Source organism: Cynocephalus volans, chromosome 10 (genome assembly GCF_027409185.1).
Source record: "Cynocephalus volans isolate mCynVol1 chromosome 10, mCynVol1.pri, whole genome shotgun sequence".
Lineage (NCBI taxonomy): Eukaryota > Metazoa > Chordata > Mammalia > Dermoptera > Cynocephalidae > Cynocephalus > Cynocephalus volans.
In genome coordinates this window covers 88,992,756-89,135,843 of record NC_084469.1, presented here as the reverse complement: position 1 = coordinate 89,135,843, position 143,088 = coordinate 88,992,756, and the positions used below count along the sequence as shown (strand labels likewise).

The 143,088-nt window shown below is 49.9% G+C and overlaps 2 protein-coding genes across 3 annotated transcripts; both read right to left on the bottom strand.

Annotated features, from left to right (window-relative positions):
- Positions 1–32,815: 32,815 nt before the first annotated feature.
- Positions 32,816–47,516, bottom strand: KCTD15 (potassium channel tetramerization domain containing 15). 2 transcript variants are annotated; one of them, XM_063112711.1, is made up of 7 exons: positions 47,464–47,516; positions 44,793–44,887; positions 42,976–43,068; positions 42,171–42,346; positions 37,095–37,239; positions 34,300–34,605; positions 32,816–33,113 (listed from the first exon to the last, which is right to left on the bottom strand). In XM_063112711.1, the coding sequence occupies exons 3-7, from the start codon at positions 43,039–43,041 to the stop codon at positions 32,955–32,957; spliced, it is 852 nt and encodes a 283-aa protein (XP_062968781.1). In that variant the 5' UTR covers positions 43,042–43,068; positions 44,793–44,887; positions 47,464–47,516; the 3' UTR covers positions 32,816–32,954. The 2 variants fall into 2 exon arrangements, with proteins under 2 accessions (XP_062968781.1, XP_062968780.1); XM_063112710.1 differs by lacking the exon at positions 47,464–47,516 and adding an exon at positions 46,568–46,631.
- A 29,885-nt stretch (positions 47,517–77,401) lies between these two features.
- On the bottom strand, positions 77,402–142,596 carry CHST8 (carbohydrate sulfotransferase 8). The gene is made up of 3 exons (XM_063113202.1): positions 142,467–142,596; positions 79,068–79,105; positions 77,402–78,508 (listed from the first exon to the last, which is right to left on the bottom strand). Exons 1-3 carry the CDS (start codon positions 142,594–142,596, stop codon positions 77,402–77,404), a joined length of 1,275 nt encoding a protein of 424 aa, XP_062969272.1.
- Between the last annotated feature and the right edge of the window lie 492 nt (positions 142,597–143,088).

Here is a 143,088-nt window from a genome sequence, read left to right as displayed (position 1 = left end):
GCCTTCATCTGAGGTCAGTGCTCAGTGAATCTTGATACTATTTGTGAACACCAAATAATTATCAACCACTTTTGTCATTTAATCTTTACCTTGTGGAAAAAGTCCAAGAGGCCTCCTTTCACGTGGTCAGAAACCCTCCTCCTCTCCCAGTGGTCCTCACAGCTGTATTGGCACCTCTTTGCCGGACACACTTCCTTCTCCTCAAAGGCAGAGACCGAATCCAGCTCCTCTTCGTCTTCTTCCCAGTGCCTGGAACATAGTAGGTGCTGAGTAAATAGATGCTGCAAATGAATGAGTAGAAGGAGAGAGAGAGAGAGAGATTGCCACAAAAAAAAAAGGCAATGAAGGTTTAATTCATTCTTAGGATACTGTCACAAGAATCTGGTTGTGAGTGCGAAAGAAAACAAAGGCCATGTGACAGCCCCTCTAGGCAGTGACCTTTGATGAGGGTGGGCCCTTAGGCAACACATGCCTCTCTCAGTCTCTTTTATCATTCCGATCTTAGGTTGGAGAATCCTGGGGGCCAGAATCAACTAAAAGCCGTAGGCGAAGGGGCCCATTAACCGGTCCATGCGGGTCAGCCTTGCAGGCAGAGCCAGGGGAAAGAGAGCAGAAGGAGCACGCTGGGCTCTCGTGGGAGGGAGGGAAGTGCTTCCCATTTCCCACCAGTTTTCTCTGATCTGCACAAAAGGGCCGTCCATGCAGTTTTGTTGGTTCTTTCCAGCTCAGACACCGATGCTTTTTAACAAACAAACAAAAAACAGGTAAGGGGATCTTAACCCTTGACTTGGTGTTGTCAGCACCACGCTCTCCCACGTGAGCCACGGGCCGGCCCACGGATGCTTTTTAAGTTCTCTGCAGAAGACAGGCAAAGGCAGACTTGGGTCGGGACTGACTAGAGACAAACCTCAGTCACGACCTCAGTCACATCCATCTCTCATCTTCCTACAACCGACTCTCAGAAGGGAGATCAGAAGTCATGAGTTGGAAATCACAGCAGGCTCCATCCCTAAACTGGTTTGGGATTATCGAGGCTACAGAGCATGGGCAGCAGAAAGTAGGTTTCTCTTCTCCCTTTTGGGAAAAAGGTCAAGAGCTACAAGCTACTCATGCACCTGTCCGTTTTGGAGACAAAGGGCAGGTGGAAAATTAGAGGTCAGGTTTGCTTTGTTTGTTTGTTTTTAAATTAGGATTCGATGCTGGTGTCTTACAAATCTGAGTTTCTCTTAAAAATGTGAAAGTGCCAAACCTCAAAGCAAGTTCGTGGAGCCAAAGTAAGTGGGATAGCAGCAGAGCAAGAAAAAAGCGCAGGCGAGGCTGCGGCGCGGCGCTGGAGGCGCGGTGGGGGGCTCACCTCGCAATCCAAGGCGCGCGGCCGCTGTGGGACCGCCACGCGCGGGAGCGCGCCGGGGCACAGCCCAGCGCCGCCGGGGAGGCGTTGCTCGGAGAGACAGAGCTGGGATCCGGCCCCTGTTGAGACGGCCCAGAGTCTGGGAAACCCGTTATCCACAGGCTGTTTTCGGCTGTCCCCGGGGCTATGGTGGGAAGCCCTTCCTAGGGTCCTGCTGGGCACCTCCCTTTCTGAGTAGGATATATCCTTTTTTTAGCGCGCGCGCTCTCTCGGTTCAGACCTTGCCATAGGGATACACACACGAGTAGATCTAGTTTACTCATTTTAGTTACTGAATAGTATTCCTTTGTATGACTCTACTACACGTTATTTATCCACTGCTCAGGTCATAGAAACTTAGCATATTCCCACTTTGGGGCTAATGCAATGCTCAATACAATTTAATGATTTCTGGTGCACCTGACCTTGAGGACTCTCTTGAGCATAGATAAATGAGCAACTGCCAGGTGATGGGGGTGTGCATCTTCGGCTCTCCTAGCTCTTGCCGAATTCCTCTTCAAACTGTTCTATGAAGACACACCCCCGTTAGGAACACAAAGCTGTTCCCAGTTCCCTACATTCTTGCCAGCAGTCTGTGTTATCAGATGATCAAATTCATCATTCTTATTTATATTTCCCTGTTTGATGGTGAGCTTGAACATCTTTTCACATATTTGTGGACTATTTAGTTTTTTTCTCCTATGATTTGCCTGATGATATTCTGGCCATTTTTCCATTCGATTGTTTGAATTTTTCTTATTGATTTATAATAGTTTGGAAATATTCTAGATAATAATCTTGTTTTTGGTTAGATGGATTGTAAATATCTTCTTCTAGTCTGTGGGTTGTTTCTTAACACTGATCTTGATATGCAGAAGTTTTGAATTTTAATGTAGTAAGAATTCTTTTCCTTTGTGGTTTATAGTTTTTATATCTTATTTTTTTAAAAAAAAAACCTTCTCTATCTCCAATGGCATAAAAAGATTTTCCTACTTTTTTTTCCTTTTTAATTCAAATTTATTGAGACATAATTTGTACACAATAAGATGCACCCATTTTAAGTGTAGACTCTGATGCATTTTGACAAATGTATGCAACCACGTAACCAACTCCCCCACCCGCTGCCAAAAGAGATATAGAACATTTCCACCCCCAGCCCTCACCCCTCAAGAATGTTTCCTCATGCCCTTGCCCAATCTGCCTTCTACCCTCAGCCTCAAGCAATAACCGATCTGTTTTTCGTCACTATTTATATTTCATATGAATGGAATAGTACAGCATGTACTCTTTTGTGTCTGGCTTCTTTCGCCCAGCATAATGCTTTTGAGATTCAACTATCCTATCGCATGTACCAATAGTTCATCCTTTTTATTGCTGAATTCCATAGAATGGATATACCATAATTTGTTTTTTCATCTATCTGTTGTTAGGGTTGTTTCCAGTTTTCAGCAATTATGAATAAAACCTCTATAAACATTTGTGTGCAAGTTTTGGTAGGGATATATGTTTTCCTTTCCCTTGGGTAAATATCAAGGTATGGAACCTCTGGATCACATGGTGAGTGTATGTTTAACGTTATAAGAACTGCTAAACTGTGTGCAAAGTAGTTGAACCATTTTACACTTCCATCAGCAATGTGTAAAAGTTTTAGTTACTCCACCAAAACAGTACTGTCAGTCTTTTTGATTTTAACCCATTTTAGCGAGTTTAGTGGTATCTTATTGTGGTTTTAATTTTTATTTCCCTAACAACTAATAACGTTAAGCACTTTTTCATGTGCTTCTTAGCCTGTGAAATGTCTGTTCAAACCTTTTGCCCATTTTAAAATTGGGGTGTTTTCTTATTACAGAGTTGTTTGTAAGATATTATACAAGTCTTTTATAAGATATGTGTATTGAAAGTATTTTCTCCCATTTTGTCTTCACTTCTTACATTTTCCTAACAGTGTCTTTCAGAAAACAGAAGTTTTTTCATTTTGATAAAGAAAAGAAAATTTATCAAATTTTTCTTTTATGATTAGTGCTTTTATGTTTTGTCTCAGACATCTTTGCCTACCCCAAGTTCATGAAGATTTCCTCCTATATTTACATCTAGAAGTTTTATCATTTTGTATTTTACATTCAGGTCTATTGATCCATTTCAAGTTAATTTTTGTGCAAGGCGAGACATAATGGTTTAAGTTTGTTTTTTCCTTATGGATGTCCAATTGTTCTAGTACCATTTGCTGTAAAGACTGTCATTTTCCTGATCGAATAACCTTAGCACCTGTGTCAAAAATCAAGCAGCAATGTAAGCTTCTGGACCTCTATTCTGATCTGTATTTCAGAGTCTGCGTCTATTGATGTATATGTCTATATGGACACCAATACCACACTGTCTTATTAACTATTTACTTTTGGTTTAAGTCTTAAAATTAGTTACTTGTAAGTTCTCCAACTTTACTCTTCTTTTTTCAAAATTTTTTTGGATAATCTACGGCTTTATATTGCCATATAAACTTTACAATTGGCTTGTCAATTCTTACCCAAGCAAATAAGCCTGCTGACATTTTGATTGGGATTGTTCTGAATCTGTAAAGCCACTTGGAAAACATAGACATATCAGCAATATTGAGTCTTCAGTCCATGAACATCAAATATGTCTCACTTATTTAGGTCTTCTCTAACTTATCTAAGCAATGTTTTGTAGTTTTAAGTGTAAAGGTGTTGTATATTTTTTGATGAGTTTATTCCTTTATAATTTCATAACTATAGATACTATTGCAGATTTTTTAAAATTTATTTTTCAATTGTTCATTGCTAATGTGCAGCGAAAAGCTGTGTTTTTTTGGGGGGGTTAGTTTTTTACAAAATTTGTATTGAATCATAATTGATTATACATATTTTGGGGGTTCAACATTGAGATGTGTTGATCACATCAGTATTACTAGCATATAAATTGTTACAAATCATTCTTACTCTTTATGCCCCTTGTCCAATCTCTCCCCATCCCCTTCTCCCTCCCTCCTTCCCCCTCTAATTACCCTAGATTTCTTCTCTCCTTCTGAAAGAGTAATGGTTACCCTGTTGATTTGTTGCCTAGATGATCTGTCCAATGCTGAGAGGTGTGTTCAGGTCCCCCAATATTATCACAGGACAGATGTTTCTTCTGTCACTCTGGAATGAGCTTTGTGGAGAGAGACATCCTCTTCTTTTCTTTGGTCTCTGCTGGTGACTCCTTGTGTCAATGCACCCCAGTGGCTGGCAGACCATCTGCATGGTGGTTGTGGCATCTAGCCACTTTCATGGTAGCTGTGGTTATTGTGGTGGCTTTGGTGGGCCACCCACATGGTGGTGATGTTTTTGGCACGCTCTTTGGTGCTGGTGGTGTGCCTGGTTGTGGGAGGGGGATCCAGTCGCAGCTCTGAGCCTCAGGACCATGGGTGGCCTTGAGGAGCTGGCCATGTGCCTGGGCCGGAACTAATTTTTTGTCTTTTGCTTACTTCCAAAATGGGGGAACTTCCTTTGAGGACCAGTATGTGAGCTATGTGGTTTAGCTAAATTGATTCTTTGCTGCTGCTTCCCTAGGGAAGGCTTTTTGTGCAGCTTAGGTTTTTTTTTTTTTTTTTTTTTTTAAAAGATGACCAGTAAGGGGATCTTAACCCTTGACTTGGTGTTGTCAGCACCATGCTCACCCAGTGAGCAATCCGGCCATCCCTATATGGGATCCGAACCCGTGGCCTTGGTGTTATCAGCACTACACTCTCCCGAGTGAGCCACAGGCTGGCCCTGCAGCTTAGGTTTTAATCGTTGACTTTATAGGTACTTCCAGCTCTCCAGAGACCCAGTGCGCCTGAGATGTGTAGAAACTCTGATCTGGGCCTGAGTCTTTTCATCAAACTGCACCCCATGCAATTCTATATTCTTGACCAGTCTCCTCTGAGTGGTCCTACACTGACTGGGGGGCAGATCAGCTGTCCTTGCTGTGCCCCAGTGTTCCCCCAGTGGGCCTGTCTCCCCCACCGCCTGTGCTGCAAGCACTTCCCATGGGACGGGCCAGGTGTGGTCTCTTGCGTTGACTCATTGGCCTCTGAGTGGCTCCTTTCTTTCAGCTGTGGCTCCTTGCTCCTATGTGGGTCCTCGGGAACCCAACTAGTGGTCTTGCTGGCCTGGGTGCCACCAAGGCCCTCTTCTTCCCTGCTGCCTCCAAGCAACTCCATCGGAAGGGTACAGCTGAGGCTTCTGCTGGCTCTTGCTCCATGCACTCAGCAACTTCAGCCTTAAAGCAGCCACGACATGAAATGGCTGTAGTGGTTTTTTTTTGTTTCTCTCATTGTGGCTTCTCCTGCCTTTATGCACTCTGTAGGTCTCTCCTCCTCTTCCCCTGAGCTCTTGGGGCCACAGCTTGGCTGTTGCCTTTTTATAGTTGTAAATTGGTTGATTTGTGGGAGAGAATGACGCTGGGGACTGTCTATTCCACCATCTTGACCGGAAGCCCCAGCTGTGTTTTTTTTATATTGAGCTTGTATTCTGAGACTTTATTAAATTCACTGATTATTTTTAATGGGCTTTTATTTATTTTTTGCCTTTTGATTTTTTTATTGCTCAAAAAATCTTAATTTTTTAATTTAGCTTTCTGAGTATGTGCCTTCAACACTTTCACAATGATTTTCTATTCCTCACTAAGGAAAGCATGCTTGATCCTGTCATGGACACATTTAGCACACATAGAGCTACCATAGTCCCTGATGACATGATTTTTCATTTTAGACAACCTCATAAGCACTTCAGGCCTCACAGCATGAACCCCTTGAAGTCTGCCTAAACACTCGTCACATGCAGATTTTGGTGTTTCCCAACCTTCTTGGTATAAAGGTAAATGATTCTATTACCATGGATTCAGGATAGTCTAGTTTTCTGAGAGGCTTATTGTAGCATAGACTATGATGGTATGTCAGATGCTAGGCCATTCTGAGTTCTTCTAGATGCTGTCCCCAGAAAAGCTTTAGTAGGCTTTCAAAATTCTTTAGGATTTTCTACGTACAATATCATGTCATTTATGAAGAAAGAAAATTTTACTTCTTCCTATACAATCTGTATTTTTTTTGTTTGTTTCATTTTCTTACCTTATTGCATTGGCTAGGATACTCAGTATAATGTTGAATAAAAGTGGTGAGATTGGACATCTTGTTCCTGATGTTAGGATGAAAGCATGCAATCTTTCATGATTAAGTGTGATGTTAGCTGTAGATTTTTCACAGATGCCTTTTATTAGATTAAAGAAGTTTCTTTCTAATCCTAGCTTGTGAGCATTTTTTTCATGAGTGAATAATGAATTTTGTCAAATGCTTCTCTTTGCATCTATTGAGATAATCTATTAATATAGTGAATTACACTGATTTTGAAATATTGAGCCAAATTTGCATTCCTGAGATTAACATCTTTTCATCATATATTGTTGAATTTAATTTGCTAATATTTTGTGGAAGACTTATACACCTAAGTTAATGAGGTATTTCAGTCTGGAGTTTTCTTTTCTTGTAATGTCTTTGTCTGGTTTTGTTGTTAGGGTTATGCTGGCCTCATAAAATCAGTTGGGAAGTGTTCTTTCTTTCTCTATTTTCTGAAGAAATGTATATATGCTTAGGAATAATTTCTTCCTTAAATGCTTGATAAGAGTTTCCTTGTGAAATTGCCTTGGCCTGGAATTTTCTTTGTCAGAAGTTTTAAAATTATTAATTAATTAAAATGTCAAAAACAGATGGAGGACCATTCAGACTTTCTATTTATTCCTGAGTCAGTTTGGTACTTTGTATCTTTCAAGTTATCTACTTTGTTAAATTTATTGTCATCATATTATTTATAATACGTCCTTATTACTCTTTTAATATCTGTAGGATCTTTAGTGATGACTCCTCCTTCATACCTGATGTTGGTCATTTGTGTCTTCACTCTTCTGTGATCAATTTAACTAGAAGTTTACAATGTTATTGATCTTTCCAAAGAGGTAGGTTTTTATTTCATTGATTTTCTTTACTATTTGTTCATTTTCAATTTCATTAATTTCCTCTCTTATTTATATTATTTCCTTACTTCTACTTCCTGTGAGTTTAATTTGCTCTTCTTTTTCTAGTTTCTTAAGATGCAAACTTAGAGCACTGACTAGGCTTTTCTTCTTTTCTAAATATATGCATTAAAATCTCTGTTTTCCTTTAAACACTGTTTTGGTGCACTCAACTTCACTTTAACTGTGTACTAATAATTTAGTGTGCTGCATTTCCATTATTATTTAGTTCAAGATATTTTCTATTTTCTATGTGATTTCTTCCTGACTCTGGATTATTTAAAACTGTATTGGTTAAAGTCCAAATATTTGAAGATTTAATACATATCTTATTGTTACTGATTTTTAATTTAACATTTTATGGTCAGATAACATAGTCTATGATTTTCAGTCCTTTTAAATTTATTGAGACTTGTCTACAGTACAGTATATAGTCTATTTTAGTGAATGATCAATGTGCACTTAAAGATGTGTATTCTGCCCTTATTAAGTACAGTTTTCTAAAATGTCAGTTATGTCAGTTTAGTTGATCATATTGTCTAAGTCTGCTATATATATATTTTTTTAATTTGAGGCAATCTGGTTTGAAGGGTCTTATTTATTCTTACTGATAGTCTGTTTACTTATTTTTATCAATTATTGAAGAAGAGTATGGAAATCTCCAGCTATGATTGTAATTTTACCTATTTCTCCCTTTAGTTTTATTAGCTTTTGCTTCAGGAATTTTGAAGCTCTCTTACTGAGCGCATACAATTTTAGATTTTTATGTCTTCTTGATGAATTGATCCTTTGCTCATTATGTGATATTCTTGTTTACCTCCAGTAATACTCTGTCCTGATGTCTACATTGTATCACATTAATATAGCTACTTCTGGTTTCTTATAAGTACTGTATGGTATTTCTTTTCTTTTTTAAAAACTTTTAACCTATTTGTGTTTTCATTTTTAAAGTATTTCTTAAGCAACATATATGGTTTATTTCACCTTGCTTTTTTATCCTGACAATCTCTATCTTTTATGTTTAGATCATTTACATTCAAAGTAATTATTACATGGTTAAGTTTAAGTCCCATATGTTGTTATTTGTTTTCTTTTGTTCCATCTTCATTATTCTTTTGTTCTTCCTTCCTGCCTTCTTTTGGATAAAATATTTTTTATTATTCCACCCCTATCTTGGCTGATTAACTACAGTTTTTTCATTTTCATTTTAGTCATGCTCTAGGGTTTACTTTATGCATCTTTAACTTATCACGGTCTGCCTCCAAATATTATACTGCTTTGTGTATAGTGTAAAAACTGTATAATAGTGTAATTTCTTCTACCTCCTCCTGTCCTTTGTACAATTGTCATCATATAGTTTACTTGTATATGTGCTATAAACCCTGAAATGCCTTTTTACTATTTTGCTTTAAATCAAATATCTTTTAAAGAAAATTTAAAAAGAAAAAAAGAAATGGAAGAGCTTATATTTATCCATCTACTTACCATTTCCACCTTTCTTGCTTCCTTTGTGTTGATTTGAATTTTCATTCGATGTCATACTCCTTCAGCCTGAAGAACTTCCTTTGCCATTTCTTGAGGTGAAGATCTGTGACATATTCTCTGAAATGCTCAAAGGAAAAAAAGAGTCAATTCTATAATTAGAATTCTATAATTCTATAATTCTATAATTCTAATATCCAGCAAAGATAACCTTTTTTTTTTCTTTTAGCAATTAAAGATTTTTTGTTTTCTTCTTGGTTTCATTGTTTCTGACAAGTCCTCGTTAACTCTTATCTTTGCAATCCCTGTATGTAATATGACTTCTTAAAAATTTAATATAGCAACTTTTAAGTTTTCTCTTTATTGTCTATTTTCAGCCATTTAATTATAATTCCTTTGTGATTGTCCTGCTTTGAGGTTGTTGAGATTCTTTGATCTATGAGTGGAAATTTTTAATCAATTCTGGGAAGTCTTGGACCATTATTTCTTGGAAAAATCCACTTCCCCCCACTTCCTCTTTTTATAGGTGTTAGACTGTTTGATATAGTCCTATAGATCACTGAAACTCTGTTCATTTTTTAAAATCTTTTTTCTTTCTGCTTCAATTTGCTTCTATTCTGTTTTCTATTGTCTTCAAGAACATAATTTTATATAAAAATTTTTTCAAACTTGCCTGTTATTTTCTTGTAGATCCTAATTATCTTATTAGAATTCCTAGTCCTTTTATCTCTTATCATCTTACACCCTAAGAGTCCTTTCAAATTGTTCTTTTACACCTTTATTTTTTGGTCCATTTCAATTTGTTCTTTTATCTCAAATTCATGGGGTGATACTCCTCCTGCGTGTTGTATCTGCTGAGTCTCCATGATGAATTATTTCTTCATACATATACTTTTTAAAATTGTGAGCTCATCTTCAGTGGAGATTGTTTTTTTCTACGGCAGTGAGTCCTGTGTTCTCCGATTTATGGGAGTGTTACCATAGAACTATGTTTTTAATGCCAGAAAGCCCAGAAGTTTTACTATTCTGAGCCATTTTTTGTCTTTCCTCATCTTGGGGTTTGTATCATGTGAGTAATATAAATTTGGATAAATTTGGATGCAATACCCATGTATATATAGTCTATTCTTGGTTTTTATTTTCTAATGGAAGGTTGTGGGGGTTTTGTCCTTTTTTTTTTTTAACTTCTAGAGGTCCAGGTAGAAATAAGTTTCCTGTTGCTACTCTGAGCTAGTGGTATTTTTCTAGTTCCCCCTCATATTAGGGGACAGACTTTCTAGGGTCCCAGCTTTATACAGTGATCTTAGTTCCAGCTTCCCACCTTGGGCTTTCCAAGGCCATGTCATCAGTTACTATAATGATATTTCATCCAGTGTTTCTGTGTATGTAAAGTGGGCAAGGGCATTCTGTTAGCTCTGCCCAGTGTTGTTGGGACTGAGGGTCCCCATTAGTGTTTTTTGTCTTTGTGTGTGTGTGTGTGTGTGTGTGTGTGTGTGTGTGTGTGTTTTGTTTTGTTTTGTTTTGTGTCTGGCCACTATGGGGCTCCGAACCCTTGACATTGGTGTTACAAGGCTGCACTCTAACAGTTTTTTTTTTGATGATTGTTTCTCTTCCAGTGATTCTGCTTTCCCTATCTGAGATCTATCTTGAGTCTAACTTGATATATATTATATAGTCTTTTATCTGCCTTGGAACTTATTTCCTTGGGAAAATTTCTTGAGCCTGTGTTCTAATTCACTGATTCAGTTTTCTTTTTTCATTATCTAATCTGCTGTTCACTGCCTCCCTTGCATTTTAAAATTCAAGCATCAGCTTTTTCATCTCCAAGAATGTTTCTGTCCCCAGATTGTTTCATTTTCATTATTTTTTGCTCTTATGTTTTAGATGCAACCACCTCTCAAAATTATGAATATGAATTAGATTCTTCACCATTTTTTCTGTTTCTTATGTATCTCTGTTGGACTACTGTGGTGGACATTCTGAATCCTAAATGGGGATTCCAGAGCCAAATATACTTCTTAGAAGTCTTAGTAACTGCCCCATGGCTCACTCTCATCTCCAGCTCCTGAAGTTCTGAGAAAGTACTAACATTGTTCTGCTAGTTTCTATTATTTATCTCCTCCTTAGATGAGATTGTCTTTTGCAGGGAATCATAGGCTGGTCTTGCACCATTTCCTCGTTTCTCATAGTGATGGGGAGTTTCCCCTATTATGTTAGGCAGTAGATGTGATCCTGGAAATTCACATGTTGGCCCATGACAATGCTTGGGTAGATAATCATTTATCAGTTAGGACTCCATGTTGCAAAGGAGAAAAAAACTCAGTTCAAACTGGCTTATGACAAAAAAGGAAATATATTTTCTTAAATAACTGAAAAGCCCGGAGTCCTTGGAGCAGACCCGCCCCCTGCCTCCAGCCATGTCTCCTCCCCCAGCCCTCTGATCTTTCTCCTGGGCATCAGTTTCCTTCTCAGTCTTTTATAGAAGCAAGAAAGTAGTCAGCAGTAGCAGAAGCAGAAGGTCCCATGCGTATGCATCTACTGTGACCTACTGGAGCTCTTGTTAAGTAACTGGGAGAAGAGAGAGGAGGAGGTGATGAGAAAGAAAGAGGATGGAGAGGATGCAAAAAAACCACTGCCCCTGCCAGTCCATGGACTGGGCTGAAGCCCCTAGGTTTGGGGGATGGGGACTGGAAACCTTAAGACTGTCACCCCGCCCCGTCTCGGGAATGTTGCCACAGCTGGAATGCTGAGTGGTGTGAACAGCCCAGAACTGTACTTCTCTCATGGCTGGGTGGTGACAGGCCCCACCATACCTCCCTCCCTGCCTCTTCTCCTGCCACCCTGACTGCCCACAAGTCTCTAAATGCCCCTCTTTACTCTGTCTCCTCATGCATCTGTGTCTTTGCTCTCACCTGGTTTCTAATGTGCTTCTCCAACCACAGCCTTTCTTCCATGTGCCCTCTAGGAAAATGGGGAATGAAAGCTTGGCGCCCAGCACCTTAGCCGTGTGCTACTTTCACCTCCCTGCCTTTACTGAAGATGCCGAAGGAATAAGCAGACTCCTGCTTGCCGTAGTTTCCATGTGTGCACTGCTGGAATAGTCAAGCTCTCTACTGCACCTTGCTCTTATTTAGACGAGCCCCAGTGTAAACAGGCATTAAAGCCAATACAGCAGACGAAGTGGGCTGGGAGCCGGGCTTCCTGGGCCTCCACCCTGCCTGAGGAGCCCCGATGTCCTTATTCCTTCCTTTTCTTGGCTGGTTAGCGTTCCTTGAGTACTTCGTAGGTGTCAGGCACTGTGCTAGGCACATAGGATAAAACAGAGAGTCCCTTCCTGAGGGCAACAGAGCACAGACACGGGCCTCCCAGAGTCAGGAGAAACCCACGCTGTCCACCATGGGCTCGAAGTCTCAAGCTTTATTTTTTAAAACTGTTTATTTTGAAATAATTATAAATTCACAGGACATTACAAAGAAATGTATAAGGAGGTCCTGTGTACGCTTCACCAAGTTTTCCCTGATGATAACATCTTAGATAACTACTGTAAAATATCTACAATGGGAAATGGACATTGCTACCATCCACAGAGTTTACTCGGATCTTATTAGTTATCCACACACTTGTGTGTGTGTGTGTGTGCATGTAGCTCTATGCAGTTTTATCACATGTGTAGCTTTGTGTAACCATTACCCCAGTCAAGACACTGAGATGTGTCATGACCACGAGGCTCCCTCTTTATACACACAGCCACCCCTTCTTCCCCATGCCCCTCATCCCTAACCCCTGGCAACCACTAATCTGCTCTCAGTCTCTATAATTTCATTATTTCAGAAGTGTTTTATAAATAGACCTATGCAGTATTATCCTTTGAGACTGGCTTTCTTTTTTAATATAATTTCCTACAGGTTCATCCGGGTTGTGTATATCAATAGATCATTCATTTTTATTGCTGAGTAATATTCCATAGTATGGATGTATCACAGTTTGTTTAACTATTCACCCACTGAAGGACATTTGGGTAGTTTTCCGGTTGGGGCTATTTATGAATAAAGCTTCTATGAACATTTATGTACAAGTTTCTGCATGAAAATACGTTTTCATTTCTCTGGGATAAATGCCCAAGAGTATAGTTACTGGGTTGTATGATAAGACCACTTTTAGTTTTCAAAGGATCTGCCAAACTTTCCAAACTGGCTGAACCATTTTACATGCTCCCACCAGCAACGTATGAGTGATCCAGTTTTTCCACATCCTCCCCAGCATTTGGTGTTATCACTACTTTTTATTTTAACCATTCTAGTAGATATGAAGTATTATTTCAATGTGGTTTTAATTTGCATTTCTTTAATGTCTAATGATGTTAAGCATCTTTCTGTGTGTCCTCTTCAGTGAAATGTCTGGTGGGTTTTACACCCATTTTCTAATTGGGTTGAGCATTTTTGTTTGTTTGTTTGTTTTTACATTATTGAGTTCTGAAGGTTCTTTGTATTCTAGATATAAGTCCTTTGTCAGATACATGGTTTGCAAATATTTTCTCCCAGTTTGTGTTTTGCCTTTTCATCCTTAGTCTAATGCAAAGCAAAAGTTTTTCATTTTAATTTTGATGAGGTCCAGTCTATCAAATTTTCCTTTTGTGAGTCATGCTCTTAATGTTAGTCTGAGAGTTCTTTGCTTAGTCCTAGATTTTGAACATTTTTTCCTATGTTTTTTTCTAGACATTTACAAGTTTATATTTTACATTAAAGTCCATGATCAATTTTGAGTTAATTTTTGTATAAAGTGTAAGACAGGTTGAGGTTCATTTTTTGTCTATGAATGTCCAAGTTCTCCAGCACCATTTAAAGAAAAGGCTAACTCTCCTCCATCAAATTGCTTTTGCTCCTTTGCCAACTATTAACTGGACATATGTGTGTGGATCTATTCTGTTCCCCATTCTGTTCCATTGATCTATTTGTTTATTCCTCACTAGTATTGTACTGTCTTAATTACTGTAGGTAGGTAGTCAAACTTTAGCACCAGGGAAAATGTTTCCTCCCACCATATTCTTTTTCAAAATTGTTTTGGCCAAGCTAGGGCCTGCATTTCCATTTAAATTTGAGAATAAACTTGTTAGGCCTACAAAAAAAATCTTGCTGAGAATTTGATAAGAATTGCATTAAACCTATAGATCACTTTATGGAGACTTGACATCTTTACTAGATTAAGTCCTCCAATTCATGAACTTAGTATGTTTCTCCAAGTATTTAGATTTCCTTTGATTTCTTTCATTAGTATATGTAATTTTCATCATACAAATCCTGTACATGTTTTGTTACATTTATACCTAAGAATTTGGTTTTCTTTGGAGCAATCGTAAATGGTATTGTGTTTTTTATTTTGGTTTTTACTTGTTTGTTGTCAGTATATAGAAATGCAGTTGATTTTTGTGTTTTGATCTTATATCCTTACAACCTCATTGAAATCACTGAACTTTTTTTTTATTAGTTCTAGGAGTTTTTTTTGTGGATTCCTTGGAATTTTCTTTGTAGACATGTCATTTGCAAATAGGAACAGTTTTATTTTTTTCCATTCCACTTTGTATACTTTTTATTTCTGTTCCTTGCCTTATTGAAGTGGCTAGAACTTCCAATACTATTGTGAATAATAGGGGTAAGAGTGGACATTCTTATCTTGTTTCTGACCTTAGAGGGAAATCATTGCCTTTCACTATTAAGTGTGAGGTAAGCTGTAGCTTTTTTGTAGATGATCTTTATGAGGTTGAAGAAGTTTCCCTCTACTTTAGTGTACTGGGAGTTGTTATCATGAATAGGTGTTCAATTTTGTCAGATGCTTGTTATGCATCAATTGATTTTTCTTCCTTTGCCAGTTAATGTGGTGGATTACCTTGCTTGACTTTCAAATAGTGAACTAGCCTTGCATACCTGGAATAAATCCCACTTTGTGGTTGTATATCATTATTTTTGTACATTGCCGGATTTGATTTGGAAACTTTTTTTGATTATTGTGTCTAAGTTCATAAGACATATTGATCTGTAGTTTTCTTTTCTGTCAAACATTAAATTTTAATTTTAAATTAATTAAATTTTCATTTAATGAAGTGCTATCAGGGTAATAATGTTGGCCTCAATAAAATTAGTTGAGAAGTGTTTACTCCCCTTTTGTTTTTCTGAAAGAGATTATGTGAAATTGGTGTTTACAATCTTTTGAGACTTTCATTTTTGAATGCTTGGTAAAATTCTCTGATAAAACCATCTGGAGGTTTCTTTTTCAGGAGATTTATAATTACAAATTTAATTTCTTTAATAGTTATAGAACTATTCAGGTTATCTATTTTATTTTGGCTAAGATTCATGGTTTTTGAGAAATTGACCCATTTCTTGTAAGTTGTTGAATTTATGAACATAAAAGTATTGGTGGTATTCCATTAGTGTCTGTTTAAGGGCTGCAGGATCTATTGTGATATCCTCTGTTTCATTTCTTTTTTTTTTTTTTTTTTTTAGCAGCTGGTGGGTGTGGGGATCTGAACCTATGACCTTGGTGTTACAAGGCTGTGCTCTAATCAATTGGGATAACTGGTCGGTCCCCTCTGTTTCATTTCTGATACTGGTGATGTATGTCTTCTCCCTTTTTATCTTTGTAAATTTTGCTAGAGTTTTATCAGTTTGATTGATCTTTTTGAAGAAATGGATTTAAGTTTAATTTTCTCTTCTGTTTCCCTATTTTCAGTTGGTTGATTTCTGCTCTTGTGTTTATTGTTTACTTCCTTTTACTTGCTTTGGGTTTAATTTGATCTACTTTTTCTAGGTTCTTGAGATGGGAGCTTGGAAAATTGATTTGAAACACTTTCTTTTTTCTAATATAAGCATTTAGTGTTATAAATTTCCCTTTCATCCTTTCTTTAGCTGTATCTCAAAATTTTTGATACATTATGTTTTCATTTTTCATATATGTTTTTAAAAATTCCTTTGAGACTTTCTCTTTGACCCATGGATTATTTAGAAGTATGTCGATTAATTTCAAAGTTTTTGGAGATTTTCCTCTTGTCTTTCTGTGATTGACTTCTAGTTATATTCCATTATGGTAAGAGAACATATTCTGTATGATTTTAATTATTTTTAATTTGTTAAGGTTTGTTTTATGACCCAGGATATGGCCTATCTTGGTGAATGTTCATGAGCACTTGAAAATAATGCTTATTCTGCTGTTGTTGGGTGTTAATTAGATCCTGCTGGTTGATAGTTTTGTTCATTTCTTATATATCCTGCCTAATATTTTGTCTAGTACCAAAATAAGTTATTAAAAGTGGTGGGTGTTGAAGTACCCACCTATAATTGTCAATTTGTCTTTTTCTCTTTTCCGTTCTATCAGTTTCTGCTTTGTGTGTTTTGAACATCTGTTGTTTGGTACATATACATTAAGGATTTCTAGGTCTTCTTGGTGGATAGATTCTTTTACCATTAAGTCATGTCCCTCTTTGTGCATAGTAGTTTTCTATGCTCTGAAGTCTACTTTATCTGATATTAATATAGCCACTACTAAATTAATGTTTACGTGACATATCTTTTTCCATGCATTTGCTTTTAACCTACCTATGTTATTATGTTTGAAGTTTCTTGTAGACACCATGTACTTGAATTGTGTGTGTGTGTGTTGAACACACTCTGCCAATCTCTATCTTTTAATTTGTGAATTTAGAACATTTATTTTTAGAGTATTTATTATACTTGGAATGGAACTTAAGTCTTCCATTTTGTTATTTTTCTGTTTGTTGCCTCTGATTCTCATTCCTGTTTCTTTTTTCTTGCCTTCCTGTGGGCTATTTGTATACTTTTAGGCTTTCATTTTGATTTCTTTATCTTTTTTTAGTATATTGCTTTGTATAGCTTTATTAGCAATTGCTGTAGTATTGCCATATATGTACATAATTTATCACCCAGCCTACTGGTGTCAATATTTGACCACCTCAAATAAGGTGTGGAAACCATATTTCCACTTAGATCATTTTACCATCCCCAGTTTTTAAATGTAATTGTCTAAGTGTGTCTTCTGAATACATTGAACACCACATCAGATGGTATTATAACTTTTGCTTCAACACACAAAATACGATTAAAGAAACTCATAGGGGGTTAGGATATGGGGAGATGGAGGTCAAAGGATACAAAACAGCAGATGTGTAGAATGAACAACTTTAGGGATCTAATGTGCAACATAAGGACTAAAGTGTATAAAATTGTATTATATTAGGGATTTTTGTTTTAAAAAAAGTAAATTTTAGTTGCTATTGCAACAAAAAAAGTAACTGTGTGAGATGATAGCTACGTTAGTCTACTTCACTATTGTGACCACTTTATTCTCTATATGTATCCCATGTTGTAAACCTGAAGTATATAACAAAATTTATTTAAAAAAAAAATCTCATGAGGGAAAGAATAGTCTACTATATTTAATTTTATTGTGACCCATTCCATTGTTTTTCTTTTCTGAATGTCCCAGCCTTGTTCTGTTACCTTTTTCTTATTGTTTAGAGAGCTTCCTCTAAGGCTAGATCTGCAAGCAAAAATTCTCTTAGATTTCCTTTGTCTCAGATGCCTTTATTTTCCCTTTATTCCTGAAGGATAGTTTCACTGGAAAAAAGGATTTGCAGTTGGCAGTTCTTTTCTTTCAGCCCTTGAAAAATGTTGTGCCACTTCCTCTGGCCTCCGTGATTTCAGATAAGAAATCTGTTGTCATTCAAAGTGGTTTTTCTTTATAGGGAACTGTATTAGTCCATTTTTTGTTGCTTATAACAAAATACCTGAATGTGGGTGATTTATTAAGAAAATGAAATTTATTGCTTACAGTTTCTGAGGCTGGGAAGTCCAAAGTCCATCTGGTGGTGGCAACAGTGACCCAGGGGTCTCAGATTGCAAGATGGTGGAAGCAGAGAGAGCAGAGAGAGAGGGAAAGACAAACTCTCCTCTTCTTTTAAAGCCCCAGAACCACACCCCTGACCATCATTTTAGTCCATTCACTACTGCACTGTCCTACAATCCAATCACCTCTTCAAGGCTCCACCTTTCAATTACCGTAATAGGATTTCCCACCCTCTTAACAGTCACAGTGGGGGCCAAGTTTCTAATACATAAAACTTGGGGGACACAATTCAAGCTTGAATGAGTTTTGGGAGGACACAATTCAATCCACTACAGTAACGCACTGTTTCTCTCTGGCTGTTTTAAAGATTATTTTGTCTCTAGTTTTCAGAAGTTTGATTATTATATACCGTGGTGTGGATTTCTTTTTTCAGCAGTTCTTTAAATACTTTTTCATTCCCACACTATTTCTTCTCTCCTTTTGTGATTCTGTTATAGGAACATCATATCTTTTGTTATTGCGCCACAGAATGCTGAGGCTCTGTTCATTTTTTTCAGTCTGTTTTTTCTCTGTTGTTCAGATTGAGTAAATTCTATTGATCTGTCTTCAACTTCATTGTTTCTGTTCTCTGTCATCTCCATTCTGCTGAGTCCATCTCGTGAATTTTTAAAAATTTTTCAGTTATTGTATTTCTCAGTTTTAGGATTTCCATTTGTTTCTTTTTGTTTTTACTACTCTTTCTTTGCTAAGATTTTTAAAGATTTTTCTCATTTGTTTCAAGAGAACTTGTGTTCATTGAAGCGCTTTTATAATGTTGCTTTAAAATTCTTGTTAAGTAATTTTAACATCTGGTTCATCTAGATATTGGAGTTAGTTGTCTTTTCTCATCTAAATTTGATTCTTTGGTATGCTGAGTGATTTTCAATTGTATTCTGGACATTTTGGTTATTATGTTAGGATACTCTCGATCCTATTTAAATCTGTTTTACCAGGCAGTTGCTATGTTTAGGTTTAATATGTAGGTTCTGGCATACATTTGTAGGCTTTAGTTCCAGTGAGAGTTTCAACACCTTCAGTGTGATTCTGAAGTGCTTCATTCTTCTAGCACTGCCACCTGCCAGTGCTTCTGTTGTGGAAGGGACATTGGGACTCCCCACTAGGTCTGTTTTGGGCTTTTCCTTTATTTGTCCTTTGTCCATTTGTCCAGAGACAGTGAGCTCTTCTTGTTGTTTTTTCTGATGGCAGTTCTGGGTTTTAGGAATCTTCAGCACTAGCGTAGGATATATGAGAGAGAAAAAAAGAAAACTTGGGGTACTCAGTACATTGTTGTTTCTCAAGTCCTAAAATCCCTAGCTAGTACACCTTCTTCTTTCTAGCTTTAAGAGTCTTTTTATCATACTGGCCAGCCTCCAAAAAAAAAAAAAAAAATCTTTTTATCATTGTCCATTAAATAATTTCCAGGGTATTTAGTTGTATATATAGGGGAGTGTTTAATCACCTCCTCTTTACCCAGTTGATGATGGAGGGTTTCCTGCCCTAAGGTTGTGGGGATGGTCAAGTACATGACTGTTGAGACTGGCCAGATGAGATCTACAGCATTTTAATAGTCACATATACTCATAGCCTGCGGGAGGAGGATACCACATGCCACACGGGATCACATGAGATTGCACTCAGGAACAGAATGAACAGCCAGGGGCTGTAGGAGGCAGGCTTTGTAGTATCAAGAGGATGGGATGCTTCCTGGTTTCCAAGGGAGGATGTAATTGGCTTGTTTGGACAATTCCATGGGCTGGCAGGGCACTGAAAGCTAATAATCAGGGATAAACAGGAAATGCTCCTGGTCTCCCTGATAAGAAGGATTGTTTGGCTAGAACACCTTATAAGTGGGAGTAGAGTGAGAAGGGGAACTTGCAGTTAGACCACTCAAGGCCCTCCTGATTTTACCAAATGCAAGGCAGCACGTGATATTGAGCCTTAATTTTAGGCCTTACACCACAGGGAGGAGCAAGATGTATACTCTTGTTTCAGAACCAGAACTTGTTTTATTTTTAAAATTCATGAGAGCTTTGTATTCTGATCGAGGTTTATTCTGATGTAAAACTGCTTTTCTCCAGATCTTCTATTAAAATTGTGGGCACCTTCCTGGACCATCAGCATGAATCCCGAGTGCCCAGTATGCAGCTTGAGTTGATTTAGAAAGGGCAATTTAAATTGTTTTCTTTGAAATATATTTTTAATTGAAAAGTAATATAACTATACTACAGATAATTTGGAAAATAGGAAAAAAAAAAAAAAAAAAAAACCTTCATAATTTTAACCCAGAATCACAACAATCAGAATTTTAGTGTGATTTATACAGCCTTTTTTTCCATGTAAAATTTTAAAACTGTAATATAGAATGGATGTAGTCTTTTAATCTGCTTTTTATGCTCGATGTTTTATCAGAATTCTTCTCTCTCTTGCCTTCCTGAACAATTCAGGCCATAATTTTTAGGTGGGTCCAAGCAGGGAAGGAAGCTGTGGTGGTCCAAGGAAGAGTTTGCAACTTGAGAGATGAAGAGGACACCTGCCCAGAAGAGCAGCTTGGTGCAAGGTGGAGTGGCTGGACCTGAGAGGTGTGAGGGGAGCATCTGGGCAGGGCTGGGACCTGGTCCATGTGTCAGAACCTGGGCAGGAAAAGAAAGGCATCTGAGGGTTTGCAGTAAGAGCAGCAAAAGAATATTTTAAGAATATGGGAGCCATGTTTCTCACTGTTGGAAAAGAGAGTTACAAATAGGAAAAGAGAGAACACGAGACTGAAACATGTGGTGTTAGATTAGAATTGGGAGTACTGGTGAGAACTCATGATTTTCTATAGGTACAGATGCTCCCTGACTTATGATAGGGTTACGTCCTGATAAACACATCACACATTGAAAATATTGTAAGTTAAAAATTCATTGAATGCACCTAACCTACCAAACATCATGGCTTAGCCTAGCCTAACTTAAATGTGCTCAGAATACTTATGTTAGCCTGTAGCTGGGCAAAATCATTTAACACAAAGCCTATTTTATAATAATGCCTTGAATTTCTCATGTTATTTATTGAACACTGTATTGAAAGTAAAAATAGAGTGACTGTATGGGTATTTGAAGAATGGTTTCTACTGAATAAGTATCACTTTCACACCATTATGCAGTCAAAATATCATAACTTAAACCAACACAAGTTGGGTACCATCTATATAGAAATATAGAAATAAATATGCATAAAATCATGAGTTGTATGTGGGTGCATACACATATATACTCCTAGTGTTTTCCACTGAGGGAATCTGGGAGAATGATACCCCAATAGCAGTGAGCACACCTATCCCTGTATCTCGGTTTCTAAATACTATTCTCCATCATAAGGAACCAGGGTTCCTTGCAGGAAGGGCTGACTCCAGGGCTGGAGCAGGGAAAATACAAAAGGAGCCTAGAATAGCTTGTGCCAGGAAGCAAGGAGGTACTCAAAAATGATGGGGATGTGTCAAAAGAATGTAAGAGCCAGCATAAAGGGGCTCCCACTGGCCCAGACTGAGGCAATTGAAGCACCAAAATAAATAATGAAAATAAGGTAATAATCTACTCAATAGAATAGAAATTAATAAACAGGAATTGACTGATGTAAACAGATAAATGAATAGATAGAAACTTCAATGAGAAACAAGGTATTTACATAGTTTTAAAGTAACCCATAATGTACTTATTAATTACAAAGAGAAAAAGAGTAAGTTTATGGAGGAGAAGCCTGGTAGAAACTACCTTAATCTAGTGACCAAAGTGAACACCACCGGTAATGGACAGGTTAAAATCATGTGCCACCTGATACGGTGCAATGAGAACAGGAATATGCTTCTGAGATGCCCCTGCCAAGGATGCATAACCTGAATCTTTCTTTAAAAAATTGAGATGAAATTCTCATAATATAAGCATAACCATTTTAAAGTGAACAATTCAGGGGTATTTAGTGCTTTTACAATGTTGTACAATCATCACTTTTACGTAGAACCAAAATATTTGCATTACCCCTAAATAAAAGCCTACACCCAGTAATCAGTTATTGCTCATTCCCACTTCCCTCTAGCCTCTGGAAATCACCAATCTGTCTCTATGATTTACCTATTCTGGATATTTCATATAAATGGAATCATATAATATGTGACCTCTTGTGCCTGTCTTCTTTCACCTTGCCTAGTGTTTTTGAGGTTCATCCATGTTGTAGCATGATCAGTACCTCATTCCTTTTTATGACTGAATAATATTCTAATCATATGGACATGCCATGTTTTATTTATCCATTCATCCATTGATGGACAAATGTGGTTTTCTCCACCTTTGGGCTATAGTGAATAACGTTGCTATGAACATTTGTACACAAGTATTTGTTTGGGCACCTGTTGTCAATTATTTGGGGCATATATCTAAGAATGAAATGGCTGGGTCATACACCCTGATCTTGTCATGAAAAAATATGAGACGAGCCCAAATTGAGGGACACTCTACAAAATAACTGGCGTGTAATCATTGAAAGTGTCAAAGTCAGGAGAGTCAGGGCAAGACTGAGGAATTGTTCCAGACTGGAGGAACTAAAGAGACGTGACCTCTAAATGCATGATCCTGGGCTGGATGCTTTGCTGGTAAGGATGCTACCAGAACAGTTGCTAAAACCTGTATGGTTTGGAGGAACAGAAGTTAGTAATGTATCCATGTAATTTCCTGATGCTGATGACTGCATGGTAGTTATGTAGGGAAACGTCCTTACTTGTAGAAAACATACACTAAAAAATTTTGGGAGGGGCTGGCTGGTGGCTCACATGGGAGAGGGTGGTGCTGATAACAGCAAGGTCATGGGTTCAGATCCACATACTGGCCACCTACCAAAAAAAAAAAAATTGGGGGTGATGGAGCATCATGTCAACAACTCACTATGAAATGGTTTATCAAAAAATAGCTTTGCATTATACTTGCAACTTTTCTGTAAATTTGAGATTGTTTCAAGATAAAAACAAAATAATTAAAAATATTTTATCAGGCAGTTTCCCCTCAAGAGTTGTCCATTTTTTGTTTCCAATTCTCTCCTGTCCTCTCTGTCTCCTGGTCTTGCTGTCACCTTGCTGGCTGCTCATTCTTGGAATTCTTTGCTGGTCCCTTCTTTTCTCTCCTGACTTCCAAATGTGGAGTGCTCAGGGCTCACTCCTGGGGCCTCTTCTCTTTTCTTTCAACACTCACTCCTTTAGAGACCTCATCCAAGACTTTAAATACCACCTGTCTACTGCTGACCCTCAAACTTCTCCCTGCAGCCTGGCCCCCTTCCTGAGGTCCCATGCACCTGACTGTCTGTCTGCTCAGCTTTTCAGCTCCTGTGTCTAACATCATATAAATAGAATAATATAATATGTGACCTTTTGTGCCTGGTGTGCCTGGCATCTCAACTCAGCATGTCCAAAAAGGAGCTCCCAGCCTTCCCCATCTTACTGTGTTCCCACAATTGTCCTCCTCCCAGCAAAAGGAAGCCCCATCTTTCTTTTGCTCAGGCCCAAACCCTTGAAGTCACCCTAGACACCTCACTGCCTCTCAAACCTCACCTCTGAACAGGCAGCAAATCGTGTTGGCTCTGCCTTCAGAGTATATGCAGATTGAACTGCCTCTGACCACTTCTGCTGCTTCAACCCTGCCCCAAGCCACTGTCACCTCTCCTCTAAATCCTCACACTGGCATCTACCTGGGTGCCCTGCTTCTCTTCTTGCCCCCTCCAGCCCATGTCAGTCCTCTGCTGACCACTGAGCAGTGGCTGCTCATCTCATTCTCAGTAAAAGCCCACGTCCTAACAATGGCTCACAGTGATGTCTTACACTGGGATGCTCCAGAAGCCAAGGCTGAGAGAAGGCCTTGAGCACAAGTAGTTTATTTGGGAGGTGATTCCTGGTAGCTTGGGGAGTAAGACAGGGAAAGGAAGGAAAGCCGAGATAGGGCATGTGACTTGTCACTGTGGGCAACTGCAGCTCGACCCCACTGAGAGACTGCCTAGAGCATGTCTGACTATTTATTCACCAACTCCTTGTTGGTTGAGCGCTTTTCCCAGGAGCATTAACTCCCTGGCCTGCCCAATGCATGAGGTTCTGCTGCATTCTGGAATCAGGCAGAGAGCTATAGGAGCATAGGGTCTGAGCGCATCCTAAGGAGAGTCCTGAGGAGATACAGGTGGGGCACTGACAGCACCTTCTTCAAAGGCCCTACATGATCTGACTTCCCTCCTACCCCAGGCACCCCTGTGACATCATCTCCTGCCACTCCCCACCCCCTCATTCACTCCAGCCACATAAGCCTCCATCTTGCTGATTCTCAAACACATCATGCATGCTCCTACCTCAAGGTCTTTGCACTTACAGCCACCTCTGCCCAAAATGCTCTTCTACCAGGTATCTGCATGTTTCCTGCCTTACCTTCGTTGGGGCTTTACCTAAATGTTACCAGCCGAGTGAGGCCTTCCTGGTAAAAGAGATGGCACCTTCTAATTAGGACAATCTGAGGGAACTTTTATAAAGTACTATTTACAAAGGTGTGGGCAGGATATAGAGAAACCAGAAGGGGTAATGAATACCCCCGAAGGGTAGTGTAGCCAGCCATAGTTATCATCCTAAGTGCTGAGGAAAAAGAGTTGTTCTCAGAGCCGGGTGGGCTAAGTGGGAAAAGCCTTTTGCAGGGGCTGAGGCCTTTGGGGGAGGGATGAGGGATGCTGACCTCACTTGCCTTCTGCCCTCCAGTCTCCTGAAGGTGCTTCCTATCAGCCATGCCCAACAGGAAGCCAGAGGGTAAGGCAGCCCCTTCACTCTTTCATGTTGTCGGCTCCAGGCACAGGACAGGGCAAGGGAAATGGTAGATGTCCAGCACACTGCTAAAAATTGCAACACATGTGGACTCCTACTCCCCCTCCCTGTTTCATTTCTCTCCTTAGCACTGTCTAATCTGTGATACATTTTTAAAATTTCTTTTGTTTATTGTCCATCTCCCTCCACTGGAGTATAACCTCCACAAGGTCAGGGATTTTTTTTTTTTTTTTTTTGGCTTTCACTCACTGCTGTAGCCTCAGTAGCAGCTAGACTAGTGCCTGGAACATAACATGTGCTTAATTAAGACTCTTTGAGTAGATGAAGTTGCTACCTAACTGTAGGCAGAATAATGCCCTCAAATATATTCACATCCTAAACCTGGGAATCTGTGAATATGGTAGGTTACGTGGCAAAGGGGAATTAAGGTTGCAAATGGAATTAAGGTTAAACAGATGACCTTAAAATAGGAAGATTATTCTGGATTATCTGGTTGTGCCCAGTGTAATCACAAGAGTCCAGAAGAGCCAGCGTCAGAGAGATTAAAAGATGCTGCACTGCTGGATGGAGGAAGGAGCCACAAGCCAAGGAATGCAGGCAGCCTCTAGAAGCTGAAAAAGCAAGGCAACAGACTCTCCCCTAAAGTCACCCAGCTTTGTTGACACCTTGATTTTAGCCCAGTGAAACCCATTTCAGACTTCTGACCTCTAGAACTGTAAGATGAAAATGTATCATCTTAAATTTAGTATTTTTTAAGGCACTAAATCTGTGGTAATTTGTCATAGCCCCAATAGGAAACCAATACATTAGCGTTTGTTTTTAATGGCAGGAGCACAGGCTTTGGAGCCAGTTAGGGCAGCTTTTCTGCCCCTCCTTAGGGAGGGAATTTACACCTTCCTTTTCTGTGTAAATGAGACTATTAATTGCTCCTTTCTGGGGGTGGGGGTGGGAGTGTCAGTTGTAAGGATTTGGTGAGCTGATGACTCATGAGACACACATGGCTCAGAGCCTGGCCTCTAGCAACCCCTCTTCTAGCTTTAGGCCCTACAAGTGCCTGGCAGATTGTAGACACTCGTTACATATTTGTGGAAGGATAATATATTTCTTCAAATGATCTTCCATAATAGATTTCATCTCTCCTGTTTTTAGGACACTGAGGTTCCCCTCCACCCCACTTTTTTTTACTATTGTCAATAACATCTGAGAATCTCTTTGTGCACACAGGTTTTTTAAAAAATTAATCTTCTATTTCTTCACAACAACAGTCCCAGTGGGCTGCAAGTCTGTTGAGCTCACCCTGCAGCGGGGCTGGGAGTGGAGAGGAAGCAAACTAGAGGCTGTGTCTGAAGGTGCTTTGATGGATACCCTTCCTGGGCTGACCTTCCACAGGGGTTCCTCCACTCGGGCATGGAAACTGGGGGAGGCCGAAGGGAGGAGAACCAGCAGAGTGAGTGGTGGTGCTGGGAACCTCTCTCTGATGCAATAGAAGTGTCGAGGCTAGTTCAGCAGCTCCTGCCAGGGTGAGAGCATCCGAACCACCCTCCCTCCTGGGGCACACGCACAACACGTGCAGGGAGGTAGGGGCTTCCCCAGACATCTGGGGAGGTGGCAGAGCCTGGGCCCTGAAAGGGCAAGGGACACAGGAGACAAGAAAGCCAGCTGCAGCCTTCTGCAGTGCCAGACCCCTCTCCAGGCAGCAGCCATTTGCCCACCACCGTGCTGCTCACAGCTGGCGTCCCTAAAACCCGAGCGACCTGAGTTTGTAACTAAGAGGGGAGGAGAGGGCTGTGAAGTGAAGCCAGCAGGAGAACAAAGGAGGCTTTGCTGGAGAGGGAGGCACCTTCAGCTAAGGCCTCCGGGGCCTGGGGAAGTGACTCACTGGGCCCCCGGGATGGATCCACCCATGGGGGCTCCGCGGGCCTGAGAATGCAGCCGGCCCAGGCACAGGCACCACGGGGTCGCCAAGGGGGTTGTCAGTCTCCAGCCTTAGTTGGGTGGGGCCTCCCTCAGGGCCTGGTGTGCGTCCACCCTGGGGGGGGGGGACTTGAGGACTGTCCTATGCGGGGCTGTAGCCACTGCCGCCGCTGCCACCGCCCGGGGCTATGGGCGTGGTCCCCTGCGCCAACCCCCGCTCCCATTGGCCCAGCAGGGACCCGGGCTCCCCAACTCTCGGCAGAGCCACACTGCTCCCCTGCCGGAGCGAGGCCATCGGTGCCAGAGAAGGTGGCGTCCGGCTCTGTCCCAAGGCCCCCGGACTCCTGTGATGAGAACTTGGAGAGCCCTCGGTGCAGGCCCTGGCTTCTCGGGCGGTTGCACAACCTCCCCCAATTATGCTCCGTATACTGTGGAGCAACCGGGCGAGAATTCCAGGGCCTTGTACGTACTCGTACAAAGCTGCCTTCCTGCTGTTTGGCTGCAGGGCCAGGCGTGCCTCTGTGGGCCCCGGGAAATGGGGGTGTGTGCGCGTCCAGGAGGGCGGGGCCCGCGTCCGCAGCGAGAGCAGCCGCCCAGCCCTGCCGGTGCAGTCTGTTCGCCCCAAACCGCAGCTTCCTCGGGAGCCCTGGACCAGGGCCAGGACACAGAGGAGGAAGCTCTGGTGACATTCTAGACATGGGCTTCGAGCAGCAGGCTTGTCCCGGAGCAGCTGTATTGGTGGCTGGTGGCGCACCTCCTGCCACGTCCAGCCAGGGTGTGCGGTCTGTGTTCTCCCCGGGGCAGGGCGGGCATCTTCCAGGTCCCCAGCCTGGCTTGGGCGTCCTGACCCCTCCCAGGTTCTGCCCCTGCTCTGTAAGACTTTGTCCTGGTTTGTGATTTCTGTGTAAGGAGGATCCTAGGAGGCAGATCCTGATGACCCAGGTGTTATTCCTGGGCCATGGCTCTGTGTCAAGGAGGAGCATTGTCCAGCAAGGCCTGGGGTCTGAGGGATGGCTGTTGGGACTGGCTGTTCCCTGTAATGGAAATGAAGACAAAAATCCAAACGCAGCTGATCTTCAGGCTTCTCCTTTATGTTTCCCCGGGAGTGTGCCTGCCTCTTTCTCTGGGTCTCTCAGAATTTCAGAGAATCCTCTTCTGCTATGGAGACACTAGTGTTCAGGCCTGCGAGGTTGTTGGCTGTACCTGCAAATCAAAGAATTTGGGGTAATCCATATTTGACGTTATGACAAACTTGAAAACTGTAATAATGGCTTCTCTTCTGGATAACTTTACAGAGTCTCAAGTAAGCAACTGAAAGTAAACAATTCTTATGGATAAACAAATGTCTCCTCTTAGCCTCATGGGCTGTTTTGTCCTTCAAACACCTGCAGAGGATGGCATGTGCTGGCCATCAATAAATGGCACTCTTTGGGTGGTTGGGAAGATAAGGATCTTTGCAGTGAAGCAGGGACACTTTTGATAACCAATGTCCAAACCCTCAGCAGCCATATCAGCCCTTTTTCCAAGTCATATTTGCATGACTTACCCTAAAATAGCATAAATTCTATCCAACACATCCTTCTACTGGGGTGGGGTGATGGGATAGAAACACAGGAGGTCTCTTCTCTGTGGATGAACAGCTGTCAACAAACAGCCATGCCTGGATACACATTCCAGGAGTGGCCCCGACCCCAGGAGTGAAGTTCCCGCTCCACCTGTGGCTCTGAGGTTTGGAGAGCTCACCATGGGTCCAGTAGGTGCCGTGTTTGTCCAGCTGTGGGGCTTGTGGGAAAAGAACTGTCATCCAGGGCTCCCAAACCAGATCCAGGGATTAGCCTGGGATGGAGGATGGGTGGGCTTCCCTGGGGCTGGAATCTCCTTTCCACTGAAAGCTCACAGAGAAATGTCCCTTGACTTAGAGAGGAAGTGAGGGGGAGGACTAGAGACACTGGGTGTGAGGTCCAGGGAGAGTGGGGTCAAATCTCTGGTCAGCCCTCCTTTTCTGGCCCTCAACACTCACTGTGGTTGTGTTCCATTTGGGTCACCTTAGAGAAGTCTCATGCTTCTTAGAGAATATCAGTGCTAACCTTGCTCCTGGCAGGATGCTGCCTTTAGCTGCCACTAACACCTTTTCCTTTCTCTTGGTCCATGGAGGGCTACCTCTTAGATTCTCTCAGCCCAGAATGTGTTGTCAGGGATGAGCCATAATGGAAAGGGATTCTGGAGGGAGTGTTTCCCTTCCTCTCTGCCTCAGTTGGTGAATTTAGTACTTCTATCTAAAAATAGTTGTTACAGAATAGACTTTCCTCCAAGCAGCTGCCCTTGACCATCTTCCTCAGAATGGGTGGGGTTATGAAATAAAACAGGGAAATTGTCTTGGGTTTTATGTTGGACATTAGAGCTTTATCTTTGTAACTCCTTTGCAGGTTTCCATGGATACTGACAACAAATCTTGTTTGGTCTGATGAGAAATCTCTCACTAATAAAGGCAGGAGCTGCTTTTGATAAATACGCACTCAAATCGTCCCTCTATTCTTACAATTATTTTAAAGACCTCTGTTTGTAGATAACTTAAAAACTGTGGCAATTAACAGTGTGGGCTTTTACCCTGTGCAGTGACCCAGACTCTTTGGTGTAGGTAACTCCAAATCAAAGCCCCCACCAGCTGCTGGAGCCTCAATCTCCAGGTGGGGGCACGCCCTCTCTCTGTAAGGAGCCACCTCCTTTGAGTGGGGCTGGGGTGAGCAGAAAGAGGGCCAACCACATCCTCATCACATGAGGCAAGACCAATATTAGGTGGCTCCCTTGAGCTTTGTGACTAAATACATTTGCGCACTCACCTTAAAATCAACAGAAGTGACAACCATCAAACTGGGATATCACACGTCCTATGACACCCCTCAGTCAGACCAGATGTCAGGCTCAAGGCCAGTAGCTGCCCTCTCTGGCCATCAGCTGTCCCTCTAGCTCTGTCCAAATCTCCCTATTGTTTTGAACCAAGTGTCCTGCCTCCATCTGAAAATGCCCTGTCAGCTCCCATTTTTGGATTTTCCACCTTGTCACTGACTTAGGAGAAACTCCAAACTTGTATCTCCTCGGGTAACCTCCAGGGCCAATGCAGCTGCTTTCCCGTCTCCAGAGAACATGGGCTGCCTCCCAGCAGGGAAAGAGGGTGGCCCCCACCCCTGTGATCATTAGACTCTGCTAGCTTCAGCCAACTTAGAGTTTTCTCTTGGTCAGGGGCTCAGTGCGGACTGTGTTCCCATTTCTCATATCCATGCTTTCTCTGCTCCTTTTCCAAATGTGTTAGTGCTTTGGTTCACACGTACACACATGCAAAAGGCTCACCACACCCTGAGCTCTGCAGTGGTGAGGTCTGGGAGAAGTGAAGGAAGCCCATGCCTGCACTGCCCTCTGGGTTTGCCAGTGGATGCACGCTAGGTGCTTGGGGACTGTGCTGCTGCTTAGGTTCCTCAGAGCAGGAAGCTTAGGGATCTGGGACTTGGGATACTCAAGGTCCTATTCAGTGGCCAGGCCAAGTCCCAAGTGTGAGAAGTGATGGCCTCAGCACAACCCCAGCCAGAGACTCTTTTCGCAGTGGCCTCAGTGAGTTAGAAACAAAGTGCTAGAGCTGCGTGTAATTTATAAAATATCCTTTATTTATTCTAAGGAACACAGTCAACTAGTAGATTTAAAATTAAAAAAAAACAAAACAAAACACACTTTTAAAAAGATATTAGTGTTGTGACCTGGCTTTGAGCCCCATATGAGCTGGACAGTGGCAGGAGCCGCCTGCTGTGGCTTTGCCGAGTTCTCCTCTGCACTGGCAGAGGTGGTGGGAAACAGGGAAGCGTTCGTTGGTTGCTTATTATCGAGAATAATTCGTTTTGAGGTTGACAAAGCAGAAATAACGTTTACACTGCCGGTATTTGATTAGATTACTTAAAATAGATTCCTTCTGGGACATGTAAAAATGCTTTAAAGGAATTGATAATTTATTCTTATTGTTTATGGATACTAGGTATACTAGAATTATAGCATTACTATTTAATAGTATTTCCCTACAAATTCAGAAATTCTCCAGTTGATGTAAAATCATGTTTCCAGATTTTAATTAGTAAATAAGGAGTAATATTTAGTAAGGTAGAGTTACTTCCCCCCCCTTTTTTAGCACAGTTTTAATGAAAAAGATAGTTTGCTTGAGAATGTTAGAGAATCTCCTTCAATCAGTAACCATGCTAGCTATTATACCAGAAAAATCCATAAACACATGCAGCATTGAGCTGTTTTCACAAGACTTCCTTTCTAATAAACATAACCCTTTCTCCTCTCAGATGTGAGCCTCAGATGCCAAAATGCAGATGTGCCAACTGCAGGCACGTTGCTAAGCAGAGAAGCCTAGTAAGTTTGTCCAGCAAATTAGATTGTACAGTGGGATTGCGTCTGCTGTGTGGCCTCAGACAGAAGTGGCTGCTCTGTGCTCCCCTCCTCCAAGAAGGATCAAGGTGGGTGGCCCCTAGTGGGCATGTAAAAGGGTCCTCATGGGTCAGAACATCAGGGCTTTGAGGAAAAATAGCAAAAGGCTCATTAAATTGGAGTCCTATGTGAATGTTTAAACTCTTTCCCTTGGAGAGGGATATACTGAGATCTCTTTCTGCGCTTAGGTGATCTGCAATTCCCATGCTGGCTGCATGGCTCTGTCCCCCTGGCTGGCCTGAGTCACAGACTGCTGCCTTCTCATGTGGGGCTCTAAAGAGGATGTCAACCCCAACCAAAAGACAGTGAGAGAGAGAATCCCAAACATTTAAGAGCCCTCAGACACCTTCTGCCCGCCTTTCCCAGGGTAGCATCTGGTTAAGGGCTGTGAATCAGAATTCAGAATCTGCTGCCCAGAGGGGACAGGCAGAAGCAGTGAGAAAACACCCAAATGCAATAAATAACACCAAGCTCAGGACCCTGCCCCTCCCCCAGCTGCTGCTGCCAGTTATCCCTCCATCTGAAGGATCCAAGGGAGGGATTCCACCCCAAACCTCCCTGGCACAACATCAAATGCAGGAATCCAGCTGCTGCTTCTGCACAGGATGGAGCCTCAGTCTTTTGCTTTAGAGAATCATTTATGGCATGAACTAGGAATGTAATGTGTTTACACAAACACACAACAATTGTACATCAGCATCTTTACAATATTAAAGGAGTCATATACAAGTCTACAGGCATTGTACACAGGGTAGTGCCAGCGGGGGCGCCCACCCACTTCTCTGCAGTTTCTCCACCCCAGAAGAGCCAGCGCATGGGGAAGTTTGACAAGGCTGTGGGGTGTCCATCTTTGGGCCTGTTGTCTGGGGGTCAGCAAGTCTGTGATGATCTCTCCGAGTCAACCTTGTTTGAATTTTGGGTCAAGAGTGCCAGGTATGCATGTGTCTGGGTCTTGTTGGCAGACTAGTGTAACAAGTTTAATTAAAAGTCAGTGTGCATATTAGTGTGGGAAAGTGGAGCTGGGGATGGCTCCCTGAGCTGAGGACCCAGAGGACACTGCTGACAGATGGGCCCTCCACATGGGGCCCATTCCTGAGGTAAGGTGCAGCCTCGTGGCTGGTCTGGGTGGGGAGAGACTTCCCCAGGAGCCCAGGTGTGAGTACTTGCACACAGGACTGGGAGCCCCTGCGCATTAGCAGGTCACCTGACCCACCAAGTGCAGCTTGAGTCCTGGCAACAGCAAAGGTGAGTCTCAGATGGTTACAGAGCCATCCAGCCCCCACACCCATGCCGCCCTCCTCCCAGCAGCCCTGCCCCCTGGGCACCGTGCTTTGGCTCTTACAGCACCATCATCCCCGCATCTGTCCTGGGCTGGAGGGCCTGGCAGCTCACCCACCATGCGGGCATGCTACACATCCGACTGAGAACTGAGCACCAGATAAAGAAGCATTGGTCCTCATCAGCCTCTCTGACTTGTGCAGTTACAGTTAGTTCTGTTTTAAATACTGTAGAAAAATAAGCCATCTCTGATGCAAGGAGACCCACCATAAGTCTGCCACGCGTGGAAAAGGATAAACAGTTCCACAGGCGTAGCTGGGGACGCCTCTGCTCATCCTGCTTCGGCAGGCTCCAGTGCCCCAGAGAATGCTGCACCAAGCTGGGGAGCAGCGGGGCTAGGAGAGCTGGCAGCGGAGTTCCCACCACAGCATCTTCAGGTCACATCAACAGTCCTTCAGTGGGCATGCCTCCAGCATCCCACATTCTGTTGCCATGACACCTAGAGCCCTGGTGCTCCCTGGGCTGGCTTTGGACCCTCCAGCCCATGCTCAGTCTCATGGCCGCTGCTAAGCACGCACAGGCAGAACTCCCCAGCACTGTTTCCAGGTCCCTGGGGTGTCCCCAGGGCCAAGGGGCCTCAGGTGGGCACTGAGGCAGGGCCTAGTCCAGGGGCTCCTGCTTTATCCGGACGGCAGTGGGGGTGGGCTGCGGCCGCCGCTCCTCCCGGCAAAGCACGTACTCGCTGAACTGGGAGGAGTCCACGCCCCCCCCGCAGGATGCAGCCACACTGAAACCCCTCTGGAACAGCCTCTCCAGGACCTGTGGTGAAGAAAGAGAGGTCAGCAATGCCCAGCTGCAAGAGTTTGCCTGGCTTGGCCTGGTGGGCAGGTGGGTGCCAGTCAGAGTAAGCTACCTTCTGTTAAGATCTCACTCTTGCTCACCAACAAAAGGCACTCCAGAACCACCAGTTGGGTTCCACCACAGGAGGAACAGGAGCAGCCAGGCCCAGGGGCCCCGAGTTACCAAACCCAGGTGGGCTACTCCACCCAGGCCACCCCCTGCTGCCTTCAGGGGTCCACAGACTTGACTTGGGTGGGGTGCAAAAAGAGCCTTTGGGCCCCTTCCCTAGGGTGTAACCTGCCCCTCTCTCCAGACACATGATCCCAGGTATCCCTTTCCTGAGCCCTGCGCCAATAATGGAGAGCCCCTAGGCAGCCACCTGCCTCCCTGAGCTGTGAGTCCCAGATGGTTTGAGGCCCGGGGGTTCATCAGTTCAAGGGAACTTGGGGTGGAGAGAAAAAGAAGGGGTTATCTCGGTGTTTGAGCCTCTGTAGGCCTCCATGTCCACATGGGTGTGTGCCTCAGAGTGGGGTCTGGTCACTGTGTCTGACACCTGTGTCCTGCAACTAGCACATTCTGACTGACAGCCTGCGGAATGCGTGCATGTGGGAAACTTCTCCCAAAGTCCATTCTGCCCTAACTCCGAAATATGAGTCTACTCTTGGGTCTGGGAAGAGTTGTTGGAAAATAGGCCCTCACTTCATTTTGGGCTTCCCAATTCTTAACACCCATCCAGAAAAGCTAGTCCAGAAACACTGTGAACAGCTGTTGGGTGCCCAAGCCCCCAGGTCAGCAGGATAAAAAAGTAACTCCAGGCCACCTCTCCTTCGCCTCTGTCCTGCCTCTTCTGCTGCCTGCATTTAGTTTGAATCCACAGTCAGACTCTGGGTGTCAAATAAAGTGCACTTTGTTGAAAATACTCTGGGCCATTTTTATAGAACATCCTTTTGGAAAAAAAAAAAAAGTACGGATCAATTTTTTTAAGTCCATCCCCAGGCGCCATCATTTAATTATGAGCAGGACATAAATTATGCATCGACACATTGTTGCCTTTTCTGTAGGATGGCACGGGAGGGCTTCGCCGTTGCAGGGACCGGTGCCTCCCTCCATCTCGCTCCGTGGCCGGAAGGCTCAGGGGAGGCTGGGGGAGGCACGCAGCCCTCACCTGCACCGAGTTGAGCCGGCAGTAGCCGTTGAGCGGGAAGCGGATGACGTGCGTGGGGTCCTGGTTCCAGCCGGCGTTGACGGAGTTGCACATGACGTCCCCGGTCTCGGGGAAGACCTCCTCGATGAGGGCCTTCTCGCCACTGAGCGCGATCCGCTCGCCCAGGTCGGGCGTGACGCGCACTACCAGGCAGTCGCACGCTCGGCTGCGGCGCCGCTGCTCCTGCTCCTGCTGCCAGCGCTCCAGCTCACGCACCATGGGCTGCAGCTGGTAGTACCGCGCCTCCTCGTACAGCAGGCTGAAGTCCTGTGGACAGGCGCACACCGGGTCGGGGGAGGCAGGGGTCTGCCCCTTCCAACACTGGTGGCCTCCTCTCCCAATTCCGCCGGGAACTGCGACCCCCAGGGCCCAATGCAGACTGGGATGGCTGTCCCCATTCTACAGATGGGGTAGATAAGGCGTGTGTGCAAGCATAAAAAATCTAGCCTTGACCCAAGGGCAGCCGCTGGCATGCACTGTGCCAGATCCCCAGCCTTTCCATTTGGCCTCAAGCACCAGAGTAGCTTCATGCCTCCTGGAAAGACCCGGAAGCTACATTAGGGGTGCCAAAGGCTGTACCTATGCCTGGGGATCTGCTGCCTTCTTAGAATCCCACCAAGAGAAGAGATTCTGCTGGGCACAGGGCAGCCCCTCTGTCACCCACCCTGGAGGAGCTCACAGCTCAGACGGGAGGCAAAATAGTTCATCTGCAACTAGACCTGCCTGGGTTGGATTTTCAGCTTCATCATCTACCAGCCCTCAGACCTCTGAACCTCAGTCACTGATCTTCTCTGACTCTGCTTCTTCATTTATAAAATGGATGTATATACCCAGCTCAGAGAAGAGGAGTGAGGGTTAAAGTACACACAATCTGCCACATGCCCGGCTCTGCCTCTACCCAAGCAGGCAGAGTGTAATGAGGTGTCTGGGGAGAAGAAACGTACCCCTTGCCAGGCAGCCGACTCCCAGGCTGAGTGGGTCACACAAGCTGTCCCTCATGCGCTGATATCTGTCTGTGCCCTGGTCACACACGTGCCCACCCATACCCATCCCAGCCCCTAGTGGCCGAGGGCCCATGACTCATGTCAACCCTTGAGGCTCAACGCAATTCCAGTTGGTGAGCTTGAGGGCCCCTGGGGGAAAGGCAAGGAAGCCCAACCCCTAAAGCAGCGCCCACCCTACAGGCCCTAAGTCCCTTCCACCTGCTGGCCCTGGCCTTTGGAACTGCCCCTAGGGACGCAAGTTCTAACCCCCACTGTAGACCTGACATCGGTCAGGGACCCATCCTGCTCCTCTGCAAGGGCTCTACCCTGGGCCTCTGCTGTCCCAACTCTTGCCCCTTCCCAAGGTTTTAAGTGGCACCTGCATGCCAAATGACCCCACCTTTACTCAGGGCCTAGAATGTCTCCACCTAATGCCCCACCAGCTCTTCTATGCAGGAGCCAGTTGTGACACTCTCCCAGCCTGTTCCCTGGGCCTCCACTCATCAATTGACTCAGGACTCAAGCCACAAGCCAGGAGAGTCCTTGAGAGTCCTCCTACCCCCAACAACCTACACCCATGTGCTTTTGCAGCTCTTCCTAGTCAAGCTGCTCTACCCCATCTTCTCTTTCTCTACTCTGATCCAAAGTCTCCAGCAAATCTCCCTTGGCCTGGGGAAGTGGGCTCATCCATAACTGGCCTCCTGCACCCACTCCCACCCTGCCTGCATCCCTTTCCACACAACAGCCAGTGTGATCTTTCCAATTTGCAAATCTGATCATTCTTCCCCTGCTCACAACTCTTCCACCGCATTAAGGGGGAAATGCCAAATGCTGAGCCACTAGCAAGGTCCTAACACCAGTCACCCCTCCTGTTCTTCCCCTCCTAGGTCATAAAGGCCCCAGGCTCAACACCTTCTCTCCAGTTCTGGAATGTATGAAGCCTTTGCCACCCTCATGCCCTCACCAAGGCCCTCACACTTAAATCTGCCCCCATTCCTCCTTCAACACCCAGATAAATGCTGTTTATCTGGGCCAGGTTCCATGTTGTTCATTCTCATGATACTCTCTATTTCTCTGAAGCTTTTGCCTCCACAGAGTTCAAGTTCAACATGTCTTCCTGCTAGACTGTAAGTGTGATGGGGCAAGGCCTATGTCTGCCTTCTGTTTCACTGGATTTTCAGCTCAAGTTCAGTTGTTAGTACTCAGTAACTAAGTAGGACAAAGGACAAAAGAGCCCCAGGGTTACTGGGCCTCTGAGTAGCTCAGGAAGAAAGAAAGGAAGGACAGACATTTGTTAGTAGGAGCCAAGGCAGTCCAGGCCTGTGTTTCCCTCGTCCCAGGATCCCTGCTGCCACAAAAGTCTCAGCAACGAGGCAGGACACGGAACCAGTCAGCTGCCCTCAGACCTGGGAAGTAACCTTCTGTTTAAATGGTTTCTGTTTGGATCATCAGGGGGTTTTCCCCCTGTAAATTGCCAACAAGGAACAGATTTATGAACCTCTAACTCCTATAACTGCAGCACACAACAGCCCTTAAACACAACAGACATTAAACTGGGTAAGTGCTGCAGCTTAACTGTTGTTACACCCTGATAAATAAGCTAAAAATGTGAGAAAACAAAATTAGTTTAGAAAAACTGATTTAGCCCTCGGCTTCATCATTTAACTTTTTATGGTTGCCATGACGACCACGGGCCCATTTATTAAGTCACAGCGTCCCCTGTGTAATGCCCTCGCATAGGCAGCGCAGGGGAGCTGCCGGCCGTGGACTTACCTTGAAGTCATCCGGGAGCAGCAGTTTGGACGTCCGCAAGAAGCTTAGGACATAGCGGAAAATCTCCCCATCCCGGTCGATGAAATAATGTTGCTTCAAACTGTCCAGGACGATGGGTTCAGTGCCATTAAAGAGGCGACTTATCCTGGGAGAGACAGGCAAAGTGGGAATATGAAGGAAGGAGCTGAGTGCACCTGCCTACCCCCACTCCTCAGGGCCTCCCATGGGTGACTCTGGGACTATACCAGGCTTGACAGATGTTAGCACACACCTAAGACAGCCAAGTCACAGCCAGGACGTACCACACACCCCACCTACACTCACAAATCACAGCAAGAGAGGGACACACCCATCTGTACACACCAGCCCGCTGACACTTGTTACAGGCCTGGTAAACTACAGCAGGACGCAGACATAGCCACCATGCCCCACGCACACAAACCAGCCAGTCACAGACCTGGTTCACACACCCTCACCAGACAGACCCACCCAGAAAATGCACATCAATATGCCAGCCAGCACCCACATACCTGGTGAACATATGTATACCAGCCAAGACAGTCTTTGGTGACACCATCCTTCCCACCTAACCAATGTCAATGAGCATTCGACGTGACACACCTAAGCAACAGGCGCAGGGTCACATGCTTCCCCTCCCTCCCAACATACAAATCTCAGGCAGACCCACATCTGGGCAAAGGATACACACTAGCTCACACAAGCTACCTATAGACATGAAGTCACAAACACCCCTCAGGCACTCACTCAAGGAGCCATAGGGGAGAAACAGAGGCAGACAGGAGGGACGGCATGTGTGTGCCACAGCACATACTCGCAGCAGTACACTTTCACAAACACCACAGCACGTGAACATGTGTCTGTGCCACAGCACATGAACGCGCACATGCCACAGTGTATACACACACAGAAACCATGCGACTGTGCACACATTTGCACATGTCAGAGTACGTGAACACCTGGCGGTGGGGAGCCATTAGGAGGAAAGTCAGGTGCCAGCACCCTATCCTCTGAAGGGCAGTGGTTCTAATAAATGCATGACCTGTAAGAAGCTCTTTGGGAGCCCCTGATGACTGTCCCTATCCACTCCAGGAAGAAGGAACCAGGCCTCAGAGCCAAGGCTGGTGCCTCCCCAACGCTCAGGGCAGCAGGTTCTGGTTTGACTAACTGCCCTTGCAGACCCCAGGCAGAGCTGAGGATAGTTAGGAGCTCCAAAGAGGGATGGGGGCAGCCAAGAGTTTGGCTTGGGAACTGGTGGGAGGTCAGCAGCATCTCCCCAATGACAGCACCACCAGACATCCTTCAGCAGGCAGGGCCACACACTCATGCCCAGCTAGACCCTACCAAGGTGGCAGCTTGCACAGCCTGGGAGAAGGGTAGCCCTGACCTGGGCTCCAGGTCTTCCACACCAGCCTGCACACAAGCCAGTGCCTAAGCCCCCTCACTTTCTGCCTGCACCAGCAAGGCCCCCTCAATGGGTGCTCCCCTGTCCCGCCAGCAGCACACCTTTCTGCACACTTCAAGTTGGCCACTCCCAAGGCCCTGCTACACAACTGCCATTGTGCAGCCAGAGCACATTAGCTGGGCAGAAGCTGAGGGGGTTAGAGCCTGCAGAGGCCCTTTTAGGGCCTCCCATCTACACCATCTTTATGCTCTGGTGGCCTGGCCTCAAAGGCCACTGAGCCCTATTAATCCCCCAGGCCTGGTGACAATGGCACTGGTGGACACAGCCCCTGTTGGAAAGAGTTGTGGGTTCCACGGCTTGTTCCAGCTTTCAAAGCCTCCAAGACCTGGCCCAGCAGAGCCTGGGCATTCAGATGTCAGAGTGAGGGCCACCCAGCATCCCTGGAAACAGATGGGAGTGAGCAAGGCTGCCAGGTGCCATGGGGCACCAGCAGGAAGAAGCAAAAGCCACATCCACAGGTGAGTCAGCAAATCCAAAGCCTCAGCTCCCAGGGAATGTTCCCCACCCCTCCCAGCTGAGCTCAAACACTGTGCAGCAAGCAACATCCTAAGCCTGGCTGAGTTCCAAATCTCTCTGACATCAGAGCTGGCTGAGGCTCTGGACCATCCTGTTGGTCTAGAGTACCCCAATCTACCCATGTTCCAGGGCTGGATGGGTTTGAGGCTGTCTTATTGTCTCAAAGTTCTCAATCTGCCTTATTTCGGGACTGGATGGTTCTAGAGATTTCCACAGTTCAGTGTTTGTTCCAGGATCAAATGGCAGCAGTATAGCTTCTCCCAGGACAAAGGCCTTTCATGCCCTTAGGGTCCAAGGCTACCAAGGATGTGAGCTGATTGGGAGAAGGTTAAGACAATTGCCATGAAGGAACCCCCAGCCACTTGCAGGGTGTTAAGAGGCAGCCGCTGCCATGACCTCCTGGGTTCCTCCAGGGTTCTCTCAGTGGTTCTACAGGACACCTGCAGAAACCGGCCGCGAGCCACCCTGAGGGAGTCTGCAGGGTTAGAGGAGCCAACTTCAAAAGTCCTCCACAGAATAAGCTGGCCAGTCCACACTTTTGGCATCTGGGACCCTCAGGGGCAGAGAAGACACAGTCTCAGCACCCTGCCTGTGCGTACAAATGGAGGATCATGCCAGTCTTCATCTACTTTTTTTAAGCCCAGGTTCCACTTTCCTGGCTGTTTTGACACAAGGTTTTATTAGTTCCAAAGCTCTTGGCCACCTTCATTTGTTGCTTCCAACAGCCAGGGTGAAATGCCAGAGTGGGGCTGTGATGGCAGCAGCTACATGCCATCCAGCAGGCAGAACACAGTGAGTGCAGACCCAGGGAGCCCACTCCCAGCCCCAGGCCACCATGCTCGGCTGGTTCTGGTTGAGAACCAACGGCTGCTCCTGGGCAGACCAGAGGCGGCACCGGCACCAGGCTCTCCAGTACCCAGGCTACCCAGAACCAGAAGCCCAGGCACAGTTCTATGGGCACAGGGGCCCGAGGGTATGGCTCTCACAGCATAGGCCAGGGTGGGACATTGCTGACACCCAGAAACCCCTTGGGGGACCTTAGCATTTTTCATTCTCCATCTGTAGGTGACTCATACATCAGTGACACTGGGTGAGGGATCAATCTTTTCCAGAATGGGCAAAAACAGTTTTTACATTGTAATAACCCACTAAAAAGATTAGAGAGATCTGAGGGGTCTTGCCAGCACAGCTGCCCAACCTACTTCTCAGGCCCCATCTGACACCATGTCCCCTGACTGTCCTGCAGGTCACACTACCCCCTGGTCTCTAATAGCCCTCCCACTGCCAGAAGCCATCCAGGCACAGCAACAGATTCATCTTGAGCCCCAGCCCTGGGAAAGAATGCAGGCTGCTACCCTCTCTGTGCACATCCTGCCGGTTGAGGGTCCCACATGCCAGATCACAGGGCCACCGCAAAGCAGGGTGAGGGGTGAGGATGAGCCGTGCCTGGGGCCTGCAAGGGCAAGATGGCCCCCTGCCCTCCTGTGCCCAAGCAGCAGCCCGAAGACAAGAATGGCGAGGCCACCTCCCTTCCCCCTCCAGTCTGGGCTGTGATTACTCCAGATTTCAGGAAACACTCTTCAGAGAGGGTTGTGGGCAAAGGTTTTATGAATTTCCCTCACAAACGTCATCAACCGATTAACAGATGATCTATCTCAAGCAACTCGGGAATGCCACAGAAGGCAAAATTGAAATTAAATAAGCAGAATACATCTCCCACCTCAGACAGGGCTCTGCAAACAAGTGCATGGGCCGACACTGCTGACGTGGCCTCATGGCTCCTGCCTCCCCGAAGCCCAAGTTCACAAAGGCCCTAGGCCTAGTCTGCCAGACTGAGGGAATGAAGCCTCAACTGCCACCTGTACCCCAGACTCCCCAAATTCTGAACTGGATGCCACATCCACCTCCAGTGTTCCCTCCTCCAGGGACATTCCTGCCCCTGTGGGTGGCTCCAGCTCTCAACAAGCTCCAAAAGCAGCCACCTCCATGTATATAATCCTCCCTGCTCTGAGCAAGCACACCGGCACTGAAGTGGCCTGACATGCCAGCTCCCCTGAGACGATCCCTTGGTGTCTGGAGAATTAATTCCTCTTGCTATTTTAAATGTATAAAACAGAGGTGATACCCTGTAGTCTTGGCCCTCCCACTGCATGCCCTCGGTGGACCCAGAGAGAGTGGTGGCCGCCTCACTGCATCAGGAACAAGCAGCATGCCGCGTCACCTCCAGGAGAGGCTCACAGAGACCCAGCCCATCTCAGGTCAGACCTGCTGCTGTGCCAACATGGAAACCAGGTCCGTCCCTGGGAGGGAAACACCCAAGAGGCAAGGGCAGGAGAGCTGGCTGCATCTAGCACCTTGCACAGGTCCAGAGGCCCAGGAGTCAGGGTGGACTCTGAAATCAGTGGCATGGGAGGACCCTGCAAGCCCCCAACCAGCATTTTCCCCACTGATGGGGTATGCAGCTCATGCTCATCTATAGTCTTGGGTATTGCTGAATGTCCTGGAGTTCCTAGCTAGTCACTGCAACATCCAGCTCCAAGAGAAGCCTGCTGCTAGTCCTCAGGGTCCAGTGGTGGCCACCCAAACAGGCAACCATGGCCAATTACAGCTCCTCCTTATGCACTTTCTCAAAGGTTAGAACAGGAGATAGGATTAAATACTCCTGCTCCCCATGACCCCGAGACATATGTACTTATCATAGCTCACGAATGATCCCCTGCAGAGGCCAGGCCTGAGTCTCACTCAAGAGGAACCTGAAGGTATGTGAGACTCCCAGATAGCTGCTGGCCAGGCTTAGGTGCGGCTGGCTCTGAGCAAGTTGTAAGCTTCTGCTAGGAGGCAGGAGCTCCACCTCGCACTACCAATTCTGCCAGCTCAGGGTCATATGACCCTGCGCAGAGCAGCCTTCAACAGGTGGACTTAGCCTCCCCAGCCCTTATTCCCCTGGTCTACACCAGCCGGTGCGCCCTGGAGAGCCCCACATGCGGGCTGGCAGGGGAGGCAGGATCCTGGCAGAAGGCTGCAGGTGCTGCCTCTCACCACCACATGCCTAGTGCTTCAAGCGGCTAGGCTCTTACCTGGAGTCGGGGTACTTGGTAAGCGTGGCCAGGCTGCTGGTGTACATGTGGCCACCTACATCGATGTGCACAGGCGCGTTGGACTTCGTGAGCTGAGCTGGCAGTGGGATCCCCTGGGCAGCCAGGGGAGACACAGGCGACCGGGTGAGAGACAGCCGGGACATGTTTCCTCCCTCCTGGAAATGGAAACAAGGTGGAAAACAAGAGTTTCTCCACAAGACAGCCGTGCACTCCCTTTATTGCGAGTGTGATCACAGATCTAATCAGATCACTTCTGCCTGTGCCTGATCACATATTCAGATGACAAATTATGGCCACCACTGTAATTAAGTGTATTTGCATCATTTTCTTCAAAGTACCAGAGGGAAAAAGAAAGATGCTTATTAGCAATAAGAAATCAAGAAAAAAAATTTTCAAGGTGTCAGCCTCCAGGGGCATAAAACAAACTGCAAAATTCTAATTAAAGGTCGCAGGCTTATGTGTGGGATGTGAAATATCCCCTGACAAACGAATCACCAATTTGTGAATTGGGATTCAGGGGTTTTTGCAAGTTTGTCTCAGTAACGAGACACCTCTAAATTAGTGACTTCCTCAGCACCTAAGGCGTTGAGCTTTATACATGTAGTAAATTTCACATCAAATTAAGAGCATTTTTGTTTGAAAAAATACATGATCGTACAGCCAGTCAACAGTCATCTCTTGAGTGCTGTGGCCCCAAGGAAGGGCAGCCAGTGAGCAGGCACTGGGGAAGAGGGCAGAGAGGAAGCCGCCCGCACTGACCCAGCAGCCCACCCTGCAGGCTCACCGCGGGGCCGGCGCTGCCGTGTGCGTGAAGCGAGGACCCGCTCGGCCGCTCCTTGCGGTGAGGCATCTAGGCTTCCATCACTGCCCAGAGTATCTGTGGGAAACACCAACAAAACCAGAGAGGGCTTACTACTCAGCAGCTGTGGGTGCCAGAGCTCCCAGAGTTAAAGATGCTTAGAATCATCCTTTCTGCACGCTGTCTGGGACCCCACGCGTGCCATGCAACCCTCCCAGATTCCACCCACCACTATCCTCTGTCTCCAAGCCCCAAAGCAGGCCTCCTGGTCAAAGCGGATCACACACACACACACACACACACACACACACACACACACACACACTCACACACACACACACACACACACACACACACACACACTCACACATGTGTTTTCTGGGCAGCTCCATGTCTGCTAATTCGGCTAATGACAGTACAGAAACATATGCTCACCATTATTACCCTGCAATGTTTCAGAACAAATCTGATTTTCCTGGTATTTTGGTTTAGAGCCATGTAACCAAGCGTGTCTCCTCTGGCATCAGCAGAGAACCTTGTAGACTGTTATCAGGAAGGATTCCCCACCCTCCATGGGCTGGGGAGCCCAGGACCTCTCTTTACACTGTCCCCATGGTGTTAAGATGCAGTTTGCAATTGGCCAGACACAGAGAGGCCTCTTTCAGTAGAAGCCAGGGCACAGGGATGAGGAAAAGTCACTTGAGAAGCCACCTCTCCCCTAGGGTCCCCAATAGCAAAAGGAAACCTGTCTTTGTTTGCCTAGTCTGTACCTTAGACCCCCAGAATGGTGGTGTCTGTGCCTAATGTATTCCAGAACCCCTTGGGAACACAAGCCCCTGAGGCATTAGAGAGCTGGCCAGAGGGAAACAGCTAGCCAGCAGGTCAGCAAATGGACCCTTTCTCCTGCTCCTCCCCAGAGTCGCACAGTGACTTTCCTCTGTGCTATACCACCTGAAATAAGATTGTCCTTCAGTCCCTAGAAGCCATCCCCAGGGCACTTTGCAGGCCCTATGTAGGAAGTCTAGAGAAAGGCAGGTTTCTACAGCCTTTTTCACTGACTTGGGGCTGTCTCAAGGAGAGCAGAGGGCGGCTTTGCACAGCGAATAGTCACACAGACACACACACACACACAGACACACACAGGCTTCCACAAACCTAACCTGGACTTCTCTCTCACAGGTTTAACCCTTGAGAGAGCAACCAAATGAAATTCTTGAGACTTAAGGGACTGCTTTTTCCAGTTAAATTCTGAAATCTAAATTTGTGCCCTGAAATTCAACATTCAATTTTTAAGCATGAGCCAAGGTCCAATGAGAATCAAATCCTGCAAATTTAAGTAAGAGTACTCTCCTATGATTTGCTCTCCCTGGCAAGTTCCCTGACGTGAAACGGGTGAGGGTGAGGTTTACTTTCTATTGTCCTGGAGGCTGGCTGTTCAGGGTTGTCCCCTGCTTTTGGCATTCCTGAGTACTGGAAAGCTTAAAAAAGAAAACCATGTCACTTATCTCAAGGAAGTTTTAAGAAACCAAAACAGACCTCAGGAATGGACTGTCCTGCCCTAGGAGGTTCTGCTGGGGGAGGAGTCAGAAAGGAAGATGAGCTGAGGATAAACTGAACTAGAAGGAATCCAACTGAAATTCTATCAAAGCAGATTGCGCAATGTTTTCCCTACTACCAGGACACTTCTCAAAAGTGACACTTAACACCAAGCACCCACCACAAAAGCTGCTCCATCCCGTTTTCACTCAGCCTCTTTTCCATCACAAGAACAAGCCTATGTTCACAGCAAACCAGAAACTCACCATTGGAAGCCCCAGGCTTTATGCCTTGACCCGAATCTTCAGTGCTCCCTGGGACATCACATCTGTGCAGGACAACGACCCTTTCCCAGAGACCACTGCAAAGGTCAGAAGCAGAAAAGTGGGTGCAGTAAGAGACACGTTCACTCCACCGACAGCAGCCGGGTGTGTCTGTTCAAACCCACGACCCAGCCCGGCTTGCCCCGGCCCTCTTGAGGCTTGGCCAAGCCGCCTGTTGCAGGGGCCTCAACGGCAGTGTGCGGGAAGGCCGGCGGGTTTCCAAACTGGCCCGAAATTGACCCGCTTTTTCAAGCTGCGGCGGGAGACCCGGGTCCCGCGCCCACCCGCCGCCGAGCCCCGCCCGCCGGGAGCAGGGGGAAGTGAGCAGAATGCCACGCTCATTTACACACAAAATGATTTTGTGTCCCATTGTGCTCGCAGTTGTTCAGCTCTCTGGGGGTGATTAAACTGGCTGAGCTGCGGCAGCTTGAGACGATTTCACTAAATCGCTTCTTCTGAAGTCGCTTCTTTGCTAAGCTGTTATTTTAACCATAAAAGGTAAACAGAAGGCGCCTCGTGAGCTCCCTTCAGCTCTGCGCCCTGGGCGCCGGCCCGGAGCGAGAGTGCCAGGGGCATGCAGAATTGTCCAGGGGTTGGACCCGGACGGAGGCCACCTGGTGCGCGCCAGTCCCCGCCGTCAAGCCCGCGGGCCGGTGTGAACTTCGGGGCGGTGGAAGCCGGCTGGGCCGAGGCTGTAGGCGCCGCGGGGCTGAGTGGTCGCGGCACCAGGAGAGCCTGGCGGGGCGGGGAGGGGTGTGCGGCGGGGGCGGGGACAAAGTTAAATCAAGAGGCAGACACTTCGAGACCACAGATGGGAAGCTCGCCTAATTAAGGACGTAAAAGCGCTTTTGTTCTCAAAGTTTATTGTTGCCGGGATTAAAAAAAATTAATTGAAACTAATGCTGTTATTCACTCGTGCAGTTAAATTCCTTCATGCACGTTTGAGACACGGAGTGAAAACTTGAAGCTTATCTTTCTGCAGTCGGGGGTGGGGGCCGCAGGAGGACAAAAACGCGCTGCGGCGGCTGCGGTGGCTGGGGGTGTGTGTTAGCAAGTGTGTGCCCGGTGGACCCGTTCAGGTCAGGGGGAGCGGGCGGGCAACAGGGTTCTGGAGGCGGCGATCCGGTCTCAGCACGGCCCACTCCCCGCCCCAAGCCCCGCGCGCCTGGGACGACCAACAGCGCGCATGCCCCTCCTGCCCGGTTCCGGACTCGCGGGGTGGGCGTCAGAGGACGCGCATCTGTCCCGTTGGAGACTTTTTCTTTCTCTGATTTGGGCGCCAAGCCGGGCTCCGCGCCCCGAAGCCCCAATTGCACGAGCCCGTTTCTGATCCCGGAAACTCGCCGGTTCTGCAGGGCGCTCGGCCCTGTACTGGGGCCAGAGTACGGGACCTGCACACACACACACACACACACACACACACACATACACACACACACACAACCCGCGCGGCAGGAAGCTCAGAACCAGCCCGCGTGGGGAAGGTCCACCCGCGGCCAGGACCAGCCCACGTGGGCACGCAATCCACCCCCCCCACCACCGCGCGAGGCCTTTGTGCTGGGCGCCCCCACGCCGCCAGCCCCCGCCACCCAGCAGAGGGACAAAGCAGCCGCCCCCACCCAGGTCTGGACCCCAGCCGGGCGACTTTCTCGGTACCGCAGCCACTTTGGGGACAGGGGTGCGGAGAGCTGAGCGGTGGCCGCCCGCGCTAGGCTTACCTCGGAGCCGGAGCGGCGGATCCTGCTCGGGCGCAGCCCCCGCCCCCCGCAGCCGCCGGTCTCGGGCGCCGGGCGCAGCCTGGCCGCCTAAGCTGGCTGCGCGGGTCGCTCCGGTCTCGTCCTGGAGTTACTTTCTCTCTCGCCCCCAACCCTCCCCCCACCCACCCCTCCCGCCCTGGCCCCCGCTTCGCGCGGCCCCTCGCGGCGCGGCTCGCCGGGGCCTCCCCTCCCCACCCGCCCCTCGCCTCCTCCCCTCCTCGCGGCCGCCGCCGCCGCCTCCTCCTCTTCGCGCCGCTCTCCGGCTGCCCTCCCGCCGCTCCCACCTCCTCTCCTCCCTCCTGTCTCTCCAGCGGCCTCCCCCGATTGCTGGAAAGAAAACCAGATCCCCACCCCAGCCAGCAGCCCGAGCCTTGCCGCGGCCCGGACGCAAAGGGCAGCGATCCGGCTCCAAATTACCCAGCGCGGCGAGCGCGAGCGGGCGCGCGCGGCGACTCCTGGCTCGGGGCTCGGCTGCGCCGCGGGGCAGAGGATTAGAGTCGCAATTAGCTCCGCGCGCCCGCGCCTGCCGCGCTCGGCGACAAAAATGCGCCGTTTCTCCTCCTTTCGCCCGGCGATCCCCACCCGCCTCTCCCGGAGCCCGCGTCTTCCCGCCCGGGCCTCCGCCAGGACCCTCCCGGGAGCGGTGCGCCTAGGCCCCCGCGCCCTCCGCGGCCCAGTCCCCCGCCCCCCGCCGGCCGGCCACGCGGCGCCCGGGCCTCCTCCGGGCTCGAGGAGGGGGCGGGGGAGAGGCTGATTTTAATCATTGTCATTTCATCTGATGTAATATTTCCCCGGGCGCTTTCAGCTGGGCATAAATTTTCGGCTCCCAAATAAGTAACACAGGGCACGTTTCTCACATTTCTTGACTCCTCGGTTACAAAGAGGAGAGCAGCCGCCGCCGCGGCGCCCGGGGCTGGGGGCGGGACTTGAGAAGAAACTGGGCTGCGAGTCGGCCGGGGCTGGAGCGAAGCCGGGGGCCGGGGGCCGGGGCCGCCCCTCCCCCTCCCCGGGTCTCGGCTCCGGCTGCCCCTCTCCCGGGGAGCAGCGCCGCCCGTGACGTCTGCGGACACGCGGCCGGCCACCGCAGGGGAGGGGCGGGCGGGGGGCACCCGGTCGGTCGCCCGCGGCCAGACGCGCCATTTCCTTTACGCGCGGGCGCGACGGAGACGTCGGCGGCCAAGACTCCCCGCGGCACCAAGGCCTGCGCCCGGGGCGCCTCTCCTTGGTCCCCGCGTCGGCTGCCCCTTCTTCCTCCTCTCCCACGTCCTCCTCCCTCTCCTCCTCTTTCCCTTGCGCTCCGCCAGTCCCTCCTCCTCCTCGACCATTTCCCAGCTCCTAGGAAACGGCGTGCGGAGCCTCCAGTGCGCCCGGCCTGCACCGCGCCCCCGCCTAGCTCCCCGGACTCGGGGCCAGACCCAGGCTCGGGCAGGAGGGCCGGTGCGCTCCGGACAGGAGCGGCGCTCGGGCCCTGGCGCCCTCTAGCGGCCGCACTCCCGGGGTGGGGGGCGCTCGGGGTGGCCTGGAGCGGGGGCGGGGGGCGGGAGGATGAAGCGGGTACTCCCTCTCTTGACTAGGGTACCTTGCGTGTGGAAAGAGCGTCCGGACCACAGTTCTGTAACTTCTCCACGCGGGAATCAGCAGAAACTTTCCTCCTAAGGGAAGGTTTTATTTATTTATTTATTTGAGAGCTGGAACTACAGGAGAAGGGGGAAATTTTCTCATTAAAGTTACATCCCTGCAGTTAGTTCAATTACTTGATATATGCAGAAGATGTTGTAAATTTATAGATTTAAATAGCTTACAAAGATGCCGCAGGCCCCATCAGTTAATTTCCTTAATTTATGGATTTTTAGCTGCTCCTAGAACAGAAAAGGGGCCCTGGAAGTAGGTCAGGGATCTGTGCGGGTGGCTCCAGCGAGGCCCATGGGCTGCCCACTCTACTCCCCAGTTCCTGGCAACCCCGGGCTTCCCGCTCCCAGCTTCTGCTAAAGGGCACCACTCTGCGCTCGGCCAGGACAGGACAGGCCCGGTCCGAGAGATCTGCTCAGGTCCGTGGCTGCCGGTCCCATTCTCTCCAGTGCTCTGCAGGACCTGGGAACAGCAAAGCTCCCCATCTACCGCATCCCTCCCAGCGTTGAATGAAGGAAAGGACCCCAATAAGTGTAGCAAGTGTCCAAATATTTTTGACTTCCTGAGTGCCCCCTTAAATGCTGGCTGGGATCACAAAAGGAGGAGGTTTTGTGTGGGTGCCCCCAACTTCACCGACAAAAACTTCCTGCCCTTGGGAAAAAGAGACCAGGGTCCTGTTTGAGGAGCAGGGACCCACTAAAAACCTGCTTGTCATGGCCCTTGCCGCCCGCAGTGCCCTTCACTCCTCTTTTCTCCCCTTCTCCTAGGTAGCTGCTAGAGTCTTTGTTTTGTGTTCAATGTGGATGAATATATACATATACATTAATACTTAAAAGATTGGTATAAACTGAACTGTTTTAGGAAGGCACATGGCAACGTGATTAGTATTGGTATTCATGATTTAACATTTCTTTTCCCACTAGATGAAGATTCTAAGATTTGCAAGGTACATGTCAAGGACGGGTGTATAAATGGATTTTTATTTATTCACAACTCCAAGACTAATTGCTTCTCTTTGCCTCAAGGCCACGAGATTGGTTTTAATATGACACTTCAAAAGTATTCATGGAACTACAGAGATACTAAGTGTCATTGTTTAAGAGACAGATCTCACCGTGGTACTGGTGACCCTGAAAATAGGATCTTCCACTTTATTTTGAATTCTTACTTTTTAAAAAGAGTTTCACTTTATACCAACTGTATTAAAAACGCACGATTTAATCAAAACAAGAACTGACCATTTTGAAGGACCTTTATTTCTTTAATACTGCCGGGGACTTTGTTTTCATATTCCTGAATCCTTTTATTAAAGAGCTGAACTTTATATGTGTCATTAGGAAGAGTAAGTTTGGGTCATAATTTATTCTCAAGTGTTTTCAAAGTTCCTGACTAAATGTCAACCATCTCTTACATTGAGAGACTTGGACACGGACTGTGATAGGCATTTAACCATCTGTGGTGTATAACGCAATGGTGATGCATTTTTTCATTGAAGATATATAATTAGGACTGAAGACATATTGAAACATCCTGTGGACTACATCTTGTTTCACTGCTGCAATTCAAGAGACCGAAATTGGATGGGAGTCTAATCAGAACTTGTTTTATCATTAAATCCAGCACTTAAGCCATTACATTGTTTAAAAAGCAATTCAAACCTGTGTGCTTTGAGGTTCCTCTGCACATTCTCACGTGAAACACCAGCAGGTCAGGCAGGTCATCCGCAAGATGGACGCAGAACTGAAGGAGGTTTCCAGATGTTTCAGGTTGGCTTCCGCTGTGATTTTGTACTTTGTTGTTACTGTTGTTTGCAGACTATGTTTCAAAATGAGGACCTTAGGAAGGAAGGAAAAATGAATCCAAAATGAGATCAGAGAGACTTCTGATCACAACCTTCTCAGGAAGGCTGTGACCAGCCCGACAGGTGAACAAACTAAGGGACCCGGCTGCTACTACCTTGGTAGTGGTTGGGGCGGAGGGTGGTGGTGGTGGAGTATTAGACAGGGCTGTCTTCCCCCACCCCCCAAGTCTTCCTGCGGTGAAACCCAGATCCTCCTAGGTCTGTGCCCACCCTGAGGCTTAAAGATGGCCCCTGTCTAGGCTAGGATTGAGCCAGCCTGGCCCGGATCTCACAGTCTGACATTCACTTGGCCTGTGCACCCTGGGAATCCCCCCAGTCTTCCCTCCTAGTTAAGACCCCAGAAAACCTGGAGACTAAAGAGAGCCATGAAAGGCCTGTAGCACCTGGAGTCAGTCCCTGCCTTCCTGGCCACCAGAAGCCACACGTGTCCACTGAGCATGGTGCCAGGGACTAGGCAGAGATCAGTGGGTGTTGGCTGGTTTTGTTTTATTCTCTTCAAGGACAGGTATGGGCAGTCTGGTTTGGGGGCACTCTCCCTGGGTTCCTCTCAGGGCTCATCCCTCTATCCTGAACTGTGTTAGTGAAGGGCTGTAAAGCTAGGTGACCACACTAGTTGTCATGGCTCTTTTACCTGCCGGTAATTCTGCACTGACTGGGCCGATGGTTGAGCTAGGGCTGGGTCTGGAGCTCCCAGACCCCTCAAGCCCATTCACAGACTGGGTCACAAACCCTTCACAGGCCAGGCTGGGTCACTAGACCCCTTCACTTAGGTCTATAAACTAGGCAACTGGCCACATGGTCCTTGGAAGCTGCAGGTCTGGAAAAACAGGGCACACAGGGCAGGCGCCCAAGGCAGTAAAAACCAGCCAAAGTGGTGCCACCTTGCAGGTGCATGTACTCCACCTACACAATGTTACCGAACCACCCTGAACCATCTGAACCGGCTCCGAGGCGAGGGGAGCCTGACCAAATTGTTCCATTTTCCCAACAATCCACCCAGGGTCCCTCCCAGTACAATCTAAGCTTTCAGAATCTTCTGCAATGTTCCCTTAGCAAGGATAAATGACCCTTACATTTACATAACCTATTGTCTGTTCAATATGCCTTAAGGCTTGCAGTTCTGTCCTTTAACTGTCAGCCGCATATGTCCGGTTAGTAGTCACCATTGGTGTGATCCTCCAAGCAAATCCTGCAGTCATACTGATGGAAGTTCCGTACATATTCAGCAGGACTATACGTGGATAATGGGACTCTGGTGCAGTGCCTGCAGCCAGAACACTTAGCCAAGGCATCGGCTTCATCATTTCCTGGACTGGCTAAGGGGAAGTGTCCTGTGACATGGAAAAAAGTTACTTCTTTCTCATGCCCCAATTCCCATAACTCTTGCCACATAGCTTGTCCCCACAGGGGTTCATGGTCTACCATCCACCATTGATACTTCCAAGTAGAAATCCAAAGGGTTAAACATTTGTACACAGCCCAGCTGTCAGTACAGATGGTTAATGGCCCAGGCTCAGTCTTTATCACCATCCATACTGCTCTCAGTTCAGCCCATTGACTGCTTTGCCCTGTACCATTTTCATATCACATGGTATCTGTTAAGGGCTGAACACAATGCTGAAGGTCCCATGCTAGACCCATCTGTATACCAAGCTTGCTCTGTGATAGGTCACTGTCCCTCATGGAAAGGTGTAGCCTCCACCTCCATGAGTAAGGGTTGCGTCAAAGTTTCCTCCACAGCCTCTACTGGGCCTAGCACAGTTTGCAACTCTTTGGACAGAGGACTCATTGACACTGTGCTCCTTTGGTCTATATATGCTCCCCATTTAGACAAAGTGGGAGTCTGAGCTATACCCATTTTAGAGTTGGTTGCCCATGTGCACAGCCAACCTATTATGGGGTATGTCATCCTTACTAGGACTTTGGCAGTTCCTGTGATAGCTTCAGTGGCTATCAAGGCAGAATACACAGCTGCTAACTGCTTTTCTATTAGGGTGTAGCGCACTTCAGCGCCCTTCCAGAGCTGAGACCAGAATCCTATAGGTGTTCAGAATCAGTCTTGTCTCTGCCACAAACCCCATCCTAACCCCTCCTGGGTTATATGTATATCTAACTCAAAAGGCTTAGTGGGGTTGGCCACTTGTAAAGCTTGTACTTGCTGTATTGCCCTTTTTGTAGCCCAGTAGGCTTGTTCTACTTCCTCAGTCCAATCCCAGAGGGCTCCTTTCTTTGTCAATGCATATGGTGGGTGTACCATTTGAGCTATATAGGGTACAAAAGCTCTCCAATACCCCAAAAGTCCCAAATATGTCTGTAGCAGAGCTACCATTGTGAGTCAAGGGTATGCCTGTATCTTATCTATAATAGCTTCTAGGTTGATCCTCATCTTACCTGACCAGACCATTCCCAGGAATTTGACTGACAGCCCAGGTCCTTGCACTTTGGCTGTGTTCACAGCCCACCCACATTGTTCCAAATGCCTTAGCAGTGTTGGAGCTGCCTGGGTTAAATCTGCAAGAGAATCAGAGGTTAGTAACACGTCATCAATGTAGTGAAATATTGTAACTGTGCTGGTCCTAGTCCACTTGGCTAGGTCCCCACCCACCAAACCATGACAGATGGTTGGGCTATGCAGATAACCTTGGGGCAATACTTGAAAGGTCCACTGTCTTTCTTCCCACATGAAGGCAAACTGATCTTGGTGATCAGCTGAGATTGGAATGGAGAAAAAAGCATTTGCAAGGTCCAATACATAGTAAGTCCCCAGCTGAGTCATCAGCTGATCCATCAAGTCATGAACTGTAGGCACGGCTGCATGCAAAGGAGGCACTACTTTGTTCAGTTCTCAATAATCTACAGTCATTCTGCAGGTACCATCAGTCTTTTTCACTGGCCATACCGGAGCATAAAATGGGCTCTGAGCTGGATGAATACTGCCAACTTTCTCTAATTCCAATATAGTGGCACTTATCTCTGCATGTCCTCTTGGTAGGTGATGCTGCTTTAAATTAGCTACACATCTTGGCTTGGGTAACACCTGTAGGTCATGTTTAGCATATCCTCATAACACAGGCTTTACTGTCCGTATTCACAGCTGAAACTCTCCAACTGTTGTTTGCAGGTGCAAAACATAAAGTACATCAATACCCAAGATGTATTCAGCTACAGGAGATACATATACAGTATATACACAAGAAGGTAGTCTTCCTATGCCCAATGGCAATGACACAGCTTTGACCTCAGTAGTATGTCCTCCATAGCTATCTATAAAAACTGTGGCCCTGGAAACTTATTGGGATTGCCATATATCAGGCTGCATTTTGCACCTGTATCCACCAATGCCAAAACACTCTGGACATTTGTCCTCGACCTATATATTGCCAATTCAGCATGAAGCCTCCAGTCCTCGCCTGCCCCCAAAAGATGAGTACCTTGGCCTGCTCCCTAATCAGAATGGAACAGTTCATCCACCTCCTTGGGAGCAACCAAAAAGTCCTTTAAATCCACTGAGTGTACCTTGCTACCTGTTTCCCAACATTTGGTGAAACACTGTTCAGGGCGCAATTGCTTCCACAAGGCAAACAGGACTACATTTGGCTGCCGGTCAATTTTCTTTTTATCAACCCCTGCTGCAAGCAAGTCAAGCCACATCCACTTACGGCTAGTCTTGCTTGGTCCCTTTGGGATAAAATCCCGAGTATTTCTTAGGGGTTTGGTCTTAGCCACATTTCGGGCCCCTTTTGCTTGTCTGCTATCCTCTACTTCACCCAAGCTGGCTATCATGGTCGTTAGCTCATGTATAGGACAACCAATGTATGAGGCCAGTATGGCCATCGGTGACCCAAAGGATGTTGCTGGGGCATTCTGCAGCACTATGTCTTTCATGCTGCATGTAAAGTTTTCATTGTCTGGGCCACAAGTGTTCACATTAAACATGGACTGCCGCATTCCCAGCTCCCGAATTATTTGCGCTAACTAAGCGTACATTTGCCATTTACTCACAATCTTGGGCAGTTCTCCAGCATTTTCCCACATGGTTTGGGCAGCTGCACTCACCCAGTCCATCAAGGAGTGATTACCTTGTCCAGATGCATATCTGCAGCTATTCTGCAGCCACTGCCTCAGGAATGGGAGCATGGTGATGGAGGCCAATTTCTCCACCTCCTCACCAGAGCACATCACACTGTCCACCCCTAGGTCCCATAACCGCAACAGCCAAGCAGCCAGGGGCTCCCCATGTTTCTGCCTGAACTGTCTTCCCAAATCAACCACTTCAACCTGGGTATATGGGACATAGGTAGTGAACTGGGTCACCTGTGGATCGCCCACTTGTTGTCTGTCCGGTCCCATAGGCTGCTTGTGTCTCAATTTCTTGTGCACAACAGGTCATGCCTGTAGATGCATGGTTTCCCCCAACTCACCATTGTGTTGGTCGTCTTCCCTGGTGTGAGGAGCAGGAATGGCCAGTCGCTGCACGTCATCCTCCAGGACATCTATCTGCACTTCCAACAACTCTTCTTTCTGCTTTGAAATTGCCAGTAGTTGCACATCATCCGCCAACAACTCTGCTTTCCGCTTCAAATCTTGATCAACTTGCAGCAGAGTGAGTAGCAGCCAGGCTCCAGTCAGCAGAAAAGTAGCCACTGGGCACCACATGCTCAAAGACAGCCACATTTCTTCCCCCTTCCAAGGGGTTTTCTGCCATAGTACCTGGTCTATGCTTCCTTGCAGTACAGTGTGCAGCAACCAGGTCCCGGTCAACAGAAAGGTGGCCATAGGGCACAGCATATTCACAAATAGTCACATTTCCTACTTCTTCCAAGGGCTTTAGGCTCCTGTATCTGCTCAGAGTCCTGTCGCAGGCTTCGCCAAATGTGGTGTAATCCTGCCCAACTACGCCAATTTGTCTGGCTACTGCAAAGGCCTGGAATCCTCATATGGCACCAATTGTCTAGCTCTCAATCCTGTTCGTGACACCAGTTGTAAAGCTAGGAGACCATGCTAGTTGTCACTGCTCTTTTACCTGCTGGTAATCCTGCACTGACTGGGCTGATGGTTGAGCTAGGGCTGGGTCTGGAGCTCTCAGACCCCTCAAATCCATTCACAGACTGAGTCACAAACCCTTCACAGGCCAGGCTGGGTCACCAGACCCCTTCACGCAGGTCTATAAGCTAGGCAACCGGCCACACGGTCCTTGGAAGCTGCAGTTCTGGAAAAACATGGCTGGCATGGCGGGTGCCCAAGGCAGTAAAAATCAGCCAAAGTGGCACTGCCCTGCAGGCACACATACTCCACCCACACACACAATGTTACTGACCCACCCCGAACTGGCTCCAAGGTGAGGGGAGCCTGACCAAATTGTTCCATTTTCCCAACAAGGGCTGAGGTCCTCCCAGCAGCCCCTCAGGGCATGGGGATATGAACAGCAACTGAGGATCAGCAGGGCAGTAGATGTGCACACAGGCCCTGTTCCTGATATTGGGAAGAGGCCCAAGAGTGGCCCAAGGGCCCATAGCACTTACCATGCAACAACACTGAAAAGATTGCTGGAAAGATGAGGCTGTTGCAGTGGAGGGGGCAGTGTGGCCTCTCTGGGCACCTACAGCTTTCTTTATCGATAGAAGCCTAGTCTGGATCTCTGGGAGAACAGCCTGAAACACTGAGTCCTGCCCCTCAGTGACTGTGTGTGGCTACCACTCTGATTCAAAGTGACCACCTGGGATCACAAGACATGGGGCTCTGCAGATGTATTTGCAAGGGTCTGGGGGAGTTTTTTCCTATGACAGAATTTCAGACAATGAGGAAAGCAGCTTTCGATTAGTTAGAAACTCTGCCCTGGGGTTCCTTCCTCAGACTAAAGCCTGGCACACTGACCCTCTTTCTTGTCACAGGCAATTCCTTCTCCTTGGGTCCATCCTGCAGGAGACAGTCTGTGCAGGATGAGAACTTGGGAGTCTGGGTCCAATAGTATGACCTTGGGCTTCACCTCTCTGAGTCTTGGAGTCCTCATGTGTAGTGTGGGAAAAGTGATAGTACCTGGCTGATTGGGTCGCTGTGAGAAGGTAGCGTGAGAACATATGCCAAGAATGTGGCCCTGCCCAGTGTAAGCTCCCAGCAAGTAGGAGCTGTTGTTAAAATGATGGCTAGCTTCCTCTTCCAATTGACCTTTCCAAGAGCTCCGGGCACGCCATGGTGACACCCACCCCTACCCAGATGCTGCTGGCCCAGAGCCCATCCCAGAAAGCACATGGGAGCATGAGAAGGTGAGTGAAATGTAGGCCCCTTGAGCAGTCCCTGGACTCCAAGAGTTGGGGTTCAAAAGCTCATGATTGTATAATTAAGATAAACGTGTACATTGAAGGGGAGAATGTAAGATTTGCCTAACATCTAAAGATAAAACACAAGACTTCAGAGAAATGCTGTGCTTGCTTTCGCAGTGCCCTGGGGTGGGGGCTAGAAGTGACCTCAAGCTCCTATGTCTTCAGGGCCTTTAGGGTAGGTGGGATGGAAGGTCCAGACCCAGGAGGCAAAGGGCAGCACAGCCCAAGGGAGGAGTCCCAGAGGGCACGGAGGGCCTGCTGGTAAATTCTTTTTATTTCAAGCAGTGAAACTCTTCACTGTCTTTTTAAAAAGTATTTAAAAGTGTTAATAAAGAATATATGATAATTGTAAAAAGAAATAGTAAACTACAATGAAACGTACAAAAGGGGAATAAAAGTCCTCTGTTTCCCCTTCCCAGAGGGAATTGTGTCAGTGATTTGTCGTTTGTCTATCCAGTCTTTTTCCTATTCATGTACACACAGCTGTGCAGGCACACACAGACACACAATTGCACAGACCCACACTGATACGCACAGACAAATGCACACACTCAAAGACACACACACAAACACAACTATAGATGCAATTGCACAGACATAGACACAGATGCACGTACTAAGAAACATGCAGACACACAGACACGTGTACAGTTGCACACACATACACAGACTTGCGGATGTACACACTCACACACAAGTGACAGACAAAAAGGGACACTCAAGTACATGTACTACATACACATAGTGTAGTACAGACACAGATACCCAGAGAGGTGCACGGAACCACAGGCACAAAGATACATGGGCACACGCCTGAGCACACAGACACGCACGTATGCACACATGTGTTTAATATGGTGTCAGACTGTTCATACTAATCCACACCTGACTTCTCCCCATCACGTATTTCAAAATATAGAAAATAATATAACTGACACCCATATACCCACCACCCAAATGTTAACAACTATTACCATTTTGAATATTTGCTTCAGATCCCTCTTTAAAAACCAAATGAAATAATACAGACCAGTTTAAACTCCCCCCTTCTTCCCCAGCTTTAACTGCTACCCAGAAGTTACATCCCTTCTGCACACATTTTAATACTTTTTGCAGCACAGGAATGTATTCATAAACAATGATAACATTTGTGTCTGTTTTAAACTTGAACATAAATGGTATCGAAGTGTGTAGCTCTTGTGTCCTGTGTTTGCCTCTTGCTTTCTCGCATCCCTGGGCATGGTGGGCGCCTCCCTTGCCCGCCTCTGATCCACAGGCCTCCGTCTCCTGCTCCAAGCCCCCTCAGCCAGCTCCCCCTCTCCCTCTTCTCGCCTCCTTCCCTTCCTTGTCCTCTCTCTCCCCTCCTCCGCCCTCCTCCTCCTTTTCTCCCTCCCTCCATCCCCCTCCACCTCTAGGCAATGCAAGCCTCTGGCTGAAAAGCTGGAAGGTCACCCAAGGAAATGCAAAAAGAAAAGACGTCTTGATATATTTCAAAATAGGATCCCGCATTGAATTGTTACAGTTCTGTTTTTACATTTAGGTTTCTCACCCTTTTAGAATTAACGTTTGCATATGGTTTGAGTTCTGGATCTAAAACAAGAATTTATTTTTCAAAATGGCTAGCCAGTCTTCCAGATAAATTGACTAGTAAAATTTTATATTAGGGTTTTGACTAAAATTGGGGAGAATTGAGAGCTTCTTCTTTTTGCTTTATTGCATAAGGAATATGAGAATACAGATAAGTTGTAAAAAATTAAAACATCTATTCTTTTAGTAATTAGAACTAATTACAAATTAATCCCCCCACACCCTGGCAATCTCATTTTCCTCTTCCTAGGGAACCTCAGTTTGGTATGTGCGATAGGTTAAATTATTGATTCCAATTTTTCCCTGCCCTGTAGTACCCAGAGACATCTATATCCTTGCCACGGCTTCATGGTTGGCAGAAAGAACTTCACACCCTGATAATGGACTTCACCAAAGGGGAGTGAGCAGATCATGGCTCCAGCAGAGACTGGAAGTGTGCTTCTGCAACTGAGCTCGCCCCTGGAGCTTCTGCTGTTGGTATAGGAAGAAAATGCTCCAGGTGGCTTCAGACCCCCAGGCTGACCCCCAGAAGGAGGCACGTGAGGTGGGGCTGCTGGAGCCACCTGCAGATGCAGGAGAAATAAATGTTTATTGTTGTATGCCAGTGAAATTTTGTTTCTTTGTCACAGAGCAATACCTGACTAATATAAACTACGTATATCCTTGTGTGTATGTGTGTGTGCATATGCATACACAAATTAGATCAGGATGATATACATGTTCTTCTATGATTTATAATTATATAAAATTATATATTACATATACTATAGGTAGTATATAAAATTATGTGCATGTGTTTGTTACGTATCTTGGCTCAACCTAACATTTTCAAAGCTCAGAATGAGAGCATAAATGGAGGTCCACATATCATATGTCCAAATACTTAAAAGGTATAAATCAAGCTAACAACTATTAAATAAAATACATGATCTCCTCTCACCTTGACAAATATACCTTTATAACAACCTGGAAGGCTGGGTTCCTTGGGGTGGTGTGCTAGCATGTGGTGGCCTGGAAACAGAGGGCCCTGGTCCACCCCCCTCTGTCACCATACCTGGCCCACCCCCTACTGTGGAAATCCCATTGTGGGGGGCCCCATGGGAGGGCCCCCCACCTCCACCACCAGCGTGCACATCTGGGCTCTGTCCACACACCCCACAAACAGCCACCCTTGGCCAGCCATCAGGCCTCAGGTGCACACACTGGTAGATGCAGGAAGGCCTTGGTAGCATGCTTAGGGCTGTTTGGACAGGAAATTCCAGGGCCCCACGTACATCAGTACGGGCCAACTGCACACCCTCTTACCTGTTGCCTACCCCTTTTTTCTCCTGAATGTTCAACCTCTCCCTTTCCGTGGTTCCTTTCCATTGGCCTTTATGCATATCCAGGTTCTCTCACTACAAACACAAAAGAGCTCTATCCTCTCCTGGAGTCTCCTGCCAGCCTCTGCCTTGTCTCCCTTGTCCCTTCCTTGTTGACAAAGTGGAGAGTGGTCTATAATTCCTGTCTCCCACCCACCCCGGGCCCTCCCCAACAAATTCCAGTCTGCCTTTTGGCCTTTGTTCCCTTAAGGCCCCAAACACTTCTTTCTCAGTTCATCAAGGGCTGTCATGTCACTTAATTCTGAGGTCATTTCTCAGCCCTTGCGTTGCATGGCATCTCAGCAGCACTGGGCTCATTGCCTTTCCCCACTGGTGGGCTCCCTCCTCTTGGGCACTCTTCCTTCAGTGTGTTAGGGACTAGTGCTGCCCAAGACCTCCCAAGTCTCTTCCTCTGGGGGTTCTGTGGCAGCATTGTCCTTCCCTGCCTCCTTTGTGGTTGGAGGAGGCCATGTGACTTGCTTTGCCAGCAAAAAGTGAGACAGGGACCTTAAGAGCTGGTGCTGACTCCCAAGGTCCCTGCCTTTGGGCAATTGTGGAAGCTGGTGTCAAGGTGGAGCCTTCACCACCTGGGTTCCTGGGGTACCCTGATGAGCAGAATCCCTGCTGACCCATGCAGGACCTGGAATGTGAGGGAGAAATGAACTTTTGCCTTTTTAGGCCTTTGAGATTTTCGGGATATTCGTTTTTCTGGAACAACCTTGCCTATGCTGGGCATGGCACTTACCATCTGAACAAAACTCAAACCTGTTTCTCTCCCCCTCTACTCATCCCACTGCTTTTCAGCTCCCTTTACTGGCTCATCCCCCCTCCCTCCCACAGCCTGGCTATTCCCAGGCCCCCTTCTCTTCCCTTCTCACACTTTCTCCTGTGTAATGTTACGCAGCTCTGCAGTGTCAATGACAATGGTGCATAGACTCACACCTCCTCCCACCCACAGGTCCTGCCACCTACTGGATGCCTCCCCTGGGATGTCTCAGAAGTTCCTTAGACTCAACATGTCCCAACTCAGACTCATGATCTTGTCCCCCTCTAAACCTGGCCTCCCAGTGCCCCATCTCTCCCCACTGCTCTGCTGTGTGAGCTACAACCTGGGAGTTGTCCAGGAACCTCCTGCTTCCTTACCCTCTTCTCCATATCCCATCTTCAGTCTGGCAAGTTACATCTCAGACCCACGCAGGCTCCTTCATCATCACCGCCACTCTGGTCCAGCAGCCACCACCTCTCATCTGGATGCTGGCAGCAGCTGTCTTTCTGGTCCCACTGCTTTCAATCTTACCCTCACAATCCATATTCCCCATGGCAGCCAGAGGCATCTTTTTAAAAGACTGTGTAACTGCTAACTTAAACTCTTACAAAGACTTCCCTCATCCTCATGAGAAAGATAACACTATCCTATATGGGAAGTGTGGACTGGTCCAGGTACTTCTCTAGTCTGCTGCCCCTGTTCCCTCAGTTTCTGCTGCAGATTGAGCTCCCTGGGACATCAGCATGCAGGAGGTTCGGCAGGGAGCACTTTCTGAGTCAATATTTGTGAAAGGGAAGGCGAGGGAGGAGTGGGCAGAAGGAGAAGTTGAGCTCCTATACAGCCTCAACAGAGGCTTCAGCTGACCCCACAAGGAGTTGTCCCCCATTTGAGGCTAGGGAGTTGAACCTCTATGCCCCCATATTGATTGTTGGGTGTGTCATTGGGTGTAGGATGTGACCTTGGGCGAGGCATCTCTCTTCACCCAAGGCATTCTCCAAAGGGAGCTGATGGCTGAAGAGTTTTTGCAGGCAGCACTCGCAGAAGCTGGGGGAATACATTCTTCATTACTAAAGAGGGATCTGTTTGGTGTACCCCAGTGTCCAACACAGCCCATCCCTTGCACGAGTAGGATCCATTCTTTCACATACTTCAGGGAGCAGCCCCTGCAGGATTCCAGTATGCCTCTCCTTGGGGGAACTTAGAAGGGGAAGGCTAGTGGGGTGAACAATGCCCCCACTGCTGCAGCTGGTCTGGCAGCTGCAACTGATAACTCATCTTCTCTCTCCTTTATTATCTATTCTGGATCCTCCCACCCTCCCTCAGCTAACAGCTGGCTTGATCTCAGTGGCTTACCTGGTGGAGTAACCAGACGCTCATCTCCGAGGGGTCTGAGACCCTGGCCAACATGACCTTCTCGGGCCAGAGTTGCTCTATTTGTCCATTTACTGTCCAAATTGGGCAAGAGAGTACCAAGGAGCACCCAGGTGTACTCACCAGGGGCCAGATAGATTTCTCCCTGCCTCATTGTATAACAAAAATGCTCTTCCTGATGATGAGGGTCAATTACGCCTGCCAAGACAGTGACTCGTCTTGCTTTCTGGTCCCTTGGTAGGAGGAGCTTAAAGTGCCCAGATGGCAGCCCCAGTTTACAGGTCAGTGGGACTCTTGCTGTGATCCTTGACGGTTTTCCTCATGTGGGAACCAGGATCTCTAAACCCTCAGAGCCCAGAGCTGTGGGGACGGGAAGCACAAACTCCTAAGTGGGTCGGTAGAAGCGATGGGAGGTAGGTGGGATGCTCGTACTTCTACTCCCGGGTTCCCAGACCTATCTTACTTACAGCAGGTGCATTCATTTCCTGTTGCTGCTGTGACAACCTATCACAGACCTGGTGAATTAAAACAACATAAGTCTATTATCTTACAGTTCAGGAGGTCAGAAGTCCAAAACGGATCTCACTGAGCTAGAATTAAGGTGCAGGTAAGGCTGCAATCCTTCTAGAGGCTCTGGGGAGAATCCATTTTCTCGCCCTTTCCAGCTCCTAGAGGGTGACCACTTCCCTGGCTCATGGCTCCCTCCATCTTCAAAGCCAGCAGTGGCCGGCTGATTCTTTCTCATATTGAGTCACATGGACTGACACGGACTCTCCCACCTCCCTCTCGCACTTAAAAGGATTCTTGAGATTACACTGAGCCTGCCCAGGTAATTCAGGATAATCTCTTCATCTCAAGATCCATAACTTCATCACATTCTTCCAAGATCGTCCCCTTTGCCATGAAAGGTAACATATTCATAGATTCTGGGAATTAGGATGTGGATATCTTTGGGGGAGGAGGTCATTATTCTGACTATCACACATAGGTAGACCCATGTCAACCTATCATTCATTTAAGGTGTACACATTGCTCTGGAGAATGGCACCCCATCTTTGCAAAATATCATCTCTGAGCCGGTACTTTAGCTGTTCTTTTAATATGCCTTTCCGTTGCTTCGTCAAATTGGTAGATTTGGGGTGATGCAGTAGGTGATACGACCAGTACGTGCCCACCTCATGCCTCCCTTGGCTACTGGTCTGGCTTAGACCCTGTGGGCAGGAAAGGCAAACCCATACCCATAATGTGTGTTTATTCCTGACAGAATGAATCACTGCTCCTTCCATGATGAAAGGGACCCAGTGTGGTCAGCTTGCCACTAATGACCGGTTGGTGTCCTTGTGGGATGGTGCTGTATTTGGGACTCAGTGTTTGTCTCTGTCACTGGAAAACTGGAGACTGAGCAGCAGCAGTAGCCCTGGTGCATGAAAGCCTGTTCTGTTAGACCTATTTCCAGCCTCCATCCCTGCCATCACGGCTCCTCCTTCCATGTGCTCTTTGTATTGGCGGTGAAGAGGCCGATGACAGAAGCTGGCTGGTGTTACTTGGTCAAGTCATTCTGCTTAATTGGTTGATTAATGCCTCTTCCATGCTGCTTGTTCTCCAAGTGCTAACGTGTCAGACAGAGACCTTCACACTTTGTGCCAAGTCCCATCCACATGATTTCCCATCCCCATGACTCCCCCTTGTCCCTTGTCTTCTAACCTTTCTCCTCCTAGCCCCTGACCAACCGGTCACGTCATCAGCCACTGCCCACGAGTCCATGTATATTCCGATCTTAGGCCACTTCTCTTTCCGTCAAAGCGGATGAGCAGTGCCTAAACTTCTACTCATTGGGAGGGTTTTGCTTTACTGCCATCTGTCAAGGCCACCCCCAAGCGGAACTGTAGTGCACACATCATTCATTTTTTACCTGCTTCCACATACCAGGCCAACACATTTGTGAATCAAGCTCTGGCTTTTCCCTCTCTCATTAGCCAGTCATACCACTCGCCATATGGCCACAGAGGTGAGTTGAGGGAGAGGCCTTGGTGCAACAGTGTGGACTAATAAGGGAGTCCAGGCTGCCTGCTCATGCCTCTCACTTGTGGCCTCTCACACTGCTCATACTTGATCCTAGATGTACCACTTCTGTCTTATGGTGGATGCTGCTGGTCCACGTGATCTCCTGACTTGTTAGTGCTGATAGGACCCACATCGTGATAGGCGGGTAGTTATGGCTGCATTTTCATTTGGTATCCCATGGCCCGGTACTCCATCTATACCAGGGCCCAGAGCATGCCGGCAGCTGCTTTTCAGAAAGTGTGTAATTTTCCACACGGAATGACCTTGTGACAGAACTTTAAGAGTCTGCATTGTAATTCTCCTTTTGGGGCTTGCCAACAACTCTACCTGGTGTCTTTCCCCCATACTAATATCTCTAATACCACAGGCTCCTCTGGGTCTTTGGCCCAGGAATCAGTACCCCTTGTAGTATAGTCCTACTCTGGACTGACTCAGAGCTGGCAGCTTTCCCTGTATCCTGGTATGTGACGTGGAGTATTCCCACATGTGGACAATGCCTTCAGAACCCAAAGAAGCCTACAAGCATTTCACTTCCTTCTTTGAGGTGGGAGGTGCAGGATGCCATTGTTTGTCTTTTACTTTGGATGTCCTGGCATGACACGGACCACTGAAACTCCTACATTTTTATGGATCTGACAGGTCCCTGAAACTTCACGTGGCTTATATCCCACCCTCTGGAGTGCATGGGTCTCACTAAGGCCTACGGTGCACTAGCCACTTCTTGCTCACCTATTCTGACTAGCATGGGGCCAGTGATATGGCAGACCTATCGATGTTCTGCAGGATGTCCAGCCAACCCAAATCTTTTGGACTATAATTGGACAGAGGGTTGGAGAGTTAAAATATTTCTGGGCCAAGACTGTAGATGTATACTGTTATCCATTCCAACTGAATGCAAACAGTTTCATCTGATAAGGACAAAAAGTAACCCATTTGCCTGATCAATGGCCAAATGTCATGTTCTGAGGTCATAATAATTTGTGCTAGCAAGGATAGCACATTTGGCATAGCAGCTGTACTTTTGACTATTAGCTGAGTTCACATAGTCCGCCGTCATTCTCCGGGTTCTGTCAGGTTTTGCAGGGGTCAAAATGGTCAATTCAATGGAGATATAATAAGGACCCTACCTTGTCTCCTTTAGGTCTTAAATGGTTGCACCAACATCTGCCACCACTCCCACCTGGGATGCAATGCCGCTTTTTATTTACTGTCTTGGAGGGGGTCAGAGGGCAGTTTCAGAGGCTTCCTCTTTGCCTTCCTTTACTAAAACCTCTCTTACCCTACATCGGCCAAGGAGCCGATGTGGGAGTTGTGACAACCACTAATAGGTCCGTTCCGATCACACATTTGGGGGCTGGGGAAATGACCACTGGTGAATCTATAGATCGAGAAGTCAGACCTGGGTCAGCATTCCATTTATGACCTAGCCCCATACGCCACTACTGTAATGGAGGACCACCATGATACATCAGGTCTCACGGTGTCTATATCAACTCAGACCCTGACCAACAGTCCCAGATGTGCTTGGGTATTCCCCTTTCCCAGGGCACTTTTTGGAGAAGGACTAGGGGTGTGGTTACTATATATACTTGCTTTGGTATTACAGGCTAAGCCTGGGGGCTTGACTTCCACTTCAAGTCACTGGTTTCCTAGTTGAAAACTGGTTCATTCAGAAATTGGGCAAGGACTCATAGCTTTTTTTATTGGAGTGATCGCCATTCTTGATTTCTTTCGATTGTACAGATTGAGTAGTACAGCTGTTGGCTACCCTTCCATTTTGCCCCCTGGGAACACCTTATTCTATTAACCATCTGCACAACTCTCTGCAGGTCAGGCAACCTTGGCTGCCACTCTGACCTTGCCACTCGCAACAATAATTGTATCCATATCACTCCTGATGGTTAAATGTCACCACTGGGCCTCTACTGTTTTGGGGTTCTCTTGCCCTCATTGCCATCAGTGGTCCAGATCCCACGAGCACCTCTCCCAGCAGCAGCCCTGAGCTACAGTGGTGAGCCTTCACTTAACCCTGTAGCGATGCCAGCACTCTTCTCGCCAGTATATTCCCTGTTGCTTTGGTAAATGGTGTATCCTCTGGGTCTCCCAGAGAACGTGTCCTCTGCTGTTTTTTCCTGGCCTCAGGTGGTATATTCACTCTGGCACGCTCACTTCTTTGAGCCCTTTAACCCCTTTTCCACCATCTAACACTGCAATTCTGGCATTTCTACCTCACTCAGTATGGACCATTACTCTTTCTGTGCTTCTAGGGGCCATCCCAGCAGGGTTTTTACACTATCTCCTGTGCTTCTTGCCAGATATTGAATCCTGTATCCTGGGAAACTCTTCTCATATTGATAAACTCTCCAACCTTGTCCCACCTTATGTACCTCCTTCCCATGGACCAAGCACCTTCAGAATCCAGCTCCCATGTACTCTCCTGGCTCCTGCCATGGATGTGGGCAATAGGTCCTGGAGCTCCTTTGGGCTATAGTTCCTTCCTCCCTTATCAAGACCAACACTTCTCTGGCCCAGTCATGTTGTGACATAACACCTTATAATTGGCCTAGTGGCCAGAAGGGGAAGTGGGGGCAGATCCTAAGGGGCATACAGAGTGTCTTACAGGACAGAGACCTCTGCATTTTCTTAAGGAATGAGGAGTGTTAGCCCCCACTCCCCCTTTGGTTTTTTTTGGGGAGGGGCTTGTCAGTAAGGGGATCCAAACCCTTGACCTTGATGTTATAAACACTGTAATCTAACCAACTGGCTAACCAGCCAGCCCAATATCAGCCCTTAATAGGGCAGAATGGACTGCTTCGGCAGGCTCAGAGGGTTCAAGGCTATGAAGAGATTTAAGATTTAGGGGCATATCAATTCAGATGTCCCATCCCAAATGTCAGAGGGCCACTCTTCCCTAACCAGAGCATGACCTTGGCAGAGCAGACCTGCTTAGGTTGAGAGTTTAGTCTTTGGAACTTGGCTGTTTTGAGGTCCTCAGCTTTCTCTGCCCTCCGACAGAAGGTAGAAGATGAGAACCTCTGCATCTGCTACCAAGGAGCCCCTCTGGCTTTTATATTTAGCTCTTAATTGCTTTCAGCCTTTTGTTGTCTTTTTTCAAAGTGTTAGTCAAATTTAGCAGTAGCCACCTACTTCCTCTGATTTTGCTTTTCCATGATATTTCTCCAATGCCTGCTACATTGCCCCCAACAGTACGTTTTCTTTTTTTTTTCAGGGGTAACCATCCCAATCCACCAATGGTGGAGTTGTAACAATTGCACTGTCACCTTAAGACAGGGACTGTCTGTGCTCAACCTACCACTGTTGCCAGGCAGGCGAGATGAGGGATCAAGCTCCAGAATCCCACTCCAGCATCTGCTTTCTCAGACTGTCGCAGGTTGGGTTCCCTGGGAGCAGAACTTGATAGATATTAGCATGCAGGAGGTTATTAGAGAGGGCACCCAGGGTCAACATGCGTGGCATGGAGGGAAGCAAGCAGGATTAGGCAGAGGAAGAAGTTGGGCTGTGAGGCTGTGTTAGTTTCTGATCGCTGCTCTAACGAATGAGCACAAACGTAATGGCTTTTAACAACACAAAATTATTGTCGCACAGTTCTGGAATTCCAAAGTCTAAAACAGGGCAGACAGGCTGTGTTCCTTCTGGAGGCTCTAGGGAAGGATCTGCTTTTAGCCTTTTCCAGTTTCTAGAGGCTTCTTGCATTCATTGGTTCATGGCTCCTTCCATCCATCTCTGACCTCTGCTTCCATTGTCCCATCTCCTTTTCTGACTCTGATCCTCCTGCCACCCTCTTATAGGGACCCTGTGATTATATGGTGCCCACCTAGATAATCCAGGATAATCTCATCCCAAGGTCCTTAACTACATGTGACACGTCCCTATTGCTATACAAAAGGAAACATATTCACAGGCTGTGGGGGTTAAGCTGTGGACATCTTTGGGGAGCCATTATTCTGTCTACCATAGATGCAATCTCGTCAAAGCCTTCAGCTGAACACACATGGAGCTTTGGAGCGGGGATGACCCTTCAGGGTTTTTGGGATGTGGATATTGGCCTTTACACCTCCATGTCGGTTAGTTATTGGGCGTAGGTGTGACCTTGGGTGAGCAGCTGTCTTTAGCCTGGACTAGAGCCCCTAGGAGGATGACAGCTGAGGCTGTCTGCCAGCAGCACTGCAGTGCCTAGTGGGAGAGGGGACCTGAAGGGGACCTGGGGGGTACATCAATGGTATCCACACAGCCCCTCTACTCTAGCCCCAGCAGCCTTCTTCAGTCCCTCGCCAGCTTTAGCAGGCTTTTGCCCCAGGACATTTGCACACGCTCTTCCTTTCCTCTCTCTCTTGCCCTTCTGATCTGGGCTCCATCACCACTTCCTCCCGGAAGCCTTCCCTGACTTCTCTGACAAAGTCTTCTCCATCATAGCCCTTGTGAAGGTCCTGATGCTACACTTGCAGGCGTTCCTATTTTATGTTTTTTAGAGTCAGACTCCCCCAGTGGGCTGAGTTATGCAAGGCAAAGATGGGGCTTGTTTTTGCTCAGTATTGTGTGCCCTTCACTGGGCACAGGGGGTCTCATATAATAGGTGCTCAGAAAGTATGTGTTGAAGAATGAAGGGAACTACTGCTTTCTTTTTAAGTGGCTACGTCATATTTGGTAGCCAAATTTGGTGGATCCTGTTTTGTACATCCATCTCTCTATTGATGGATATTTAGACTGTTTCCAATCCTTTGTAGCTCATGTAATGCTGTAATGAACATTTTCCGTGCCTATTTCTGTCTCCCTGCCTGGAGTTTCTGTAGGACAGATTTCTAGAGATGGAACTGGTGGGCCCATGCATCTCCCTGGGGCTGGGACTAAGGAATGGAGAAAGGGCCAGTTCCTCCCTGGGCAGCAGGGTCCATAGCATGTCCCCTGGCTGTGTTTCTGCTATGGGCACAGAAAGAGCAGAGGAAGTGGATCCACAATGGGACAGAGAGGCACAAAACAGCCCGCAGAGGGAGTGGAGGTGAGATCTGTAGAAACAGCCTTGGTGGCACTCAAGGTCCCAGGCCCTGTGTTCCTGCTGTCCAGCCATACACATCACCATCTTATTAGACCCCTCGGTAAGGTCCTCCTCCACCTGAAGTTGGTGCCAACAGGTTTCTTATGTTTGCTACTGAAGGGCACCAGCTGTAACAAGTTCCAGTTCTTGTCATTGTTGTCTAAAGGTGTGGCTTTTACATTCCCTCTTTGAGAATTTGCTGAGGGGTATGGGTGTGTGTGTGCAAGTATGTGTGATCTGTGATAAACTTTCGTATATGTTCTAGAGGTCTTTGAAAAGATGGCATTTTCTGTGGGGTGTAAGGTTGTATTTATGATAAATATACACTTAGTGTGGGTTCGCTTGTTAGCCCAGGCCATGGGACCAGCTGGGTCTCTGTGCCTAGCTCTGGTTCAGTGGCAGTTGGAGGGGGATCTTCATATACGCTGCAGAGGGTGAAGTGGGTAAGTGTGTCCAGTGGCTCAGTCCTGGTGCCAGACACGCCATACAGGGCCTGAGAGGCTGGTGACCACAGCAGGCCCAGCAAGGGTAGGGAGGAATGTCACTGCCCAAAGGAGCCTGGGGGTGAGGGGAGCAGCTTCAGAGTCTGTGCGGTGCTCAGGCTTTGTGGCAGAAGCTGGCAGGGGTGCGGAAGCTCTAAGTGACTAACTGGATGGCAGAGGGCCATGTAGGGAATGTCCTCGCCTCATGGTGGTCCAGATGCTGGGCCCTTGTTCCAGGCTGGGAGCACACGAGTGCCACCTGCCTGCAGTGCCTATCACAGCGCCTGACACCTGTGACGGCTAAATATCCAATGGATGTACACTGACAGAGGACTCAGTGTCTGCACCCCCCAAACATGGTGTCATCCTTTGAAATTCTCACCCCCAAAGTGATGGTGTTAGGAGGTGGGGCCTTTGGGAGGTGATTAGGTCATGAAAGTGGGGACTTCACGAATAGGATTAATGTCCTTACGAAAGAGCCCTCTCACCCTTTACCCCCTATGAGGACACAACAAGAAGATGGGCTTCTATGAAGCAGGAAACTGACCTTCACTAGGCTCTGGATCTGCCACCGCCTTGTTCTTGGACTCCAGAACTGTGGGAAATAATTGCTTGTTGTTTAAGCCACCTAGTGAACAGTATTTTTGATACAGCAGCCCAAACGAACCAAGACAGCCTCCAGCTTCATTTAGGGTCCTTTTGGGTGTGTGAACTTGACCATGTTACTCTCCTTCTCAAAGCTCTTCAATGGCTCCCCTTTGTTTTCAGCACAAAGTGCCATCTCCTTATCGTGGCCCGCAAGTTGTGCTTGACCCGGCATCTGTGCTCCACCTGCGCTCCTCCACATCTGGTTGCGGGCATCGTGCGAGGGCTCACGCAGCGTTCTGTGTGCACTCCCCAGGCTCACACCCGCTCCTCCTCAGGGCTGGTCCTCATTCATGTCTCTGGAGGCAGCCTTCGGGTGGGGTCCAGAAGGCCCAGTCACAGCACTCTCTTTGGGCACCATCTAGCACCTTGGTTCACTCCTCACTGATTCCACTTAGGCCAGCAACACTGACTGCAATTCCATGGAGCACCCAACCCCTGAAAAATGATGGTGAGTCCTTGTCCCTGTGTCATTAATTCTCCCATGACTGAGGCCTTTCCCCAAGGGTGGGCGCAGGGCCAGGGTGACTGATTGCACCTGCTCGGCCTCTCAAGGACTTTGGCCAGTGGGAGGTGTTGACAGCGTTTCCCAAGTGAAATGCAGAGTGGAGATTAATGACCCCTGAGCTGCAGGCTCTGGGTGTGCAAGGCCTGAGCACAGCCGGGTGCCAGGGCCTACTGGGCCTGGGGACCTCCCCCTCCCCGCTCCACCCAGCCCCTTCAATGAACAGAGCTGAGGTTCTTTGCCTTTGACCAGGTTCCCAGGATCTCCTAGAAATAGTTCCCTTAGCTTCATGCCTGAAACCTCAAACACAAATAATTTTCAATTTGCCTGGGAGTTTTCAATAGCACAATCCAATGCTAAATAATAGATTAGATGCCTCAGGGAGAGAAACAGGATTTAAGAAGAAGAAATAAATAAAAGGAAAAGTAACATTCAGCACATCGGTTTGGAGAGTAAGAATGTAGCTTTCCCTCCTGGCCCAGATTCACCCACCCTGTTCCATCCTACCCAAGTGGGTTCTCTTCTCTGGGTCTGCAGGGATTGCCATTCATGCTCCTCGATCTCCCCAGGAGTAGGTTCCAGATGTCAGCAGCCCTGAGCTCATCTCCAGCCATTGCTGGCCAGTGACTGACTCCATTCACCACACCCCTGCTCCCAGGCCCTGCACCCCAAGGAGAGGCCTGACTTGTAGACCTGACAACCCAGTCAGACAGGGTGAGCCAGACACCCAGGCAGATATAGATAGACAGATGCAGACTGTCCCTGGCAACACTCAGGTAGCCACAGGCTGGTCTAGGTGACAGGCAGATACAGGCAGGCAGCTGGCACAATCTGATGCAGCAGGGTGCAGACACAGGTACAGGATGATGGTGTCTCCAGACCCCAGACGAGGCTGAAGGGGTATGGGACACGACTTGTCTACAAGCCCTGGAACCGAGGTCTTCTCTGTCCAGTGACCTTTCCCTCTGTGCATCCTGGCCATCCCCTCTTCTGGCCACAGTCTGCCCTGGTTGCCACAGGAAACTGCACTATCTCCCAGGTCACGGATTCCTAACTCCCACCTGATTTCTTCCACAGACCCCACGACCTTCTCTCTGCCCATCAGCCCTTTCTGTCCTTATGCCCCTCCTTATCCAGCCTGGACCCCTTGGGCTATGATTCTCTGTCCTCTTCCCTCCTGTGTTCCATATGCCTGAGAGGAGCCCAGCCCTGACCTTCTCCAAGCTTCACACAACAGCTGGATGGCACATTGGTGTCCCTGTACATTCATCATAACAAACCTCACATGGGCACTTACAATGCCTGGAAATATCCTTGTTTCCCTGGAGAGCTTGTCTTCCCTTTGCCCCGGGTGACTGTTATCCTTATCTGCTATCACAAAGCCTCCCAGCCTGCTGGAGCTCCAGGAAGATAGTAAGTGTATTATGAGGTAAGAACATGGACGGATGCAGGGAACAAACTGCCAGGCTGTGAATCCTGGAACATCCCCTTAATAGCTGTGTGGCATTGAGCAAATTACTTAACCTCTCTGTGTCTCATTGTCTTCATCTCTAAAAATTGGAGAGGATAACATTTGTATCTGTCTTACAGGATTGTAGTGAGGATTAAATGAATTAATATATATGACATGTTCAGAGCGGTACCTGGTAACCCAGTAAATACCATAGTTAATTATTGTTGCTTCAGGTGGGAGATGATAATGGTTTGGGTTAAGATGCCAGCACTGGAGAGGGAGAAAGAGCATGGATTCAGGATACCCTTAGGAGGCGGGGAAAATGGGGGGAATCCCAGGGTGATTGCAGGGATCATGGGCTAAGGTGGGAACCTGGGAGACGAGGAGCTTGAGGTGTGAGGAGTGTGTGGCGCAGGTAGGACGGGTGGAGCTGAGGCCTTTTCTGGACCATGTGATGACAGAGGTGTGGGTTAGGCAGCTGGCCACGGGGGTTTAGAGGTCTAGGGCTGGAGGTGCAAATTTGGAGGTATTAAGCTCGTCCAGGGAGTGTGTAGTCAGAGGAGTGTCTGTCAAATTCAGAACGTGAGAGCAGCTGAAGACACCTTGTCACCTGTTTCTGTGGATGGCAGGACAGGAAGGCAGACGATGGTGGGTCCCAGACTAAAAGGGAGCCAAAGGCGCAGAGCAGCAGAGTTAGTTTTGCTGGGAAGGAGAGGACAGAAATGGGGCAAACACTGGAGGGGACATGGGGCTGAGGCATTTTGGGGTTTTTTTCACAGCTTGTTTTCTGCTGATGGGGAAGCCTGATGAGCCCAGAGAGAGGGGGCAAGTACGTGAATGAGGTTTTTGATTGGGGACTAGAGAATGCGTGTGTGGGGAGGTGACCTCTGACTGGTGGTGCCTGGAGGAGAGATGGAGAGCAGGGCTTGGTGCAGAGAGTGCACACATTTGGCACAAGACAGTGAGGACTTTCTGGTCCTTCCTGTTCATTTCAATGCAGTAAGAGGTGGCATCCTTAGCTGTGCATGTCTCTGTGTGTTTCGTGTATGTTTCTGTATGTCTGCATGAGTGTGTGGTCTGCCTAGAGACAGTGGGAGAGGCAGGTCCCCCTTGACCCCCTGGTTGGGAGGGAGAGGACATAAGACCGGTCATCAGCGGTGGGGAGGCTGGGGATGCAGACTCCTGCTGGTCTGGGCACACTCTCCAACCTGCCTGGAGCGGCGCACAGTCGGAGTGTTGCTGCCACCTCATGGTCCAGTCAGGGATAACCAGGACGCTGCTTAGGAGCAAGGACTTGGCCCCACCTGGTGGCTGAGAACAGTCTCTGTGCCTGTGGAGACCTCTCTCTCCCCCCAAACCCTTCCCCCACACACAACCTCCCCCACTATGGACCACACAGACACCGAGGGGTGCTGGGTGGTGGGTGGGCACAAGAGCAAGGACTGGAAACTGCCAAACTCCTTGGGCTGGCAGCTCTAACTCCTGTAGCTGTGCACCTCCTCCCAGCTCTAACTCCTGTAGCTGTGCAGCTCTGACCAAGCCTCTCTGTCTGTCTCCTCACCAATAAAGTGGGGTGAGGCGTGCATGGACAGGGGTGCTGGGAGAGGTGTATTAGGCAGTGCACGTGAGGACCCAGCACACACGTGGCACATCGTGGGTACAAGCGCCTGATTCAGGCTGGCACACCCAGGCAATGTGGCATGGTCACCTAGGCCCAGAGACTGGGAATGACTCATTTCTGACCTCTGCCCCCTGCCCTCTGCTCTAGGCTTCAAGAGCTCTTGGGACATTCAGCCTACTCTCCCCACCTCCCTTTCCTGAGGCTGGCCCAGCAGAGGGGGATGGGGCAGGAGTATCTTTTTCCAAGTGGACTCAGCCCAGCCCAGTCCCTGGCTACCCGCTGCTGCCATCTCATAGCAGAGCCCTTGTGCAAGGCGTCCTTCTGGGCAGTGTGAAGAGCCAGAATGCAGCACTGGCCTCACCATCAGGCCAGGACCGCGGGAGGGACCAGAGCTCAGCGTTCTCCTATATCTTCCCTGAGCCTGGGCCAGCTCCCTCCAGCAGAGCAGCTGGGCTAGCACTCTGTCCTCTTCCCATACCAGGGGTGGCTCCCCAGGGGCTCCCCAGAGCATCTGCTTTTCCTCACCCAGGAAGCATTGGATCCTTCAGCAGGGGTCCCCAGAGATGGGGGCAGTGTTATTTCAGCCCAGACAACTCCACCCCAGCTCCCACCCTGGCCCATTTCTGGGCCCTGTGGGTGAACACTGAGCTCTCTGTGACCAGCACTGGCTGCCCCTGCACTGTGGCAGGGAGAGGAGGAGTAAGGGACACTGGAGGAAATTCCCCTGATTGACCATGGCATTCCTGCAGAGGGAGGGGCCTTGAGGAGGTGAGGGGAGCGAGGCCACGTGGAAATGGTGGGGAGGAGGAGGGTTGGGACACATCTCAAAGGCCAGAGCTGCCTGAGTCTCACACATGTCCATCTGTCTGACCTTGAGTCTCGCCTCTCCAGGAGACTCAAGGTCTTCGGGGCTCACAGGCCCCAGGAGAGACCTTTGGCTTGGAGAAGTGTGTTCTCGTTACCATCAGAGAGCAGGGCTCACATCTGGGGAGGTCTCAGCCCTTCAAGGGCAAAGGCATGGTGGGGACTTCACTGGCTCTGCCTGAGAGGTCCCATTTGGGGGACCAAGAGGCACTGGGGTTGGGTGGTTATTCTCTCAACTTGATGGGCCTACTTGATCCCTGGGAACTGTCTGTGGCTACTTCTTGCATCTCTGATCAGATAGCTCCCTCCAGACTCTACCCACAAAGTGGTGATGGATGGGGCAGGGCTGGGCAGGGAGGGAGCAGCAAAAGGTGGTCCCAGAGAGGAGGGAGCAGACAGACTGTCCACGGTCCCCAGCCCCAGGCACATATACAGGCTTACACACATACACACCCCTCACCCCAGACACAGACTCCCATGCACACACACATGCACACACAAACACACTTTCCCGTGTTGGTACTGAGCCCACACTCCCTAAGCTCTACGAGCTTAGGCTGGGGTTGGGGCTGAAGCTGGGTCCAGCACCACCTAAGTGAATTCAGGGTGGGGTCTCAGAGCTGGGCCTCTGGCCTTTGGTTGGAGCTCATGCTGGGGGCCATCAAGTGGTGATTATGGTCATTGCTCTGTGTCCTGTCATTGTCACCCAGAAAAAAAGCCCTTCTTTGATGCATGCGTTGTGTGTGTACATAAGCTTAGGCCTGTGTATCTATGAGAGATGACACAGAGAAGTCTTCTCCTATCCCCAACACACGCACACACTCTCTCTCTCTCACACACACACACACACACACACACACATGCACGCTCACACAGGAGAGGAAGGGGGGCTGCACAGGGCAATCCTGATTGTCTCTAAGCAACATCAGTAGCCCTGCAGGCTGCCCCAGATGGGCTTCCAGGTGTCCCCTTGCTGAGCAGATGACACGGTGACACTCTGCCTCAGGCTTCACCGAATGCATCCATGACCAGGGACACTTCTGCATTGTGAATTCAGTTTCCCTTTGTGAGCACCAGAGCTGGGGGGCGGCTATTTCTGGATGTTCATCAGCCAGGCCCCTCACTGCCTCCTCTCACATGACTTTGGCCTGGCCAAGGAGCAGGGCAGCCTCTCTGGCTTCCTCAATTTCTGGCACCTGCCTTCCTATCTCCCAGGCTTTCTTTCCGGGTGGCAATGACAGGAGTTACAGGGCAGTGACCACATAACCACGTGATGGTCCCCAGCATGACCTCCAACTGAAGGCTGGAGGCCTGACCCTAAAACCCCACCTTGAATTCACTGAGGTAGTGCTGGACCCGGCTCCAGCCCCCAACTCCAACCCCAAGCCTCACAGGGCTTAGAGAGAGTGGGCTCAGTGCCAACACAGGAAAGTGAGTCTTGGCACCTGCCTTCCTGCCCCCCACCTTCCTGTGTCTCTGGGTCTCTTTTGTTTTATAGTCCAGGCTACTTCTAGCTAGGCTCCGAGGAGTGGCCTCACCCCTGCTTAGGTCTCCTGGTGGATGTGGCCCCATGGAGGCAGGAGGCAGCTGCAGCTCCTTTTTCCTCCTTTGCAAGGTTCCAAAGCCCAAGGTGGAGGTGGAAAGGGAGATGGAGCAGCTCATATCAACATGAGACTGGCTGGACTCCAACAGTGCCTCCACCCCCTGGATCCAGCAGTGAGTCTACCCCGGGATCCAGCAGTGAGTCTACCCTGGGATCCAGTGGTGTCTTCACCTCAGGATCCAGCGGTGCCTCCCTGGGGAGCCAGCAGCATCTCCCCTAACCAGTGAGAACAGATTGAGAGCAATCTCCTGGGAGGAACCACAGAGATACTCACAGAAAGATTCAGCAGGGCATGGAGGCTCCTGGCAGACACAGGCTGACAGCCAGCCAGCCAAGACCTGGAAGCAGGCAGACAGAAGCAGGGACCCCCGGAATTAGTCAGGCAGCACTTCCCATTACAAACAGAACCCAAACACAGCCACACTCAAAGCTCCCACAAACACTTCCTCTGAGACCTTTCCAGAATCACCCTGGCTTTTGACAATCCCAGAACTGTTTTTGGTGTAAAAATGCTTGATTTTGGTGGAGAAGGTTCCTCTTTGCCTTCTTCTTCCCCTCCCCCAGAGCTGGTTCATCAGGGTGAGCAATCCTGACATCTCTGAGGTGGTTTGTCAGGTAAATGGGGCAAGGGATCAGTCAGGGTCAGGGGTCTGCAGATGACAGTTTCAGGCCAAGGCTCTGCTTAGCTCAGAGGAGCAGAAAGCAGGGACAGCATCACTCCCTACCCGGGGAGCCACACTCACTGAAACCTTATTGACACCAGTGGCAGCAACTTGCCCAGAGAGCTAGCCACTGCTCTGGCTCAGAGGGCCCCCTGCAAGGCACACTGACAAGAAGGGACCCCCGTGATCTTCCATGGGGACAGGCCTATCTTCTCCTTTTGAGATGAATGTAGTGGAACCAAGACGGGAGGACCCAGTTGATTGAGCTCTGGCCTCTGGGGCTTGAGGGGCTGCTGCTGGCCCCTGAATGGGAGCCGCTGGGTTCTCTGCTCCCCTCCCACACAGGCTGCTCCTGTCCTGGGCTTCCCCGCAGCAGAGCCTGCAAGTGTCTAACTCAGGCTGTCCTGGAGAGGCAGAAAGAGCTCCAGACAGCATAGGGAAAGGTCGTGTCTTCCCACACCACCACACAGAGTAGACACTGCTGCTCTGGAAACCATGTGCTTTATTGGGAACCTCATTCTGAGGGAACTTCCCCCCTGGGTTGTAGAAAAGCTGCAAACCATGTGGTTTGGTACAAGGCAATGGCGAAGGGACTGCGGGAAACCCGTACCGCTGGGGCCCTTGTCCTCTGGGCCTCAGACTTCCCTGCTCATCGGAACTCTTGGCCGAGCTCTTGGGTTGTCCATCTCCGCCCTCAGCATCTCCCTCAGCCAAGGAGAGAGGAAGTGGGTATGGAACAAAGGTCAGGGTCCCCCATCCAAAGCCCAGGGCCTCTGTCCCCCACCTAGGGCCTGCTGAACCCGATGGCCACGGCCCTTCACGTCCTGAGAGCCCTGTTGCTCAGGGTGCATCTCAGCTCCTGGATGAGGAACTGTGGAGGGTGGGCCACCCCTGTGCACAGGTGGATGGGCAGGGCAGGGACCGCCCCTGGCCAGCTGGCCCCGTCCCTCAGTACAGGTCTGCAAAGGGCTTGGAGTAGTTGAACATCAGGTAGTCCATGTAGTAGAAGTCGTAGGCGCGCTGCCGCTGCAGGGCCGAGAGCTGCGCGAAGTACTGGTGGGCGATCCTGGCTGTGGTCCGCGCCTCCTGAGAGTGCCGGTCCTTGAACCGGGGGAAGGTCAGGTTCCGCGGCGCGTGGATGAGGCTCAGGAAGAAGTTGGAATCGTCCTCCATGCTCTCGAACTTGCCCACAAAGTCATAGTCGATGAGGCAGGGGCTGCAGAGCCGGCTGACGTGGTCCCAGTGGATGTCCATGCCCACCGGCCGGTGCACGTCCAGCAGGTACTGCACGAACTCGGGGAACCGCACCCCGGAGCCCGTCCGCAGGGCTTCCCGCGAGGCGTTGGCCCGGTACCGGGCCAGGATGGCCTTGCCGAAGACGGGGTGATAGTAGCTGTTGGGGTGCTCGAACTTGTCGCGGAAGGCAGACACCAGCCTCTCGAAGGGCTCGCGCACGAAGAGCACCTTGGTGTAGGTGCTGAGGCGCTGCAGGATGCCCTGGCGGTCGAAGGTGTCCAGCCGCCTGAGCGCGCTGCCGTAGTGCACCGTGTTGTGCTGGAGGTCGGCGGTGGACCGGGCCAGCCCGGCGAGCACCATCAGCACCCGCTTCCAGTTGGAGCAGCCGGCCTTGGGCACCTCGCAGTAGAGCACGCGGTGGCGGTCCTCCACGAAGATGCGCGACACGTGGCGGGGGGTGACGGCCCTGCGGCTGCTACTCGCCCGGTACTTGGCGCACGCCTCCCGCATCACCCGTTTGCGCTCCTGCTGGCTCTGGTGCAGGCTCACCCAGCGGCGGTCCAGGGCCCGCGGTCCCGGCCGGCCGAAGGTCCCGGCCGAGCTGTTGGCCGGGGCGGCCGCCGCAGCCGGCATCTTCTTGATAAGCAGCCGCCGGCGGCGCTGCCGGGGTCGCGGGCGGGCTCTCAGCTTCAGGTGGGGTTGAGGCCGGTCAGGCACTGGCGGGCTGAGGTCCCTTGGAGCCCGGCTGGACAAGTCCTGGGCGACCCTCTCTGTAGACACCTTCAAGTCACCACCCTGGGAACTGCCGGGCAGGAGGTCCTGGGGCAAGAAGAGAGACAGTTACCACGGTGGACAGGACAGATGGGCACCGAGGGTCACACAGGCCAGGCCCTCGCCATGGCTGGGGTTCCTGCCCCATCTGTGGTCCTGGTTCTTCCCCAGGTGAGGGAGAGAAGACAGGCTGACCCTGCAGGTGTGTCCCCTCTGGTCTGAGCCCTGGTCCAGCACAGGAAGTCCTCCCTCCCCTCAGCTGGCTGCGGTCTTGCCACTAGTGTGGGACCTAAGGTGCGAGTCTCATTTCGGCCACAAGATGGCACAGTCCTCCCAGGAACCTCCGCCCAGCGAAGGTCGGCGGCGGGAGCTGGCGGACTGAAGGCCCAGATTTACTGCGCCTATTAGTACAGTCCAAAGCAGCCATCTAACCGGAAAGGGAAATTCATGAATCTAAAGCCCTGGGCTTTGTTCCCAAGACTCCTAGGAAGGACTGGACACATTTTTCTTTCCAAGAATGGATTCAATGTGAGCTCCAAATTTTCTTCCCTGCTTTCCCCAGGCTGTATGTGCTGAGATTGATCTGACTCTCGGAACTTACACTTACGTTGTGAGGCTGCTGTGGCCTGATGTTGAACTTTATTCCTGAAAAGCAAACAGAGAGGACAGTATAGCAGCGGAAATACCAGGTGGCTCCCAGGGACTTGCATATGGGCTTGAGACTGGATGTCCAGGCTGGAAGAAGCCTGGAGTGGGCTCTAGGGAAAGACAGTTCTCGGGGCAGGAGGAGACGGTTTGGCTCAATGCTGGAGCCCCTCCATCCCCTATCCCTACAGAAAATGATGCAGCATACACGTGGTCCCACTGGCTCCCACCTGACTCTTGCTTCTCTGCATCTTGCCTCCCGACGTGACCTGGAGGGTCTGGAAAGGTACCCCGCCCAGGTGTGCCCACACATCTGCCCAGTGGAGCAGTCAGGGCTCTCACAGGCCGCCCCCACCTCACCCCATTCTGTCATTAAGTCACAGGGAAAGGACCCTTCGGAAAGCTGTCCATCCCTTCTCCACACCTCGCCATGCCCTGGTTCTAGTCGCTGTGGATTCTCTGTACTTGGAATACAACACATTCGCACCCACACCTTTGCACACACCAGGCTTGAGAACAGGACACATTCCTTCCCCTCTTGTCTGTGAAGTTCCCTAACCTGGACATTTGCTTTGCAATTTTGGCCCTCTCGGCTGGGCTTGGGGCTCTGAGGGTGAGCTGACCATATCCGGCTCCCCCTGGTCTCCAAAGGGCTGAGCAGAGCCCAGGCATGGAGTGATTTTTCCAGCAGGCATTTACTGGCAACTCAGGGAAGATGGAGAGAGAACAATGCACCACCAGCCACACTCCAGAATGTCCCCTCTGCCCACCAAGGAGGCCCTCTTGCCTGGGCTGGGCCCAGGTCACCCAGGATAACAAGCTCTGGTGAGGTGGCCAGAGGAGAGGATTCTGCTTCATAAATGCTTGGTCTCTTCACGGGGAAGTCCTGGGAAGACAGGATTTCCCTTGGGGGAAATCTATTTAGAAGTCTGGGCCTCCATCCCCAGTCCCTGCCTGGCTACTGAGGTGTCAAGGGATCTTTCTGCTCCCGAGCCATGTGGGTAAACATTTCTGTTCTGAGGCTTTGCCAAAAGCCACAGGCACAATCAGAACAAGAGACCCCTTAAACAAGTAGAGAGTTAGAGCTTCCAGCTGGCACAGTGGGCACCATTCTCAACCACACCCGACTGAGCCTGGCTGCTGTGTGTGTGTGGGGGGGACAGTTCGGTGGCCCAACACTTCTCCTGCTGTCTCTGTGTACTTGGCAGAAGTCCAGTGGCTGGAGCCCAGTTGGCAAGGGGACATCCAGGTCGTCCCTGACTCTGAGACTCTGTGAATTTCTCCATGGCATCCGTTTTTACAGATGCAGCCAGTGCTATGACCCTGGCCTCAGGCTGGTCAGTGTTCACACATCTCCTTCATTCAAGGTCACCTCTGGGCTGGAAAGCCTAAATTCCTGGAGCTTACTGGAATCTTTCTCAAGTCCCAAGAGAGGTGGAACAGAGGAAATACTTGGGTACTTTACCTCTTTCTTCTGCTGATCCCTTTGGGCTGGGAACATAGTGTGCCTTTCCCTGGGCAAACAGCAGAGTGTCCCCACCTTCCTGAGCATTGCTGAGCTTATGTGCATGTGTGTGGGTGTATGTGGGGAAGCTCTGAAACAGGCCTTCCAGACTCTCACAAGGTTAAGGGGAAGCTCCATATAGAGCTGGCTGCACCCCTCAGGGCATGGGGTGTGAGCAGTGAGTCCCTGGGCTGTGAGAGGAGCCTTTTAGAATGAAGCCCCTCACTGTGTCCTCCTCTCATCTCGAGCCTACTGCCCTCCTCACCAGCCACCCCCTCCTCTTCCCCATCTGTCTTCAGCTCGAGCTTCATGAACTCATTTCTCTCTGGCATTAGGGGTTCTCTCCTGCAGCCAAAGATGACACATCCCTTCACCAGAAGGGACCTGCCGCACCACTCAGTTTTCCTCTACACTGCCGGGTTTCCTTAATTATTTTCTTCTGATGATGGCAGCTGGCTCTGCTAAATCACCTCTCCTCCTCAGAGTCTCAGATACAGGAATTTACTCCGCTTGACACGCCTGTCAACTTGTCAAGGTGTGATGGTGCTTATTTATATTCCTTTTCTGAAGCAAATGAGTCATGCCAGGTTTGGCCAAGAGTGGGGCTGAAAAGCCATTTCCAGAAGGCATCCTGCCAGTTGGTGAAGTCGGATGAAGATGTGCCGATTGAGGTTGCAGCCTCTAATGCTGTGACCTCCCACCAGCACCGTCCCCACAGCCTGGGAGGGTGGCGGGCTCTGGGTCCTGTCCCATTTTATCTGTGCAGACTGGACAAGAGGGTGTCATCTTCTGGACCTCTGGATCCTGAGCCTAAGGTAGTTTCCAAGGTTGGCTCACTCTCTGGCTGGCCTGGCTAGAGCCCTTGCCAGGAGCGGGAGGGAAAGTTCCCACTGGACAGAGCATGGGGCTGGGTGAATCTCCTGACCTCTTGGCCACATTTACCCACAAAGCCAACCTGGCTGCAATGGCCCCCTTTGAAAAGAAAAATTGTCCTGTGGACAATAACAGATAGCAATAACAGAACTTATGTGGAGCCTGTGAGTTTGCCATAAGCTGTATGTTCCTGATCCTTAAATTTATGACAGCTCATGGGCAAAGATTAACCCTATCCCCACAAGGCCCCTTTGGAATAAAGACAGAAACGTAATGAAGGAAATGTAGGAGTTCTTCTCCTTGCCAAGGGTCCAGTGCCCCCACTTTTTCCATTTAAAAAAGCTACTCTTTCATGCCCTGGTCAGATAAAGGCTGAAGCAAAGACCACCCCCAGCTCTCTGGGCAAGCCAAAGCCAAGAACCTTGGGTATCCTGAGGGGTCTGCACATCCCCCAGTGGCTGCACTTCAGGACCCGGGACAGCTCCATGGCGGGACCAGGGAAGGGCTGCACCCATGGGGATAAGGAAGGTTTGCTGCCAGGAATCACTGGTACCAGTGCCATGGGAGACTTATAGGGGGTGCAGACTTATATTTGGCCTCAATATAACCACCACAACCCCTCCCAAGCCCCCAAGCAAGCTTACGATCTAGATAAAAACAGCATGCTTGCTGGGCAACACAAGCCACGCCCCCCAGCCTGCTCTTCCACCCAGTGCCACCAATACTGTCCACACCTCCTGTCTCCCCACCCCCACCCCATGACAGGTGATTCCTCAGCCCAGCCATGCACACGCTCCATTTTCAATGTCTGAGTTATCTGCTCTCTCCTCTCACTGCAATGTTAAAAATCTGTAAGGGAGCCTTGCCCCCCTGCATAGGAAGACATAAACAGCCACTTTCTCCCTCTGGACAGATACATTAGCAGAGGGGCAGAAGTACACGCGCTATGGTGAGAGCGAGCGTCGGTGGAGATAAACAAGGCGTGAGTTATTAGGGCTGCCAAATGTGTCCACATCCTGAACTCTTCATTGGCGGGAGAGCTGCTTCTCAGCGTTTGGCTGAAAAGCCTTCTGGTTACCTGCTCAGGGGAGGCAAAGGCTGATGAGAATGTGCGGGGCCAGTTGCTTAATAATGAGGCTGTGTGGCCTGGGTCTGGGGCAGAGCTGGGGAGGGGGCTTCACCAGCATGTGGGCAGTTGGGGAGAAGGCTCCCTCACACACTCCCCTCCAGAGCCATGGGAGGGAGACTTGCCGGGAACTAAACAAAAACCCCAATCTCCAAGGCCCAGGACTCCCTGGGGTTGGGGGTGGGGTCCAGACCTTTGGTCAGGCCATGTAGATGGCCAACACCAACTTGGGTGAAAACAAGACCCAAGTGCCTAGAAAGGGCTGGAAGTGCCTCATGGGCCCTTGACTTCCCCCAGCCCCAAGTGGATCACGCTTGAGGAGGGTGACAGTCTGCTCAAATCCCAGCCCCCGTCCTCAATGGGCAGTGGTAAGAGGGTCCTGCCACTATGAATGCTGCGGCTGGGGGAGGCAGGGTGTCCTTAAGGAGTCATGCCCACAGAGAGACAGGCATGGGAGAGAGCTGAGGGGACCAGGAGAGGCCATGGGTTGGGTGCCAGTCCCAAGTCTCTGCCTTGTACGGAGATTCACTCGTGGTGCTTGGTTCTCTTGGAGTTTCTTGACAGAGCTGTTTCCTTGGCCACTTTTCCATGTGCTGGATCTTCTGATGGCTGAGCCTACGTGGCTGCCCCACATCCATTTGTGCTATCCACGCACATGTCCACTTACACTGCCCAACAGCACAGGGAACCTTCAGGGGTTTCCGCTGCTGCCCTTGGCTCTGGCTGGCCTGAGCCAGGGGAGACACTTAAGGCGAGGCCCCAATGGCACCCCGGTTCCTGCATGTGCGCAGGATCCTGAGTCCAAGCTTCAGCCCCATCCTCATTCCTCAACAGTCGCCTCTGGTGGGACCAAACACCATTGCCTTGGGCAATACAGGTATCGCCCCTGCTCTGCTGTTTCCACTTCCCAGTTAATAAGAAGTAGCTTCCACACCTAATGCATGTGCAAGAGAGAAAAAGGCCTTGGAGCCGCTGGGCAGCCCTGCACGCGTGAGTGCACGTGACCTCACACAGCAGTGCTGAGCCGCAGGGAACTGGCGGGAAATACAGGTTTCTGAATGAGGGGGTGTATCAGGGTTCTCCAGAGAAACAACCAATAGAAGATATGTATGAAGAGAGGAGGAGGGAGTGGCAGAGGGGGAGAGACAGGAGAGGAAAGAGATTTATTTTAAGGAATTGCTCACGCAATTATGAGGGCTGGCAATCTGAAATCTGCAGCAGGCTGGAGACTCAGGAAAGAGGTGATGTAGCTTGAGTCTGAGGGCCGTCTGAAAGCAGAATTCCTCTTCCGTGGGGAGCCTCAGTCTTTTTTCTTGAGGCCTTCAAGTGATTGGGTGAGATCCACCACATTATGCAGGGTAATTTGCTTTACTCAAAGTCTGCTGACTTAAATGCTAATCACACCTAAAAAATGCCTTCATAGCAACATTTAGGCTGGTGTTTGACCAAACCACTGGGTACCACGGCCCAGTCAAGTTGACACGTGCAATTGACCATCACAGGAAGTGAATTAGTTTCCCGTGGCTGCGGTACAAAGTACCAAAAACTGGGTGGCTTAAAAGAAATGTATTTTGTCACAGTTCTGAAGGCTAGAAGTCCAAAACGAAGGTGTCTGCAGGAAATGAAGGTGTCTCTGAAGCCTCTAGGGGCCAATCCTTCCTCGCTGCTCCTAGCTTCTGGCAGCCCTGGGCACTCCTCAGCTTGTGGCTAAATTCAATCTCTGTCTCCCTCTTCACATGGCCGTCTTCCCTAGGTGTATGTCTCTTCTCTTCTAATAAGGATACTAGCCATATTGAGATCATCAGCTAATGACCTCATCTTAACTTGATTACATCTGCAAAGACCTTATAAGGTCACAATTACAGGTACCGGGAGGTGGGACTTCAGCACTTTTTTTGCAAGGGGACACAATTCAACCCAGGACAGAAAGTAATGTGATTTCAGGGGGCTTTAAGAGGGTGTGAAGGCAGGACAGGAGCAGCCTGGAGGAGGTAAATCTGCTGGACTGGGTAGCGGAGGATTGTTTTAGTTCCGTGTGTTCCTGGGGCAGGGCCAGTGTCTTGTCCATCTGCGTCAGTCTGACACAATGCCTGGCACCCAACAGGAGCCGTGAGTGGGAAGGGCCTGCGTGTCTGGGAGGCAGGTGCCAGCCCAGTGGCTGGATGCAGACAGGAGCAGCCCTGGCTGAGGAGTCTGCCATCCCACCCCTGCTGGGTGGCCATAAAGCCCTGGATGCCCCTGACCTGCGACACACCTAGCTGGCTGCTTCCCATTGCCATCTGCGGCACCCTGGGATCCTGCTCCTGGGACAGGGGCCTCATGGTGGAAATATCTCTCTGGCTTTTCTCCCACCAGCTCAGGCTCTGCCCTTTGAGTTCTTCTGTGGCCCAGGGGTGAGGGGCAAACTGCCCCCATGGGCCTCTGACTGCCTCATTGAGAACTGCTACCCTCACCTGCAGCAGATTGTTAATATGCAGATCAGATGCAAAACTGAAGTTTCAACACACTCAGCAATTAAAGGACAGCCTAGACTTGAAGCCCAGAATTCGGGTGGAGGAAGGCTCACCAAAGGGCCTTCAATTCTCACCTGTGTTCCCAGGAAAATTCAGCTTACTAAATTCTCTGCTAGGTCCCCAGGGCACAGCCTGGAAACCAGCCTCTGTCATGGTCCTGCCCCAGCCTGCCACCCCAGACATAGAAGCAACAGGTGCCCTGTAAATGGGGTTGCAGGAAGTGGGGCTGCCCTGAGCACAGGTGCTGGCTGCTCCTGAAGGTGGCTGTGTGGTCACAGCATGGACCTCCAGGTGAGGCGGCAGTCAGGCTAGAAACACTCCTGGATGGTGCAGCAATGTCCCCTGTGGTGACCTCTACCTTCAAGCCTTGGCCTTTGTGGGTGGGCTTCTTCTGGTTCACTCTGAGACAACCAAACTCAGTCACAGTAGGTCATACTGTGACCCCCGACTTTTGGCTCAGGCCAGAGCAAGGCCTTCTTCTCCCTTCACTTGCAGAGTCATAGCTGTTAATGAGGGGTCAGTATATCAAAAAACAAGAGAGAAGAGAGAGAGAGCACTCACTGCTGTGTGACCTTGGACAACTCCCTCAACCTTGCTGAACCTGTTACATCTGTAAAATGAGCCGAAAATACGCATCTTGCAAGTCCACAAATGTGCAGGTGAAATGGGGCACTGTGCTGGGTGAGAGCCCACTGGATGGAAGCTCCCAGTTCCTAGGGTTCTGATCACCTGGTTCCCTTCACAGCAGCTGAGTTTCCCTGAGCCTAGCTCCGACACCAGCACAGGGACTCAGAGACGCATCTGCAAGGGAGGGAAGCAAGAATCTTCCCGTCTCGGGCTGATGGGCATCTGACGGCTCTGACCGTGGCTTGTTTTGTTTAGCGATTGCATTCCCTTGCCTCGGTGATTACGATCCACGATTCAACTGGGTAGTTCCCTGTCAGCTCAGCCTTGGATGTGAATTCCCTTGGAGCTGTCAAAGAGCCAAGCCTCAGCTCTGCCTGTCATTCAGCCAGTCAGCCGGTTAGCCAGTCTGTGAACCCAACAGCTGTCCCGCCAGCTCTGCACCCACCCATCCGCCCATCACTTGGCAAGGGGAGGGGAGTCCTGAGCATCGTCCCCATGGGTCCTGCCTGTCCACAAGGGAGGGGCCCTCAACTCCTGCTGCAAAGTGCTCTTCTGTCAGCGTCTGCAGTGACTCCCACTATGTCCGGGTTGTGCGTGTGGCCCCAGCACACATGGGCCACGCACTGTCCTACACCCTGCACGCGTGTGTGCTGTATGTCTTACAGATGTTACACCATGCGTGCCGAGGGAACGCATCATTGCACCTGTCCATGCTACATGTGCGTGCATCCTGCTGTGTGATGAGGCGTGCGTGGTGGAGAGAGTGTATGTGTTCACGCCCAGGTGTGGTTTCTGATAGTCCCTGGCACTCGGCTTAGAGCAGGCCATGCCTTTTTTCTCTTTCATGTATTCTTCCAACACACACGAGCCTGGGAGGACAGGCAGGGGCTAGTGAATGTTGCTGCAGATGAGAAAGAACGCACTTCGTGACACTGCCCAGAAGCTCTGTGTTGCCTCCGGCATTCCCCATCTCTACCTCCCATGCAGTATGTTGGCAGCAAGACCACACAGCAGCCCTCCACCCTGTGACCCCATGGCAGAGCAGTCATGCTACACACCACCATGTGCCCATTCACTCAACACTGACCAAGCACTGGATGGGCCAGGTATTGTCTTAGGCACTGGTGACAGCATGGAACATGAACGGGACAGTCGTGGCTCCTGCCCTCATGTAGCTGACAGTCAGTCTAGCAAGGAAGTGAGGCACTGACCAGCAATCCCAAGTGCGATGGCAGTGATGGAAGATGAGGTGTCTGCAAGCTGAGGGCATCAGGTAACATCTCCTAAAGGCAGTGACAATTAATTGGCACCTGAAAGTAATGAGGACTCTTTTGGCAGAGCTTGGTGGCCTTGTACCATGAGAGAAAGGCTCATGGGATGAAGGGATTGATGTAGAGACTGACGAGCATCAAGAAAAGGCAGGACTGTGGTGGCTGGCAGGGACTGGTGAATGAAGGTCCTTATGGTCCTGGCAAAGGAACTAGACCTTACCTCCCAAGGCCCAGGGGAGCCTACAAGGGCTTTAAGCTGTGGAGCTGTTTTGAATTTAAGGGCCGTCTGGGATAAAGAGCTGAGGACAGAGCAGAAAGGTTGGTCAGGGGAGGTTGTGATTGTCCAGGCAGGAGATGTCGAGGCCTAGACTGGGCAATAATGAGAGAAAGGGGAGGGAGACGTGAAGAATATTTCGGGAGGACTAATCAGCACAGAGGTGTGCTGGTACCCATTCAACAACCGGCTCTGTGTGGTGAGGCGGGGGTAGGGAGGAGCCTGAATTGCAGTGTTTGCTGATTTCCGTGGCGTATTTACTCCCACCACGGCAGCTGTCAAGTGACTGACCTAAATGAGGAGGTGGGTCCTCCAGCTGGCCACTGCCTCGGAGGACCTGGGGATTGGCTGGGAGCACAGTGAGGAAGACTCTAGTTTCCGGCTTGAGCAGTGGGTGGCGCCAGTACCATTTCCTGTAGGGTGGATGGATCCCTGTTGAGGCTGATATGCCCATAGGTCTCCCAAGTGTAGATGTCCAGAGGGCAGCTGGAGTCAGGGGAACGAAGGGATGAGCGGTGGCTGGCCAGAGGAGTGGAGATGGACGTGAGTGTGCGGGAGCTTGTTTGGCTGCTTGTGGCTGTCCCAGGCCAGGAAGGGCATGCATGTGACCGGCACTTCTCAGAGGGAAAGCAGGGCTGAGGCAGTGGGCCTGGGCCTGTGCCTGGGTCCTGCCTTTCCTGTGGGTCCCAGGGAGCCACAGCTCTGAGCAGCATGGCCTCACAGCACCATGCCCAGAGGGCCCAACAGGAGATGGATGTGAGGACTCTCTTGCTTGGCCAACAGAGCACCTGGTGACAACTCTCCAGCCAGCTCTGCAGGAAGGGGCCTAATTTGGTCTAAATAATGATGAATTCCCACCATGGGGTTACCAGGAAATAAAAATGAGTGAGTCAGGCTGGAGCCTAAGGCTGAGGCAGCTCCACAGAGGGGCTGCCTGTTTGCAGGAAAAGTGCCAACACTGTGCCCAGCCCCCTGACAGGCACTCCAGGGACAGACATGGCAGCGTGTCCTTTCTCACTGGAATGGAGTCATGCCATCAAAGGCAGCCAGTGGGGCAGTCTCATTACCGTGGCGGCCTGGCAGCAAGATAACGATCGGTCCAGCTCTAGCCAGCCTCAGGACGGGTCGTTCTGGCTGCAGCGTCAATTACTGAGCTGGCCTGTGGCTGTCAGACCCGTCACAGCTGTTGCCTGGGATACCCTGAAAAGCCACAAAAGTAAAGCCATGCTAGTTGATGCTTCTATGAAGAGCCCCCCACTGCTGGCTGCTCTGTCCTGAGGGAGCACTCCAGACCCCCTGTGGAGAGTGGTACTCATGCAAGAGAGACTGAAAAGTGCTGTCCAGGGGCTCAGGGATGGACACTCTGATCCTTGGAAGAGAGCTCCAGATGGCCATGCACTGGTGGTCAATGCTGTCCACTGATTGTGCCCAGAGGGGTCCCTGAGTCTGGGTGGCAGTCCCTCCTGCCCAGGAGCTCAAGCATGGTGGATGACAGGCTGCAGCTCCAGGCCACTCCTATCTCTGGTGTTTCCCCCAGCATCTCAGGAAACACTGCAGGGCAGCTGCATCTCAGGGGGCATTCTGTGTGACCCCCAAAAGAACAGAGCCTCTGGTGACTCACAGATCACAGGGGAGAGGCCAGAGGCTGCCTGGAGCACTCAGGACCCTGGCGGTCATTCAGTTGTTCTCTGCCACTGGTCTGGGTAGCTGCAGTCCACATTTGAGTAGAGAGATGAATCTCCCAGGGTAGGGCTTTGAACTTGGAGTAGGGTCCAGCCAAGGGCTGGGGCAAGAGTAGTTCAGGAAGCTTCTGGCCTGAGGGTTTGGCTGGCTCCTCTGAAAGAAAAGACTCTTGAGTACAGATGTCAATCCTGGGCTTGGTGTTGGCTGGCTATGGGGACACCACCTTCCCTGGCCAAGAGCCCACTTCTGTTCCCTTCTGAATGGCCAGCCCTTCCTCCATCCAGCCCAGCACTCTGTAGACACCAGGACTCCTCTGCCAGCGGCAGATCCCACTGGGCCAAGTGGGCTGACCATAGCGGCCCCAGGCCATCACGGGTAGCACAGACAGCCTACGCTGGGCTGAGCTCCACAGCTCCACCACACAAACTCACACCCAGATCCATGAGCCTGGCACAGCCCCCTGGGGCACAGACTGCATGGCTGAGAGGGGGGGCAGGGGGAAGGCGGAGCACCCCGAGGGCTGCACATTCAAAGGTCACTCTGGAGGGGACTGGGGAACATCCTGGAGAAGAGTGAGGAAAAGGAAGTGGGAAAACAGATTAGGATTCCTTCATCATGATGTGGGTGAGGGGTGGTGAGGCCTGAACTTAGGTGGCAAGGTGAGGGTGGGAGGTATAGATTTTGCAAAACCACCAAGTAGGAGGGTTTGGTGAGTCAGGATATGAGGGGTGAGGGAAATGTCTGGGGGGTCCCCCATATCATGCTGCCAGGACCCTTCACAGAGGAGCCCATAGAGAACACCCGACCCTGGGCCACACTGGACCAGAGGCACAGACTTGAGCAACACCAGGAAGCAGAAGCTCTCAGCTGGAGCAGTGTGCCGTTTGGTGAAAACAGTGTCCATGAGCCAGCTCAGGGCCACACAGCTCAGTTTTGGAGGCAGCTCAGACACAAACCACACAACCCAGCCCTGCGACTTCCAACATCCTTGAAACATGTCAACATCGCCACACAGCACCACCCTCGTTAGCTCCAAGCACAAGCATGTTAAGTAGAAGTAAACCACAGGAGGTGTCATCTGGAATTTTCACAATTGTCATGGACACTTAGATTTTAACAAAGTCTTCCAAAGAAACTCCTCAGCCACCCCCCCCAAGTCTTCTCCCCTCTTCAGCATCTTGAGGACGTCTCCTCCGTCTGTAAGAGGCACTATTTGCAGGGCACTTGGTGCAAGTGCTTCCCTGGGTTGGGGTGGAGGGGCTGCTGGGTTCCTGGAAGACATCATCTGAGGTCCCACAATATGCCTTTCAAGGCTTAGCAGGTCTCTTCTTAGCCTCTGCCTGCACATCTGTAGCAAAGCCCTAGAAATTAGACCTGGCTGGCTTTGCAAATAAAATATGCTCTTTCTGTAATGGCTGCTCGTAGGGTGGCTGAGGTCACCGTGAAAGGAGAGCTAAAGATGTTCTGAGCTGTTTTCCTGCTTCCTTTGAAGTCCAACCACTGCAGCTGCTTCCAGGATGAAAAGAGCCTATTACAGGCACAGAGGCAGCCCCTCCCGGCTGTCTGCATTTCCAGCAGAATTAAGACCCCAGTCTGAATAACTGGGTGTGTGTTTTGGGCACCTCTTTCCAGTTGTGAAATGTGCTATTCCAGAAAACAAAAGCAGCCTGGCCTGTGCCTTCGGCCGTCCAGGCCTGAGTGTGGTGGAGAAGAGGATCTGCTCACATAGGTGTGTGAGGGGCCATCTTCCCTAGAATTAATGATTCCTAGTTGGGTGAGAACTGCTCAGCCCGCCGTGGCATCTTCTGCAGGATTAAACGTCATTCATTCTAATGACTTGATTTATGTCTCGAATTTTACAGTTCCAAACAAAATATTGTGATGATGGCAATAAATCACACCGAGGATGCTTACAATGGTGACTAGTGTGTTCTCTGTTTGTTTGAGAGGTGACTATGTAACAGCATGCGTGGGGCAGGGTGAGCACAGGACACATGATGTCAGGTGGTGGGGAACGTCAATAGGGGTATCAAAAGGCTGTGAATGTCTGAGGAGCTGGAAATCTACAGGAAGGCACCATCCTGAGCTCCAAGGACAGTGCGTGGGTGGGGGACATCCTGAGAATGTCATTTCCACCTTTCAGCCAATCTGCCCTGCTGCATCTCCAAGCGAGAGACACAGGGAGGGGCCAGGCTAGTATGGCTCTGCAGGGCTGAGCTCCTTGGAAGAATGAGGATCAGGCTGCAGACAGCTGCCCCCTGGGCTGGCATCTCCTACTCAGTGAACTCTTTCCACCAAGACCTTGCCTGCACAGCAAGTGAAGTCAACCTCAAGGTTAACCTCCACTACAGATTTGGGTAGACCCCGAAGTGAGCTCAGGTAGAAACTGGCAGCCCTGCTTTCCCAGCTCTGTCCTCAGCTCATCTTCTGGCAGAGACGCTGTCACCCCTACACCCAACATCTGGGACCAGCTGTCCCCATCAGACAGGGCAGAGGCTAGAGACAGCATGCAGGGTGGGGGAACACTTGAGGGGCTGCCACAGAGCACTCTGGGCCGTTCCCACCAGCCTAGTCTGTGAGAGTGTGAGCCTCCCTGTTGGTAGTTGATCCTGTCCTTGGCACCAAAACGGGGAGTGGGGAGGAGATGAGACTGGGGTCAAGTCTCAGGGCAAGGTCTACTCATCTCCGCAAACACAGCCACTCATCCTAGCTGATGTGCTTCTTCCAGAGGCAGAAGGATGTGTCTTTAGAGGAGCCCCACAGCCTAGAATGCTGTTGCAAAGACAGTTTGCAGGGTGACTCGGGGATATTGGCCACTGGGGGAAAGTGATCCATTACCAGCTGTGTGGCCCTGCTCATGGCAAATATAACTAGGAGGTGTGGGTGGGGGAATGTGGGTGGGGAGAGGCTTGTGTGCTGCACAAGGGGTGTCTTCCATCTCAGATGCCATGGAGCACTGAGAATGGGGAAATGCACATGGGAGGCACACTGATGGCAGGCAACATAGACACATAGACGGTGCATGATGGTGGTGGGTGGTGTGGGGATGAGGGCTGGGTGGTGTGTGGGTGGCAAGGGGTGGTGGGTAGAATAATATGTGGATGGCTCGATAGTGAGTGGAGGTCCTGTGGATGGTGTGTGGGTGGGTGGGATGGTACCTGGAAGGTGCACGAATTGTGGGTGAATGGCGTGTAGACGGTGGGTGGATGGTGATGGACAGTGGATGGATTTGAAGTGGAGGCCCAGCGAGGGCTGGAGCTGGACAGGTGGTCGCTGGAGGGGAGATCAAGTCTGGACCAGAGATGGGGAAGCCAAAAGGCCGCTGGCAGCCTCCAGTTCAGTCCCACTGGCTGAAGGTACAGCTCTAGTTGTGCCATCCCCGTGGGCAAGAGTGGCAGGCAGCTCGGGCTTCCCCGATGCTCAGGGAGGCAGCACACGTGACAGTGGAGGTGGCAGCTCCAAATCCAAGGTGAGCAAGCACTCCCTCACCCTCTTTGGCCCTGGGTGCACGTCCCTGGCTGCTGGGAAGGATGTCACTGCTTTTACCACCAGATGCTGAAAGCAATCTCCAATGTCAGACGACAAAGCTTCTGTCTATCTTTGATTAAAACAAGGGCAAAATATATATATATATATATTTGTTTTATAAAGCCTGGCAAATTTTGATAATGAAACCCTCAGAACATATAATTCTGAAGCCTTTCTAATTCCAGGCAGATAAGGAATAATGGTAACGTATTTCAACTTCAGAAGCAAAAATAACCTTTTATCACCTAATTTAACAATGTTACTGGGGAAATATGTTGGAAGAATGTAAAATGCTATTTAAATGATAAAATATGCTGTCTTGGATGGCAAAGATTTTAATTGCCACAATCAGAGTCCAAACACACTTCCACGCCAGCCCTGACAGACACCGCTAATGACAGGGTGTCTGTAACGAGGCGTGGAGGAAAGGGTCAGCCTTGACTTCTGCCATCTCCCCCGGGAACTGCCAAAAACCGACAGCTGTCTGGGCTCCGCAGCACTCATCAACATTGTGGCCTTGTGAAGAATGAATCGGTTTCGATATTAATATTAATTGGCCAACACATTCATATTAATCAGTTAATATATACTTCCCATGACAACAAGAGATAAAGGAATCTTATTATGTGGTGGATCAGGGAACACGGAATATCTAAGTGGATTTTCTCGGGACGCATGGCATAAAGACACCTAAGCCTCTTAGGTGTGTCATCTCTGCAGAGAATGAAGCTGGGACACATACGTGGGTACAGTAATAAGCAGGAAAAGCCCTGTGGGAGTGAATCCCTCTCCAGGGGCAGGAAACAGTGCTTCCCTGCACTGGGGGCAGGTTGGTGGGACTGTGTTTGGCATTGGGGGCTCCCACATCCCTTCCTCTCAGGGCTCAGGCGGCTGCTGCAGAAAATCTCACCCCAAACCCTGGGCAAGCAGGGTGTAGGGACAGCGAGCATGAGACAGCCAGGTGGGGGCTCTCGCCACTCACAGGGAGAGAACAGGGTGACTCTGCCCCCACCTCACCCCTCCTGGCTCTGGGGGAGGGGAAGCATTGATTCTGTAATTATTCATTCGGGACCCTCCAGCCTTTGTGCGGAGGAGGCAAGTGTGCGTAGAGAAATGCTCCCGGCTCTTGTGGCGCTTCAGTAGGATAGGTTTTACCATCCCTGTTTGGCATGAGGGCCCTGAGTCTCAGAGATGTTAAGTGTCACCCTCTTGTCCCCACTGCTGGCCCAGTGGATGGCAGAGCCAGGGTCTAGGCCACACCTGTCTGACTCCCTGTCCTCGTTCTACCATTAGCTGACACTGCCTTTCAATGCCTGGTGACAGTGGGCTGGCCAGGCAAGGGGTTGGGCATGGGAGGAAGATAGGGGTGGCAGGGTGTCCCAGCAGGTCCCACACTACCATACACCAGTGTCACACAGTCAGAATGGGAACCAGGTCTCGGCCTCGGGCTGCCCGCACTGGGGTCCCTGGGGAGGCCAGCCTGCTTGGGGGTGTGGAGGCAGAGGGTTACCTCCATGCACGCTCGCTTGCAGACTGCCTCCGCAGGCAAAGGCACATCTGAGCACAATTAACATTTCAAGCACTAATTATTTTACTTGGGTGTCTAAGTCTGAGGATCCTTCAATTTCAGTTTAATTGGAGAAAAATGGTCATCAGTTATTGAACAGCAGGAGGGAGGCTCTGTGCTTCCCCAACACAAGTTGAGCCGTGAACATCCGAACATATGGGTCCCCACCACGGCAGCTGGGCAGCTAGGCCAGCGAGGGTGCGGTGGGCAGGCTTTGGGCACCCTGCCTCACCGTCCCCGACATCTGTTGGGAAGGCTTCTTGGCCGAGTTAATTACTCGCCTTTTTATCTTTTCATTTTGTTCCATTTTCTGCAACAGCATCTGTTGCAAGAAAACCAACTGCAAAAGGAAATGGGATTCATTATTAAAAAGAGAGCTTATAACCTCCCCACCACTCCCCCTTGTACTTGATAATAATTTGAGCTTATAATGAAATCCTCAGGCCCTTCCCGGCATGGCTGGGAGGGCTGGCAGAGGGGCGCCTACTGCTGGGGACACAAGTATTGTCCTGTAGGACAGGTGCAGCCTGAGGGGTATCGGACTCCTCAGCTGAGTCCACCACTGCTTCTCCCATCCCTGGGGGGTGGGCAGCTGGTACCTGGGGTCTCATGGGAGATCCACGAGGCTTTGGTGCTCACACTTGTAGAAAGCTAAAAAGAATGTTTTATTTTGCTCTGCTTATTTTTTTCTTTGATCCCCTATGGGCAACCAATTAAAAGAATCAATAGCTCTGGACCCCTGATGGGAAGGTGGATGTGGGAGTATGACTGGCTGGAGGCTTGGGAGTGCGTGTGTGTGTGTGTGTGTGGGGGGGGGGTTGATGGGGGTTGGGAGCGGTTGCCCCAGGACACAGGGAGGTGCTAACTCAGGCCCTGGGGTCCTCGGGATAGCCCCAGAGGGGAATGAGCAAGAAACTCTGAGGTCTGTTCCAGTGCCTGCCTTTGCTGGTGACCAGAGCCCCTGCCAAGGGCATCTAGTGCTGGAGAAACAACTCAGGCATGACCCTACCTGAACAAGTGACACATCCTTCCAATCCCACTGACACCATTCATGTAACCCTTCCCTAATCATGCCCTTGGTGACCCCTATGACCCCATACTGCCAGCACCCCCTCAGGCCATCCTGCTTGCCCAGATTCCTGACCTCCTTGCCTCTGCTCCTCAGGGAGAGTCCCTGCCTTCTACGGGTTTTTCCAGGTTTGAGCACTCTGGCCTGTCTCTGGGCATTCTGGTCCCCCAGTCATGCCAGTTTCCTGGACTGCCCCTGCTAGGGCTGCAGGGTTCACACAGGACCTCCCACCCTGTGGGATGCATACAACACAGCTTGTAGATGGGTGAAGGGCAGGAACCATTCAGAGAACAGAGTGCCTGCCAATGGCTGCTGCACACGATGTGCAGAGACCCATACCCTTCTGTGACCTGGGCATTCCAGGAGCCAGCTGGCACAGTGCCCAGCCTGTGGCCCACCCTCAGCAAGGGGCATGTGTCCTCCTCTCCCCCAGAGCTTGACCCTGGCCTAGAAGGCTGGGTCTCCCGGCTCAGCAGCTTGGGGTCTTGGGGTGGTACGCCCACCCACAGCACCCACGGGGCCCAGGAGGAGGGACTTGGGTGAGGTGGCAGGAGGACTAAACAGGGGCTGCAGGACTTGCCAGCGTTGCCCCCAGGGACCCTCCAGGGACGTTCTAGGGACTGGGAGGCAGAGCCCTGCCCTCTCAGGGATGGTATTTTTTAAGCACCAGTTGATTGCAGGTATCCTCCAGCTGCAAGGAGCCTCAGAGCATTAGACTCCTGCAGCAGCCCATGAAGTAGATGTCATGTTGACCAAACTTGACAGTGAAGGTGCTGAGATGCACACATGTAAGCCACCAAGGGCACACAGCAGGCAAGAGGCTGAGCAGTGAGTCGACTCCAGTTGTCCGTGACTCTAGGGTCGGCTCTCCCATCCACCTACTGCCTTCTCACCGAGCTTTGTTCATGGGGGCCAGGAGGGCCCCTGCAGTGGCCCGTGGACTGCCCAGAACATTTTGCCTTTGCCTGCTCTCCTCAGAGCATCGGGCCCCACCCTTCCACCCTAGGAGCCTCTTGTGTTAGGGACCCTTGCTGCTCTATCTCCAGCTTCTGCCCAGGCCTCTCCCTACACAGCTTCTAGATCTCTCCTAATGCCCTCAGATGTGTGCACCTGTGGGAGGGGAGCTTCCTAGCCTGGCTTCTTCAGACTCTCCTCGGCTCTTTGCCTTCAGGCCTGGTGCCCGCACCTCCGTCCCCCCACCGGGGCCTGTCACATCTTTATCTGAGGTATGTTCCCTCCCTCCTCACTGCACTGGCTTCTGGATTAATGAAGGTGGCTGGGGCGCTGAGGATCTGAGCTGTGAGAGCCCCCCCCCCCCCACCTCCCCACAGAGGGGCCCACGACCAGCAGCAATTCACCTGCCTGCAGCCTCAGGCCCCCATCCCTCTCATGGAAACCAGCGGCTTTGTATCCAAGCGCCCATGTGTCTCCTAGAGTAGAGCACAATGGGAGCAACCCGGCCCGTGGCCTTGGTGAGGGAGCGTCCCAGCTGTGCTGGGACAGGAAACACCTCTGGGTGCCCAGGCCTGGGCCAGACCCTTTCTCTCCCCCGCTGGGCCTCCAGCCAAAGCTGTGAGTAGAGGCACAACCCGGGAGAAGGAAGGCTCTGGTGGAGAGCCTGGGGCTGCTAGAGGGGACGGGGCATGAGCCTGTGCAGTGGCGCTGGCACCAATGTGTGGGTGGCCCCATGTAGCAGCAGGAGCAGGGGCCACAGGACCAGACCATCCTAGCATGAGCTGTGGCTCCTCTTGCCAGCTGTGGGGACTTGGCCAGGCCTGGAGCTGCTCAGATCCTGCATGTCCTCACGTGGAAACTGGAGATGATAGCACGGGTTGCGGAGAGCTGCGTGAGCCCGTCCCCGTGAAGCGAAGCAGTGTGCCTGGGCCTGGCAAGCAGGTACCTGGGGCGTGTTTAGGTGATGACTATTTAAGGTCCCAGATGCTGTGGATCAGACAATGGGAATGGCCAGGTTGGATGAGCGCCTCCAGGTCAGAAGAAGAACTGGCCTTGGGGGTGTTGGGGGCGGCCCTGCCCAGCTCCGTGGTGGGAGGGAGCGCTGCACAGGGCAGTTCTGTTGACGCCCTCCTCCACCTCCTCCTCCTGCCTCTCCTGAGGGAAATGGAAATCTCCATCCACAGGACCACGCTCCTCCTCCACCAGAACTCATTGGGAGTGTGGACTTTGTAGTCACACCCCGCGGGCAAATGCAGAGGGAGCCAAGAGACCTGCCTTCCACTGCTTCCACCGCCTCCACAAAAAGCCCTGCCCCGTATGTGTCAGTAAACACAACTTCGAAGCTTAAAAGGTTTCCTCAGAATCGTTTTTATCATAAAACATTTCATTCATGCAAAACAAAATATGCAACATATAACATATACACTATAAAGAATAATAAAACAAACACCGAGGTATTCACCACCCAGTTTAGGAAAAAGAACTCTATCAATATTATTGATATGGACACCACTGTCCCTCTCAGATATCCCCCTGCTGCTCCTGCCAGCGGTCACCACTATACAGAATTCTGTGTTTATCCTTCCCTTCTTGTCTTAGTTTTTTGGTTTTCTTGCGTATGTTTATACCTCTAAGCTATTTATTGTTTATTTTTACATGGTGGATTAGAATTGCATGCAGTGGGAGTATTTACACCACAGAAATTGGCAAATGCTATAAATCAGGGTTATTTTCTTCCTCCCTAGAGAATGGGTTTACCAGCATGTGAATGGTTGCAGGCCACCTCCAGGGGGAAGGTGTCACCTTCTGGGAGAGGAGGCTCCTGTCAGCTGATTAAGCCTGCAGCTGTTGAGCCACTGGCTGACCACACTCCCCGCAGCAGGGACGGCACACTCACCTGCTAGAGGGGGTCTGGGTGGGGCACCTCCAGCTTCGCAAGTTATAGCAAGGTCCAGACTAGAAGTGACCCCACAAACCTGCCCCCTCATTTTTTAATTCTATGATTCACAGTATTTACAGGCCATTCTGTGGAGTCAAACACACGCTTACCAGAGCTCTTCCCAACCTGAGATTATTTACAACTTGGCATTTAGGGAGGAAAAGCAATTTTCTCAAAATGTCTGATGCCATGATAGATAGTCTGTTTGACATGCATGTGCCCAAACCCATTGCTCCACAGGTCTGCCCCTCCATGACTATTACCCTGAATTAAAAAGGAGAATTAATATTACTTAGTAGGGTGGTAACTCAAGTAGCATCCAAAGAAAACGCCTAGAGCATCTTATAGAAAAATAAACATCTTGGAAGAAATCAAATGTACCAGTTCTTTGGCCAGATCATTGTACCTAGGGGTCTTTTGTTGAGTGGTGCTGGAGTGAAATGAAGTCTGGCCTCCGGGTTCACAGAGCTCACCTCCTGCTACTTCCTGGCTGAAGGGCTGTGTACAGGTCACATCTCCTGCCTGAGCTTCACTAAAGACAGCATTGCCTCTGTCCAGGTATGCTGTGACAGTAAACTCAAAGAACATGTCCATCAACAGGAGAATGGATACACCAATTATGGCATATCCATACAATGGAATAGATACTACTTATCCATAAAAAGAAACAAGCTACCAATATACTTCCCAACATGAATGAATCTCACAAACATTATTCTGAGCAAAATAAGCCAGACATAAAAGAGTACATACTACAGGGTCTCACTGATATAAAATTCTAGAAGGGGCAAAACTAATCTCCAGTGATGGAATAAGTCAGTGGTTGTCTGGGGAGCAGTGGGGGTTTCAGCGAGCAGGGGCAAGAGGGAATGTTCTGGGGCAACAGAAATGTTTTACATCTCGATTGGGTGGGGTGATGATATACATTTGTCAACACTCACAACAAATGTGTTTTCTTGTTTACAAATTACACCTCAATTAAATTTATAAAAAATTATGTGAACATATTTTAGAACTCTAAAAGTGCAATGTTAAAAAAAATGCTATTTCAGTTTTGCAGAGATCTTGCTTGTATCTCAGAAACCAAATGGCAACACTTGGAAGAAAAAGTGTTTTACAAAACTGAAAAAAGGGAGTGGATTCAATAACATCAGCTACAATTAATTTTCAATGGCCCTTGAATAAGCAATGCAGTTTGAAAAACCATCCCTCCTCTCTCCCCCAAAGTAAGCCTCAGGCACTCCTTGTCCTATGGAGGATAGAGGGGCCAGGTGAGGGGGTCTGGGAGCAGAGGTGAAGGCTGCAGGGAGGCTGGGATCAGGTAAGACTGTGGAAGCACAGCCGTGCAGCCCACAGCTGAGTCTCCCTCCATAGATCAGAGATCACTCTGATCTGGACAAAGTCACCTTACCCAAGGTCACACCTCCTTCCCTGGGGCTGCCTGCATCCAGCGACTGGCTGATGTGGGGCATAAAGGCTCAGCCCCTTTGCATCAATTCAAGACAGTTCTACGGGGCCATCCAGCTTCCAAGCTCCACGTGAGATTGGCTGATTAAACCATGGCCTGACTTCTCCCTGCACCTACTTCTGCTTCCTTCTCCTCCCCCACAGGTGTTGCACCCAGGGCACCTGACAGTCAGTGCCAGTGGCCTGAGAGGGCAGATGCTAAGCGGAAGTGTTAGGGTTCAATCACCTGCCAACCAGCCAGCAGGGAGGACCCCAGAACTGGTGGTTGGTAGAGCACAGACAGCCCCTGGCAAGAGGCAACAGGCAGTAAAGCAATTGTTGAAATGTTTATTGGTGGGAACTAGTGGGAGGAAATGCTCTGGTGTGTACAAAACTGTATCTGAAAGTTGAGAAATACGAGGCAAATAGTAACCTGGGGACAATGAATTGGCTGGCAACATCACTTGGCAGCCTATGAAGAGACTCATCTTTTGTAGCAAGAGGACTGGTCCCAGGACTTAATGATAAGAGTAGCAGAGCTTCAGAAGGTTAATTCTTAGCAATGTCAGGCACTTGATTGTGAAGGAATGGGGCCCTGAGAAATGGGAAAGGGGTATCTGGACCGATGCATGTGAAAGTTTTCAATTCCCAGTTTCCCCTGAACCCCCTGGGCTGCGGAAGCATCCCACCCTCTGCAATATAGGCTGGTCTGCCTTTAACTGAAGACACTGCAGCGGTCTCTGTCCTGCAAGACAACACTTGCTCCCCTTAGGATCTGTCCCCACATCTTCACTAGACCAATGACTATGGTTAAATCACAACCTCACCCAGCTAGAGAAGTGCTGAATTTGTCAAGGGAAGAAAGTGCCTATGTCCTGAGAGAAGCGAAAGATCCAGAAAACAGATACTGGTGGGAGCCAGGAGAGTATACATAGACCTTGATTCCGAGGGTGCTAGATAAGAGAGCAGAACACAAAGTTGGATAAAGAGAAATAATTGATAGGGGAGCATTCTCCTGGGATACAGCAAGGACCCCAGAAGACAATGCAGACAAGCTGTTAAGATGCTTCTTAGAAACATGGAGGAAGCAACGAAGCAGAAGTGACAGAACTGCCATGGCAGATGTGGGAAGAGGTCAAAAGGCTCAAAAAGGTGATCATGCTACAGTGGACATACTATGAGAGGCTGGAAAACCCACCACTGGCCAGGTGTTATGGCAGGGCTGAGCAGATAGCCCCCTTTCTACAGCAACATAGAATACACTGGTGAGAGGGGCACCAGCATCTGGCGTGCCTCTCCTCTGCAGGGCAGGGCTGTGTGTAGATGATGCTGTTATAGACCTGGACTCCCTGGTATCAATGGGGATGACAGGATCCTTAAAAGAAACCACATGGTGGTGCTTAGCCACCATAACCAAAGTGTGCCCACTTACCCCAGTGAGCAGCAATGTCAGTGTGGCAGCCAAGAGGGGCTGACCTGCAGACAGCTGTGGAGTTGGCTAACAGAACATGACATCTCTAAGGGCAAGAAACATGGGTGGCCGACAAGGGTACTGACCAATACACACAACCAAAAGAAAGCAAGGAGGGATAAACAGGAGGCTGAGGGCAGCTGTCTCAATTAAAAGGCACAATACCTTTTCCAGTTTTCAGGTCTGGAACTCAATGACCACAGGGGAGATCAGGCCCCCAAGAGGAAGAACCCCATGATATATGGTAAGTGCACATAGTAATGTCTCCCCAGTCCTGCCCAGTGTGACCTATAGCCATTTCTTTGGATAGGTGCTTGCTGAGGGGATGGGAACTCAAACATTTCTAGATTTTTGTCCAAGTTGACATTTACACCTGAGGACTTGGCCCCTGGGCACCTGAAATGTGACCATAGCACCCTTGGTAGAGTGAGGGAATATGGGGGGCCAGGTAATAAAGTCTGGCTCATGCTGGGTTCATTGACTCCCGCCTGGTGATCATTCCTTCCTAGTCCCTGGATGTATAATGGAAGTGGATACATATGTCCATGTCCTTGATCTGTGAGATAAGAGCTATTGCAGGAAGGAATGCCTATTGGGAAACTTTGAAAGTGACCCTCCCTGAGTCAAGATATTAAACCAAAAGCAATTTTACTTCCTGGGGGCGTGGCAGAGATTAGTGCCATTTCAAAAGACCCAAAGGATGGAGGGGCAGTCACCCCCATCAAATCTCCATGTAATTCATTACTCTAGTCCCTACGAAAGACAAATGGGTCCTTTCAGCGTTCCACAAACTCCATCAGGTTGTAGCCCCAATTGCAACCACAATATCAGGTGTGGTGTCTTAGCTAAAGAAGATTTACGTGGCCTTAGGTATGTGGTGTGCAACCACTGGTCTGACAAATAGGTTCTTTTCCATCCCTGTCAAAAATGAGTAGTAGAAATAGTTCACAATGACTTGGAATGGACAGTAGACATTTATATTTTGCTCCAAACCTATTTTAACTCTCCTCTCTTCTGTCCTAATATAGTCCCAATAAACCTCTTGCACACAAATCTCTGCCTCAGCATCTGCTTTCTCAGGGAACCCAACATGCAACAGGCTGGTAAAATATAGGTTTGTAGTCAGAGGCTGACTCTGGTTTAGGGGCTGGTAGGACTGAGATTACAGGCAGAGTTGATTCAGGTAAGATCCTATAGGTACTCACAGCAGGATTGACAGAAAAAGGCCAGATTCTGGCTGGGTTCTAAGCTGGACTGAGAAGCAAAGCAATTGGCAAGTAAGTAATCAAAACCAGGCTGAGGCCTGGTACCACGGACATCTTGGTGGGCTGGCACCTCAACCAATGGGAAGAAGGGAGGCTGTTTTCAGGCCCACGGCCAGCTCCCGAAGTTCTCTTCCAGCCTAGCCCCTGGGACCTGTTCTCTGGGACAGGAGTCCCCTGGAAATGTAAGATATGAAGTCTGTCAACACCATGGATAACCCGCGTGAGGTCCTGGCCATCTGCATGATTAACTGAAGTGACCACAACTGGGTCTCAACACCACGGACAGTTCCTCAAGGTCCTAATACATTCAGAAGTCAAGATTTGCACACGCGGTATCCCACATGATACAAGTTCTGGGGGCTGGTACAAAAGTACATAATGCATTTCTAGAGAAGTTCACTTTCCAGTGGAGAAGACAGGTAGGTGGACATGTAGTGGCATTTAAAGGTCCCTGAACCTCCTGGAATGATGTGCCATGTATGTGTGTGTGTGCGTGTGATGTTAAGATCCTCTCCTCTGCACCTTTGGCTAAAACTCTATGCTGTGGTTTAATCACAGGGGTCTAAGGGTATGCCTTACACTGTGAGTCTGGGTCTGTTTTGGAGTGATTCTCCTCTCCCTGGGAAAGTTGTTTCCACCAATTTTTTGAAGTGACCCAGTCCAGTAGGATGTCGTTGTTCCAGACATGGCATATGGCCACACAGGCCACAAAGCCACAGGGAAACCTGAAGGTCTTCTCAGCCCAGCAGGTGCTCAGATTTTGAACTTAGTATGGCATGTGGTCTGCATGGCACGGTTCTGCAAACAGATACCCACAGCCTTGAGAAAGGTCTCTGAGGGCCACTGGAGCAGTCTCCTTACCCTCCAGGATTGGGAATTCCCACCAAGGAATCCCACAACCCATTATGAGGTACTCTGGGAGGGAGCTGCATGGGGTTTGCTCCTATGAAGCAGGTTGAAGGTCTCTGCTCGAGGCTCCTCCAGCTTGTGAGATGCTCCAGCACAGTCTCATATTTGCATCTAATTCCAGGACAATGAATCATGGGCATCTATTACAAATTGGTTTAAAGTATGGTTAAGTACAAACTTACTTTTAAAAGACAGTAGGGAAGACTTATAAGGAAAGTGATAGAGTCCCTGTCCTCCTCCCTGCTTCTGAAAGTTGCTCTCCTGTAACCACACCAGCTTTTAGTGTGAGGCACCACTTGCCAGGATCAGGATGTGGATGTGTGCGGTCCTCTGTGGCCCACTGTGTCAGCTGAGACCCCATCAGATCCTTTGACCATCTCTTTTTGAGAGATGCCCAGAGCCTGGATGTCAGAGACGGAGAGATCTCATTTTCAACTTTCACCTCAGCATGCAGGGAGTACTAGAAGAGAAGACAAAAGGTGTCTTTGTAACATGGGGATTCTTGGGAATGCGATTTTGGGGCTGATGGGATGAGTCTTGAATTCCATTCAACACACAAGCAGATACACAGTTGCACACCCATGCTTTCACAAATGTAAGTACCACTCAAGCCTCACACTGTGATTTGAAGCAAAAAGTAAATGAATGACTTAATTTCTGTTTGTTAACCAGCTCTGAGCATGCAGGATAAAACAATAGTGTAATTGGGGATAAATAGCGGCAAATACTGTCTGGGGTATCTGAGGATGACCAGATCCTCAGGGGAGGAAGACAGCGGGTCACTCAGCCCTGATGGAAGGCAGGGAGGGAAGGAGGGACCGACTTCTGCTCCCATGACTTCTGGGGATGGGTGAAGTCAGGGTTGGGGGGGTTGGAATGAACCTGTCTCTCTTTGTCAACACTCCATCGGGTGGCGCTCAGGCTGCTAACAGAGGTGGCTGGGAGTAGGATGGGAGAGAGATTAGGTGGTTGGAACTAACAGTTAAAATGAGACTTTGAATCTCCATGAACTTGCATTTTCCTTTCTTGATCTTTCGCTCTCTCTGCAGATGGAAACAGAGTGAGGAAAGACAGGGAGAACCTTGTACCTTCACGTGGTAAATCGGTTTCTGAAGGAGGGCAGGCTGGGCTGGGGAGTTCAGCCTGATCTCCATGGAAAATGGCTCATACCAGGGAGCCCTTCTGGAAGGCAGAGGAGGCAGGTCCTCACAGTCTTAATTAATCCTGGCAATTTCCTCTCCTCCCACCAGCTCCCTCTCTAGCCAGGGAACGGTCTGCGCACTTGCTGAGGAACTTGCATGCCACATCTCCAGATGTCAAAAGAGAACTAATATTTACATCAGAATAATAGCACAAGGGTTCCTTACTGGCTTTCTGCTTCATTTGGAGTCAATTACTCTTTGCTTCTGAGAGGTCTGAGGCTTTGCAGTAATATGGGAATGTGTTTAATTAATCCCCCTCCACCTAGGGCCAATTGGTTTGTGGCATTTTGCCAGAAGCTCGGGAATGGGGGCTCTGAATGACTGTAGATTCATTACAAAGGACAAGAGTCCTCATACTTCTGTGATTGCTCCATTTTCCCAATTAATGACTTGGTGAGGGGCAGAGATGAAATGCTGCAAAAATTTTCCAAGCAAACATTTTCAGGGCCTTTTAATGTGGCCAGTCCATGACCCTGTCCTCTCACACAAGCTGATGGTGAGGGGAGGGGTTCCAAAATCCTCAAATCAGCCCTGGGAAGTTTTAAGCAGTTAGAGAACACAATCTATTTATCTGGCAGAATGTTCTAGCTGCATGTCATATCCTCATCAAGAATGGGAAAAGGGTAATTGGATTTAAATGTCAAGATGTTCCCAGTGTAGGGGAAGGCACATATCTATTTCTTCAGCTACAGTTTTTTTTTTTTTTTTGGTCTTATGATAATGAAAGCTGCAACCACTTGTTGCTGAAGATGACATGAAAAAATTCTCTAGGACTTGGAGATAAACACTGAGTCACAGCCTGGAGGCCAGGTGAGTGGCTATCAAATGCAGGGACAATGTCAGAAGTGGTCAGGGGAAGAGTGGGAAGCCCAGGGTTAGGCAAGGGGAGTCAGCTGGGTGGAGAACAAACTGGAGAGGGCCCAGCACGAGCCCCAGAGAAGGGTTGTCTGCGACACTCATCCTGGGAGGATGCCCATACTTTAAAGGAGTGTGACAAGCCGCAGCAGTCCCTGGGGACAATTCTCTAGTGCACATTCTGCCCTGCAACCTTTTTCTGGATTTCAAAAAGCTGACTATTAGGACCTGATAGTGTGGGGAGGTGAACTGTCTCCTCCATTTGTCTCGCCTCTAATCATGGCTGTAACGAACCCTTATTTCTGGTCACCAGGGCAGCCAATTTCCACTGCTGGGGACAGCTCCAAATGCATGTCCTAGTAGCCCTGCACCTGGGTGTGGAATGACAATAGCACACCACACACTCCTTCATGTATGTTGGGGACAGAGGTGTGGATTGCACCCTACCCGGCCACAGGCCTCTAACTTCTGCAGTATGAACAGGGTGTCTGCTGGTGCTGGAAAAATCTCTTCAAGAATAAGAAGAAAGTCTGGACAGGACATTTTATTGCTGCCCCAAGGACATGGGGCCCCTCTCAGTGCCCCATGTCCCCAAAGCTGCTCACGCACACATATCTACCAGATAAGTTGGCCTGACAGGCAATGGATTATGCAGCCGGTCTTAGCTCAGACAGACGCCCCAGAGTGCCTCAGGAGGGCCCTCAGAAAGATTCCTTCTCTGTAAAAGCAAGGTCTCTGTTCTACAGGGAGGGCAGTGCTGGTCCAACGAAATAGCCAGGTGCACACCATAGATGGAGATACAGGCTGGTGTGGGGAGAGACCAGAACCAGCCCTTAGGATGTGCCCCCAAGCCCCCCCCTCCATTCTCATTAGGAGGGTCAGGACAGCCCTGTGTGATCCTGATGTGCGTCCACGGTTGAGCCTCTGATTAGACTAAGGCCTGCCCTACTGCACTGATGTTCACAGTTGATGAAGAGAGGCAGAGGCTCTCAGGAGTGGGGTGGAGTGGGGAACCCCAGGAGTAGAGTCATGGAGGGTGCCCGTGGGAGCCGAGCAGCACCCCAGGTCAGCACTGAGCCTGATGCCATCAGGTCCCGGCGTCCCACTGCCCACTTCCAAAACAACCCATCGACTTCACAGCACTCTCTAGCCGGTCCCCCGGCTTCCTTTCTGTTTCAGTTTTCAGCCCAAGTCTCAGTTCAGTGAGCACAGCTGATAGGGACAAGAATGAAAGCAAACCATTCAGCCTGAGGGCAGGGCCCGGGGTGTTGCGGGCTCCCCAGCCTCAGTGGGACAGCAGCCGCAGCAGGAATTCCAGTGGCTGCCGCCACCCCATCCGTCTCTGAGGATAGAGGGGCTCCTGAGACTGTCTCTAGGCTGAGGGTCCAAAACAGGGGAGTGAAGCTAGAGGCCCTTCCAAGGGAGGGCTGGGGCTGGAATCCCAGCCCACACCCTGGTGTCTGTCTCTGTCACCACAACTCTGGTCTTTGTTGAACTGAGGCCACCCATGGCCCCTCAGCAGGGAGCAGTCCTCTTGGTAAGGATGCTGCCAGGTGGAAGGATGGCTCCTCAGAAAACGTGCATCTCTAGTTAGAAACACATGGAGAGGACGTTCAGTGCCATTTACAGCAGTGATCCTTCTGGTGGAAGGCAGAGAATGTGATTTTCTATGGCTGCTGTGGAGAGTGAACTGTGTGTGTGAGAGACCCCTGAACCATCAATCTGCAAGTCTCTTCTCCAGCCCCATTGATTACTTTGTGAGGCATCGGAAGCCTTGTCTCCAGGTGCCCTTTACTCCCTGCTGAGCAGCAAGGGTGGGAGGCTGTGAGCCAGCAGGGGAGGGACCTGCGACTGTCCCCGCCCCCACTTCCCTGGCTCCCCAGCAAGGCTGTTCCCAGGGATTGTCTTTGTCTCTGCCAAGAGCTGGGATTTTCTGATTGAATGCCAGGCCTGGCACTGCTGCCTGCCAACAAGCACACGCCTTTAAAAGGATGTCTCCTTCTGCTCTGGGCTGGGGACTTCCCTGCCTGACATGTGCTACAGCTCTGGCCTCAACCAGCCCATGGCACAGAGGACCCTCAGACACAGGTCCCGCTCATCCTCTGCTTGGCTTGATGCTGGGGGCAGGGGATGTTTCAGGGACCAAGCTGGGAGGGGATAAGGTGGTCAACAGGATCTCACCCCCAGCTCACCCTGCAGGGTCTTCACCCACTCCCCTGCCCCCAGGCAGGGAAGGTACTCGAGGTAAGTTAGAGTTTCCAGGGGGGCGGGCTGAGCATAGTGAGTGGGGGTGAAGCCCTGGGAGCTGGAACACTCCCAACAAGCCCTGCTGTTGGTGGCCCTCTGGGCCTGGGCACTGAGTAAACACTCTGTCCCCTTCCCCTCCCCTCACTGAGCTCCTGCAGTTGGGGTGATGGTGGAAGGGCATTCTCCTGGGAATTAGAGGACTGGCCAGCCACCACCCCTGTCCTTTCATCTCCACCCTAACTGAGGGCAGCACCCCAGTGTCATGTCCTGTGGGTCCCCACCATTGTCTGAGAATCCATAGAACAGCGGCTGAAGTTTACAGAGTGCTCCCTCTGCAGCAGCTGCAGGGGTGGTGGGTGCCCCTGAGGACAGTGCTCCTAGATGTTAGGTGTGACACACACAGGAAGTTTCAGCTCTCATGTTACATAGTCTTTGGGAGCTAAAGCTAGAACCAGCAATAAGTTATGTTATACTCCATCTTCTGCAGAGAGGGTTTAGGATGGCATACAAGAAATGAGAGCATACGTTAAAAGTGGGACTGACAGAAGAAAGAAAAATACAGAAGGAGATAGTAAAATGGACCCAGAAGTAAGCTTTCAAGTTGCATTTCACAATGATGTATTCACCTGGTAATAGGGTGTAGAGTAATCAAAGATATATCTGGTCTTTGTCCCTTGATTCCTACACAGAGCTTCAAAAACCCTTAAAATTCCCTGAGTGATAGGAGTATCTTGTTACACCAATGAGGTGATTCATGGCGGACCCAAGCTTTAGGATGCGGGTGGATCGCCAGAAAGACCAACCACCTGAGCAGAGGACTAGAACTTTCAGCTGACAAATCTCTGAGGAGGAGAGGGTGGCTGGGTATTGAGTTCAATCATGTGGCCAATGAATAGTCAAGCACTGATTACTCATAACTAATGAAACTGCCACAAAACCTCTGGACACCAGGCCCAGAGGAACTCGGTTACACACAAGGATGTCCCAGGAGGGTGATATGCCCTGACTCCATGGGCAAGGACATGAAAGCTCTGTATTCAGGACCCTCCTAGACCTTGTCCTGTGTGTATCCTTTCTAATAACACTGTTAAGTATAGCACTTTTCTGAGTTCTGCGAGTCTTTCTAAAAAATTCTTGAACCGGGAGCGGTTGTAGGAATCCCTGAATTTGTAGCCAGTGGGTCAGTGGTGCATGTGGCCTGGGGACCCACATGTGGCTGGTGTCTGAAGTAAGGTCAGTCTTGTGGAGGACACCATTCTTAACCTGTGGGGTCTGATGCTAACTCCTGGTGGTTAGTGTTGGAATTGTATTGCAGTACAGCCCAGGTGGCGGTGGAACACAACACAGGCTCATACATTAGGCGTGAACCTTCCAGTAGCCGATGTGGAACCACGATTCATGGTACAAGGACTGGACAAGAGGATCTCCTGAGTGACGGGCAAATGTGCTTGACCTCATCCTCAATGCAAGGGCAATCCTGAGCCTCAGGGGGCTGTTTTTCAGAGCCTCAAAAGAAAGAGGCAGCATCCAGTGGAGGACTACCCAGCTCTCAGCCGCACTTGCAGGTCAAGCTCATGCAGGGGCAGACCTGGCCGGGCTGAAGTGGAGGTTCAGCTGCCCCAGCATGTGGATTAAGGGGCCCTTCCCCCTGCACTTCAGGGTCTGCCCATAAGGATCAAGCTGCTGAGACAGGGTCTCCGTTTCCCTGAGGCTGTGAGCTGCGTCAGGTGGAAATGGGGACTTAGGCAGCCCGCAAGGAGAGCAGACTCTGCCCAGGATCATCTCAGGGCAAACCAGAGAATCTGGCTGCACCCTCCTGCACAGGGCCTGGAGCTCCTCCTGAAGAACTTGAGCCTTGTCTCCAATCATCATTTGCACACAGGAAGACACATCTGGGAACTGAAGTGGACAGCAGTACACACCAGACCCCAAGGGGAGGCAATGGGTGCAGTGCATGGGCTGAGCACAGTCCCTGTAGTATCTCATTTAATTCTCACAATGCCCTCTGGAGTAGCTTCTGTTACTAACCTTATGCCCACCTTATGGATAAGGAAACTAGTTCCAGTGAAGTGAATTTCCTCCCAAATGGTCTCTCCACGCCATCCCTGCCCCACTTCAACTGCTTCATGCAGCATCCACAGTGATCCTTCACATTGTAAATCAGAACGTGTCATCTCCCTATGAAAGCACTTCAATCACATCCCACCTGTGGTGGGCAGCTTTCATGGTGATGCCCAGTGATCCCACTGCCTGGTGACATGCCTGTCATCCCCTCCCCATGAGTATGCACTGGACCTAGAGACTGGCTTCCAACAAATAGACTACAGCTGAAGTCATGGCATGTCACTTCTGAGGTTGTTATAAAGACACTGTGACTTCTGTCTTGTGTCCCGCTCACTTGCTCGCTCTGAACGAAGCCAGTGCCCTTGTTGTCAGCTGTCCTATGAAGAGGCCCACATGGCAAGGGACTGAGGGAGCGCTCTGGCCAACAGCCCGAGAGGGACTAAATCCTGCCAACATCCACTTGGCTGAGTTTGGAAACAGACTCCCTCCCTCAGTTGTCAAAACTTCAGATGAGACTGCAGCACTGGACACACCTTGACTGCAGCCCGTTTCCCTCTAAGGTCCACTGGACACTGAGGCCTGGAGCTCTCGGGATGCCCAACCTGCAAGGCGTTCTGGTGCACAGTGGGAACCATATCCCACGTGTCCCATTCCTGCTAGAGGCCAGCAAAGCAGCTCCCACTGCCAGAGCTCTTCCTCACATTTGCTAGATGCTCTTCTTGTCTATTCCCAGCCCCTCCCACAGGTCTCAGCATGGTCCACAGAGGGTGGAGCCAGAAGTTGGACCACAGCAGCCAATCCCATGTGGAGTGTGAGCTCATCTCTGTCCTGAGGACCAAATCCCCTCACCAGGCAAGCTTGCCTTATGGTGCATTCTCTCCCTGGAGATCCCCAGTTCCTCCTGCCCCTGGCTCATGGGTCTCCCAGGGAGCTAGGAGGGGTGGGGTGGGGGGTCTTCCTCCTTTCCTCCTTTCCCTGCCCTGGGCTCCCCTGCACCTCTCTCTCCTGAGCAGCGCTATTCTGAGCATGTGTGGCTCTATTCTCAGGGGGCTGGGGGGTATGTTGAAGGCAGTTGCATTTCTGGGTAGCTGTGGCCAGCTCAGGGATGCCCAAGTATCAGGGAACATGCTAGGAGTTCTCTCCTGGGACTGTGTGAAGCCTGCAGGGCATGGTTATGTGAAGTTTGGCTGAATGTGCCCCTGCTCTTTGCCTGGCACCAGCTGGCATGGTGTCTCCACCCTTTCCTTTGATCTAGCAGCAGCCCTGAAAGGGTTGAGGGGTAATGACACTTAGTCCTGGGCAAAGCCAAGGGGTGAAGCAGCTGCTACCCGGGATGCTGAAGGGCACCGCCTCTGCTACAAGAGTCACTCTAAAAGTGAAATCTGCTACAGCCGCATCAAGGACATTGTCACCTCTCACCCTGGCCTGAGCCAGGAGTTTTAAACTGGATGGGGCTGTGCAAATTTTCCTAAATTTGTTCAAGAAATCATGGACTTGACTGAATTACCTAAAAGAGTAGCTACATAATCTGAAATGAGGCAGGCTGAGGGTCTAGAACTAAAAAATTAAAACCTATTCTGGAAACAAAGAGTTCTGCCTGCTGTGCCAGAATTTGTTTGGACTGTGACGGGTACTATTCTGGAATTTGTGTGGACTGCCACAAGTGTGGGTGTGAACATGCCATGGGAGTGAAGGTGCTTGTGAGCCCCCAAGCTTGCTCACTACAGCCCCATGTTGGAGCCCCAGCTGCCCACAGCCTGTCCTTGGCACTCTGGAGCATGGGCTAGGGGCTGGGCTGGAGGGGAGAAGCCACGGCTGGGCATGCAACTATGTCCCCACCCACAGATGGTATAGCCTGCCAGGTTTGGGACTCAGTAAGGCAGAGGAGCCCAGGAAAGAGGGACACCAGAGGGAAGGCACACAGATTTGTGCAAACAACACACAGGGCTGGCCTGGAACACAGCCACTAGCCCGCTACTGCAGGAGGCTTCCCCAGGGAGCAGATTCACTTGGCACCTGGTCACGGTAATTACTACTGAACTTTAAAACCTAACGCAGCAAACCCGCAAATATTTAACATGTGCTCCTCCTCTCAGGGGGCCTGGAGGAAACGGGAGCAAATGGCCAGATTCACAACATGAACTCCTGAGTCTGTTCACAAAATGACTTAATAAAGAAGCCAGCCACGATGAGATGCGCACCCCCAAGCAGGCAGTGACCCCGCAGCCCCTGGCGCTGCCTGGCCACTGTGGACTCTTGGCTCCCCTGCGGCTGACTCTGGGACTCTGTGGCACACACGTGCCACAGGCTTGCAGGGGCCTGGAGCACACACTCTGCATACACAGACAGGGGACTGCAGGCTTGGTCCCCACAGGGACTCCTTGGGTGGTGCTGAGAGCTGCCAGGGGAGCCTGGTCCAGCCGCCTGGGTTGGGATTAGTACATGCTGTGGTCCTGCCCTGCCTGTTCGTCCCAAGCCCTACAGATGGAGAATTTCCAGAAGGGGATGCCCAAGGCACCACATTATTTCCCTGGCAGGGACACAGGTCAGCCTGGGAGCAGTGGCTTGAAGAAAGGGAGGTGGTGAAGAGGATTGTACCTGTGGGACACATCTGGGGAGCTGGACACGTGGCCAGTGATGACTTCTGTGTGGCTCTGGATGAAGTGCATCTTTGGCACAGAAAGGCCTGGGAGGGGGAGAAGATGGCTCAGGACCAAGCAGCAGGGGAGATGGCATGAAGGGCTGGGCCTCTGAAGTGGGTGGGACCAAGAAACAAGAAGAGGAGAGTGGGTGTAGGCACAGTGTGCATGGGCGGGGAGTGGACTCTCATGACAGGGGCACTGGGAGCATGGCAGGCTGGGGTGCCTGCATGGGGCAGGAGCAGTGGCACTGAGGCCGGGGCCAGGCTGCTGCCTGTGCCGCCTTCTTCGCCCCTTTCGCTCCCAGCCCCTCACCAGGGCAGCTCCCTTCTTCATGGCAGTCAGGATGAAGATGCAACCCGAAACCTGCCCTTGCCAAGTCTGGGGCTCAGCGCCTTTGTGGAGAGGCAGGGTGTTCCGTTGGCTTTCTGTGCTCCGGGGAAAGAGACCCAGCTCTATCTTGTTTCCCACCTGGAGGGAGCTCTAGGGCCCGTGGCCTCGCTCCCCACCTCCGGGCTGATGCCTCACATTCAAATGGCTCAGTGCCAGAGCCCAGCGTGGCTGGGCCCTAATGATGGGCCCCGCTCACCCCCACACCTGCCACTCCTGGCCAAGAAGCACAGTCATCTCAAGAGGCCAGAGGCCCAAGGGTCCCCTGCCCAGTTCATGAAGACCTCAGGGCAAAGCCAGGTCGACTCAGACCCCAGCCAATGGCCCTCTTCCAGGAAGAAGAGAGTGCAAGGACCTCCCCCCACCCCATGCTGCAGTTAGCAATGGCTGCTTCTCTCTGGGACAGAAAGCCCTGAGTGGCCCCACTCTCAGTGTCCCCAGTGTGCAAACCCAGCTCAGGCAGGACATCAGCCACCTACACCCTGTGGCTAGGCCCTGGCCCAGGTCACTCTGACGTGCGCCTCCGCAAAGCATCTACCATGACCACACAAGGGGGCACAAGGAGGCAGGGAATGCCGGGGCCAGGGGAGAGGGGCCAACCAAGGCTGATGGCTCCAGCCTTGTTCTCCAGCTCACCCTCAGCCTCACCCTCTTGTCCTCACACCTCTGTGCTGAGATGCCCGGAGTCCCAGTCTGGTGAGGACAGGGGAGACCCATGGAGGTACGGGCGGGCCAAAGGAGAAATAACATCCTCTGCTTGTGTAGCCTGGTGAGCAGATGAAGGGGAAGGCGGGAGAGTCACCCCTTTTACCAACGAGGCAGCGGAAGCGAAGGCTCGCTCAGCTCATAGCGGGGCAGGCAGCAGAGGGGCTGGTGCTGACATTGCTGCGGCCCCACACAGGGCCCAGCAGGGACCCTGCGCCACTGCAGTGACCAAGAGACCGAGTTTTTAATTTTTTAATTTTCACCTTTCACAAATTTCATTACCAGGAATTTCAGATTTGAAGGATTAGGACTCCAGGTTCAGTTCTCAGAATGAGGGTCTGGGAGGAGCCTGTGGCAGCAGCAGCAGGTGGGAGGATCTCAGGTAAGGATGCCCCTCGGGGTGCCCCTGGGGCTGTGTGGGTATGGGGGGTGTCATCCTGGAACCAAACGGAGGTACCCTTCCCTGCCCAGGCCTCAACCCTGGTCAAGAGCCTCCATGAAGTGCAGAGGCATAGATGTGGAGACTCAGCTGTGTTCCCACAATCACACACAGCCGCACAGCTCCTGAGGCACCCACACCATATTACACACCCTGCACACACTCACTGGTGTACCTCATGGCAACATCCCCCCCCCCAACACACATGCCCATGCACAACAGAGCCAGCCTCCTGATGGGAGCGTGTGCTGCACAGGGCTGCCTGGGGCTCTGGATAGTCACTACCTCCTACTCCCCCATCACCTGCAGGCCCCTCCTCCCCCTGGGATATGTCTTTGAGCTGTGGCAGTGGGCTCCTCTTTAACCTGTCCCCTCCCTCTGGGCCACAGCCCACTTGTGGAGCAGGCTCTGCCAGTGCCAGGGAGAAGAGGGGCTGCTGGGGACTGCCTGCATCAGGCCTCCCCAGGACCCCTACCAAAAGCCGGACTCTCTGTGCCACCTGGCTCGGGGAACCTGAGCCAGATTTGCCATGCCTGCTGCCTGCAGCAGGCCCTCCTGGCTGACTCCTGTCCTGGGGGCTCTGAAAGTGGGGAAAAAGAGGAAGCAGGGAAGGAGAGGGCAGGGATCAGGGCCCAGGAGAGGCAAGTCTAAGCCTCCTCCTTCCCCCACACCATCCCTGGCAGATGGGGCCCACCCAGCAGCATTGTCTGGGCTGACTCCTGCACACAGTGGGGGAGGGGCCTCTAGGCTGCAGACACACATTTTAAGGGGTCTTCAATTATTCATGGAGACTTGGAAGAGCTGCCTGCCACCGCGAGAAGCCCCACAGCCACACTCTGCAGAAGGACCGTGTGTGGTTCCTCTGGCTGTGCTGCACAGGGGCCGCAGTGTCCTCATCCAGAAACAGGGGGACCACTGGGGGAGGTGAGGCCTCCCCTGCTGTACTTGACCCATGGGTGGGGACCCTATCCAGCACCTTCCCCTTCTTCTGAGAGGCTGCACAGGATTAGGGGACAGTGGAGATGTCAGGCCCCATTCCCAGGGCACAGATACTGCCTGCAGTGGAGCAGATGGACTGAGCCTGGCCAGGGAGTCTGAGGCAAGAGACAGCTCAGGGCCTGGGGGGCTGGTAACCTGTGGAGCTTGGCCAAAAGGCCAGGGTCATCCAAAGCCTGAGGCCAGAGCAGCTGCCCTCACCCAGGGCCTGCAGAGTGGCTGGAACAAGCACCCATGTGGGGTCAGGGGCACCAAACGGCCAGGTCCAGTGCCCCATAGGTTGTGCCTGTCAGTGCCTGGGACACGAGCATTCTCCCCAGCGGGGAGAGCACCCATATTCTGCTTCTGTTCACCTAACCTCCCCATTCCTAGCCCCGCCAGCACCCACTTTTCCTCCAGGAAGCCACCCCTCCCTACTCTCAGCCCTTGTGGCTTGGATGGGGTGACACCACACACAGCAGGAGAAGCAGGTGATCCCGTCAAATCAACCAGCTTAGTCCATCCCTCACCCACAGGAATCGGCCCACGGATGGTCAGGTGACAAACATGGGTGATAAAGGAGGCCTGGAGATGCCAGGACCACCCTGTGGGGAAAAGCTGCCTGGAACTGAAGTCCACAAGGGGGGAAGCAGAGGCAAGGAATGAAGTTCTGATGTTCTGAGTTCTGGTGACACCAAGACAGTGCCCGAATACAGCCCTACCTGGTGCCGTCCCTTGCAACTGTAATGTTCCTGTCCAACCCGACTATTCTCCCTCAGACTGACCTCCTCCCGACAGCACCTGCTTTCTCCAGCAGGAAGGGGGACAATGGTGAGCACAGGGCTCCAGCCACCACTCCTCCCGTCCAGACACCAGCCAAGAGGGGAGAGAGATGGTCCAGGGTTGGGCAGCCTGCAGGGTATCCTGTATCCTGGAGAGAAAACTCAGGGGTAACCAAGGGGCTGCAGCCTCCAGCATGCATGGTAGCACCTGACGATGAACACAGGCCCCAGCACACACCTGCATGTAGACACACACATGCACACACACAGACAGACATGTGCTCCTCTATGCCTATGCACACACATGCTCACATGGATACTGAGATATACGCGGATGTGCTCACAGACATCCACACACATATGGTCCTGCACATTCTCAGATACTCAGATATGCACACACTCGCAGCTGGGCTCATGGGCATGCCCCGAAGTCCAGGCATTCAGCCTCTAGGCATGCACGCACACACAGATGTGCTCACACTCTTAGCCACTCACGTGCTCATGAGCCCAGGGCATGCACACACTCCCACTTGATGTGGGATCACGTGTAGGGAGTGGAAGCGTGAGCCAGGCCAGTGCCCTGGGCTCAGCAGGGGAGTGGGGCAGAGGAGCCTCCCACGGTGCCTCCTTGTTTCTAGCAGGCCTTGGAGCGGAGCTGTGCTTATCTTCGGAAGGGTGAACACCAGGTGAAAAATGATTAGCTGTCACTCAGTGCTTGATAGATGCGGACCCCCTTCTCGCCTTGCTCTCGGCAAAGGGCTGACATGTTATTGATCCACTTAGTGTATTCATATTAGCAGATGCAGAAGCTGAGCTGGGACTAGCTAAAGAACATAAAAGCAGGGGAAGAAAGGGCCATATTGGGGTGAAGGGTTGAAGGGCTGGAGTGCTGCCGCCAGGCCACTCCATCTCCCTGCTGCCCTTGAGGAACCAGTAGTTATGCTCAGGGTGGGAAACAGCTGAGGTGTTTCTCCCCAGAAACCTCATCTCCAGTCATATCCCCTCCAGGCTGATGTTACCAGTCGTGAGTGCCCAGTCCCAGGTTTAGAGGGGGCAGGGATGTAACCAGGGCACTAGGAGGTAAGAAAGGCAGGACCAGAGGGAATCCTGGTGACAAGACCACAGGAATACTGGGCCTGAGAGCTGCAAGCAAATATCAGCTTCTGGAGATAGTGGTAAGCTTTCTCCCTGTTTCCTGAGAGAATTTAGTCCACCGCAGGAACTATGGCTTCAGTCTGCCAATAAACCTTTGCTAAACCTCCTCTTCCTTCCTTCCTTCTTATACTACCTTCACCTACCCAGCCAGCCATCCACCAGTCACCATCCATCTGTCCATCTGTCCATTCATCCACCCATCTGCCCACCCATCCATCCATCCATTCATCCATCCATCTGTCCATCTATCCACCCAACTGCCCATTCATCCATCCATCCACTCACCTACCCATCCATCCATCTGTCCATCTATCCACCCATCTGCCCACTCATCCACCCACCCATCCATCCACCCATCCATCCATCCATCCATTCATCCATCCCTCTGTCCATCTATCCACGCATCTGTCCATTCATCCACCCATCCATTCACCCACCCATCCATGCAACCATCCATATATCTGCCCACTCACCTGCTCATACATCCATCTGTCCATCTATCCATCCATTCACCCATCCATCCATGCATCCATCCTTCCATCTACTCAACAAACATTTATTAAGCACCTACCACATACTAGGCCCTGTACCCATTGTGGTGATGGGGTATGGGAAGGTGGCTGGGGGTGCAGAGAGACAGGAAGAGATCTGGGCCCTGTCCTGGGGGATACCCACTCTCAGAGGATGGAGGACAGAGGAGGACTGAGGGTTGACTAGAATGTAGTGAGCTGGCTCAGGGCACCCTTTACTGGTGTCAAGGCAAATACTTGCAGTTGGAACCAATGTTGGCTCTAGGGATCTTGAAACAGGGCTTCTAAGAAGGCCAGGGGGCTCCCAGAAAGGGCCCCAGAAATGGCCAGCCTTCCATATGACCCTGCCACCCCCCACAAAGGTTTCCTTTGTGTATACATGGACTTTAGGTTTTCTGTTTCCACAGACCAGGCAGCTCTGGGACAAATGGCCTTGAACTTGGAGGTGGTCACAGGTACAGACTGAGGACAGGTGTGGTGGGCCAGGTCTGAGCACTCTTCCTCCCTGCATGCAGGCTGGGCCGGTGATGGTAGCCACTCTGGTTTCAGAAGTAAAGGGCATGGCCCTCCCTGACGGGGAGGCCTCCCCGACTGCTGGCCCAGCTCCCAGGCTAGGCTGACCACTATGTGGGGAAAGGAATTGAGGGAAAAGGTATTTAGGAGAAGCAGGGTCCTGCCCCTGGATGCTGCTGACATAGCAAACCCTTGCTGCCCAGCTCCCCGCCTCCTGTGTCCTCATGGCCTCGGAGTGGAGAAGTTCCCCAGCTCTCATCAGTGTGATTTGCTGAGGTCACTGTGGGAGCTCCACTGGGGAAGGGGAAAGGGGAGCCCAGTGGGGAAAGGGCTGCCCCCTTGCAGTGAGCAGGTGCCAGGCTTGGCAGAGGAGCTTCAGCTGGGCAGTGCTTTGGCTGGTGAACACTGGCCAATAGATGGAGTGTGTGCAGTGTGTGTGTGTGTGTGTGTTATGTGTGTCATATCTAAGAAATCTTTGTTTTGCCTGACGCAAAGAGTGGAATTGTCCCACCTGCAGAACGCTGCCCATGAAGAAAACAAACAGCTCTGAAGCTCTCCCAGTGGGGATCAGGAGCCTAAGTGTTCCCTTTGCAGCCTTAAGCCTTCCCATTTCATCCAATAGCTGATACACTGGACATGTGGCTGGCCACAGTGGTGGCACTGTCACAAGACATGCCGGCTAGCCTCCCTGGCTGGCTAGAGAGCTGCTTGCAGGAGACCATCACACAACACGCTCAAGTGTAAAGCTCAGGCTTGCTGTGAACGGTTTGGGTCCCACTGCACGTTTCTTTATTTTTGGTAACTCAAAGCAAATTGCTCATAGGTCCCCAACCTGCTGAAGTGAGAGTCAGGCTCACCCATTTTGGGCCCCTCCCCTCTAGGGCCCTGTGAATCTCCCAGGCCTGCATGGTCTGGTGTATTTGGGGAGGACCCTCTGCCTTCAGTCCTCTTTGGTCACTGCAGACAGGTGGCAAGTCCAACCCTGAGGCATGGTCCAGTCTCCCAGGAATCTCCACTTCAGTCCTGTCTCTGAGTCCTGCCACTTCCCTAAGCATGCACCCACCACTTAGGGAATGCCTGTCTTCATAGCTTTGGCAAACTCCCTGTCCTCTCAGTGCTGGTCCTCATATCCCTCTCACCTCCGAGACAGTCCCCTCTCTCCCTTTGCCCTAGGACAATTCCTCAGAGAGCTCTGGCTCTCTAAAACAGAAGTGGTATTTCGGAACACACTCCCCACTTCCCCAACAAGGACACAGAGGGGCCTTGGAAGGAAAAATTCAACCAGGACTAAACACAAACTACCATTGACATGGATTATCTCACCACAGCTGTGTAGCCCCTTTCTGCCTGTCCTACAGGCCTCCCACCACCTACAGACACAGGCCTACCCCGCGTCCCCCCTGCTGCCCTGGGAGACCCAAGGAGCTGGAGCTGCTCTGGTCCTGCCTCCCCAGTCTCAGGGCTCCCCCAATCCAACCACCCCCGGCTGACAGAAGGTATTTGCCTTATAGCAAGGGAAGTGTAAACGTTTTTAAAAAACATTTTAGCAGCTTCAGCAACAGTTTGGAAAACACGTTTTATTTTGGAGGTGGCAGACACCCGCTGTCTCTGGCTGTAGAGTGTCACACCTATGACATCACTGGTGGGTTGGAGGAGGGTAAGCTAGGTGGGTCCCAGGACCAGGAACCTGAGCTTGAAGTGGAAGTGAATGGATGCCTCTCCAAAGTCCAGAGCCCACATCATGTGGGGCAAGACCTGGGAGCCTCCTTCCCTCTCACTGAGGAGCAACAGAGATCAAGATGCAAAGGGCAGACGCACAGACTGTCCCCACAGCCTCTGTCTCTCTCCCTTGTAAGCCCAGGTGGCCGTGGTCTCACCCCACTGGATCCAAGTCCCTGAGAGCTTGTGGCCCGCTAGGGCTGAGCTGCTTCAGCACCCTCTTCTGCAGGCTGCAGTTTTTGCCTCTTCTTGGAGAGGAGTCAGGAGGCTTCCAGATAAACACAGTGGACTGAGCATATACATTTATCTCATCTTTCTCCTAAGATCCCAGTGTAATGACAGCAAGGAATAAAACAGATAGAGGCCCACAGTAACAAAGAACTGGAGGGGACAGCAGCAGATGCCAGATTCCAACACATTTTTAGAAGAAAGGAAGTAGATGGAGAGTGCTAGCAGATTCCACAAGGTGAAGGGGACATGCTAGACATGCCTGCAGGGGTGTGTGTGGGAGACCAATTTGCCCCCACTGAACTCTAAGAGGCGTGGGACTTGGAAATAGCAGGGCAGCAGATGGCAGGGTGCAGTGTGGGCTTGGAACTCCAGCAGCCAGGCAACTCTCCCCTACCACACCCCTGGCAGATGGAAGACATACCCTCTGATGGAAGTGGAAAGAGCCTGGGGACACCTGGTTGGGAGGAGGAGAAGGGGGCACTGAAATAAGAGGATTAATGGGAGCCTTCAGATGGAATGATCAGAGTCCTGGCTCTCTCCCCATCCTGCACACTGGACGTCTTCTGCCAGCATGGAGACTGTAAGTCTGTCAATTACGGGATGAGTTGTGTACCACCCAAATCCACATTGAAGTCCTAACCCCCAGTATCTCAGAATGTGACTGCAGACTGGGTCTTTATAGAGGTAATTAAGTTAAAATGGGGTCATTGGGTGGACACTAATCCAATTTGACTGGTGACCTTACAAGAAGACACACACAGAAGGAAAACCATGCAAAGAGACAGGGAGAAGATAGCCAGCTACAAGCCAAGAAAGAGGCCTCAGAAGGAACCAATGCTGCCAACACCTTGATTCCAGAATTCTGGCCTCCGGGACTGTGAGAAAGTAAGTTTCTGTCTGTTTAAGCCACCCAGTCTGTGATATTTTGTAATGGCAGCGCTAGCACACTATTATACTCTCCCTTGGAACTCTCGATCAAGACAGCTGGTTCCTCACCCTAACACCTTGAAGTAAAGCCCTGTCCCCCTACTTTCATCAAATCAAACCATGAGGTGTTTTGTGCCCCACTCTCAACTATGAATGGGTGACTAAGGGTACCCAAGCCTCTGAGGACAGCCTCCAACACAAGAGAGATTATAAAAAGCAAACAGAAAAAGATGACTACAGAGGAAATAGAAATAATTCACAGAATAACCAAAAACTGGAAACAGCTTAAACATAAATCAGTAAGGAGATGGTTAAATAAACCAGTGGTACAACTTTACAATGAAACCATAAAGCTGAAAGAAGTGAAAAAAATCTATATGTATTGATGTGGAAAGAGGTGTACCCTTTAGTGTTAAGTGAAAGAAAACAGATTACAGTATGTGGAGTGTGATTGTGTTTACGTAAATGACATGTATGTAAAAAATGGTCTGGCAGAAGGTGGTTGACAAGGCTTACAATGTGTGTGTGTTGAGAATATCTTATAAATGGACCCACACATGTGCCAGGTGAAAAACCTCTCTGGACTGCTGACCTCCAGCCAGCAACTCATGTACCTGCCTAAACAGCTAGTATGAGGCCAGATACACAGCAGGTACTCAGTGACTGCTTACTGGATAAACAGATGAATGGATGGGTGGATGAATGGATAGATGGATGGGAGAAGGGTGGACAGATGGATGGATGGATGGATGGATGGATAGATAAATGGATGGGTGGATGGATGAATGGATGAATGGGAGGAGGGGTAGCTGGTTGGACACGATCATATGATCATGCTGGCAGGCAGATGACAACCAGAGCCAGCAAGCCCAGCAAGGTGAGGGTTATTCTCAGCTCCAAGTTGTCTACCTGCTGAAGATCTGTATACCTCCAGGGATCCTGTCACCTTCTGCCTAAGCAGACACCAATGCCCAGAAAAGAAGTTTAACCTGTTGAGTTGCCAAGGTAACCAGAAATATGCTGGGATGCAGAGCCAACAGTCCCGGGGAAGTCCTGTCTTCCATTTCCTAAATCACAGTCCTATCAGCTCTCCCTCAAGGCCTGCTCTTTCCAGTTCAGAAATTGGCCCTCTGTGTCAGTGCTTTCCCTCCCTGAGCCCAGTTTCCAGGAGAAACTGCTGCAGCCCAGCCAAGAGCCCCACATTACCCACATGTGGGTCCCAGCTCCAGCCGGGGCTGAGATCATGCCGGGACAGCAGGACAAGGCAGGTGATGCCACAGAGGGAAAGAGAATTGGGAGCTTCAGGCCATTCACAACACCTCGATTGCCTTCACCAGACAGCAGCCCCAGGCGCGTGGGAAAGGGCCAACCAGTGCGTAGGGTAAGGAAGTGACTTGTTCAGGGGCAGGGCCGGAGCTCTGCACTGTCTGGAGAAGGGTACAGCTCAGAGGGCGAGAGCAGGCATGAACAAAGCAGGGCATGCATCCCGGACGAGTCATCTATAGAGAGGGGGTGGTGGGGAAGGTGACAGCGGCCTTGGTGCTGGGGTCTGTGTAGGGAGGGGCTGGCTGGATCTGTCAGGGAGGGCTGGAGAGGGGATACTGTGTTGGAAAAGACAGCTATGAGGTCAGGGGGCTGCACCATCCTCCCAGTGGGCTGGGCTGCTCTGTGTTCTGAGCCTCAGAAATGTGTGTGTGAAGCCCAAGCCCAAGGTCAGAGGACTTCAGGAACCCACACCAGGGTGGGACAGGGCGAGAGGGGGCTAGAGCAGAGGACTTGGGGAGGGGCAAAGGGAGAGCCATGCCCAGCTAGGCTATCTTCCCAGAAGAGACAACCAGCCAGAGGACAGAGAGAGAAAGAAAGAGCTGTCAGAGGCTGGAAAGACCCAAGCCTGGGCTTTGCCATCTGACAACAAAGAGATGTTCACCTGTGACCCTTGTGGCCTCCAGAAAGCATCCTCCATCTCTCAGTCTTGCTGGGACACTAAAGTCCCTAAAACAATGTTTCTCAAATTTCCAAGTGCATGCACACCACCAGGAAATCTTGTTAAAATGCAGATTCTAACTCAGTGTATTTGGTGTCAGGCCTGAGAATCTGCATTTTAAAGAAGTTCCCAGGTGTTGCCAATCTCATTGGTCCACAGACTACTATAAGGAGTGTGATTCTGAATATAAACCCTTCCTCTTAGAAAGACAGACTCCTGGGTGCCACCCAGACCTACTGATCAGAATCTGCATTTGAGCAGGTTGTCCAAGTGATTCATAATTAAAGTATAAGAAACTCTATTCTGAACTAATGGCTTTCAAACTTGCTTGCACAGTGGGGTCATGGTGGGGGGAGGGGGCAGATTTGAAAATGTCTGATGCCTGGTTTCCTCTCCTACAGACTGATCTGGGGTGGAGCCTGGACACTGGGGGTTTTAGCACTTATGTAGGCAACTCTAATAAGCAGCCAAGGTTGAGAACTGCTGATCTAACCAGGCCTGTCCCTCCTGGTGGTGGTGGATCAAAGCCATGGCACTCAACCTGCTCTTGCCCCCAGCCCCGTCCTCCTCAGCCAGGCTCTGCTGGGTATTCTGCAGCCCCAAAGAATGGCAGGTTCAAAACCTCAATCCCAGCCTTCCCAGCAATAACAACTCAGGTGCTCAGGTTTTGCTTGGTAGCTGCAGGCTCTGAGAAGGAAAGTAGACCCTGGAGGAAAAGAGGGAGGTGGGGCAGCTGTCTGGCCAACGTGACTGCCCGTGCAGCAGCAGCATTTGTGAGAGCACCTCCAAGGCTGCTGAGACAGGAGCCGGCCACGCCCCCACTGCCCACCAAGCACACAGGGCAGCTCCTACCAGGGGAGTCAATGCTCATTTCTCCACTAGGAGGTCACAGATGCTAGAGGGTGTGGCATGTCCATAGACCCCTATGGGTTCCACTTGCAAACACCCACTGAACCACACTGGTTCTTGAGATGGCAGAAGGCACTGCCAGGCTACCAATGGGGTCAGGGATGGAGGGGCCTGTGCCAGGTGAGGCTGGGGCTGCCGATGGCATGTAGGGAGAGCAAGTGCCAGCAACCCAAGGCAGGGCTCAGGGCCTCATCACTGATGCCTGGCTGCTGTCCAAGGGGTGAGGACCTGCTATGGTCTGAATATGGCTTGTTACCACTAAAACTCATGTTGAGGCTGGGTCCTCAATGTGGCAGTGTTGGGAAGTGGGGTCTAGTGGCAGGTGTTTGGGTCATGGGGGTGGATCCCTCATGAATAGGTTAATGCAGTCTCATGGGAGAGAGCACATTCTCCCTCTCTTGGGACTGGATTAGTTAAATAAAAGCAAGGTTCCTCCTCATGTTTGGCTCTTTGCATGTCTCTGCTTCCCCTTCCTTCTGCTTCCTGCCATGAGCTGAAGCATCAGGAGGACCTCACCAGATAGGCTGCTCAATCTTGGACTTTCCAGCCTATAGAACCGTAAGCTAAGTAAACCTCTTTTCTTTATAAATGACCCAGTCCCAGGTATTCTGTTACAGCAACACAAAACGGACTAAGTAAGACAGGGCCTACATAGGTTAGCCAGTCTCCATTTACATCATTTAAGAAGGAGTTACAAAACTGAGCCCTGGGGCTATGGGTTTTTACAGCATGTCCCTGCAAGTGAGGATGGACAGATGGTGGAGAGAGAGACAGACACAGAGACAGGCAGAGTGGGAGGGCAATGGGTGACCAGGGCAGGTGCAGAGTGGGTCCCAGCACCCTAGCTGGGAATGCGGGTCCTGAGGCTGGGGCAAGGAGACTCCTCTCCAGCTCCCTTTGGCTTGGGGCTGCTGCCACTCAGGATGAGATGTTTCTACCCTGAGGCTCCTGTGGGACAGTCTGCCACAGTGCAAGCCCTAACATTAAGGACTTTAAAATTATGTGTTACATTGACATCTGGTGAAATCAGAAAGGCCTCAAATGGCCTGACTACAAGTTCCCTTCCTCACTACTCCCCTGGATAAAGCACCTTAGCCAAATAAACCTCCTCATCAAGGGACAGGCACAGTGCCTGCTTATCCCTGAGGAGCAGGTTTCAGTTCCCTACCAGCCTGTGGAATTATCAAACAAGCCAATGACATCCTCCCCCAGGAACCAGGGGTCACCCCACTCCCTTGACACTACAAAGCCTGCCTCCCTGTGCCTCTGCTTGCTCACCCTGGTTCTGAGTACAACACCTGCAATACCACATGGAGTGCAGTGTCCTCCTCCCAGGGCTGCGGGCATATGTGACCAATAAATAAATGGCTGTCGATCTCATCTGTCTAGGGTTGAGTGTTAGCCATCCCCATAACCCTAGGATTAGAATCCTTCCTCGCTAATGGGGTGAATAGGAGGTGATTAAACAGCCGCCCAGCTCCAGGAGTGGGGCTATTTTGGGAGGGGCCAGTGCAAAGACTCAGAAAATACACATTATACTTCCAGCGGTTAGCCTTGTTCTCAAATAAAGTCCAAAGTTTATTACTATACTTATTGTCTTCCCTAACAACATAATGATCTTATAATTTTTAACTACAGTTACTGTCCCGTATCTAACCTTCCATGTCATTGCTGTCCTTAACCCCTGCAAAATTAGTGTTTATTATGACTTTTAAAGTAAACACTTGTTTATATTTACCTACATGCCTGTAATTTATTTCCCCACCACTATTTCTTGCATCCCATTCTTTCTAGTTAAATTTTCTTCTTACAGAAGTACATCTCCACAATGACCATATCATTTATTAGCAAAATAAAGCCACTTCTGAGAGTGAGAGGGTGCTGATAATAATTACACCAGCCCACAGGTGTGAATTGGGATCATCCCAGGCAAGCTGGGCCAATGGGCAGAGGTTCTGATGTCTTCTGAGGGCTCTATTTGCAGAGTATTGCACATCTAGCTTAGCACTGTGGTCAAGCCAGAGACCTCTTCTACTGTCTGTGTAGACATCAAGACTCCATTCCAAGAGGTAGAGCCTCTGCAATAGCTGAGTGAGGGGCTTGGCAGATTCCTTCCCAAAATGAAATAGCAAAACAGAAAAAGACAACATCAAAAGCAATCATTCAAGAACTATGAATATCATGAAGCATTTATTCAAGAAAATCTACTGAACCTTAGGAAGAGCAATGTGAGCCTGTGACAGTGTAGCCTGGGGCTGCTTCCCTTACCTCCACCCAGTTCCCTGGTGGTTGAAGTTCTACCAAGTCACAGCAAGCATGAAGTCTAGAAAATTTCATGCCCAAGAGTATCGTTGCAAATAATAATTCCAAAATCTCAGCTAGCTTGAGGGTGTAATACAGGTTAGGGGAACCAATAGGCTAGCAGATCAGACAGAAATTTAATAGGGAGATCCAGAAAATGGGACAACTAAAATGGACTACAGCTAAAGCAGTGCTCAGAGGGAAATTTATAGCTGTAATACCTATATTGGAAAAGAAGGATCTCAAATCAATAGCTTAACCTTCCACCTCAAGAAACTAGAAAAGAACAAACTTAACCCAAAGCAAGCAAAAAGGAAGAAATAATAAACAGTAGAGTATAAATGAATAAAATAGAAAGCAGAAAAACAACAGACAAAAGCAATGACTAAAAGTAGTTCTTTGAAAAGATCAACAAAATTGACAAACCCTTAGCTAGACTTCCAAAGAAAAAAAGAGAAGACAAATTACTAAATTCAGGAATCAAAGAGGGGCATCACTAGTTACTGTAAGGGAGCACTATGAATATTTCTGTGCTAACGAATAAGACACTTGAATGAAATGAACAAAGCCCTGGAAAGACATAAATTACTGACGCTGACTCATGAAGGAACAAAATCTGAATAGGCCTACTGTAAAGAAATTGAATTAGTGATTTAAAAATTTAATTTCTCACAAAGGAAAGTCCAGTCCCAGATGACTTCATTGGCAAATTCTACAAAACATTTAAAGAAGAAATAAGGCCAATGCTTCCTAAACTGTTACAGAAAAATAGAGGAGGAAAGGAAGAAACACTTCCTAATTCATTCTAAGACTTGCATTCACCTGATACCAAAGCCAAAGACATCACAAGAAAAGAAAACTGCAGACAAGTATCCCTCAAAAATCCACAACATGATCCTAGCAAAATGAATTCAGCAACATATGAAAAGGATTATATATACCATAATCAAGGGGGATTTATCCCAAGAATGCAAGATTGATGTGCTAATATAATACACCATGTTAACAGAACAAAAAATGACATACTCAGTAGATGCAGAACAAGCATTTGACAAAATCTCACACCCATTCATGGTAAAAAAAAATTTTCTCCAACAAACTAGAAATAGAAGGGAATTTCCTCAAATTCATAAAGGTCATCTACAAAAATCCTACAGTGACCATTATATTTATCGGTGAAAGATTGAATGCTTTCCCCCTAAGATTGGGAACAAGTCAAGGATGTCCATTCTCATCACTTCTGTTTCTTATTGCCCTTGAGGTTCTACTGTCTGTGTAAACCTGTCAGTTCAAAGACGCAAGAAAAAGAAATAAAAGGCATTCAGACTGAAAATGAAGAAGTAAAAATCTCTTTATTTGCAGACAGCATGACCCTGTACATAGAAAATCCTAGGGAATTCATGTAAAAACACTGCTAGAATTAGTCAACAAGTAGCAGGTACAAGATAAAAAAATCAATCATATTTCTACATACTAGCAATGAAAAATCCAGAAATGAAATTAAGAGAAAACTCCATTCAGTATGGTATCAAAAAGAGTAAAATACTTAGGAATAAATTTAACAAAAGAAGGGTGATATTTGCATATTGAAAGATACAAAATACGGCTAAGAGGAATTAAAGAAGGTTTAAATAAATGGAGAGACATTCCATGTTCATGGATTGGAGACTCAATATTGTTAAGAGGGCAATTCTCCCCAAGTTTATTACTGGATTCAATGCAATGCCTATCAAAATCCTAGCAGGCTTTTTGTTGGCAGAAATTGACAAGCTGATCCTAAAATTTACATGGAAATGCAAGACTCAGAATAGCCAAAATAATCTTGAAAAAGAAGAACAGAGCTGGAGACTTTATACTTCCTGATTTCACAACTTATTATAAATCTATAGTAATCAAGACGTTGAACTATTGGCAAAAGGACAGACATACAGATCAATGGAATAGAATTGAGACACCAGAAATAAACTCTTACATTTACAGTCAATTTATTTCTGACCAAGGTGCCAAGGCAATTCGATAGGGAAAAGATGGTCTTCAGTGAGTGGTGCTGGGACAACTGGACATCCACATGCAAAAAAGTGAATTTAGACCATTACCTCACACAATACACAAAAAGTAACTCAAAATGGATCACAGACATAGACTGCAGAGCTAAAACTGTAAAACTTTTTGAAGAAAACATAATAGAAAATCTTTATGACCTTAGATTAGGCAAAGATTTCTTAGATATGATACCAAATGCATAATCCATAAAAAAAAAATTTGATGAATTATAGTTCTTCAGATTTAAAAACTTTCACATTTTAAAAGACACCATTAAGAAAATGAAAAGACAAGCCACAGATGGGAGAAATTATTTGAAAATCTAACAATATTTATATCAAGAAAATAAAGAATTACAACTCAGTAAAAAGACAAATAACCCAATTTTAAAAATGGCAAAAGATCTGAATAGATACTTCACTAAAGAAGATATTCACATGGCGAATAAGCACATGGAAATATGCTCAGTATCATTAGTCTTTAGAGAAACGCAAATTAAAACTTCGAGATACCACTTCACACCCACTAGAATTGGCTATAATTAAAAAGACAGATAATAACAAGTGTTGATAAGAATGTGGGGAAATTGGAACTCTCCTATATTGCTGGTAAGAACATAAAATGGTGGAGCCATTTTAGCCAACCGTTTGGCAGTTTCTTTTAAATTTAACATAAATTTACGATGTGACCTAGCAATTTTACCCAAGAGAAATGAAAACATATGTTCACACAAAGAGTTGCACGCGAATGTTGACAGCAGCATTATTCATAACAGCCCAAAAGTATAAACAATCCAAATATCCACCAACTGGTGAACAGATAAACCAAAATTCCATATAACGGAATACATTTGCCAATAAAGAGAAAGAAACTACTGATGGGAGCTACAACAGGATAAACCTAAAAAATATTATGCTAAGTGAAAGAAGCCAGATGCAGAAGCCCACATACTGCAGGATTCTACTGATACGAAATGTTCAGAGAAAGCAAATCTATAGAGACAGTCTGGAGATTCGTGGTGGCCTGGGCTGGGGGTGGGAATGGGCTATGACTGCAAATAAGCACCAGGAATTTGGGGGTCATGGAAATATCCTAAAATTGGCTTGTGGTGATGGTTGCACAGCTCTGTAAATTTGCTAAAAACCATTAAAGCATACACTTAAAATAGGTGAGTTTTATGAATTATACCTGAATAAAGCTGTTTTTAAATAAAAGCCCTAGCCCAGGCCCAACAGGTATCCTCTGGTTCCACTCGTTTTCTGGTTCCTGGGATTTCCCTTTCCTTCTTGAGTTTTAAAGGAGTTGTATGTTCTATTTTACCTGGAGGCGGGTGGGCACCTGGGCTCAGTCTGCCACATGGCCAGAGCTGGCCACACTGCCAGCACCTGCTGTCATGTGATGCTGGTGTTTTCTGCCTTAGTCTGGGAGAGCCCCCGGAAGAAGGCTATCTTCCCCTCAACGAAGCGAATGAAAGCAGAAAGAGGCGTGGTGGAGGGAGGTCCCGGCCCGGGTGTGGAGCTCCAACTCCTCTGGAACATGTCGAGCCTGCACCCTCCTCTCACGCCAGCAGACAGGACTGGTCCGATGGGAGCCAAGCCAAGCTAATGGCCCTACCTTTCTCTTTCTCCAACCAGTGGGGAGTCCTCGCACAGTCTCAGCCTCCCACCCTAACTTATGCCCCAAAGTGGCAGGTGCAGGCAGGGCCGGACCACTCCGGGGACACTGCTGACACACCTGCGGGGAAGGGCCAGGGCAGACACCAGGATCTTCCCATCGCCTGACTCACTGGGAGCCCCATTAGAACAGGGACCTTTCAGTAAACAGCTCTAAAATAATGAGTGGCGGTGGAAATGTTCCCCCAGCAGGAAGAACCCAGCCCCTTGCCTGTGCTTTCTGCTCTTGCCGACTGGCCTTCCCGTTCCCCAGTGAAGGGACAAGGTCCACCCAAATTCTGCAAGCCTGTACACTGTACAAGCTTGATGAGCAGACTTGATTTAAGCCCAGAAAATCCTTTAATTACTGCTGCTACTTCTGGCTGAGTTCCGGGAAGGAACTAATTCAAGCAGTGATCACTCGAGCTGAAATATTATGAATGTAATTTCATTATTTGGTCTGTCCAGGTCACGGGCAGGGAGTTACAATAACTGGTTTAGCTGACTTCCTGCTGGGATGGCAATTTCTCACTCACTTCTGTGGTTGGCAACCTACTGACAACTCACCCTGTGATGCCCAAGTCACCTGTCCCTGCCTGGGCCATGCCTGTGTGTGTCCTATTCCTCTTGCTCATGGCAGGTGAAAAGGTCAGGGTACACTCAGAGCAGCCAGCTCCAAACTTCAGTGTGAAGTTTCCCAAATGAGCTGTGAGCCTGAGGCACACACCCCTCGTGGCTGTGCAGTAAAACTGTGGTGAATACACAGACACGTACATACCCAGGATCATGGATGAGAGCCAGATGCACACACACGTTCACAGAAGTACTGACCCTTCACCAGCACACACGCATGTGCACAAGGACCAGAACATATCTGCTATGCACAGGAACAAAGCACACCCCAAACATCAGCAGGCAGTGCCCCCAGTGCCCTCTAACACCATGTGTCTCAGTGTGGCATTCCCAGCTCTGCATGGCTGTCAGGGTCAACAATAAGATTTCAGATCTTTGGGATCTGAAAACCCGGGTTCTAGTTCAGACACAGCCACTTCCTGGCTGTGTGACGTTGGGCAAGTGACTTTGCCTCTCTGTACTTCAATTTCCCCATCTGTAAAATGGAGACAGGTGTTACGAGACTCCAATGCGAGACTATTTGTAAAGCACGTACAGCACAGTGCTTAGTACACAGTAGGCGCTCAGCACTCACATCATCATCACTGCTCACACCACACCACGGATGCTGCCTCCTTGAGTGCCATCAAGACCCTCCGGTCCCACTCACAAACTTGGTAACATAACCTCTGTCAAGGTGCTGGGAAGGAGGAATACGTGCTGTGCTGCTTGCTGGGCCAGGCTTAGCCCCTCTCAGGGGGACCCTTGCCAGATGTGACTGCCACAGACAGTGTCCTAGATGGGGAAGAAAGGAAGCCAGGGTAGCCACCCTTGCCAACCCTCATCACTGTGGGAAACAGGCAGCCAAGCCAGAAACGCTTTTCTATTTCAGCCCAAGCCCACACCACAGGGCACCCACAGCCCCATTCGCCAGCCACTTAATGAAGGGCCCACCCTTGCAGGATTTGCCCAGAAATGATTCTTCCTTTATTACAGCAACAGAAGCTTACTCGTGGGTGCAAATATTTGCATATGAGTAACTGTGTGTAAGTGAAAGAAGGTTTTAATTATGTGCCTTCCCAGACCCCTGCTGCCCAGCCCTTGCCCACCACCCCACATCTGTGCCAACCAGTCACCTGGCTCCTGAACCAGACAGGGGCACCATGGGTCCTGTGGGTCAGCAGGCACCTGGAGAAGCTCTGCTCATGACCAGCTTGGGGTCTGGCTTGATGGGAGTTTTGGGGCTGGAAAGAGGAAATAGAGTCCTTTCCCACCAGGGAGACCCCCCTCCTCTAACCTTCCAGGGGGCACAACAAGAACAAATGTGGAGCCGAACATGGCTAGAAGGGGCAGGTCTCAGCCCAAGGGAGGTATGGGACATTGGACAGCCCATCCAGCCAATAGGAGGTGCCAAGCATGATCTGTTGTCTGACTCTGATGAACACATTCTAAGTTAGAGCTGCCACTTAAAAACCAGGGTAATCCATATACATACATGTTATACATTCCTAGTTTCTCTGAAAAATCAAAAACAAAAAGGATGATCTGGCCCACGGGCTGCATTCCTGCACAGAACTCTGGGCCGGAGCTGAGCAGTGGGGACCCTGCTCTTGGGGCCATGCTTGTCCACCTTCCCCTTACCCCATCCTGCCATGTTCCGTGGTCTCTCTTCCCTGCAGCTCTGCTCAGATACATATTCTGATGGGCCCTGGTGACCCCACGTGGTTTTCATTGACATCTCTCATCCCATTCTCTCTCTCACCTCCCTCCCTCTCGGGCAGGCCAAGACCTTGAGGTCAAAGGTCAAATGTGCCCACAAAAGGCTGTAGCCTTTGGGGGAGGTGGAGTGAGGTCACAGGACTCCACCCAGGATCTGATGAATGCCAGGGGCAGCCTTCCAGGACTAAGCACATTCAGACATACGACCAAATGTGGCGAAGGGTTTACAGACCATCCCCTCAGTCCAGCCCGAGTGGAGAACCACTAATCAGGGACTGGACCCTCTGGCCTTGGGGGACAATCAGGTAGAGCTTAGTGGGGAGCTTGGACTGAGCCAGCCCACTCTATCGGTGGTCTTCAGGCCTTCCAAGGACCGATGAAAAATGCCTCAATGAGGCCTCAGGGCAACTTCCATCTTGGACCCTAGACTGTGAAAATGGGCAGAAGCCCCGGGTATTCCCCCACTCCCTCCATTGGGAGCCAGCTGCTTTGCAAGGGCTCCTGAGCAGCAGCAGTCAGGGGCAACTGGACCAATTTAAGCTCAGCTATTTTCCCATACAAATAAAATTTTAAAATGAGAGGATCTTCCACTGAGTTTCACTATGTTTCAAGTTAAAACTGCAAAGCCACAAATCCTGGAAAATAAGCTTTATGATGAAAACATCAGCAGGTACATAATGGTGAGCTTTTGGCTTAAATGGGATCTGCCTGGCGGCTCCCTACTTCCTGCAAATGTTGTGAGAAGAAGAGGATCTGCACGACCCTAAAAGTACACGAATGGTGTCAGCATAAACAGAATGAAAGCGCCAACATAGCTACCAGGGCAGGCAGGTGAAGCCCAGCTGAGGGCCCTCCTGGCCCTGGAGCACTTGGGCCTCCACGCACACCCTCCGCCCAGGCTGTCCCTGACAGCCCCGCCCCACCTTGGACTTACGTCTGTCTCCAGAACCAGCCCTCCAGCATTTCCGTTGTCATAACCACCATCATGACCTTTACAGGGTTTTAAAACACCAGGAACCACAGAGTGGCCTTGGAGAAGGATGACACCATAGCAACAGCCCTGTCCTTGGAGCATGAGCTGGCTCAGGACCGTTTCCAGGACTGTGTTAGGAACAGGGGCCCTGGGACATCAGGAAGGTTAGCACATGTTAGGACCCCACTGGATCCTTCCCCATGCTGGCACTGGGTGTCCTGTTACAATTCACTGTGTTCTGTCCTAAGGCCCTCCCCCTTGTCCCTGCAACTCCTGGCCAAGTGAGGCTGAGGAGCCAGGCAGAAGGGCTCCTCCAACCCCCCCTCCGGCCCCCTGCAGATCTCCTGTGCTGAGAGGGAGGCTTGGCTCTGATGCCAGGTGACCCTCACTGAAGATGCTCAGTCAGTGAACGGGGACAGAGGCAGAGGAGGTGTGGGGTGCAGGTGGAGTGTGGGATGTTCAGCCCCATGTGGAATCCCTCCAGCACCCAGCATTGAGTCCTCACTGGGCCCAATGCTGGGTCTAGGCCCCATCGTGGCACTCCAGACCAGACCTCATTCTGGAGCGTCTCACACACAGATCTTGACCTTTGCCTCCTCCTCCCCAACCCCTTCAATTCATTCTGGGTCAGGCAGAGTGGGAAAGGGGTCACCCCACACCTGAGACCTGTTCTGGGCCTGCCACACAGTGACTCATGTTATAGGGGAACACAGCCCGATTCACCCCTCTCAGGGGTCTGCTGGGGAACTACTGGCCACTGTGGAGACACAACCCGAAACCAGCCTGGGGACGGTCAAGCATTGGAACCACTGGCCCCACTCAGACTCTGCCCATCCTACACACAATGGGAGACCCAGTTTTCCAGCTGGACTGTAATTCCAGAAGGTGTCTTTGTTGTGGGCTTTATTAACCAAAACAGAGCAGGAGCCTTGAGACCTGTGTTCAGGGAGACTGGCTTTTGCCAAAATCTGTCGGGTGTTGGCAAGAAACGTCCTTTGAGGAAATGGTAGAATAACATCAGAAAATAAAAGAAATGGAGACCGTGACATTAACTAGTAACGACAGGCAAGAAGGACAGAGTTGGCCGAGCATGGGTTTTGGAATCTGGCAGATCTGGGTTCGAATCCTGACTCAGCCATTCTGGCTGCAGGACTCTGGGCAACAAACTTAACCTCTCTGAGACTAAGTTGAGGATCCTGATGCCCGCCTTAGGGTGAAGGAAGACAGAACGAAAGCACTCAGGACAGTGCCAGGCACCCAATAAACGATAACTGTGACTGTGTTTCGTGCACACTGAAGCTTAATTACATTGTCTCGTTTTATAAATTATCATCATACACGTGTGTGGAGCTCTGTGGTTTTCAAAGCCATTTTGTTCATTACTTCGTTAGATCCACACACAATGACCCTGTCTTCTATTTTTAGCATTTTACTGTAGTTCCTTTAAAACGTTAAGTCTCATCCTTATTGGATATGATTGTCCCAATTTTCTGTTCTGCTCTTCTTTTTAATTTCTCCACCCCTAGGAACCTTTAGCATAACAATTCTGGGACCATTTTCTATTAATATCAATTTTCAGATTACAGCGATATGATGTCTGTTTCCTAATTTAATTAGGTGATTCCTGTTATTAGTTCCCACGTGCTCATTATTTTTCATTTAGCATATTTTAATGCACCAAAGGAAAGCGAGGCTCTGGCTAGAGACGCCCAGGGCGTCTTCTGCAGGAAAACATGAATGTTCCCTCCATCTGCGGGAGGGCAGAGGAACCCAGGAAATCAGGGCCACATCAAAGAAGCAGATGCCTGGGAGCTATGGGCCAGGGCTGCTACAGGGAATGGCCCAGGCTCAGGAAGGAGAGTGTGGGGACAGATAAACTCCCACTGCAGAGACGGGGCCCACAGTGGCACCCCGAGGTCAGGGCCTCCCAGGGAGTACAGCAGTGAGGGTCCTTCATGACCCCCCTCCCCTAATAGCAGAATCCAACAATGACTCCAAAGCCAGACTTGAAGGCTGCTTTGATGTTCTGACACGTCTCCTGCCACCTGTTGGCCAATCGCCGTGTGAAGGCTCCATGTCTGCCCTTCCATCGGTACTGGCCCTTGCACAACTCCAGAGGGCACCCTTCACACCGCAGTCTAAGTAAACAGGACCCCGGAATTACCACAGCACATAGTGTGAGTGGTGCCTCTGCCTGTGCAAAGCAGCAGGAGGGGCTTGGCCATCTGTGCCCCTGGGCTCTGGCCACCCCCATCCCTTCACTGCCTCCAACCCACAAATTGTGCACACTGAGCCCCTGGACTTCCTCCCTTCTGCCAGCACAGGGATGGCTGGGCTGGCCCAGAAAGAACCTCCACACAGATGCTCTAGAATGTACCAGGGAAAGGGGCAGGAAGCCCAGGGCCATGTCTGGAAAGAGCACTTTCACAAACATCCCCACCCACAGCCCTGACCTGGAGAGCCTGGTGCATGATGTGTCGAGGACCAGGCACTCCAGGAGAACTGGAGCGCAGTGGGCGGCTTTCTCCAGAGTGAAATTGTCTCTACTGTGGCCCAGGAGAGGCGAGGCATGGGAGCAAGCCTTAGGTGGTGCTTGGTAAGAGAGTTTGAAGATGCTGCAGGTGTATTGTTTAGAAACATTGAGTTCTGAGAGTCCCAGCCCCGCTGATTTTGCAATGATATATTGCCAGCTACTTAACAGGATGGATCACTGCAATTACATGTCACTTCTGATATTCACAGTCACAACAAGGATGTGTCAGCCTCGCAAGGTTTGTAGGAAATATATATGATGTTCCGCAATGCTGTTAGAAAATGGTTTCAGGAAACAGACTCAAGAGGATTCCAATAAAACCCACCTGCCCGGGGAAAGCAGCCGGCTCCATGGAAACTGGAAGGGCTGGCTTCCCTGGCCCAGGACAGAGCATGGGCTTAGATGCCCCAGCTCTAGAGGACAGGGCTCCCTTCTGAGAGGCCTGGCAGGCTTTCCTGCCCCTGAGGCCAGGCTGGCCTAGCTGCTCAGAGAGAGCAGACAGGGGCGGCCACTGCCCTTCTGCTCACTCCGTCATTCTCGCTTGGGTGAGCTGTAGAGAGCCTGCTCTTAGCAGTTACCCCTGTGGCCCTGGCCCACCCAGGGCTTTTGGCCTGGTGAAGTGGTCTAAGAGCTCCAAGGGGACATATGGGACAAAGACAGTCACTGTAGGAACCAGACAGAACTGATGTTGCAGTGTAGCCCTCAGCACTGGTACAGGCAGGGCTGTGTGTCCTGGTAACCGTGGGACCCAGAGTGGGAGCCACACTTTCTCCAGCCAACACAGCCCTGCCTCCAGGGAACCAAAACAAGCGCCCTGGAGTATGTCAGACCCATGGCATTGAAATTCCAGCCCTGTCGACTTCTAGCTGTGAGGTACTGGGCAAGACACTTGGCAGTGTGTGCCCCAGGGAGAGACCCCCAACTCCAGCCCAAACCCTCATCACCGCTTCCACTGGAGGTCAGTAGCTCTTGTGCATTAGAGAGAGCAAACAAGGCACCCACAAGAAGACTCCCCTCCTCCAGGAAGTCTTCCTGACTTCTCCAGCTCTCACCTCTTCAGCCAGGGTTCACAGCCTGCCTTGTTCTCTGAGTACCCCCTAGGTGAGTTTTGTTTCTTCCCCAGAGCCCCTTGAGGCAGGGCCATATTTCCCCTTCACCGCCCCTACATTGCAACCCTCTAGGGAAGGCTAACCTCTTTCCTTGACCTCATAAACTGTGAGCTCCTGAGAGCCCAGCCCAGGCTTCCTCCTCCCGCTCTGCTCTTCCTCTGCTCCCCTCCCCAACCCCTGTTCAGCTGAGCACCTGGGCTCACAGGGGTCTCTGCACAGATGAGCACACAAGGTCTCTTCCTCCTGCTGGCAAGCCCAGCATCCCAAGCATGGAGGCTCCATCCCAGGACAAGGGGAGCGGCTTTGGGCAGAAGCCTGATTTTCAGCCCTGCCATGCAGCCCGACCGGGAGTACGGGCAGCTTCCAGGCAGGTTCCAGGTTCTCAGCCTGGAAACGTGGAGTAGGCATGAGTCTACAGAGATGCCAGTCCCTCTCACAGAGCAGGGCTCTCCAACAGCCCTTTCCACCCTCAGGTGTTTGAGAGCGAAGGAGTGAGTGTATGGACCTGTGAAGAGAGAGGCAGGTGCAGAGGGGGCGGAGCAGCCTGGGGGCTTCCTTTTTCTCTCACCTGAGCCTGTGGTCTGTGGGGCTGGAGGCCCTTGGTGGAGGAGTTATAGGGCAACTCCACACACACCAAGCATCTCAGATGTGACAAGCCCAAAATGGAACACGGTCTCCTGTCCCCTTCCCCAGACCTTTCCCTATCTGGCATATTTGCCTGGGTGAACAGCACAGTCACCCCCGTCTGCCAGAGCCAGAAACTCCAAAGTTCCCCTGAACCAACACCACTGCCCTCCTCACCTTCTTCATCCTCTCACTCTTGAGGTCATCAACTGCTGCCCTTGGTGGCCCTGAATCCAGACCTCTCCCATCCCTATTGGCCCCAGGCCTTGTCATCCTTTCCTGAATCACTCAACACCCTCGCAGCTGGTCTCCCTAGGTTTCCCGTGCCTCCCACTCTGCTCCCGCCCATGCTGCAAGACACGTACCCCTAGAATGAGCTTTCTTCTGCACCACTCCCCACCCCAGAATCCCCAGAGCTCCCCATCACCTGGGACAAGGGCTGTCTCTTCGGCCACACTCCAAGGGCTGGCTGAGCCTGGGGCCTGGCTGTGTCTTCTGCCATGAGTCTAGGCCCGCAGGTCACATTGTAGCCCACAAACCTCGTGGAGTTCTGCACATGCCACACTCTCCCATGCTTCCGAACCTGCATCCACATCATTTTCTCTGCCCAGCCTCTGCTCAGGCTCAGACCACACTGGGAGTCACAAGTGCTTGGGAGACAGTACGGTGCAGTGCTTGGCAGGTAGCTGCCAAAGGGAATGTCCCAGCTCTGAAGCCCAGAAGCTGTGTGGCCTTGGGCTCGGTTCTTAACCTCTCTTACCTCAGTAGTCTCATCTATCAAATGATGTGGCAGTAATTAATTCATGGCAGTTTTAAAGCATTAAATGAGTACTAAATACATGTAAAGGGCTTGTAATAGTGCCTGGTGCATCTTGAGGGCCTGAGAGTGCAGGCTAGTATTAGTACTGTTGCTTCTGTGTCTGCCCAGTGAGCATGCACCACCTCGTCTGTAAATAGAAATCAGTTATTATAAGAATTATATGCATTAAAACATGAAAAGTGCTTAGCACAAGCTCTGGCACATGGTGACTGCTTAGTCAGTGTTCGCTATTATTATCCTTGAATGCCCCTCTGCTCTGCAAGGAATGCCCCGGAGTTGGCTATAGTCCAAGAGGTCAAGTGGAGCTGTCTAGTCCCTTTGTCTGTACTAGGGGTCCCTGAGGAAGGGTCTTTGCCCACCACGACTGTCTTTACTACCAGCACCGTGACCCACAACTCCTGGACTCAAGGAAAAGGCAAAGAGCTCTGAAACAGGGGGTGGCCCCACTTGAAGAAAACTCACTCTGCAAATGCCAAACATTAAAAGAAACAACTATTTATAGTGTGCTTGCAACAAAATCTCTATCATAAGGTAGTACTTTTTATATATCAATGAATAAACCGATCAATCAACCATTCACTTTGGCTTCATGGGTCACTAATAATGACTCTCCTTGCCCATTAAAACAAAATCCATTCCACTTAAAAGAATGAAGAAGGAATGATAAAACCAGAACATTGCCACTGTGTAACCCCTAATGAAAGGACAGGTTGAGGCATGACCATCGATGACTAACCGACATCACCAGTGATGTCAGACAGCCAGGCAGAAGTGAGCCTCTGGATGGGAGAACACAAAACCACACGTGAATTCTTACCAAAAAAATAAAAAAGTAAAAAATAAAAACCTAAACCTATATCTGATCAATTTGTGAGATTTACATAATTGATGGGGAATACAAAGAACTGAGAACAATGTTAAACTATACCAAATGGGCCCAATCAGCAAAATTCAACTGTGGGAAATTCTATAGCACCCCATGACCTGCAAAGAAATAGCAAGAGAAAAATAAAGATGAAGAGGGAAACTTACAGATTGAAAGAGAATTAAAAGCCTCATCAGCCAACTGTAATGTGTGAGCTTTATCTGATACTGGATAAAACAAACTGGAAATAAAGGTATTTATATTTGTGAGACAACTAGAAATTTGAACACTGACTTGCTATTTGCTGATATCAAGGAATTGTTGAATTTGATGATATTAAGAAATTGGTTCGGTGGTAATGTTAAAAGAGTTCTTATCTTTTAAACTGAGAAGTATTTTGACATATTTATGGATGAGTTGATGGGATACCTGGCACAGGCTTCCAAATCAGACAGAAGGAGGGAAGTGATGGGGCTGTGGTTGGGGCCAGCTGGGCCGTGTTGCAGTGCTGGGTGATAGGTACATGGGGTTCATTGTGCTATTCTAAACTACTTCTGTGGGTGCATCAAACTCTCCATAATAAAAAGTTCATAAAGAAAGGCAGCTCATAAAATTCAGTCTGCCTTCTGCAGCCCCCAGAACTGATGCATTGGGGTCTGTTATTCCAAGTTCTGGCCTGGTCCCCGAGTCTTTCACTTGGAGAAGGTGTGAGTCTTGTCTCCTGGGTCAAGAAGTGTGTTTCCTGAGGACAGAAGTCCTGGCCTCGGGCCTGGCAATATTGGAAATTGCAAAATAATTTAACTGGGTAGGTGAATTCTTTGAGATGCAGAAAATCTAATCTTAGAATGCATGTTGGTTTAAAACATGGCTTTATTTACAAAAGTTGGAGATCCATAAGATTTCACTGGATGCCTGAGCCAGGAGCAGTCCCTTAGAAGTTCAGGTGCTGTTAACAGGTGGTGGCTTCATGGGAGACATTGAACAACACCAGACCTCGAGGCACCATAAGCAACTAATAACTCCCGCCACCTTCTCAAGCTTGTTCTTGGAAATTCACCTGCTCCCTCCCCACCCCCACCTTTGTAGCACCACAAATGGCTGATTCCAGAGAACTCCATCCTCAGGAGAGTTTATGCTGGTGTGTGGAATTTCCTCTAGATGGGAGACCCCTGCCAATTGGCCCTTCCCAATCTGGATAGCAGGGCAGCGTCCCTAGTCTGTGGACAGAAAACCACAGGGAGAAGGCTCGCCAGGGGCCCTTGGGGCCACCCAGCCATGCAACTGGACACATACACTTTGTAAGCACTGGTTTCCAACAGATAAATGTAATCAAAGTTTATATGCTCAGAGAAGCCAACAGGATGGGATTGTTTCACTTGAAAGATCAGAAGAAAATTGTAACTAATGTTGTGGAAAATTACTTTGATATTGCTTTCTTGGTACCGAATCACAATTAGGCTGCTGTGAGAAGTACAGGGAAAGAATAAATGAATAGTAACAAATCAGCACAAACAGCCTGTGTCAGGAGCACTTTACTTAGGGAAAGTAACGCAAGCATTACTTAAAGTTTTATGACTGTGTTTGGTATGATTTGCCTAGGACATCACATTTGCCCATCACCTGGCACACGGAGAGGGCGGTCCAGCTGCATTTACCATCAGAAGAATGCGGCTCCTGGCTGGGTCTGCTGGCTGCAGGGTGACGCTCGCCTCAGTTTCATCCATCCTGCACATCCTGCCTGCCTGATGTGGGTGGCATGGTCCTCTCTAGGTGGGCATGCCACTCTACCCCAGGAATCCTAGCTGTCCTGTCCCCCCACCCATCCACACATACATGCACTTGGGCAGCTGTGCAGGACAACGCAGCAGGAATTCACAGCCTGCAGAAGCAAGTGCTCTTCTTTGCAGACAGCGGCAGCACAGCAGGACATGTGTCGTGGCTACTAAACCACAACCCCACCAGGGAATATACCGCCTGTCCCTGGAGTGTACTACAGATGGGTGCAGGTGAACATCACAGATACCCTCATGCCTTCTCTCCCATGCTCCTCCTACAGAATGCAGAGGCTGGACACCCGGAGCCTCTGCCCATGTGTGCACCCCCAACCACACACACCAGAACGTGCACCAATGATACACAGTGCCCTTAATCCCAAGCAGTGTTTGAGCGCCCTTTTCCTGAGCTTGCTTCTGCACAGATAACACACAACCATGGGGACCAACTCTCTGTCTGCCTTGATGGTGCTGCCCTGTGGGGCCCTCTTCTGCTGACGCAGTGTTGTTGGCTATTCTAGGGCTGAGTGAGGCTGCAAAGCCCCCACAGAGGAGCCAGCTCAGTCACACGCACTCACTGCTTCAGAAGCCCGGGAGCAGCCAAACCTACTTTTGACAAGCCACCACCTGTGGGGCTCTGGTCCGGGTGTGAATCAGCACTGATGGCTGGCCTGAAGTCTCCAGGGGGCCCCCTGCCTTGGCTGTCTCTTCCTGACTTTCTGTGATGAAACAGTGAACTTACCATCCTCCTCCTGGCAGAGCCTCTGGCGGCAGCTGCCAGGCCGAGGGCCCCAGCTCTGGCCTCCTGTGTTCCTTCTGCCTTCCCTCCCAGTGCCTGGGGTCCTCAGTCTGTGCTTAGGGCCGCACAGCATGGGGGATCCCTCCTGTTTGCAGAGGACAATGAGGGGGAGAGCAGAGAAGGAGGGGCAGCTCTGCTCAGCAAGCTTGAGCCAGAGAGAGCTGCGGCTGGGACTGGGGGAGGGGGTTGCAGCCCTGGGTACCCTTTCGCCCTGCCCAAGTGCTGCTGCCCTAGGCCATGCTCCCCGTCCTGTTCTATGGGCTGCAGGCAGGGGTGGCGCAGGAATCCCTCTGCCTCAACCTCCAGTCTCCACTGCTCTTTCATCCTGTCTCTGGTTCACAGCATTGAATAAGTATGTGCACGAGCACCTGCGCATCCCCGGGGAGGAGGGTGACTGAGGATACAGGAGTGCATCCGTGTCCTAGAGCAGGTGGACTGTGAGTGGGTGTCTTCGCGGACCCTCCCCCAACAGGGGCCCCTGCTGAGACACACTATTTTCCTCTCCCTGCACAGCAGAGCACTCCCTGGCCTTGGCCCTGCCTGCTGACACCACTGTGTCTGTCTTGGGGATGGGGCTTGTGTCCCAGCAGAAGGGACCTTACCCAGCTCCCCTCTCCACATCCCATCTGCCCTGAGATGCCAGAACCACCCTTCTTGCTCTCCCTCCCTACCATCCCACTTATGCCCAGCACACCTCTGCAACTCAGAGAGGGCATCCCCCCAGGCGGAGGTGAAAGGGAGGTAGCGGGTGGGTGGCCAGGGGGAGAGGGTCTCAGTCTCACAAAGCAAGGTGGTATCCAACCCCACTGTCCAGACCGGGTTAGATTCAAGAGGTCCCCAGAGCTGAGCAGGGAAACTGAATCTCACTCGAGGGGCATGGGCTCGGGGAAAAGTTGTCCACCTCTGATATCCCAGACAATGTGGAAGAGGCCCCGAGAGGTGGCAAAATCCTTAAATCTGAGTTTCACCAAAGGCAGCAACTGGCTGAACAGATGGGCAGTCTTGCCGTCATCCCCAACAGGGGGCCACCTGGTTACTGTGCACTGGCGAGGCCAGAGGCCAGAGCCCTGCGGCTGGGTGCCCGACATCAGACACAGCATTCCCACATGGAGGTGGAGGCCTGCCAGGGGGAGGTCAGGACCTCTTCTGCCTGCCGAGGGTCTTGGCAAAGACTTTGTCCCATCCCCTAGGCTGAGCACAGCAGCACAGACATGGAGGCCTGGGCCTCAGTTGGGACCGAGTGCAAGGGCTCACCTGGCGCCTGCTGGGGGGCCAGCTCTGTGGGGTCCTGCAGGCTGATGAAGAGGAGGAGGCCCGCAGCTCCGAACAGCAGGATGGATGAGAACATGCAGGCCAGCCGCATGGTTCCGTGTCGTGGGCTCATCCGGGGCTTGCTCCAGGGTCACCTCTAGGGTGTGGGAGGCACGTTCTTCCTTCATTGTCCACACCAGGCATCCATCAGGCAAGGTCTACGGGGCAGAGGGAGAGAAAGGGTCATCATGGAGTTGCAGGGCATCCAGGCAGGTTGAGGTCCTGGATCCCTCTGCTGTCTGGAAGTTACTCAGGTGTGTCTCTTCCACGTGTTCAGGCCCAGAGAGGCTGGGGAGGTCCCATTGCCACCCATGGCCAGGGTTTTCTGTATCTGCAGCCCCGGAAAAACCATGGAGAGAGACACTGGCCCTGCCTGGGGGACCCCAGTGTGGAGCCCCTAGACCTATAGTTGGTGACCAGCAGCTACCCAACTGCATTGTCCAGGCTCTCTGAGCCTCTAAATGAGCATGTGTGCTCCCATGAAGGGGTCTAGGTAGAGGTGGGGATCTGGGTCCTTGTCCCTGGCAACTGGCCTGGTGGACAGAGAAGTCCTTGGATCTGTCTC

Coding starts and splice junctions, on each gene's coding strand:
- KCTD15 (XM_063112711.1), bottom strand. CDS start 43,041: ATGCCTCACCGCAAGGAGCGGCCGAGCGGGTCCTCGCTTCACGCACAC. Junction 37,240..42,170: donor ACCAAGTACCCCGACTCCAG/GTAAGAGCCTAG, acceptor TGTCTCTCCCAG/GATAAGTCGCCTCTTTAATG. Junction 34,606..37,094: donor TGCTCCCGGATGACTTCAAG/GTAAGTCCACGG, acceptor GCCTGTCCACAG/GACTTCAGCCTGCTGTACGA.
- CHST8 (XM_063113202.1), bottom strand. CDS start 142,596: ATGAGCCCACGACACGGAACCATGCGGCTGGCCTGCATGTTCTCATCC. Junction 79,106..142,466: donor GGCCCCCCAGCAGGCGCCAG/GTGAGCCCTTGC, acceptor TTTGCTTTTCAG/GAATAAAGTTCAACATCAGG. Junction 78,509..79,067: donor GGCCACAGCAGCCTCACAAC/GTAAGTGTAAGT, acceptor TTCTTGCCCCAG/GACCTCCTGCCCGGCAGTTC.